This window comes from Schistocerca nitens, chromosome 3 (genome assembly GCF_023898315.1).
Source record: "Schistocerca nitens isolate TAMUIC-IGC-003100 chromosome 3, iqSchNite1.1, whole genome shotgun sequence".
NCBI lineage: Eukaryota > Metazoa > Arthropoda > Insecta > Orthoptera > Acrididae > Schistocerca > Schistocerca nitens.
Genome location: NC_064616.1, coordinates 992800115 through 992944293, shown reverse-complemented (window position 1 = coordinate 992944293; position 144179 = coordinate 992800115).

Here is a 144179-nt window from a genome sequence, read left to right as displayed (position 1 = left end):
TCGGTGTTCGTTTTCTCTCATTCTATCGTCATAACTGTGGTTATACGGCGAGGCACGCGTGTTTCTCTGAAAAGGCTGTCTTTGTTCGTTTTGTGTATTTTGCGGCTGACCCGACTAATTGCTTGCACCCGTCGCATTTTCTTGGCGATGAGTCATGTGAAAGTTTGAGCGGTTCGTCATTTCCTGTCGTATATGTGTCGTGTTATTTGGATGGCTTTGTTGCTGTCTTGAATTGTAATGTACATTGTTGTTATACTGCTGTTCATTAAATCCCTGTGTGTATTCTCGATTAAAGTTTTCATTTTCACTGTGAAAGCGTTTATTATCATTGTTATTGCCAAATCGTGTTTGCTCAAAATTAGTATTGTTTGTCTGGTTTGCGTTATGTCATGAAAAGTTCTTATTAACAAACGCATAATCTGCCTGGTGTACCTCTAGCAATTGCAGGATGTCTCTAAATGCGTACACGCTGTCCTTTTGCTGGCCTGTTAATAATGACACTTTTAGTGCTCTGGGGAATTTTGAAATACACAGCTGTATTAATGCGGATTGACTGTATGGCTCATTGAGGTATTGGTTTTGTTCAATCATATACTCGAAAAATTGTGTGATTGTTGGGAAAGTAGAATTCTCGAAATTTGGTAGACTAATTAGCAGATCTTTAATGCTACTCTGTGTGGTATCTGACCAATATGCTGCTAGAAATGCTTCCTGGAATGCTTCTACTGAAAAACACTGTCTAGCAATTGGTCGCTTTCTTCTCGCTGGTTCCCCTTCAAGAAAACTAATAATAAATTCTAGCTTACGTTGAACTGGCCATGATGGTGGGAGTGCCGCATTGAATTATTGGATCCAGTCCAGTGGATGTATTTGCGTCCTGTCGTTTTTAAATCTTAAACTTTCTCACTGAAAGGAAATGCTTGTGGTCGAAACCGTCATGTCTTTGTGTGTAATTACATTCGTAATGTTGTGAATATGAATTTGTGTGTCTTTATGCCTGGTTAAGATCTCTTACTCTCTGAAGTCTACCGACATTATATGTATTGTGGTGCATCTGAGGCATGTCGTAATGGTGTGTGTTCTGTTGGAATTGATTGTTTGCAGTTGTTTCTTGTGTGTCAGCTATCCTTTGCTGTAAAGAATTGATTTTCAGATGTAACAAATTATTACGTGATTCTAGGTCTGCGATTGTTTGTTGCACATTTGTAATTTGCGCATCTTTACTATTAGAAATCTGTTGAACTGAGACTGGTGTAGTGTCATCTGATTTACTGTTGTTGGTAGTATCTAACAGGTCTGTTCTTGTAGTGAGTTCGTTGATCTTTTCTGTCAATTCGTTTCGTAATTTACGATTACTTTTGGTTACTTTCTTAAAATCTGCTTTCAAATATTCTGAGTTTTGATTGATTTCTGTGTGTTCCATTCTGTCAGTTAGTGTCAGAACTTCTTCTGTTAATTTATCCCTAATATTCTGGATTTCAGTGTCTGTAGAAATTTTCGCCTCAGTTGTGTGTGATTGGATTTCCGTGAGCCTCTCTTGTATTTGAATATTTGTCTCCATAACCGTTTCGATTTCTTCCGAAATCGAGTGTATGTGATTGTCCACGTAAGTTTTTCCCTGGGGAAATGCTTTCTTTTTGTCGTCCTGTCGCTGTTTATTAATTGTTGGTAATAGTTCTTTTCGTTCTTTATCCTGCGATCGCACCAGTTTGCGGTGACGTATCAAACAGTTTTCTGTGTGTTCGTTAAAACGTTCATCAATGTGAGCATTTTGTTTAGAAAAGTTCTCTGCCATTGTTTCTCGTATGCTAACCGCGAAAGCTTCTTGTTTATCTGTTATTTCTTGAATCTTGACGTGTAATTCTTGGTTTGATTTTTCAGCGACTACCTTGATTTCGTTTTTTAGGTCTGCTGATTCTTGTGCCCTTCTGTTAAAGTTTTGATTCATGTCTTGTCTCATTTGTTGCAAAAATGCCATTATTGGATCCGTTTCGGATTGACTTCTGTGTGTATTTTCATTCGTTGTTAAAGGTTGTACATCTGTGTTCATTTGAACATCCTCAGACGATTGTAATCGTGTCACCTCTTCCGTAGTTTCGGAATTTTTGTCAATAAAACTGTGGTATCTCCTACGCAGATTGTGTAGCTGTGTACCGTTTGAATCTGTTTCGGCACGTAATGGAGTCACACTGACTGCATTATAGTGGTTTCGTTACTGAAACTATTATGTCTGCTACGCGTAATTTGTGGCTGTGTAGCGTCTGTTGTATTTAAAATCAAATTATTTTGCACTAATGTCTCATTATCAGTTGGCATTTCTGAAATTGATTGTTCGTCAAAAGATTCCATATTATTATTACTCTCGAATGTCTGTTCACCCAACGTTTCACCATCGGGTTTTTCACACGTATTATTTCTGTCTATTCCTGAAAAGAATTTCTCGTCAGTATTTTCTACACTTTAATCACTTTGAGAACGAGTAATTATCCTGTGGGACATTGTCTATAATTAGCACACGCAACAAAATATATCACTGTTTAAAGCGGATTCAACACTGAACAAACACTTTTCAACGCAGAAGCGATAGAGCATACAGAATTGCCGATGGGCTGTGAATTAAAGGTATACAGTTTAGTATAAGCGTTGCGCCACTTAACACCAGCTTATTCATACAATTGTCAGAGTCAGTATATTAATTTTCACAGTAGATTCACTAAAGAGTCTTACTGATTGGATGTCGCCAAGTGAAACCTTCCCATCTCCTCTATATCTCTTTTGTGTTACGCCAACTTTCCCTTCTACAATAAACTATGAAACGTTTCCTTAGGATTCTATCTCTTGCTTAATAACAACAAATGAAATCTTCCATTTGAAATTTATTCTCTTTCTCAATCGTCGCATACAAATTTAATTGCTGCTTATTAAAAGTGATTTTCTGATTATTTCGACGAAACAGAATGTGTCGTAGTGGCCCTTAGTCGTTACCTGCAATAACCCAAAACTGTTCTAATTGCTGCTTATTAAAAGTGATTTTCTGATTATTTCGACGAAACATAGAATATGTCGTCGTCTTGGCCCTGCAATAACCCAAAATTGTTCCTTGCTTTTTTTTACTGTTACTGGATCGCCATCTAACTGCTACATCGAACTGCGACATGAATATACGAGTACTTACTTTGGGTTACTATACTCTATTAACTGCTGGTGGGCTGTCATAATAAGTGGCTGTATTTATTACCAAAGCTGACGTTACTCTTTAATAGCAAAGCTGAGGTTATTCTTTAATTAATTTGACTAAATTTACGTAATTCATAGTTACACTTTTTCTTGACAACAATAAAAGTTTTGCAAAGTTTTACGTTGATGGTTTTTGGTATGGATTATAATCAGTAATGCAACATTGCTGGAAAAAAATAATTATATTCTGAAAACCTTTCTTCAAATATTTACTGCTGGTAATGAAATGATTTTACAAACGTTCAAATGGGACTTACTTTATCAATAATCTTACAACTATCATTGCGCAAACATACCTCTAGTAGTCTTGAGTTTCGCAAAGAAAATAATTCAATAATATTAGTTCCTCTTATGGTAATAGCTGATGTCTCTGTACATCCGTTTATAATCTCTTGTAAGTCATAACTGGTGGCTGGCAGGCACACCGCTCCTCTCAACCTCTCGCTTCAGACCTGTTACCGACTCACTTCTCGCTTACTACTAGAGTTGTGGCGATTCGTGAATGAGTCGTTCATTTGAACGACTCTAAATAAAGAATCGTAAGAATCGAATCGTGATACGGACGAATCGTCGTTCAAAAGAGTCGTAAGAACGATTGCGTGTTTCCGAGTCGTGACGATTCCAAGTTCCAACGATTCGTCGATTCTTAGTACGCTATGCTTCGAAGGCAACTTCCGAATCATGCCGAGTCGTACCGAATGATTACGACCGCCAGGTGGCAGTCAAGTGGCCTAAAGTGCGCGTCATATATCTTGGCGGCCGAGTTTAGGTTCGTTCTGCGCATCTGACGTCACAAAACACAGTCAGCCAATGAACAGAGAACGACGTTGCCAGATCTCGACTGCAGTGCAGAGCACGGACGAGCGAGTGTCTTCAGTTTTAGAAACGTTCAGTCATAAAGAAAGTAATAGAACAAAAGCAATGTCTTGATAGCAGACTTTCTTTTATAGAAAGTTTGGAAAAAGCATTCCTTATACCAATTGCTTCATATTCTATTAATTAATTAAACCAAACAAGCAATAAGGCTCCTAATTCAGGCGATAGCAAGGAAAGGTGTTTGTTTCAATCTCACAAACTGCTTTTTTGCATAGTCATACCAACAGTGTTTATAACTAGTTACGTGAGGTGTTACAGTCCTTATGGAGTTCCAGTGGACGATGAGCCGAGGTAGCGGAATGGTTAAGGTGTTGGGCTGCCAAGTGGAAAGGTTATGAGTTCAAACCTTGTGAGGTGCTTCATATTTTCTTTATTTAAAAACAATATTGGAGTGCCGTACTTCACGAATTTTATTCGTTTGAATGAAATTTCTAGTGCTTTGCCTCTTCATTAACTTTTTCGTTGCTGCAGACACGTGCTCCCCGCATTCCGCGCTCTGCGCGATTTTGTCACTGCACTTCTCGCCTGTGCAGACACATGGTGTTCCCACTGCTTTGACACACTTATCATTCGATTTCACAAAAACTATTTTGCCAAAAAATTTGATTTTTACACGTCTTCTTGACTGATACCTTCCCCCCATAAATGACTTAATTTTGTTTTGATGTGCAGCATTAAATGTAGTAAACCATTGTACGAAATTTTGAAGAGTTTGCAGAGGTAAAAGTCCATAGCGTATACTTTCTGTATGCTCGATTTTAGTTGCCACAATGTTGAGAATGAAATGTGGACAAGATACCTAAATTTCATATAATATTTACTGTATAACAATATCTCATTTAATTTAAGTACCACATAGGTGTCGTATGTAATATTGAGAAATATTCCGTCTCCCGCGACTGTAATAAAAGTTTTATTTACACAGGGCGCGTTTGGCTTTATTTTAAAGCACTTCCATCGGTGAAAGGTATGGCACATACACAATGGTATTCATGTTCTATTTCTCGTTTTAAGTTCCACAGTCGCAGTTTTACCAATGGTATTGAAATATATCCCTCTTCTGCAACTGTAATAAGCGACTTATTTAGACCAGACGCGTTTCTCTCTTTTGAAGCATCATAAGAGGACTGTATTTTGTGTCCTCCATTGCCAAGTCACCTTTCGTAGTTTTGTGCTGCGGTAGTACAATATTCAACGTTTGTGTTGGTTCATCAGTGTTTTAGCAAATAAATGCTGTTTGTGTGTGCCACACACAAAATTATATTTGACATAGCTCTTAGCACTTCACTGACAGACGGTATATTCAAGTCCTAATGTTTTTGTAAGTCCACAGTTTTGTTTAATGTATTTTGTCTACTTCCTTTTGATTGATTGAAGTGCTTTAAAATAAAGCCAAACGCGCCCAGTGTAAGTAAAACTTTTGTTACAGTTGCAAAAGGTGGAATATTTCTCAATATTACATACGACACTTATGTGGTACTTAAATTAAATGTAATATATAGGTATCTTGTCCACATTTCATTCTCAACATTGTGGCAACTAAAATCGACCATCCAGAAAGTATACTCTATGGACTTTACCTCTGCAAACTCTTCAAAATTTCGTGCAATGGTTTACTATATTTAATGCTGCATAATAACTGCGTTGAACATCGAAACAAAATTAAGTCATTTATGGGGGGAAGGTATCAGTCAAGAAGATAGGTAAAAATCTAACTTTCGAGCCTAATAGTTTTTGTGGAATCGAATGATAAAGAGTGTCAAAGCAGTCGGAACACAATGTGTCTGCACAGGCGAGCAGTGCAGTGACAAAATCGCCCACAGCGCGGAATGCAGGGAGCACGTCTTTGTAGCAACGAAAGGGTTAATGCGGCCGTGGTGGCTTTACTTCATGAACTGCGCGCTCCCCCCTAAACGTAAGCTTGCGAACTATGCTGTACTATGGCGCTGCTTCTCTTGGCGCGTGCGTCGTGTGCAACTGGCAACGCAGCAATCTCCCGCGTCTAGGCGGGCATGCGCGAGCCGCCAAGATAAAAGAATTGAACTATAGTGGAGGATGCGTGTGAGCAAAGGAAGCTCGGAACGAACAAACGAAGTTCGTGGGCCGTAATATTACTCGTGAAAACCAAGCTGACGTTTGGCGGCGGCTGACGGGAACGAGCGTAAAGGCATTTCCCATTTACTATCCCTATATAGTATATAGTGCACATGCGCGGATTCGTATCATCCTACCTTTTTTTCTGTGCTCTTTCCAATTGCACAGCACCTTATATTTCACAATAAAGCAACTGTCAGCCCTCACACACTGCAAATTTAGCTTAACTTTTGTTTCGTCGAAATACAAAGCATCGGAATTTTGCTTTTAATTTGTCTGATAAATTGCTTCTGCCACTACTATTTATGTGAGAAGACGACATACTTCTAAAGTGTAGGATACAATCGTATACAGCGACATTACTTCACTGCTAATTTGATAATTCTGTTAGTTCCACCAGTGCCGCCACTAAATGGCTGTCGCACTAGACCAATATTACATAGCCTATATAGAGAGACTGTAGGCTCTCTCTCTAACCAATACCTTTCTTGGCAGTGTAATACCGTCTTTAAACAAAAGCTTTTTAATTAATTAATAATTTCAAGTTCGAGTTTTCGAATGTTATCGTGTTCAGATTTATATTAAATTTTAGTGAAGTAATGTCGCTGTATACGATTGAATCCTATTGTTTAGAAGTATGTCGTCTTCTCACATAAGTAGTAGTGACAGCGTCAAGTTCTCAGACAAATTAAAAGCAAAATACCTGTGCTTTGTATTTAGAAGAAATGTGCTGTGTGGGAGAGCTGTCAGCTGCGTTATGAATTACAAGGGTGATGTGTACTTGGAAAGACATCTTAGCACAGAAAAACTTAGGATGATATGAGCCAAACCACGTCTGCCTCACTGCTAGATTTTGTTACTATAAAACAGACGTCTCTAGTTAGATACGTTCAAGCCACACAACCAAACTGGCACACCATGTAATTTTGCACCACCTTCCGCACAAATCGACTCCTCTTTCCTAGCATACTGAAATAAAACAATAGATGCAATCAAATCAAACGTGACCTTTCAACAATTAAGGCATTACACGTATAAATCGAGAATCACACTTGTAACGTCATATGCACCTCATAAATAAACTATTTCTGGCAGTTCGATTCTAACTCCATTGACAATGTGCTGCCATCTGTGAGTACGATGTAGAACTTTTTGCATTCCGTAAGAATCGTGCCATCACAGACTAGAATGAATCGTGAACGAATCGTAGGAATCGATTCGCAATGTGAGATTGAATCGTAGGAATCGAATCGGGTAAAAGAATCGTGTTGCCCAACTCTACTTACTACTGACTTCCTACGAACGCTAAAGTGCGGTCTCTCCTGCCAACAATGCTTTCTGGTGCAGACAATCCCTGCTACCATTACAAAATGTATCAATGCGCGGTCTTTCCCGCTCTTTTCTTAAAATGTATCCATACCCGGTCACTCCCGCCCTTTTTAAAATTATATCAATTTGCGGTCTCTCTTACTAACAAATTCCCTGCTACCACAATTATTTCCAACATGACAAATATTAATTATTCCTACTTAATCCTATTAATAACATATAAACATCTTTCATAAATTGTGGTTTGACAATAGGCAATAGAAATATACACGTCTTACAACACAAGCACTCCTAAGGCTATAACGTTCAGCATTTAAAACGGGCTATAATGTTAGACCGCCTGCGTTTCCGACCTATCAGTCGTGTGGAATGTAGCGTTGTTAATATTCCATTGTGAGAAATATATTTCAAGCACATGACACACGTCCTCCTTCCCGGTTTCTCTACGATAAACTATGTTATCGAACCGTAAAACGAAAAAACTACTTCCGTAAAACATTTGCTGTGCGTGATACGAGCACAATATAGCTTTCCGGAGACATATAGTGTCCACTGTTCACATCCGATCACGGTTCAGAAATTATACGATGCATGCATCAGGCCTATATAAAATGATCGTTAGTAATGGGGGATACCACCAGATAAAAGCATAGCAGCAGCGTCTGACATGTCATTCCATCACTACCTCTGCAAACAGCACATCTGTCGGGCAGATGTGTACACTTGGATTGCAGCTCCTCACAAGCACCTATCGCTAACTTAGTTATGACGCTGAAGTCTCGATTTTACTCCCAAGATGCGACAGAGGGGTGGAGTACGTCGCATAAATCAAAATTCGTTTAGAGGAATGTGTCAGGTTTCATCACACATGAGATGGAAGTGCTCTGATGACCGCCAGGATCAGCGGTAACGCTCGCAAGTAGACAGCGCTTTAAACCGCAGACAGAACACGCAGCAGAGGCCGCACGGGCCCAGGCGGCAGAAGCTGGCTGAAGCAAAAGGGGTGGGACGATGAAGGAGACACGCTGGGAGTGCCAAAGATGGCACACATTTTACAGTTCGCATACAAATTAATAGTAGGCAGACACCTCAAAAAGAAACGTGTACAGTTATGCTCAAAAGTATCCGAACGACCTGAATTGCATTTCGCCTGATTCGCATACAACCCACATAACGCAGCTGTCTAGCAGGTCCTCTAATCGCTCGTTGGAGCAGTCGTTTGACTATTGAAAATGGTTCCAACAAGTCACCACTAGAAAACACTACTCTGTATCGCAATAACTCTAGATGTAAAGTAATACTACGATACTACAAATACCAGGGAACACCTTATCAAAGGTAAGACTGTCCTTAAGGCTTGTAAACTCACATTTATTACAATAAATGACATACCTGAAATGTTACCACTCTCATTATTACGTAAGAAAGGTAATGCACATAGTAAGTTCGTCGTACTCACGATTTCCTCTTCAAAGTAACATACCGTACTTATTATTTAACACAAAATGACATTAAAAATTTAAGTTATTCACGAGCAGCTAGTTGAGAATATGTATGAACTTCAAATGACACGACGAACCGTCTCGTTCTGCATATGGTTTCAAACCCAGGTCATGCAGACTAAGCAAAGATTTCGTGACTGACGGAAACTAACAGTCATTCCTGATTAGGCATACAGAGAGTGATATACCTCGATTATAGACAGTATCAATTAGCAAATACCAACTTTAAATTACATAACGCAAACATTTTTAACGGACCCGAATTCCTACCCAGCTCCTATTGTCCCTGTTAACGAACTACGAGAGATGTTAAATATTTCTTCTTAACAAGTAACTTATTTGAAATGCCGTGAGGTAAAGCTTTGTGTTGGACAGGGATTCGAACCCAGAACCTAATCGGATAGATATCGAAGTACAATCAACTGTGACATATCACATTTTCTCGGCAGTAGCTAGATGTTTTAACTGAAATAACGAGACGAAACATTAATTTTTTCCTTCCCAGGACTCCAACCCGGCACCTATCGCTGTTGTATTCTAGAGAAAACGAACGTTAAATATGGGTTTGTTGCACCAGCAGCGACATGTGAGCATGTTTGAACTAGAAATAATATGACGAAGAGTTCAGTGATGACTGGGAATAGAGCCCCACACATATCGTTGTTGACTACACGCAAAGAGGCGTCAGCTACCGAATTTTTCTTCACCAGCAGCTCGGAATAACATCTTGTCTCACTGGGAGTCAAACACGTCAAATATCGTTAGTGTTGACAACGGATGAAAATACATTAAAAATCGAAATTATTATCCACCAGCAGATAGGTGTTCTCATGCTAGATCTTGATAATACATAATGAAATATTTAGTGCCGGGCCAGGATTCGAACCCATTCACGCGCAATATGTGGAGATGTTGAGGAATCTGCAGTTTTTAACAAACAACAAATTGTAGCCGAGCTGTATTGTCACGAAGGGAACAAATTCCGCGTTAAGGGCGGTCTGAGTTGCATTCCCAGTTCAGAACCAATTTTATCGACATACAGAAGCTCAGATAAAAGATGGAATAAGTGTCCTGTGAGCCTACATAGCGTTTGTTTCGTCACTAGAAATAAATAACTAGTATAAGAAAGGTTACCGATGATAGAGTTTCTACATGTTGCCACTGCAGTCTTTATTGTGGCTCAACCTAACGTGTACTTGGTAGAGAAGGAATATAATTTTTAATGTGAATTTCAGACCACAATGCCATTATATCTTCTTCACTTGGTGTAGCCAGAAGAGAATGGAATCTGTCTCTCCCTATCTAAAAATCACTGACCGAAGTTGGAATCGAACCCAGACCATAGATATATGAACCTCTCATCAGCCCAACAGACGATCAAACCTTCTTCTGAGTGGCTCATTTTTCTATCATAACGCCGTTGTGACACACAGGCTCCCTGTATCAATTTGCAGCATGTTCAGTAAATTCATTTACTTGGTTGACCGAATCACCATGAACTAGCTGCCTCGGCTACCCAGTGCATGTATTCAACTTAATTTTGTAATCACCAAAATAAAATCACGTAATTGCCACCAACACAGAACTGCCAACAGTGTAGGATGCAGAAATTTAAATAGGAAGTGTTCATTTCCACTTGAGCTACTCTATTGCGCAATCTGTTTGTTGAAAACGTTGTGCAGCGCAAAAGAAAAGGTATAACTGTTTGTTTCTCATAAGCACTGACCTGGCCATATGCATTATCCCACAGCGCTGTGGAATGCAGAAGTTCTGGAGGAATTGTTTTTGACTTCTGGAGCTGTTATAGCTATGTGTCGGCTAGTAGTGTAATGGTAAGTATCGCGCACGGTAGATGAGATGTCGCGAGTTCAAGTACATTCACTGGTATATTTTTTAAAACGCAATTCTGCTGTCTGCTAAAGTTATCAATCTAATGGAACTTGTAACATAATTGCCTTCACTTCTCAACCCAAAATAGTCGTATGTGGAAAAAGGTCTAACTTCTGCGACATTTTGTTCATTTCAGGTTTAACAGACAGCCAGACAGTAGATGCATCTCGAAACTTTTGTATTATGTATGGGTAGAGCGCATCGTGCCAAAATACGTCGGAAAAGTATTTCCTGAATTACCTGTCGTCTGGTAGTGGCATTTTATTCTTCTTCAAACCTTGTTTGAGAGCTTTAACTCAGAACAAGTTTTCTACATGCATGTAATCAATAAACCGCATGTGCATTTTCAGACTGTTATAGATAACATCAGAGAATTCGCTTATTTCCTTGATGATTTATTTCTCTCTCATGTTTACTATTGTTTTAACAACACTAAGGAAACCTTACGAAAATTGTGAACTGTATTATAAGAAATGTAATAACCTTACGACGAAAGTCTGTTTTAATAAAAGTGAGTATCTGTACACAAGCGTGCCTCTATCGACACGAATTAGTAAAATACCACTCACTTAGATTTAGATTGGGTTTGTGTTTAATTGGTATGCTGTGTCATACTCAAGATGTATGCAAATGTGGCATTTCATAAATAAAGTTATGTATTCCTAGAAACCCAAAATTTGCTTCTCAGCTGCAGAATAGGTAACGCCCCTTTCCACTGCTGACAAGCAATACCGTGCTGACAGAGTAGTGTTTTCTAGTGGTGACTTGTTGGAACCATTTTCAATAGTCAAACGACTGTACCAAGGAGCGATTAGAGGACCTGCTAGACAGCTGCGTTATGTGGGTTGCATGCGAATCAGGCGAAATGCAATTCAGGTCGTTCGGATACTTTTGAACACGACTGTACATTACTATTATTTGCACGACGATTCTGATGGTGTAATCAGATTTTCAATATATTTATTACTTTAAAGTTTAGTATCTGACAATAAATTATACAAGTAACACCCAGCAACAAATTTCCAAAATCTAAACGGTTCATCCGATTTCATCGATCTATGTGTCTTTAGAAAGCTATTAGTGTAAACCTAAATTGGTATGAATTACATGCATGTAACTTGAATAGTACATGAGTTATTGGAGGTCAAAGTGTCCGATTACTATCGATCGCCTCAGGCCGCAAGTACTTCACAGTTACACGATAAAACGGTAGGAGCATGCTTATAAATAAATTTATTCATCTGTGTGTTTGTTTATATCCGATCTATACTATTCGTGAAGAAATTGGTTAAATATTTACTGTGTGTTAGAAAGCACAGAGACATTAGGCTCATGGCCTACCTTTTGATTCTTTTCTTTGATATATGTTTAATTGTTTACGTATTTAATAATGTATGTTAGAGCGTGTTTATGGTCCAGCCGTAGGAATATTTATTTAATTTCAAGTATTTATATGTAAGTCCAGTATTTCTTATTTGTTTCATTATGTTGTGAGTGTGCGTTGGCTTGGAGACAGGGCGGGAGCGCTCTAGCCAATCACAGCGATCGTTGCAAAAAGGACGTGTGGAGAGACTGTATGGAAGTGGGGAGAAGCATGGTTTGCGGGACGGGGCAGCACAGGACACGGGAAGTGCCGGGACTTGAGAGATTTCCGTGGCTTCTACAGTGAAGACGTAGTGTGCATTTAGAACTGAATATCTCGCGACCTGTGTTGTTGTTCATAACTAATTACATGCTGTAGGAAAGTATTGTTTCCCTGTTATTCAACTTATATTTTATATACCTGCTGGACCATCGACACTAATAAGTGTTTTGTAGTAATATACTGCATTCTCAAAAGTACTTCTACTATTGTAATCATCATTTAAAGTCGTTAAAATAGTACTTGCAGATTTTATTTAATTGCAAACTTTCATATATAAATTTCTATATTAATTCGCAATTGCCGAGTGATAAGAACCTTCGACCATTCGATTCGTGTGTGTATTCATATTGTATACTGTAGACTCAGCAGTATTTGGCTTGTAATGCGGCAACTACACATCCCAGCCCCTAGACAACGAAACCAGCCAAAATTTTTAATATTGCAGCGTTGAGTCTGAGGATGCGTAGTTGAGGGCCACACCTCATTTCATCAATCTGTATTTGGAAAGCCCACAGGCTGTATACGAGTAGAACGCAGGCTATGTCACGTGAGTGATGTATCCGGACAGAACAGTGGAAAAATTGACCTGTAGCAACTTCTCCTCCTCTAGAATGAATCAGTCAACCATTAAATCGTACCTCATTACAGCTCCCAGGACCCTGTCCCCTCAGCTGGTGGACCAAACTTCTAACATTGAATACGTGTCCAGACATAGCACGTGGTTGGTCCAGCCCCAAACCCCATCGCAGATGTGATGTGTGGTGGTTCCGCCTCCGATCGTAGGTTCGGATATATAGTCTGCGGCCGATCCACACTTGAACGCTAACTCGGATGTGGTATATTGTGGATCTGCGTCCCAACACCGCTTCGTACACTGTGCGTGGTGGATCCACCTTCAAACCCTATCCTATGCGCGTCATATTGTGAATCCGCATCTCAACATCGCTCCTGATATAACGCACCGCAGATCCACATTTGAACGTTAACTCGGGTCTACTGTGGGTCCTGGGAGCCTTCCGCAAGACATGCATATACACAGACATACAGAAAACAGAGCAAACGCTCTCCAAATGTGGAGGTGATCGGATACAGTTAAGTACAGTGCTATATTACGCCTCCCGATCAGTGCATTTGGGCTAGGTGTTGGCAGCTGTGCTATATTTAGAAAACAGAACGACAGGTTATGTCACGATCGCATGGATAGATCTGACATAAAATCGATAGAATTGCGAAAAATGGCGAGGGAATAGGTATAAATTGACCGAATATACACCAAAATGTGGGCAAATTGAGGAAGTACTTGCATATCTTCTGGTCCGCTCCGATCAATTTGTACATGGGAACAAGGATGCCGCAACAAGAGGAATCCGCGAAAACGTCGACATCGAAACGAAGGGAATCAGGGAGGCAGTCAAATTTTTTCCTTCAATGAGGCATTATACTGTACGACTATTGAGGTACCAGTGATACACGCGAGTTGACGACTGTCTTTGATGCTTTTCAGGAAAGGGGACGCAGAGCCATCAGCTATTCCGTCAGTGTGAGAGACGAATCTAAATGTAGAGCTCGTGAATCACCTTCGCACTGTAGTTTGGAAACCTACGCCGACGCCATAAAACTCTTCCAGTTTGCTTATGTTGTAACTGTGTTTTACTTAAAGTCAGCCAATCTGTGGCATGTTATGCTCTCCGCCGTAAGAACGTGCAACGTCTAGTTTCCTGCAAAAGGCCGTGAATCAGAACTTGTTAATGTCAGTTTAGAACCTGGCACAGGCCTCGAAGTCATGCAGAAAAACGAAATATTTGGCATTGTACAAAAGCGTGTTAGAAAACATTGTTTCAAACAACTAAACAAAACCAGAGGGAGCGTCTCATGCGTTTGTGGGATACGATCATTCACTTAGAGTATGGGTGATAAAACCTTGAAGTGGCGTCTGTAGTGGCTGTATATTTAATAGGACTGTGCCACACAGACGGCAGTAGAAGCAGCAGTTTGAGGTGTAAATTCGGTAATGGACGGGGTATACCGTTAGGAACGCTTAGAGGGCTGCACGCTGCGCTATCCTGGGAAATCTCTTGCTCCGCGCTGGACCGCACCTCAGTTTTGCGTCATTGTGCCAGTATCGGTGCCTAGTTGACTTCTATAAAGCGGATGAAGTTATTGGACCTTTTATAGTTCGTAATTTTTCTCTGTTTGGGAGTAGAGAGTAATGATGACAGCATGTCGGGCCAACGTAGGTATGTGTTTGAATGGAAAGACCTGTTTCCAAATCCCAGACATCATATCTAGCAGATAGCGTAACACTAGAGATATGAGAAGCTAGTGTACATTTTCTTACGACCTCAATCGGCACATCATCTCCTACCACTGTTTCTGTTCCTTCTCAATCACTCAGCGCCTACAACTCAGTCGATATATTGCGGAACCTCTGATACGGTATCGAGACAGAATGCGCTACAAATACTATAAAATGATCTAGCTGGGGTGGTGTGAGGGAGTAGCAAATACCGCTTACATACCGCGTTCCTTACCCGAATCACCTTCAAAATGCGGTAAATTTATCACGAGGTTGCATCGTGGGATACGTGTTTGTCCGATAATACACATTCCTATGATCACCGTCACGGTATTTGTCCACAAAAAACCACCTCATTCAGAGGTAATGTAGTATATCGATTTGTAAAGCGGGTGTAGCTTTTAACATGGATACTTGTGTGCACCTGTAGAACCGAGACCGCTTGTGACAGTAACGTACGTAAGTTGTTGCGATCTGTTTTTTTCTAAATCTGGCCGATTACATCTCTCTTTATAAGACACAGTGGTAGCACTCGCAAGAAAAATCTACGAGACGTGCCCACTCATCGTTGATTTTCGGTCAGTATTATTGTGCATCGTGTGGAATCATTTATTGGTCAAGAATTATATTTAGTAGTAGTGGGGGAGGGGGTGCACGATATGTTCGAATTTGAGCATCGGGCGTATAATGTATGCGTTTGTGTTCCGACGTGTGTAAAGGAAATGACTATGTCCAGTCGTAAGGAAGGTACAGTTATTTCCATTTCCTTCGACAGGGTGTATTATCGATACTTCGCTCATTGTCGATGCCGTTAACTTGAGACCGCGATCGTAATATTTAGTTGTAAGTACAGAGATAAAATATATATGTGACCGATATCTTAGGTTGCCTGCAGCGCCGGTGACCTGTGCGGGAATGATTCACATTTCCCGTTAATGGCGCCTACCGTCCGAATGCAGAGGCATGTTGGAGTGTAGGAATGTATCTGAGCTAACGTTGCTTTCCTATAGACCGAATAGCGATCCAATACCTAGTATGTGTAGGGCGTCTTTCGTGATAAAGTGGAAATTTGAGAAGATTGTGCATGGAGGTGCATTTGCGCTGGACCATTATTCCCTCCCATGTCAATTGTTCGGTTGAGTGCTTCTGCACTTTTCGCGCCTTTATTTAGTTGAGAGAAGATCGATTGTGGGGCGTGCATCTAGCATGTGGAAGACACGTTTGCCAGATTTCTAGACAAGAGAAACACTTAGTTGGCTTTTAAATTATAGGGATGATTTGGAATCTGTCACATCACCGATATCGGTATTCGAGAGTGGAAATATCAGTTTCCTCTATTTGTTTCTAGTTACTCAGTGGTTTACAGCAAGCTGCACCTCGCTAAAGTTTGGGGTTTGTAGAGAAATAATTTCCAGTTTATATCTTGGGAATTATGTAGCGCTAGCGATCGGTGTGATGCCGCCTAGTGCTTGATATCGAAAAGTACCGCGAAAATAGTATAATACACTCCTGGAAATGGAAAAAAGAACACATTGACACCGGTGTGTCAGACCCACCATACTTGCTCCGGACACTGCGAGAGGGCTGTACAAGCAATGATCAGACGCACGGCACAGCGGACACACCAGGAACCGCGGTGTTGGCCGTCGAATGGCGCTAGCTGCGCAGCATTTGTGCACCGCCGCCGTCAGTGTCAGCCAGTTTGCCGTGACATACGGAGCTCCATCGCAGTCTTTAACACTGGTAGCATGCCGCGACAGCGTGGACGTGAACCGTATGTGCAGTTGACGGACTTTGAGCGAGGGCGTATAGTGGGCATGCGGGAGGCCGGGTGGACGTACCGCCGAATTGCTCAACACGTGGGGCGTGAGGTCTCCACAGTACATCGATGTTGTCGCCAGTGGTCGGCGGAAGGTGCACGTGCCCGTCGACCTGGGACCGGACCGCAGCGACGCACGGATGCACGCCAAGACCGTAGGATCCTACGCAGTGCCGTAGGGGACCGCACCGCCACTTCCCAGCAAATTAGGGACACTGTTGCTCCTGGGGTATCGGCGAGGACCATTCGCAACCGTCTCCATGAAGCTGGGCTACGGTCCCGCACACCGTTAGGCCGTCTTCCGCTCACGCCCCAACATCGTGCAGCCCGCCTCCAGTGGTGTCGCGACAGGCGTGAATGGAGGGACGAATGGAGACGTGTCGTCTTCAGCGATGAGAGTCGCTTCTGCCTTGGTGCCAATAATGGTCGTATGCGTGTTTGGCGCCGTGCAGGTGAGCGCCACAATCAGAACTGCATGCGACCGAGGCACACAGGGCCAACACCCGGCATCATGGTGTGGGGAGCGATCTCCTACACTGGCCCTACACCACTGGTGATCGTCGAGGGGACACTGAATAGTGCACGGTACATCCAAACCGTCATCGAACCCATCGTTCTACCATTCCTAGACCGGCAAGGGAACTTGCTGTTCCAACAGGACAATGCATGTCCGCATGTATCCCGTGCCACCCATCGTGATCTAGAAAGTGTAAGTCAACTACCCTGGCCAGCAAGATCTCCGGATCTGTCCCCCATTGAGCATGTTTGGGACTGGATGAAGCGTCGTCTCACGCGGTCTGCACGTCCAGCACGAACGCTGGTCCAACTGAGGCGCCAGGTGGAAATGGCATGGCAAGCCGTTCCACAGGACTACATCCAGCATCTCTACAATCGTCTCCATGGGAGAGTAGCAGCCGGCATTGCTGCGAAAGGTGGATATACACTGTACTAGTGCCGACATTGTGCATGCTCTGTTGCCTGTGTCTATGTGCCTGTGGTTCTGTCAGTGTGATCATGTGATGTATCTGACCCCAGGAATGTGTCAATAAAGTTTCCCCTTCCTGGGACAATGAATTCACGGTGTTCTTATTTCAATTTCCAGGAGTGTATTATGGCGAACCGTGCGAAAATACAAGTGTTCTTGTAATCCCCGAGACTGGATACGTGTGTAGAAAAGGGAGCAAGCAAGGAAGCAGGTTCGGAGCAGAAACATTAACGTGTTTGTGCAGAGGGGAAACGAACCCGAATTTGTAAAACAGTTCTGAGAGCGATTTCGCTCCGCTGAGTAGATCTGATCGTGCGTCGAGGGTGGACGATTTGTGATGGTCGGGTGTGGGAAAATATCTAATGCTGTGAGGAGTATATATATACGGTACTGTCCGTCTCTGCGGTGTATGTACGAATGGTGTAAAAGGGTTGTTTTGTCTGGTACAGGATACGAATTATACGTTCACTACGGCGACACGGTACACAGTGATATATTGCCGGATCGGAGATCGGTTTCGCTCACTAATATTCGAGCTCCTGTCCTCGGTGGGAGAGCAGTGTAATCGAGTAAGAGTCTTTCCGAATTTGACGTTACATAGGGCACGCGGTGATATATTGGTGGGTCGCAGTTCGGTTTCACATTTTAATATTCGAGTTCCTGTCCTCACTGGGAGAGCAGTGTAAACGAGTAAGTGTCTTTCCGCATTTCACAATATGTATGGTAGTTTGTAAGTTTTAATTGCCAGTGCAGTATGAAGATCTGTGTAAAATAGCCGCAGAAAGTCTCATCTGCAGAAAGAAAAAAAGGTCGATAGTACCTCGATACCGACGGCGTCAGTAATTCGGCGGGTAAATTCGATAAGAGCCAAACATAATGCTCAATTAATTCACATCCGTTGTGCTGTGATATAGGAGCCTCTACATAGCGGAGGGAGAGTCTGTGTGTGTCGAGAGCTGGAAGGGTAACACACGACGGACAGGGTACCGTGTTAGGTGCGCGAGGAAGACTGCATTCGACGTTATTCTGCGCTATTTTCGTAAACAGGTTGTGTTGGGACAAGAATTTACGTGCACGGAAGCTGAGACATCAAGAAAGCGAGCGTTAACTATTTCTGGGACACTATACAGTTTCCGCGAGGTCGACTCGATTCTTATTTCTACATAGTCATGTGACATCAGTATAAGATTGAGAACCTCGTTAGATGCGCTTGCGAGGATTTGTAGCTACGTGCGCGCACTTCTCGGCGTTGCGTCAGTCATGCTGCGCAGTTAAGCACGGTTAGATGCGTCTGTCACGTTGCTCGAGGAGCAATGCACCCTGTGCTGTTCTGGGAAGCATCGTAACATCTCCCTCGGTGCTGGACCGTACCACAGCCATACGTCATCGGGTACCGGACCAGCGTGAGCGCGCCTTGGAGTTCTGTGATGTCAGTAAAACAGGCGAAGAATTCTAACTGTATACACGAAAATAGACCCAACTTCCGCCTGCAGCGGTGGGAGAGCGATGGCTCGCGCTGGATTGCGTCCGGCGGCGGCCCGAGGCGGCTGCGGCTGCGACGGCGGCGGCCGTCCAGTGGCGGGATGTGTTTTTTATTAGCAACTTTTTTTAAGCTACACTCCATCGATTTCACGGACAATAGGATGCTGCGAATTAAAAAAAACTACCCCGTACATGTGAAGAATACCGATTTAATTAATTTGCATAAATTTTTATATCAATGTGGTGTTAGCGGTACAGAAGTAAATGGGCGGGAGTGCGTGAGTGGGTGACATGGAGCAGAACAGCAGGTTAAGTGAGAACACTAGGTTAATTTGCGTAATTTTTACGTAAAACGCAGTACAGGAGTTTAAGGGGATGTGTGGCAAAGAAGAATGCGCCAAAAATAGCGTTCAAAAGCGTGTGAAATTCGCCAAGTGTACCAGAAAATGGTGGGAGGATATAACTAATTACTTAAGTTGGTATCAATGGCGGTAGAATATTTTAAGGAAGTGGGAGTGACACAGAAAACCACTTAACAGAACCGTAGGTTAAGTGCCGACAAATGCCCAAACGTTAGATTAAGACACCCAGAGTACAGTGATGAACATTGGGTTATGCGGCATGTTTGATCCGTTTAATTACTTCATACAAGACGTACTTGTTTCCAGACAGCAGGGAATGATGAGCGAGAGAAATCCAACCTATACAAACTGTTTTTTTTTTCATAAATAAACGTTGTTGTTGTTGTTGTGGTTTTCAGTCCTGAGACTGGTTTGATGCAGCTCTCCATGCTACTCTATCCTGTGCAAGCATCTTCATCTCCCAGTACCTACTGCAGCCTACATCTTTCTGAATCTGCTTAGTGTATTCATCTCTTGGTCTCCCTCTACGATTTTTACCGTCCACGCTGCCCTCCAATACTAAATTGGTGTGAGAGGTGGCATGAGCCCCCTCTCATATTCCTATCTTATGATTCTCCTCTCTAATTGCATGCGGTGGAAAGTTGCTATTCCTTCACACGCGGACTTCCCACGCAGCGTCTCTCGTCACCCAGGTGGTCCGGTGACAGGCGGGCTCCACTGATCTCGAGAGGGTTAAGCCGACGTGTGTGAGGCAGTCGAGTGAATGCTTTCCAGATGCCGACATTGTCAAGAGACACGCCCGCCGGGGAAGTAGCGGCTGGGCTAGAGGTTCCGTTACTTCGCAGAAACTTAGCGAAAACACTTTCTGGCGGGCTACCAGCGTGGCGTGGGAATGACTTGTGTACTCAGGCAGTTGTGGCGGGAAAATTCCCGCGCTTTCTGCAAAATAGTAACTGTGATTGGCTTGCTCAGGGCATAGCTCCGTGACGTAGCAAAATCAGCGCAGAAATTGGCGCCAAGAATCTCCATTGGTGGAACGGTAGTGCTCCGGCAGTGGAGTGGAATTTTCCGCCGGTTTTCGAGTTGCTGATTGGAACGTTTAACCACGGCCACTGTCGTGGGGGCGAGAATGTTCCGTGTTCGGCCTGTACGGGTGCTCTTGTGGGTAGTCGGCTCTCGCCTTTCGGTCGAGGACGTCGAAGCAACCAGCCAACGCCTACGGTACGCCAGATCGTGTTCTGGCAGTTAAGAAGACAGTTTGGTAATGTATGTCCGCAGCACCGGCAGATAGGGATTTTCCTAGGTGATAATCAGAGCTCAGCAGAGCGCGCCTGTTCGTCTTTTTCTAACTTTGTTCTGTCTTGAGTAGCAGCAATTACTGTTGGGTTAGCTGTGTGTCTCTCTTGACATTTGAGTGGCAAGGAATTGGCTCCACATACCACTTCGTCTTAAACCTCACGATCTAGTTTAGGGACAACTTCACCTTTACAGTGTTTGTATGAGTCTCCAATTTGAGCCAATTTGATGTATTATAAATATTTCATGTGTTTCTTTTATTATTTTGTGTTTAGTCTTAATAAATCATATTGTTATTTTGGACAGAACTTTCATTCTGTTAATCAGTAGAGCAACCCATCATTTCTCACTATGTTAATGAAACCTTCGTTTATTTAACTTATTTCCCAAATTAAATTATTGCAGGTGCATAACTCTCTTCTACTCCACTGGCAGGGTTGATTAGAGTCAGTTCACGTGTTTTTTTTACCCTTGTGCAACAGCAAAAGTCGGAGTTAGAATAGGGGGGACTTAGAGCACCATTTACATATGTAGATTCAAGAAGAATTTAGTGTTAAATACACTGCTAGCCCCGGCACCTTGCATAAAATGGCGACCCTGCCAGTTTTATGCGAGGTGCCGGAAATAGCAGTGTATTTAACACTAAATTCTTCTTGAATCTACATCAAATTGGCTCAAATTGGAGACTCATAGAAACACTGTAAAGGTGAAGTTGTCCCTAAACTAGATCGTGAGGTTTAAGACGAAGTGGTATGTGGAGCCAATTCCTTGCCACTCAAATGTCAAGAGAGACACACAGCTAACCCAACAGTAATTGCTGCTACTCAAGACAGAACAAAGTTAGAAAAAGACGAACAGGTGTGCTCTGCTGAGCTCTGATTATCACCTAGGAAAATCCCTATCTGCCGGTGCTGCGGGCATACATTACCAAACTGTCTTCTTAACTGCCAGAACACGATCTGGCGTACCGTAGGCGTTGGTTGGTTGCATTGACGTCCTCGACCGAAAGGCGAGAGCCGACTACCCACAAGACCACCCGTACAGGCCGAACACGGAACATTCCCGCCCCCACGACAGTGGCCGTGGTTAAACGTTCCAATCAGCAACTCGAAAACCGGCGGAAAATTCCACTCCACTGCCGGAGCACTACCGTTCCACCAATGGAGATTCTTGGCGCCAATTTCTGCGCTGATTTTGCTACGTCACGGAGCTATGCCCTGAGCAAGCCAATCACAGTTAATATTTTGCAGAAAGCGCGGGAATTTTCCCGCCACAACTGCCTGGGTACACAAGTCATTCCCACGCCACGCTGGTAGCCCGCCAGAAAGTGTTTTCGCTAAGTTTCTGCGAAGTAACGGAACCTCTAGCCCAGCCGCTATTTCCCCGGCGGGCGTGTCTCTTGACAATGTCGGCGTCTGGAAAGCATTCACTCGACTGCCTCACACACGTCGGCTTAACCCTCTCGAGATCAGTGGAGCCCGCCTGTCACCGGACCACCTGGGTGACGAGAGACGCTGCGTGGGAAGTCCGTGTGTGAAGGAATAGCAACTTTCCACCGCATGCAATTAGAGAGGAGAATCGTAAGATAGGAATATGAGAGGGGGCTCATGCCACCTCTCATTGCCCCTATGCCATTTTTAGATTGTAATTGGTGAGTGGTTGGCTCACTTAGGAGCAAGGTAGTGAGTCAATCGCCCAAGAACAATCTCGCAAACTGACCCCACATGCCGCACTCTATAAAGAAAATCACTGCAACTGAAAAATGCAGCTCATAGAGGGAGGATTATTTATGATGTAGCCAACTTCACCTTCTTAATATGGAACACTAACACTCACATCACACATCCATACCCAGGGAGCCCCTTCCAAACACCGATTCACACAGACATTCACGCTCTAAATATGGCCCGGGCATGTGAGCCAAATATGGAGCAGTTTATTCTTTACAATCAGAGTTGGAGTGCTCCGCAATTAAATGGCCAAGATTTTACAACAATTTGAATCATGAAACTAACCTGAACTCACTCACACATGATACTATTTAAGTTAACAATCTCTTTGTGAGCTTTCAGAATCTAGTTACAACCTCCAATTCATTCTGTCTCCCTGCAGCAAGAATAACCTTTACAAAATGTTCTCTGAACTGATGGTCCATTCACAATGACAGTGGTGGTATCTGCTTCAGTTTATGGGGACTTCAGGCACACTGTTTGCATACACACAACAATAAATACAAAATACAAAAAAGACATGGTGTGGAGAACAATACAGTAATTTGTAATAAGAATTACAGTATAAAACACAAACACATACAAGGTATAACATACATTACAAAAACAACACTAGAGAAAGAAATTTAGGAAAAAAAACAAGGTTCATGGGGCATCAAGTTGTGAGTGCACATTGCACAAAGTTCACGACTGTGCTGAGAATGAGAGTAGTATATGGGTCACTTCGGACCACCCCCTCATCTTAAGGTTAAAATCAACCATAAAATAAAATACAAAGTTATGGTCCAATCTAACCTTAAACAATTATTCCGTTATTTTATTTTACTACCTCATTTATGGTGGGTGACCCCTTTACCAATCTTAATTTTTATAACTTAATTTATGGCTCCTATTAACCATAAATTAAACACCTATCGACCCCAGTTCTAGGGTTAAATTCAACCCAAATTTATGTGGGATTTTAATTCTAATAAGAATTATTTTAAGGTCCCACTCCACCATTAAATAGACCTCTATCTATGGTCTCTTTTAACCATTATTTTATTAGTTACTTTAAACTCCCACCCCACCATAAACCTTTTACTTAATTACAACCTACCCTCTATGGTTACTTTTATCTATTATTTTATTACTTACTTTAAACTCCCACCCACCATAAATATTCTCTAAAATAAATTAATTTATTTTAAGGTTCTACCCACCACAAATATTTTCCTGAATTATTAATTTCGTTATGGACCGATTTAATCTTACTTGCTATTTCTTTTTAAGTGGTACCTTTTGACCTTTTTTTTATCAGTTATTTACCGATTTTTCCTCCTCCTCCGTTTTTCTAATCAGTTTACGGTCCAATCTAACCTTAAACAATTATTCCACTTATCGTATAATCTATGTTCCTAGTCTACCTAAATTTATTTCTTTGCACTTATCTGTAGGATACCTTAACTTTATTTTAACTACTTAATATCCCCAAGGAAACGTTTCAATAATGCCACCGTTCTCAGGCTTAATCATTCTTTTATCATATTCGATTTTGAAATCTTTACTAACATTCTTATTGACTAGAGTTTTGGATTTCGAATCCCTGGTAATCATTTTGTAGTTTAATCTAACCATAACTATAGACAAGAGCATGGTTTATAAGAATGTAATAAGTAAATAAAAGTTTCGGTCGGAAATAATGACAATCAGACACAGAACGCCACGCGCTCTTGTTACGCCACCCAACGGTGGTCAAGGTACGCGATTTCCGCCAAGCAGCGTTGTGAAGGTCAGCGTCGGCCGCATGACGTGCAGTCAACCTTTGATACACTCAGTAGCGCAATCGGTAGCAGCTAGCACGTAATATTAACTCGTTCATTCGTTAGTAGATGGCGTTATCTCGTCGTTCTTGTGTAACTAGTACTCTATCCGAGAAATGTTATATTGCCGGCGTGGTAGCTCAGCGCGTTCGGTCAGGGAGCCCGGCCACCTCTCTGAAGAAAAAACTGAGTACACTATTCGTCGTGGAATTTTGAGTGACGTCATGAGACGTCCGCACCGCTCTTCCCTGTAAGTCAAAAAATGGGACAAGATGCGGTAAAGAAATGGAAGCAGAAAAAACCCTGTGGGGCAGAAGATGGACGACGACAACGACGATGATAATAGATGAAAAAGACCCCACAGGGTTCCTCGGCGCCGAGGTTTTGCTGTTTTAAACAATATACTCAAAATGAGAAAACTTCTGCAGTTGGGTCAGAAAAAGAAGAAAAAACGAGTATAAATCATTTTTTAATAAAATTTTTTGTATTAATAAATAATAATGAGTAATCAACTAATACCTCCTTGTAGTATGACAGCGATAATGAAAGGCGGCGACAAACCAGCAGCACTTCCTTTTGATTTAAATAAGGTGCCTGAAGGTGTAAAAGGTATCGTTTTTGACTATCTAAGAAGGCTTCAGTACCTACAGCTGACAGTTATGGAATTAGTGGAAGACAATCGTGATCTCTGGAGGGTAGGTGAAAGCATATCACAACTCGAACAAGAATTTGAAAAGCTGATAGCTGGACTCATTGAAAAACCTTAGTATCTAATCAAATATTGTATTTTTAATGGTACATTAAACCATTAAAAGTAAAAATCTATACAATCTTTCACAACACAACGTTATCTTTATTTAACCAAGTATTATGCGAGCTATCAAATCCTAACCATTTGACATAAACTTTATCTCCTTTCCTTTTCAAAATCTTTTCAACGAGATACATATCTGGATAATCGGTTTTCTGAATCTCATATTCGTAAAAGGTTCCTTTAATTTCTTCACCATCTAATGCCTTCAAGTTGTATGTAATCGGATCTGAATAGATTACGTCGTCAATTACAAATAGTTCTGTCGACCAGTTAGCTGTATACCCTTTCTCAAATAAACCTTTCAGTTTACTGATTCTTACTTTATCGCCCACTTTATATTTCGGCTTTACAATAGTGTATTCCACATCCTTAAGCAATTGTTTTTCGTAGGGTTTACTAACGTCCTTGGGTTTCATTTTTATGGTCCTGTGTATTGTATTATTGTAATCATTAATTAACTTTGGTACTAACTCAACCCACTTATAATTTCCTTGAAGGTCGAATTGTTTCCACATTTTCTCTTTCAAGGTTCTGTTAAATCTCTCTACTACAGCGGCTTTCATTTCTGTAAAGGTAGAGTAGTGGTTTACACCACACATTTTCATCAGCTCCTTAAAATCTTGATTGTAAAATTCTTTGCCATTGTCTGTTTGTAAGTTTTGTGGCTTCCTCAGTTTTAATATTAATTTGAAGGCCTCGGCAACATTCTTACCAGATTTATCTTTAACAGGAACTGCCCAACCATATTTTGAAAATACATCAATAACTGTTAATAGATACTTGTATCCTTTATTAATCTTAGATATTCCTTTAAGCTTTCCAGAATCCATTTCAACCAAGTCAGCTTGCCACAAATCATCAATACCGTAAGCTGTGACAGCTCTCCTAGGGAAATTCTTTCTTACTGGTTTGTGTAGTTCGTTTACAATACCTTCACTTACAGATGGTTGTTCCTTAGGAACGTTACCCCCTACATTTTCTACGTCTTTTTTTTTACAAACTTACTTTTCTTAGTGTTACATTCACCACAAATACCTTCAATCCTGTGACGACCGTTTTTCGTCGATACTCTCTGAGGATGAAGTGTGTTAGTAAACCTTTTACACTTTAAACACCAAATATGATAGTCGTTCATTTATTTAATTGAAAATTAAAAATCATATTTTAAATAATTTAAAATGTTTCTTATCGGTACTCATTTTTTAAAGATCCCAGAGACCTTTAAAAAATATATTAGTAACAGGTTTTAATTCTCAATATCCTCGACAACTGGTATCAGTTCACCATAAATTAGAAATCTAACGTTAACAGGTACAGTTTTAACAGTATCTTTGAGTCTTACAGTGAGAAAATTTCCTTCATTTATTGTTATTGAATGGTTTCCGCCATTAATTAGATGCATTTTATCATAAACACTTACTGCCATATCAAAGTCCTTAGTTGACAGACGTTCATTGGCATTTTCGCCAATTGCAATGACTCTTCTTAGCTGAAATTTGTACTCAAAGGTGTGCATTTTTTGTTCATCACCTGTCACAAACGTAAATTCAATTATTTGTTTATCACACATTTTTCTCTGAGAACTCTCAATATATGGCATCAAATCTGCTTTAGTAAAGTAATCTGAAAGGGCTTTTTCAATCTCCTTCTTGCTGTAATAATTACTGAACTGTGTTAAAAGACCAGTGTACAATCCACTACTCTCTTCAAATTTTGTTTGCAGATACCTCTTAGTCACTACATCCATATCATCAACAGGATCATCGACATTAACTAATCTTCTACCTAGAAAATTAATATAACGCTTTGATTTCTTCAACACATCTGTGAAATATTTTTGAAATTTGGTAAAGCTCTTTTCGATATTTTTGAGCTTATCTAACTCTTCTTTCGTCATACGAAACGTTGCATCAGTAGTTTTGTTCCCAAAAACGTCCATTTATTCTATCAAGAATTTTACTAAAATTCCACCCGTCTGTAAATAGCTTCAGTACCAGCATACACAGGTGACCACAAATGTACTCGTCATAATACTGTATTCTTTCTGTGTTATAAAACAAATTATCAGGTCCCAGGTAATGCACTAAAGTTTGTGGAATACTACCACCAAACGAGTCAAAAACGAATTTTTCATCACCATTTTTGTAATAGCATATCCAGTGAGTGCCTAAGTGATCAGATGTATCCAAGTTAACTGCCCCTGATTCGACTTTATTAGGTTCTAACGGTAGTTCGTCAGCCATGAATACACCCCTAAAGGTTTTTAGTTTCATTTCTTTTGCTAACCTCTCTATATCATAGTTACTCAATGGATGGTTATATTTTTGCACTATTTTTTCGACTTTTTTTTAAAGATGCCAGAACCAGCTTTCTTTTCCATTTCAAGGTTATGCCTCTTCTGTTCAGCCAACTCAGCGTCTTCTTTTTGCTTTTTGTGAACAGCACTTGTTATTGCTGCAGCACCACCAGCTAAAGAACCAATCGCTCCCAATGCGGCTAGTATCAGCGGTAGGAATCCACCTTCGTGCTTACTCAGTCCAGAACCCTCTTTTAAACTCTTTGAGTTAAGGTACTCAAGAATCTTTTTCACGACAGGTATAGATAGTGTTAGCAACAAGCTACCTCCTTTCTTAAGTTTACTTTCTTTCTGTTTCACTTGTGTATCTGTGAGGAAAGCATCAAGAAACCCATGACTTCTCAAATCATCGTTCGACAGCTTAACTTTAATAGATTTTGCTCTCGGATTCCCACTGGAGGGAACACTGTAGTCAATACTAAATCCTTTCATTTATTAACTCAAATAAATTAAATTTTAATGCAAATATTGCATTAAAATTATACCTCTTCACAATGTCCATCCATTATCATCTAAACCCATTCCCAGTTTCCTTTTCCCAAACATTATTCCAGCAACAGCTGTTGAAGCTAGTCTCACTCCTAGAGATGCATCTTTGCTGAATATCCTTTCCTTTGCAGCTTTCTGCAGTTCTTTGTCAGCAACGTGTCTATTCTCCAAATCTTTATGGTCTCTATAAGCGATATCATGCCTTTTGCATGCCTCATCTAGAGGGTTAACTCCTGCATCTCCTCTAGCTAATCTTTCTTCTAATTTGGTGCCAGGGCCGCAGTAGTTATATCCAGGAAGGTGCAATTCAACCGGGAGATTATTAATTAGCGTGTTCACTAAACCTTTCCCATGTTTTTCAGACTTCCAAAATGTGTGAGGGAGGTTGTTTAGAAATCTAATTAGGTAAGGAATACCCTTTGGATTGTCGATAATAAAGTCATTAAACTTATTACTGAGCATTTTAGTTATTGCAACTTTTTCATTGTGGTAGTTGGTGTTCCCTGCATTTTCTTCCCCGTGGATAACCATAAGTCTATCAATTAAGTCCCGGACGTCATCCATCCAGATGTATTCAACTGGTCTGTCACTGTATTTCTTAACGAAACCATATCCCGTCTTCTTGGGACTTGCCTTTGACTTCTTTATAGCATTATATATTGGCTTAATTAATCTATTATATTTTTCACTCACACTTGATTTTGGTCCTTTCGTGGGATCGTTGTTCTGATATATAGCATTTGTTAATTTTAATATATCTGCATAATTGTCATGGTCATCAAGTGGTATTGTATCTCCTACATCTTTCTGTGTTAGAAGATTCATTAACCCTTCAGTAGCTTTAATTCGTTTATCCTTGATTATAATATCATCATTCTGAAAATTAACTTCTGAATCACCAATATAATGCTTACCATTATCGAATCTTAAACCAAATACCTTGTCACCTAAACCTCCTAAGTACTTGGATACTACAGGGCCTAAATATGTTGTTGCATAATTGGTTATAGCAGCCTTTGGTGTACTAGTTGATAATTCACCCTTCCTGATCATCTTTTCCCTTTCATTCGCTTCAATTTCTGCTAAGGTTGATTCTAATCTTTGTTTCGTATTTGGAGAGATATCACTGTCATCCTTGTTGTTAAATATACTCTTTTCAAATGATGTTTCGTCAGGCGTTGAGGGAATTGGAAACATGTCTTCGAAATCTGTTTTTTTATATGGAACCAACTGCTTTTCTACTTCTCTATTTAATTCTATTGCTTTTATTACATTATCGCCTAAACCCTCCAATTCTCCTTTAACTTCTTTAATTGCATCGATAACAGGTTGGTCTTCTTTTTTATACTTTTCATACTCCGTTATTGGTTGCTTCTTCCACGACTTAAAACCTTCCTTGAGTTCTTCAAACTTTTTTCTGTTCTTCCGTGCACTCTTAATAGCATCGGGATTATACTTTGCAAACATCTTTATTATATGCGATTTTTTATAGTAAACGTAAGCGTTGGGCGTTGGGTGTTAAGTGTTGTACGTTAAGCGTTGGACGGTAGGCGTTGGGCGTTAAGCGTTAAGCGTTAGACGGTAGGCGTTGGACGTTAGGCGTTGGACGTTATGCGTTGGACGTTAGGCGTTGGGTGTTAAGCGTTGGACGTTAAGCGTTAAGCGTTGGGCATTGGGTGTTAGACCTTTAAGAACGTTTTTATCTTATTTCGGTACTTACCACCACTAGATTTACGTGTTAAGTCTATCGTTACAAAACCAAAATCGTCTTCATTCCAGCAATTACTACACATGGTTTTGAATTCTTCGTATCTCATATCACCGCCAACGAATTCATTAAATATATGATTTAGATTTGTATTATCTTGTCTAAATACGTTCAAAAAATTAAGGTTATCACGAACCAGCTGCTTAGGTATCTTGGTGTATGTTTGTGCTAAGTAAAAGCAGTCTATACCTTTGTGTCTTCCTCTAGTGAAATATTCTCTAACTATATCTTGGTTCTCCAAAATAAAGTCATCAAATATAACAACTGAATTTTCCGTACATTCATCTAAAGGTATGATATCTTGCGCAGCTTCAACGAAAGATGCTATTTTTACATCGGTTTTTTCTTCTAGCGCCTCACACATTTTAATTAGTTGTTGATACTTTGACTGATCTAGACTTTTAGAATATATGTATACATGGTTAACTTTATCCCAGTTCAGCCACCCTGGTGCAAGAAGGTAATTATCGATCATTAGAGTTGTTTTTCCGCATCCACTTGGCCCAATAACTGCACAACGTATCGAATTAGGTAACAGTTTCCCATGCTTCAAGTTTCTTTTCCTTTCTGGTATTCTAACTTTAGGTTCCCAGTCTGTCTTCATTTCTTCTTTCTTCATTCTTTATTCTCTATTTAGCTTTATTAACTGAGTTAATAAATGAGCAGATTATTTAAGTTGAGTGGTAGATCCTCCAAACTAGAAAAGAGGCTAACAGTTCCGATTAGAGACCACTTTAAAGGTGTGGCTTTAAAAGGATTTTACACGACATTTTTAACCCCAAATATTACTACAAAGAACAATAAGTTGTACAGTGATGGTGAAACAATCGTTATACCTTCTGGGCAGTATAGTGTAGATAATTTAGAGAAATATATTCACACCAAAAACCCTCACATAAGTATTAAAGCAGACAAGGTTTTGAACAGAGTTGTTATAGAAAGTGAAGTGAAGCTGTATCTTGACAGAGAAGATAGCATAGGAAGTGTGCTAGGGTTTAATAATCAAATCGTTGAACCAAATGCAAAGACTATTGCTACTGGTATTCCTAAAATTATTCCTTTCGAAACAATTAATGTTCATTTCAACTTGGCAGACGGAATGTTTGTAAAAGATTCGGAACACTACCACAGAGAAACGAATATTATAGCTTCTTTTAAAATTGGTGTAGAGTTTGGTGCACCTATAATCCATGAACCAAAGAACCTCACGTTCGTTCCTGTTTGTGACAGAGTTCAGCACTTGGTAATAACTGTAACTGATGAAGAAAATAACTTGATTGATTTTGGAGGAGCCGATGTCACAGTAATTTTAGAAATGCAATGAAAATTTTGCAATAAATAAAGGAATGAACAAAATAGAAAGTTATCAGTACCAGTCTTTTCCCGTAAACGAAAAGACAAAATATAATCTAAACTTACCAAACAAAGATGTTGAAGTAGATATCAAAGTTGGTGATGGTTGGATTGATAGTAAGAATGCTTTCCTTTACATGACTTTTGATGTAACTCAAGCAGATGGCACAGATTATCCTACATATGATGGAAAATCCAACAAAAAGCTAATTGATAATTTTGTATCACAGTTGTTTTCTACAATCACCATCAAAAAGAAAGGAGCAATTATCTCTAGAATTGAACATCCCGGTATTTCTTCAACGGTTCTTTATCACCTGACCTCTTCACTTATGGAGGATGTTATGTATGAAGGAAATTTTATAAACAATGGTAAGCTAAGGTCTAAATCAAATGAAGTCTTGTATCCACTAAAAATGTTTGGGGGTTACTTTAAAGACTACAAAGAGGTTATGTGGGAAGGTGATCTTACTGTATCCTTTACTTGGAGTGCAACTGCAGGAGATTTTCTTCATAGATGGAGTGATCACAACACTGCTGGAGTCGAAATCAAAGATACTCTACCAAATGAGGGTAAACTAGTAGTAACAAATGTGGAGATTCGAGTACCAATAGTAAAATATGAGCCAACTTATGAGCTCGAACTAAGAGATAAAATATTCAAAGAACCTAAAATGCCCATATCATTCTTTGAACTACAAACACAGGAGATTGCAGGCATTAGTGGTAGGAGGAACTTTGAGATTGACATTACTAATTACTACACATCCCTAGAATTTGATATGCCCTACTTTATTTTTGTTGTATTCCAGACTAACCGGAAAGGAAACCAAAAACTGGATTCATCATTGTATGATCACGTAGAGCTTCAGAACATTAGTTTGAAAAATGGTAGAAACGAAATATTTCCTGAAGAGGTGTGGAACATTAACCCTCCTTCAACTTACTTCAAGGCATACAATGCATTCTTAGACTTTAAGCGAATAACGGAGTTGAAAACTGATTCGAAAATCAGTCCTTATAGTTTCATTAATTTGTATCCTATTTATGTTATTAATATGAGCAGAAGAAAAAATGTTGTAGCAACAAACAAAACGAGTATGAAGCTCTGTGCAACTTTTAATGCTAATATACCTGAAAACACTACAGCTTATATTGTGATGTACACCAAAAAGAACTTGATCTTTGATGCAAAGCATGGAATAGTACATGAAAGCTTTTAATTGAAGTATTTTTAATACCCAACGGGGTATTAAAAATTATATAAATTCGATGATGTGTCTCGGTTTTAGGTCATCTGACATACCTCTATAAATCAACTTCAAACCTATAATAGACCTAGAGTCTTCCCAGCTTAGGATTTTGTTGTACCTTTCAGGCAAAATAACTTTAAATTGAGCATCGAGTTCTAAAATGTATCCGCTACAATATTTCATTGTCTTGAACTCTACATCTGTAATAAGATATTCATAATCTATTTCGAGATCTCGCAAACGAGAAAATGATGTTTGCTTATTGGAACTATTGAGTTTTAGTAGAAGTTGATGTTGTTGGCTGTTCATTTATTAACTGAGTGTTTCAGTTTAAAAATTTTTTCTGAAAATAGATTAAGAAGAATAGCACACGAGGAAGCAAAGAAAGAATTTGGAGTTTTAACCAGTAAATAAATGGAAAGAGATAAAAAAGGATATGTAGAATGTGAATGTGGTAGGGTCCTAAGTTCTAAAGATATAATGTCTCATCAGAATAGACCATGTCACGATAAAGCTATGAAAGAGAGAGGCACAACAAAAGAAATTAAGAAAAAGATACAAAGGTACCTAAAATACGGAAATGGATCTGAAATTAATGCATTGATTACAGAATGGGAGAAGACTAACAAGAAATAATTGACTTATTGCCGTATATGTGCAACTCACTGGGAAGACTTAATTGAAAATTAAAAATTGATTTTTTTTCAAAATAATATATATAATAAAGAAATATGGAAGAAGAGCAGATACAGAACTATGCAGCTAAACACTGCAACAAGTGTGGGGTGGACATTACTTACAAGAACTGGTCCAGACACTTGAAATCAAAGAGTCATATTAAGAATGACCCTAACAACGAGGAGGTGGCGGGTAAACGGGAAGATAAGGTGACACTTCAAGATCTCAGGACTATGGCCAAAGATTACAGTCTCACAGGTTTCTCCAAATGGAACAAATCACAACTTATTGAGGCTTTAAATAAAGTAAATGACATGGTGTACAAAAGGGACGATTTGGAAAAGCTGACGGTACCACAACTTAGAGAGATAGGTAAAAATAAGAACATTAAGGCAACTTACAGGATGAGAAAAACAGAAATCGTAGAATCTATTTTAAAGACGCAGGACAATATTTTTAGAAATAAGGTAGCTCAAGAGTTAAGCTTTCACGAAGACATAATAACTCCTGCAAAGGAAGAACGGAAACCACCATACACCATCACAGAAACTAAATCACGTTTCATTAAGTATTTTAATGGCACAGAAGTAGATTACACTATAAAGATTGAAAAGATTATGGAAGTTGAGAACGCCATCAATGCTATGATTAAACTGGCCAAAGAGAAGGGTAACTACAAAAAAGGAGACAGGTTAACTATAGTAGCAAACAACCCAAATTTCCATCATCCCATCTCAACAGTTGTTCAATCAGATATCAAAGCAAGGTCCTTCATGAATCATGTTTGTAGAATTCTATCTTCTAACGAGAACTTAAATATCACACAAACCAGGTTCAATATTAGGATTCTGAATATGCCTAGAGGTCAAGGTAGATCAAAAATTGTCAATTTGTCAGAAGATGTCCACACAAAGAAATGCATAACCCAAATAAAAAATAAAGATAACTTGTGCTGTCCACGAGCCATAGTAACAGCCATGACCTACAATACTAACAAAATTTTAGATAGGCCGCTCACTGACTTAAACATCAAACACTTGAGACAAGGAAGGAAAATTCAAACGGAACTAACTGAAGAGTTGTGCAAAAGGCTTGGTACTTACAACGAAGAAGGCTTTACTTTAGAAGATATAAAGAACGTGGAAAAATTATTACAAGTTCAAATAAAGGTTGTCTGTGCCGAAAACTTCAACTCGATTATTTACTCAGGTGAAGAAAGAGATACCAAAATTTATTTATACAAAAACGGAAACCACTTTGATGTCATAAACAGTATGAAAGCTTTCTTGGGCAGTGTATATTACTGCGACAGGTGCGATACACCTTACAACAACAAGGATAAGCATAAGTGTAAGAGGAAGGGGAATGTGTGTATTCTGTGCAAGAAACCAGCACACTCGATCGAAGATAAAGCTAAAGTTTACTGTACAAAGTGCAATAGGTATTGTTATAACCAGGATTGTCTGGATAATCATAGTGTAGTGTGTAAGGAAATTTATAAGTGCAAAGGTTGTAATTTAATTCTTTTGAGGTCTAAAGAGCACAAGTGTGGATACTCCTTTTGCTACAATTGTATGGAACCTTTTAAGATTGGTGAACACCAATGCTACATCCAGCACAAACAACAGAAGGGTGGGAAGTGTGAAGGGTTGTGTATTTGTAATGCTAAAGATAAAAGTAAGTTTCTACAACGTTTTAAGGATAAAAATAGGTTACAACTGTTTAAGAAACCAAAGATTAAAGATCTCCAGAAACGATTTTTAGCTAGAGAAATTACGGTAGAAAGGTATACATCACTACTTAACAATATTTTGATTGACATTATCACTCGCGAAAACGGCTGTAGTTACACAGAAAAATATATATGGTTTGATTATGAAGCAGAACAAGAGACCGGGGTACACATACCAAACCTCATTGTAGCACATTACATCGACGGTACCAAAGAGTACTTCAACAACAATGAAGTATTTTGTAAATGGTTGATATCAAAGTATCACAAAGGCTACACCGCCATTGCACACAATGCTAAAAGTTATGACTCACAATTCATCTTAAAATATTGTGTTGAGAATACGTTGAAACCATATACTATATACAATGGTACAAAGTTAATGATGCTAGAGGTTAATGGTCTAATTAAAGTTATCGACAGCCACAATTTTGTAGCTTCTCCTTTGAGCGAGTTCCCCAAAACATTTGGTCTAAAAGAACTTAAAAAGGGCTATTTCCCACATTTTTTCAATACAAAAGAGAATCACAATTACGTAGGTCCAATTCCACCTACTAAATACTATGGTGTTGACACAATGAAGACTAAAGCTAGAAAAGAGTTCCTTGAGTGGTACAATGAGAAGGTTAAAGAGAACTACGTGTTTGACTTTCAAAAAGAATTTATGGACTATTGTAACTCTGATGTAGATATTCTGCGTAGAGGATGCCTAGAGCTTAGAAAACAATTTTTAGATATTGCTAACATTGACCCATTCCAGTATATTACTATTGCTAGTGTATGTATGGCTATTTATAGGTCAAAGTATCTCCAAGAAAATACTATGGCTGTTATTAAGACTGATAAGAAAGAAATGTATAGTGAAGCTTCTATAACCTGGTTAAATAGTTTTAAAAACGTACAGCACGCTTTGAATGGAGGTGAAGTGGCGGTATGCGGCGCTAAAGTTGACGGGTTCAACAAAGAGACCAATACAGTGTACCAGTACCATGGCTGCTTTTGGCACGGTTGTCCTGATTGTTATCAAGAAGAGACTATTAACAATGTCAACAATGAGACTATGGGTGATTTGTTCGAGAAAACAAGACGGAGAAGTGTTCAGATTAGGGAAGTGGGCTACAAATTAGTAGAAATGTGGGAATGTAAATGGCTTAAAAGCAAAGAATACAACAAGAAGTGCACAACAGTCGTAGACCCACTGAACCCTAGAGATGCTTTCTATGGTGGAAGGACTAATGCAAGCAAGCTTAAAGTCCAGAATAAAAAGCTTAGATACATAGATGTTTGCAGTCTCTATCCTACTGTTCAGTATTTTGATTACTACCCAGTTGGCCACCCTACAAAAATATTCAAGCCGAAAGCATACAACAAAGATTGGTACGGTCTGATTAAGTGCAAAGTATTACCACCACGTAAGCTTTACCACCCTGTTTTACCAGTAAAGAAGGATAAGCTGATATTTACACTGTGCTCCAAATGTTTTGAGGAAAAATGTGGTACTTGTCAGCACTCTGACGACGAAAGGGCAATTACTGGAACGTGGACCACTGATGAAGTCAACAAAGCTATCGAAAAGGGTTACAAGATGGTAGAAGTATACGAGGTTTGGCACTTTAAAGAAAAGAGTAATGATCTATTTAAAGGGTATGTGAAGGACTTTATGAAAATAAAACTAGAAACGAGTGGGTGGAAAGATGACTTTGATACTATTGAAGAGTACACTGCAGCAGTTAAGAAATATCTTGATATAGACCTAAATCCTGAAGAGGTGGTTCCAAACCCTGGTAAGCGTGCTGTTTCTAAGATTTGCTTAAACTCATTGTGGGGTAAATTCGGACAAAGACAAAACTTAACCCAGACTGAATACGTAGTAGATGTGAAGAGGTGGTATACCCTACTACTGGATGATAGGTTAGATATAAGTAATATGATTTTTATTAATGATGGTGTAGTACAAGTTACCTATAAATACAAAGAACAATTTGTTGAGGATAGCTTATCTACTAACGTGTTTATAGCCGCATTCACTACTTCAAATGCAAGACTTAGACTTTACGGTATGTTAGACCAGTTAGGGTCAAATGTGGTCTATTACGATACGGATAGTGTGGTTTACCTAGATGATGGTAAGAATACTGTAAAAACAGGTTGTATGCTAGGGGAATGGACTGATGAACTGGGAAAGGATGATTACATAACAGATTGGATCTCTACAGGACCTAAGAGCTACGGTTACTTGACAAGTAAGGGAAAGGAGATAATGAAGGTGAAAGGTTTTACATTAAACTACGAGAACTCCAATCATTGAACATCGAAACTATGAAAAATATTGTAGATAAAGAGATAGTTATGGTTAGATTAAACTACAAAATGATTACCAGGGATTCGAAATCCAAAACTCTAGTCAATAAGAATGTTAGTAAAGATTTCAAAATCGAATATGATAAAAGAATGATTAAGCCTGAGAACGGTGGCATTATTGAAACGTTTCCTTGGGGATATTAAGTAGTTAAAATAAAGTTAAGGTATCCTACAGATAAGTGCAAAGAAATAAATTTAGGTAGACTAGGAACATAGATTATACGATAAGTGGAATAATTGTTTAAGGTTAGATTGGACCGTAAACTGATTAGAAAAACGGAGGAGGAGGAAAAATCGGTAAATAACTGATAAAAAAAAGGTCAAAAGGTACCACTTAAAAAGAAATAGCAAGTAAGATTAAATCGGTCCATAACGAAATTAATAATTCAGGAAAATATTTGTGGTGGGTAGAACCTTAAAATAAATTAATTTATTTTAGAGAATATTTATGGTGGGTGGGAGTTTAAAGTAAGTAATAAAATAATGGATAAAAGTAACCATAGAGGGTAGGTTGTAATTAAGTAAAAGGTTTATGGTGGGGTGGGAGTTTAAAGTAACTAATAAAATAATGGTTAAAAGAGACCATAGATAGAGGTCTATTTAATGGTGGAGTGGGACCTTAAAATAATTCTTATTAGAATTAAAATCCCACATAAATTTGGGTTGAATTTAACCCTAGAACTGGGGTCGATAGGTGTTTAATTTATGGTTAATAGGAGCCATAAATTAAGTTATAAAAATTAAGATTGGTAAAGGGGTCACCCACCATAAATGAGGTAGTAAAATAAAATAACGGAATAATTGTTTAAGGTTAGATTGGACCATAACTTTGTATTTTATTTTATGGTTGATTTTAACCTTAAGATGAGGGGGTGGTCCGAAGTGACCCATATACTACTAATGAGGCATTAAATCACATTGTTAGAAATATTCGAAGCACTTCACAAATACGACAGTACTGACATCTCATAGGGCTAAACGTCGGGTATTGTTGCTACGTTGTTGCAACGGCAATAGGGTAGGAAGACACAGTGATAGGCTCTCCTCACGTCGATTAATTGTCTCTGAGGTCTATTTGTTGGGATACATCACTAGTCTAGGTCTCTTCTCTCGCTGGACAGTACTTTACGTTTCCCAATATTGCAGTTCGACGAGGGATGATGGCACATGGAGTGACTCCACAAGTGTGTGAGGTCATTCATACAGGATCGAACTAGGAGCGACGATTGCTAAAACTGCTCTCTAATAGAGAGGAGAAGTTAGAAATGAGGCCATACATTTGTTAGTGTGGCACGATACTGCTTTGTGTATGCAGATCGGCCAATGCTAGTGAGTTGTAAAAACCCAAACAGGTGAGTATAGAGCGTCCCTTTCTGTCCTGAGGCACATGAGGCGCAGGTTCTGACACAATATGTGATCTTCTTCGTGTACTCACGACAACGTGGTCTGCTGCAGGGAATCCCTCCAAACAGCTGCCGCGTCCGGAGAGCTAGCAGTCTGTCGCGTGTGGGTCGCGTGTCAGGGTCAACGGCCAGCCTCACTTTCGCTTGTGGCCCAACGAGGATCCCGCGTAATCCCTCAGGTATACGGCCCGGTGACTGTCAGCTTGTAGGACCGGATGTTCTCGCGCCCTTCACGTCAGGTAGCGCACTGACGCTTTCTTCTTGCAGGTAGCCGATGACCTCCGGCTGGCCTCTGCATTGCCACGATCCCCGTCATCTGCACAATTCTTACAAAAATCTTATGCCTAACTTTTCCCCATGACCTTCTATGTTATAATAAATTTACATCACGATACATTGATGGTCTGTCATTTCAGACACTCTAATTTTAATTTTATAGTTATTTATCTGTAGCTATCATAACAAAAATCATGGAAATAAATTTATCTTGATATTTGTGTAGAGACCGATCTCACTATTGTACATGGTGTGTGACGCTATATTGGATGAAGAACTAAATGTGCGGGACCGCACTAATATTACTATTAATTATATAGATCGACAGTAGACATGCTCAAGAATTAACTACCATTAGCCAACGATCTACATTCTATGTCCTTTATTTCAATTATGTTGTTATGCAGGTCTAAGTTTTACTGTGCTATAAGGAACATGCAACTATGCTACTTTCGCTCGCCTGTCGTCCCTCCATCTCGGGTCTGTGGTTTGGTGACCTGAAAAATAGCATCTCAACAGGCGCGCCCCACACTTGTGGTAGAAAGCCCCCACAATAATAATCTAGTTATTGTTAAATCCTACAGTTTAACTTATCCTAGTATATCGTACTTTCCCTTTTATTTATTTATTTATTTATTTATTTTATTTATTTATTTATTTTTTTGTTTACCTTATACAATACTCTTACATAATTCCTGTTACGTTGAGATGTCTCGCTGCTCGCCGCTATTGACGACAGTGATGTGCGCGCCGTACGACATGACCTCCTAGTTTTCATTACGCCTCACTGAAACTCCAGAGACTGGGTTAGCCAAGGCTATACAAGACAATAAATTTATAGTTGCAACTTCTTTTTCTATGTTATACAGTATTCGCGATCAAAGCACACCTTTCCAGAGACAATGTACTATGACCAAGCCAGGACTGGTTCCTGTCGAGGATTCAGTCGCCCAACACACGCCAGCTACACAGTATGTCACGAATATCCAAGTATAAGTCCCTGGTTATTCATCTGTGACAGTCACGAGCATCACGCTAAATCCCCAACCAGCGCATTGGCATGGTGGGCTTGATGCCCGCATTTCTATCGCCTAGGGCACCATTGGAGTCAAACGCTCACAGGTTCGCCCCGACTTGCAAGACAACGATGCTGGCGCAGCTCTGCAAAAACTATACTGCCCATATTCATCCTCGAAATCACGCAATATGCCACAATCTTGCAGTGCACTGACGCGTGCCTGCAAGCATTGGTATGAACGTCTCACGAACTGGTTGTGGCCGCTATGGAGCGTATCACGACTTCTCAGAACGCTTCTAAGAGCACGTTCTTGTATGCGCCCGATTGTGCGACATCTCGTCACTCATCTTTATCCCTTAACATGGACACCAGATAGGAAAGGACAAAACATTGCTCATGGAAAGGTAGTGCCTCTTATCACAACGACAGAGGAGATCCCGAACATAGACAAAAAAAAGTTAACAGCAGTAAATTCTTATGCGAGAAAACGCAGCGTGTTAATACTTTAACAATCTTAATCTATTAATGCAACGATTATTGTTCCCCGAAGAAAGGTTCATATATTTGCCTATTCTACTATGTACACCACTTAAACTACTATTATTCCACGAACTTCTTTGTGTGAGAGAAGTGGTGGAGTCCTATGGACTAGCGTCAATCCCTTCTTAGACTCCCCCTCCTCTGACGTGCATTAGGATTTGGAGGTCTAATTTCAATCTCCTGGTTCTCCTGTTGTCCTTGATTTCGCTCTCTCCAATTACGGTCGCTTTGCCATTCGTCATTCCTCCTGTCCCAGATTGCTTGTCTAGATCGACCCTGTTCCCTGACGTTCTGGTTTCCGTGTCTCTGGTTTCCATAACCTTGAATAGCGTAACCTTGATTACCGTAACCCTGGATTCCTAACTGACGAGTGCGATTATGCGATCTGTTGTCGTCTGCCCTTGCTGGCCCGTGGTATTTGTTATTTTGCGCCTTCTTCCTGTCCTTTGCGTCTTGTTTATCGAAGACTACTTCGAGTTCGCGCAGTAGACTCTTGAATGCATCTATGTCAGATCCACACTTCCCGACAAGTGTCTGTTGATACCTAACTGGCAATTTCGAAAAGCAAAATTTAATGATTTCTCCGTAGCTATATGGACTATCTAAAAACTGATTCTTCTTGAGTAATTCATCAAAAAATTTGGTTGCGCTCCTATGCCCGGACACTTCCAGTTTAGGACAAAATATTATTTCCTCTTTAATCCTGTCTTGCGTTTCCTTTGACCAGTAGGTCCGCAGGAATGCACCAACAAATTCCTGATAAGTCCGACACGTCGCTGCCACGCCCCGCATCTTTTACGCGGCTTGGCCTTCGATGTGTCCACACATGAATTCTAATTTGGCCTGGGTTGGCCACGACGACGGTAATGAATTTGTAAATTGCATCACCCAGCTCTTCGGATGCATCGACCCTCCATTATCTTTGAACTTCTGGAATTTTAGTATCGACAGGAAGTGATTGTGATCAAAATCCTGTCCGATCCTCGCACTTCTGTTGTCACTCGTTTCCGATACTTGCACGTCTGCTGAGTGTCCTGATCTATCTTGCTGATAACTGTGATTTGCTACCTCTGTATTACAGTGGACGTGGCATTCAGCATTCACTCTTCTAAGTGGGCTGCAATTATTGGAGCTATTGCTCTCTGTTTCTGCGTGTGCATTGTTTGTTCCGCACTCCGTCACTGGGCTAGAGCACGGCGGGCTTTTCCTCGGAGACACAATTCTGTGTACTCCATCATTGGTATCCGAACGCGCAGTGCTAGTGTGCCCGTTTCGCTCTAGTTTTGCTATCCGACTCTCTACTTCTTTCATTCGTTTCGTGATGTTCGTAACCACAATATTACCTTGAGTCTTTAAGACCGCTAGGGATTTTGAGTGTGCTTGTGTCGCACGTCGCAAGCGCCCTGCGAGTTGAGAAGTTACTTTTGCGATTTTCATTGCCCCTGTTGCTGCCGCATTTGGCCAGGCCTGCTACTTTTTGTGCTACCAGTGACATTTGTTTTGCTTCTCCACATTCTTTCTATATTGTTAATAATTCCCCACGAATTTCCCCTATATGCGAAATTATTGCCTCCGTGTCCTTCTTACGCTGTTCGTCAGCTTCTTCTTTCTCCTTCTTGCGCTGTTCGTCAGCTTCTTCTTTCATTGATCGTAGGAAGCTCAGTATTGGGTTAATGTCATCATTTTGATCCTCGTCACACATGGGTGATGTAACTCTGGACACCTGGGCGCTAGAGCTCTGACGTGGCCGAACTGGCCCCTGTCTGCTCTCGTTCGTTTGATTATAAATCTCTACTACCGTCTCGACCTGTGTGCCTGTCTCTGTTTCATCCTCTACCTCACTATCATAATCACGGCGGCGACGTTGCTCTAAGATCGCGTCCAAATCACCTTCCTCATCGATGACCCTGTCGTCCTGTCCTGCTAAAAATGTGCCCATCTCATCTCCGAACCTATTCCCGTCAGTAAACTGCCCCTTATCCATTATGCTATCCTCTTTTGTCTTAGCTTCGCTCGATAACAGTCGTGCCTTACTTCTCGTTATCATTCATGAAAAACAAATTTATCTAAAATGCACAATAAAATTAATCTACTCCATATTTTTACACATAAACACAAAATTTCAACAACGCCGCTCCAATGCTGTAATTATACGCACGATTTGTTGTGGTACAGAAACTGCACACAAAACCGACAAAGTGTGATGTGGTACAGACACACCATCAAAGGAACACAAAAAAAAAACAACGAACAAAAAATATATACACTGAAAACAAAAACTGTAATCATGCGCCGCTACTTAAAACTAAACGCGGAACTACCAGAAAAAAACTTGGGTATTAACCAATAAAAAATTAAGCAAAAAAAATTCTGAGTGTCCCTACAAATATTACTGCTTGCTTATCAGAAGATTCCAGGAAAGATCCTGGCAGGGTCGCCATTTTATGCGAGGTGCCGGGGCTAGCAGTGTATTTAACACTAAATTCTTCTTGAATCTACATATGTAAATGGTGCTCTAAGTCCCCCCTATTCTAACTCCGACTTTTGCTGTTGCACAAGGGTAAAAAAAACACGTGAACTGACTCTAATCAACCCTGCCAGTGGAGTAGAAGAGAGTTATGCACCTGCAATAATTTAATTTGGGAAATAAGTTAAATAAACGAAGGTTTCATTAACATAGTGAGAAATGATGGGTTGCTCTACTGATTAACAGAATGAAAGTTCTGTCCAAAATAACAATATGATTTATTAAGACTAAACACAAAATAATAAAAGAAACACATGAAATATTTATAATACATCAAATTGGCTCAAATTGGAGACTCATACAAACACTGTAAAGGTGAAGTTGTCCCTAAACTAGATCGTGAGGTTTAAGACGAAGTGGTATGTGGAGCCAATTCCTTGCCACTCAAATGTCAAGAGAGACACACAGCTAACCCAACAGTAATTGCTGCTACTCAAGACAGAACAAAGTTAGAAAAAGACGAACAGGCGTGCTCTGCTGAGCTCTGATTATCACCTAGGAAAATCCCTATCTGCCGGTGCTGCGGACATACATTACCAAACTGTCTTCTTAACTGCCAGAACACGATCTGGCGTACCGTAGGCGTTGGCTGGTTGCTTCGACGTCCTCGACCGAAAGGCGAGAGCCGACTACCCACAAGAGCACACGTACAGGCCGAACACGGAACATTCCCGCCCCCACGACAGTGGCCGTGGTTAAACGTTCCAATCAGCAACTCGAAAACCGGCGGAAAATTCCACTCCACTGCCGGAGCACTACCGTTCCACCAATGGAGATTCTTGGCGCCAATTTCTGCGCTGATTTTGCTACGTCACGGAGCTATGCCCTGAGCAAGCCAATCACAGTTACTATTTTGCAGAAAGCGCGGGAATTTTCCCGCCACAACTGCCTGAGTACACAAGTCATTCCCACGCCACGCTGGTAGCCCGCCAGAAAGTGTTTTCGCTAAGTTTCTGCGAAGTAACGGAACCTCTAGCCCAGCCGCTATTTCCCCGGCGGGCGTGTCTCTTGACAATGTCGGCATCTGGAAAGCATTCACTCGACTGCCTCACACACGTCGGCTTAACCCTCTCGAGATCAGTGGAGCCTGCCTGTCACCGGACCACCTGGGTGACGAGAGACGCTGCGTGGGAAGTCCGCGTGTGAAGGAATAGCAACTTTCCACCGCATGCAATTAGAGAGGAGAATCGTAAGATAGGAATATGAGAGGGGGCTCATGCCACCTCTCAGGTGATCCCTCGATGTCTCAGAATATGTCCTACCAACCGATCCCTTCTTCTAGTCAAGTTGTACCACAAGCTCCTCTTCTCCCCAATTCTGTTCAATACCTCCTCATTAGTTATGTGATCAATCCATCTAATCTTCAGCATTCTTCTGTAGCACCACATTTCGAAAGCTTCTATTCTCTTCTTGTCTAAACTATTTATCGTCCACGTTTCACTTTCACAGGGGGTGTGGCAGAGGGTTGTGGCACTTTCCCACCAGAGAGGTTAACTAATTGATCAATTTAATTAAGTAGTCAATCAAATTCATAGTAGTGACAGGGCCTATTCCAGTAACTCAGACATGGAAGTGTACCTTGCGCAGCGAGGGGGGGGGGGGTGATCGGGTTGGGGAACAATAGGTTATGAGTGGTGACATGGAAAACCTCGTAACAGGACAATAGGTGAAGTACCTGTCCTACCAACCGATCCCTTCTTCTAGTCAAGTTGTACCACAAGCTCCTCTTCTCCCCAATTCTGTTCAATACCTCCTCATTAGTTATGTGATCAATCCATCTAATCTTCAGCATTCTTCTGTAGCACCACATTTCATAAGCTTCTATTCTCTTCTTGTCTAAACTATTTATCGTCCACGTTTCACTTCCATACATGGCTACACTCCATACAAATACTTTCAGAAACGACTTCCTGACATTTAGATCTATACTTGATGTTAACAAATTTTTCTTCTTCAGAAACGCTTTCCTTGCCATTGCCAGTCTACATTTTATATCCTCTCTACTTCTACCATCATCAGTTATTTTGCTCCCCAAATAGCAAAACTGCTTTACTACTTTAAGTAGTAGTAAGTAGTAACATTAACCCTTGAATTTCCTGTCCTGAGATCCTTCCTCTCCACCAATTTCCATATATTCCATATAATGCCTTGAATACCCTAAATTGATTAATTAAACAATATTCCACACAATATCTAAATTGTTTAAACAATATTCCATACACTACAATCGAATACCCTCCAAATGATCAATCAACTGAGTCTTTTTCCCGCCAATTCCTAGGAAGAGGTGGTGGTCAGATGACTTAGGTTAGTGGAGGTGTCATTCTTTGCCACCATTTTCTTAGGTTAGTAGAGGTTGCATTGTCCTGATAGAATTTGAACTCCCCACCAGGGGGGCAAGGCACTTTCCCACCAGAGAGGTTAATTAATTGATCAATTTAATTAAGTAGTCGATGTGACTTAAATTATCTTCCCAGCATTTTCTTAGGTTAGTAGAGGTTGCATTGTCCTGATGGAATTTGAACTTCCCGCCAGGGGGTGTGGCAGAGGGTTGTGGCACTTTCCCACCAGAGAGGTTAACTAATTGATCAATTTAATTAAGTAGTCAATCAAATTCATAGTAGTGACAGGGCCTATTCCAGTAACTCAGACATGAAAGTGTACCTTGCGCAGCGATGGGGGGGGGGGGGGGGTGATCAGGTTGGGGAACAATAGGTTATGAATGGTGACATGGAAAACCTCGTAACAGGACAATAGGTCAAGTACCTGTCAATCAAAGGGGAACAATAGGGTCACCCCTGAGTGTATACCTGCCCCTGATGTAGGCAACCCACACTAAAAAAATGACTCAACACTCCCTTCCTGAGGAGGAAGGATAGTTGAGGGGGTGAGGTAAGAATTGGTTGTGGTGACATGGAAAAGCACTTAACAGAGCAATAGGCTAAGGACCTGTCAATCAAAGGAGAACAATAGGTTAAGTACATGTCAATCAAAGGAGAATAATAGGTAACTCAGACCTGAAATTGTATATCTATCAGTGAGGGGGAGGGGAGTGGGATGGGATGGGGAGAACAGTAGGTTAAGTGCAGCGACATGGAAAACCACTTAACAGAACAATAGCCTAAGGATCTGTCAGTCAAAGGAGAACAATAGGTTAAGTACCTGTCAAACAAAAGAGAACAATAGGTTTCCCCCTCAGTGCATACCTGCCCCTGATGTAGGCAACCCGCACACAAAAAAAAGACCCAGCACCCCTGTAGCTCTGCTACTTCAAGAGAAACTTTATAAAATCACATATTCATGTTGACAGCTGAAATTGGCTTCACAGGAGCACGTGGAGGGCCAGTTTCATGCTATGCGCCCCAGATGAGGTTGTCTCTGGTTTTCCACTGGCCGTTTAAATGACCGCGTGACCTGGAAAACCCGTCCATTGGCCAGCAGAATGGTTGCTCATTTCTCATGGCTGCTTTTCGCGTCCAATGCAGAATTAAAGCTTACCCCAAAATTAATAAATATTGAACCATATGTGACACAGAAGAGCCATCAGGCTCATTTGAAGCGGAAAAGATAGACTATCGTGTGTGTGAAGACACGCCTTTGTAGCTGCAATAGTTTATAAGTTATTGTAAGTAAACTATTAAATATAATTCGGCAACGCGTTATACGACTGCAACAAATAAGGTGCCTACGGATACATCTCGTAGGACTCTATCGGACTGTTATAGTAGGTTTACTGAAATTAGTCACATATTCAAATGAGAGGCTGAAAAGTGGATTTTGCGCAATTAAAAACAGCTTTTCTTCCTAAATAAATGGAGAAACATTAAAAGTAGTGGCAGTACTGTAAAAATTACATATATAAGGAATTATTTAATGTATAATTTATATTGTTTGTTAAGATTACAGTTGCAAATCCGAAAATGGCGGAAAAATGTAAATTATTGTTTATAAATAAGTTAACTATTGTACATAAAAGAAAACTGATAACAGCATAATATTTCTCGGAAAATATGATGCTTGGCCGAGGAGGTTTCCTGGGTGAACAGCGGTAATCTTGGTGGGGAATCAATGTTTTGACGCCGCTGGAGGCGGTCAGGCTGTGTTAGTGTTTCGAGAACTATGGCACATAAAACTGATAACAGCATAATATTTCTCGGAATATATGATGCTTGACCGAGGCTTCCTGGGTGAACAGCGGTAATCTTGGTGGGGAATCAATCTGTTGACACCGCTGGAGGCGGTCAGGCATTGTTAGTCTGTGTTTCGTGAACGTTTTATCTGATGAGCAGTGAAATAGCCGCGTGTGTAAATTATTCAGAGTTCGTACTTTCGGACAGAAATTTTTTGGCACCTGATGGACTTGCTATTTTTCAGGTTGCATTTGATACAAACTATACTAAGAAGGTTTCCGTGTGTAGCTGTTGTGGAATTTATAGTTTGAGATACTCTGGAACTTTACCGATTTTCTAAAGATAACTCAAGCAATTAATTATGGTTCATTCAACAGCTTCAAAGATCTTAAGCTACTTGGTCATGCTATGAAATTAATTTACTGTGAACTGTGACTTTCGAGTTCTCTATGTTCTTATTGAAAATAAACTCGAATTTGTGGAACTTTAAAAAATAAATGAGTGTGTATGTGATTTTTGCATAGCAAATACTGCCTGCAATTATACTAAATACTTTTGTGGAACATTGGGTACAGGGCAAACGTGTAAGTCTAACCACATTTACAGGGACCCACTGAAGTGTTTGTGCTACGTAATATGTGGGTAAATCTTTTCGTGCAGTAGCATGTGGTGGCTCCGAGCTGATATAGAACTTGTGAACAGTTTAGAAGTTTGATTTTCGGCAAGTGGATGAGAGAGATTGTATTATACTTCGTCATCCACTCCACATGCATATTCCCATACAATATGTATGAACGCAAGATGCCCAGAAGTGTTGATGGACTGCATCATTCTGTTGCAGGATGTAACTCCCACCCACATGTTGCCAAGGTTTCTTGGAGTACACTGCAGAAGTTTCTCTGGGAAGCTATCACACATCCAACATACAGTCCCAATCGCTCCCCATGTGATTTCCATATTCTTGGAGTCCTGAAGAAAGATATTCATGGCATTTATTTCCATTTGAACGAAGAGTTATACACCTAGATATAATCATGCTCATGGAGGGTGTATAAATCATGAATGATCATTACATTCAGTGAACTGAATGCTATATCTACAGTACAGAATTTACTCAGTTGACAGATGTAGTCAATATATATGTAATTCAACGTGAATTTAAGGCGAATCTAGTCCATAATAAAATAATCGATTATATCAAATATTTTATTTAAAATTGATACATTGAAAAGCTAGTGGTGCAATTGCTGGATAAGTCTTAGCATTAATTCAAGGTATCTCCAACCCCAGCACCATGCCCTTTTCTTTCTCAACAGTAAATTAATTTGCATAAGACCCTGATCAATAAATAGTACACATTCAAAATATTAGTTCTTTGGTTATCGAGTAGGCGGAAAGTAGATGACTCACAGCTTAAATATATCATCAATCAAACAGTCAATCTGTTCCTATACTGATTACTTTATAAAATAAATCTTTACTTAATAATCAGAATGGATCTGCACACATTTTTACAAGAGTAAACACTGTAGGATGTATCCTATACAACAGAGATTGGAATCTGTCAGAAGAGTTATGAACAATAACAGTGAAATTCAGTTAAACTTGGACTTTAATGTATTTTGCTACAACAATTATAAAAGGAAAGGACATTTAAATAAAAACATAATGGTTGCTGGTGCCTTCCTTAAATAATCACATAATTGCAACAAATAATAAATATCTCACCTGATGGGCTTGTAAATCAAAAGGTTCTCGTAAAATAGGAATAACTTAACTGTAAGGGATCACACACACACTTCACATTCACAGTGATGTTACAGATGATAGCGCCGCTATATAATTGCAGCAGCAGCAACAGCCACATGAGAGTCACCACTTGAAAATGGCAGAGGAGTATTTGCTCAAAAGATTGTGAGTATTGAACTATTTGACTCGGCTGGAAGCCTGAGAGGATTGTATCAGTATGTATGGCCGTGAAACCATCCATTCGTGTACCGATTCTCTAGACACATGGGGGAGTCAAATGAAAATGAGACACACGGAAAAAAGTAAGTAAACTGTTTATTATTTCCGAAGTAATCACTATGACTGTTAGTAAATTTATCCTATTATGACATAAGATGGCCAATGCCTTCACTGAAAAATGTTGTGGCTGCCTACAGAAGCTAAGATGTGTATGTATGCTTAGTGAGAAAGGTCTCAGACAAGTCGTAACTTGGTGACGTGTTCAAATTTACATATGTCTTATTGCTCATATTATGGAGATGTGGGCTGCATATTTATTAGGTTGCTGCCAGATGGTGCTCACCCCACAGACATCTAGCATGGGTCACTTTGATTAATAGATTCATAAGGATAAAACAGGGTGCCTCTATTACAATCCCCCTCAAATAAACGTAATTGATTAAAAAAGATTCATGCTAAAAATAAATTACCATTATCCCAAACTGACAGGCCAGTAATGACCACACCTTGCATCCTTTCTAATTATTAACTTGTAAGTCCAACAACAACTGAAAATGCATGATATACTATGTCTAACTAACATATCAACAACAACTGAAAATATATGAATTGTTAAGTCTCTATCTCTGTCATTATAATAGCAGAACTGTTAAATTTCATCTAAAACAAAATATGGCAACTGTCTTTGACATTGCAACAACTTGGACTGTAAAGTGTCTCTTGGTATAGGGTTATGCTTTTACATCTATTATACAGTACTCGTTGTGCCACTGAAGTTTCTTTAAAGTGACTGTATACCACTGATTGTCTCACCCACCATGCACTGTTCTCCTATGTAGATATGTATCAAGCACACGATTAACTATTTCTTAAACTGGAGTTACAGGTCTTCTACATGCTCCTGTCTGTAGGTTAATTGTTTTCAGTTCCTCCATGAGATATGACTCAAGTGTCTCTTTATCTAAATCACTAAGCATGTAAATAATTCTAGTTGCCATTTGTACTTTAGTAATCATAGATGCATATTTTATTCGGCATGTTGGAGATTGAGTGCAATGGAACACAGTTTAGAGAGATATATAATCTTGTATACATTTTAATCTGGTTTGATTCAAATAAGTTCAAATATGCATTTAATTCTGTACCAGCATGTGGCACTGATGCTGATGCATTATACATAATATTGTGCACTAACGCACAACATGTGTCGAAATTCGTACCAAAGAATTTTTTTGAAGTGTTCTTGCAGATGAGCTCAATAAGGCTTCGCCAAACAATTTCATAAAATCTGCTCATGTAAGGACACCACTCAACACACTCGTCCATCACACGCTGGATGCTGGATGCACTGCATGCTATTGTCGTTGTTGTTTTCACTGTTCTTGTGTAGTCCCCTACTGTCCGTATTAGAGAGTCGAACATTGGAGTTACTTGTTTAGAGTTATGATATAACAGATATCATTCAGAATCTCATAACACTACTTTTAAGGCACTAAATGGCGGATTTTCCAAAATTACCACTACATTGAACTCTTGGTCTGATGACAAGCCTATAACGACGTGTTTACTGTAACTTGTGTTCAGCTTGAACCTTGCAGAGCATGACACGGCCTTCCCTGGTGCACTGTGCAATGATGATGGCTCAGTGAGTGGTGCAGATCTTCGAGATAGAGGAAACATAAAGTCTGGAAACGATTGTATCTCGTGCTTCAATATATCAGGCACTACAAAATGGAAATTGTCTAGAAAACATCTTCTGCATGCGACTCCATTGTACAGGATGCTGCATCAGGGAATTTATCTGCATGCTATTTTGATTTCTGCTCCAATATATCAGGGACCCGTTGTCCTGAGGAAGGAATAAATGAAAACCATAAAAACACACTTACGAGGTCTGTTCAAAAAATTTCGGATCATTCGTAATTTTCCGCCAATGGCGTGTTGGAGCAAAATGCGTCTGACATCCCTGCACACGCCTGTGTGTAATGTGTAATTGCCGGAAGCTTCATTGTTGTATGTCTGTTAGTCATTGTTCAAAGCTGTAAAGAGTAGAACATTGTGTTGCAGAGTTTGCGAATCTCGAGATGACAGAGAAGCAAAATGGCTCTGAGCACTATGGGACTTAACTTCTGAGGTCATCAGTCCACTAGAACTTAGAACCACTTAAACCTAACTAACCTAAGGACAGCACACACATCCTTGCCCGAGGCAGGATTCGAACCTGCTACCGTAGCGGTCGCGCGGTTCCAGACTGTAGCGCCTAGAACCGCTCGGCCACTCCGGCCAGCACAGAGAAGCAACACGTCTCCATTAAATTGTGTGTGAAATTCAAAAAAACCTTTACAAGACATACCGTATGATGCAGGAAGTCTACGGTGATGAGAGCTTAAGCCGCACTCAATGTTACGAATGGCTCACACGGTTTAAGAATGGCCACATGGAAGTTAAAGATGACTCTCGTTCAGGACGCCCTTCGCAGTCTACCAATGACGATCATGTCATGAACGTCAACGAAATTGTGCGTGCCAATCGAAAACTGACTGTCTGAGGGATTGCAAAAGAATGAAACATTTCAGTTGGTTCATGTTATGAAATCCTGACACAACATCTTGGAATGCATCGTGTTGCCGCCAAGTTCGTCCCACGGCTCGTGAGTCAAGACTAGAAAGACGTTTGCCTCGCAATCTGTGAAGAGCTATTGGTTAGCTCAAATTAGAACGAGATGTTACTTAAGAAAATCTTAACTGGTAATGAGAAGTGGGTCTACGGTTATGATGTTAGGCCAAGGCCCAATCTTCATAATGGATTGGGAAAGGTTCCCCAAAACCAAAAAAAGCTCGTCAGGTCAGGTCAAATGTCAAAGCCATGCTGATCATTTTCTTTGACTTTGAAGAATTAGTTCATGCCACAGGGACATGCTGTTCATCGATGATACTGTCGGGACGTGTTGATGCCTGCGAGAAAGTGTGAGAAGCTAACGGCCTGAAATGTGGCAAGACAATTCATGGCTTTTGCATCATGTGAATGCACCCGCACATTTATCCCTGCTAGTGCGTGACTATTGCCCAAAAAACGAAATCACTGTGCTGCCTCATCCTTCGTACTCTCCAGTCCTGGCCCCTGTAAACGTTTTTTATTTCCAGAAATAGAAACGCCGATGAAATGACGAAGATTTGCAACGATATTCGAAATAAAAGAAAATTCACAGACGGTGTTCGCGCGATCCAGTAAGAAGTGTATCAAGACTGCTTCCGAAAGTGGAAACGGCGTTGGGATTGGTGTATCAATTGTGGAGGAGAGTATTTCGAAGGAAACCATGCACAATAAGTAAAAGTTGTTGTTGTTGTTGTGGTCTTCAGTCCTGAGACTGGTTTGATGCAGCTCTCCATGCTACTCTATCCTGTGCAAGCTTCTTCATCTCCCAGTACCTACTGCAACCTACATCCTTCTGAATCTGCTTAGTGTATTCATCTCTTGGTCTCCCCCTACGATTTTTACCCTCCACGCTGCCCTCCAATACTAAATTGGTGATCCCTTGATGCCTCAGAACATGTCCTACCAACCGATCCCTTCTTCTGGTCAAGTTGTACCACAAACTCCTCTTCTCCCCAATCCTATTCAGTACCTCCTCATTAGTTATGTGATCTACCCATCTAATCTTCAGCGTTCTTCTGTAGCACCACATTTCGAAAGCTTCTATTCTCTTCTTGTCCAAACTATTTACCGTCCATGTTTCACTTCCATACATGGCTACACTCCATACAAATACTTTCAGAAATGACTTCCTGACATTTAAATCTATACTCGATGTTAACAAATTTCTCTTCTTCAGAAACGCTTTCCTTGCCATTGCCAGTCTACATTTTATATCCTCTCTACTTCGACCATCATCAGTTGTTTTGCTCCCCAAATAGCAAAACTTCTTTACTACTTTAAGTGTCTCATTTCCTAATCTAATACCCTCAGCATCACCCGACTTAATTCGACTACATTCCATTATCTTCGTTTTGCTTTTGTTGATGTTCATCTTATATCCTCCCTTCAAGACACCATCCATTCCGTTCAGCTGCTCTTCCAAGTCCTTTGCTGTCTCTGACAGAATTACAATGTCATCGGCGAACCTTAAAGTTTTTATTTCTTCTCCATGGATTTTAATACCTACTCCAAATTTTTCTTTTGTTTCCTTTACTGCTTGCTCAATATACAGATTGAATAACATCGGGGAGAGGCTACAACCCTGTCTTACTCCCTTCCCAACCACTGCTTCCCTTTCATGTCCCTCGACTCTTATAACTGCCATCTGGTTTCTGTACAAATTGTAAATAGCCTTTCGCTCCCTGTATTTTACCCCTGCCACCTTTAGAATTTGAAAGAGAGTATTCCAGTCAACATTGTCAAAAGCTTTCTCCAAGTCTACAAATGCTAGAAACGTAGGTTTGCCTTTCCTTAATCTTCCTTCTAAGATAAGTCGTAAGGTCAGTATTGCCTCACGTGTTCCAGTATTTCTACGGAATCCAAACTGATCTTCCCCGAGGTCGGCTTCTACTAGTTTTTCCATTCGTCTGTAAAGAATTCGTGTTAGTATTTTGCAGCTGTGGCTTATTAAACTGATTGTTCGGTAATTCTCACATCTGTCAACACCTGCTTTCTTTGGGATTGGAATTATTATATTCTTCTTGAAGTCTGAGGGTATTTCGCCTGTTTCATACATCTTGCTCACCAAATGGTAGAGTTTTGTCAGGACTGGCTCTCCCAAGGCCGTCAGTAGTTCCAATGGAATGTTGTCTACTCCGGGGGCCTTGTTTCGACTCAGGTCTTTCAGTGCTCTGTCAACTTGTTAAAAGTTTGTAAGGTCCACTATTTTGAATTATTAACACCACCGTAACAGCTGCATATGCATTGATAGCTCTCATGACCAAATTTGTACATAAGAGGTAATCAGAAGTTACGCTCCAGGGAAGAGGTATTGTGTGTGGAACTGTTAGCTTCCCAGTTGTGACTATTTTGATTCTATTACATAAATGTTGAGATCCTCTTAGTGCGATGTGCACATTTCTCATTTATTTAGACACTTTCTTGACAGTTATTGTGAGAGATCAAAATGAACAAAGATTTTGCTCTCGTTCATGACATTAGTACATTACCTGCAGCATGCTGTTAAGTTCAGACCTCAAACGCCGCTCGCTGCCTAAATCTATTTCTGTCAATGATCTCACTTTCATTATGTCAGCCAGTGAGATGCGCGCTCCTACGGACAAGGTTAGTTTTTTCGTTCTGAGTTCAACCCCATTTGCCCAAGATGGGTTTCACAAGAACTATGTTGTCATTCTTCCAGGGAATCCCATTGAAGTTCCCTGAGCATTTCTGTTACACATTCACATCAGGGTCTGAATCGACCTGTTAAGATCCTAACAGCGCATTTCTGAATTCGATGTCCGTTGTTATGCATTCTTAAAAAGGGCTCCAAACACATTAAAAGTACGCCAGAACTGACTACACTGGCGCCTTGTATGCTATTTCCTTTAGAGATGCATTGCATTTTCCAGAACATTTCCATTCACTTTCCTAAACAGTATTGCACGATTGGTGGCACTAGCCACTCAAAGGCGATTTCTTTTGCAGATGCATTGCATTTTCCCAGAAAGCTTCCATTTCCTTTTCCTAATACTGATGTTCGTGACCGTTCCATTTAATAGTATTACCCATAAATACAGAAGGTGGACAAAAACATGGAAACACGGAAAACACAACACATTACCATGTCTAATACGATTTAGGAAAATCGTTGGCATTCAAAACTACTTGCAGTCGTCTCAGAATGTATAAATGCAGGGAACGTAACACCATTCTTCTTGCAGGTAACCATGATGGAGGTGGATAGCGATCGTGCAACCCCCTCACCAAAGTGGAGATCTGTTGTCTGTGGTGGCCAGAGGAGATGATGCGAGATGTGTGAACAGGGACCTTGTTGCCTCGGAGCACAGCATTACCATTGGGAAGCAAACATTTTGGATCTAATTGGATGGATCTGATCAGCCAAAGTGATTCCATAATCCTCGGCAGTAATGTGACCTCACAACTTACCTATGGGGCCCATGACATACAGTGATGTGCCTGCCCAAATTGTCACCAAATCCCCACGTGTAAACTCTTACAGAAGTTGGGAACAGTGTGCAACAAGATTCATCCAAACAAATTACTTTCCTTCAGTGTTCTATAGTTCAGATTTTATGACTGTGGCACCACATTATGCTGTTACAGGCATTTGCGTCATTGCCGGATTTCGAGCTCTCCCGACAATTCGCTGCTTATGCAACTCCCTTCACATTTTTTGGTGTTCACAGGGTTTGCGAGTGCAGCATTCAGTTCTGCATTGACTTTTGCAGCTGTCGTCCTCTCATTTTTCATCACAATTCTCTTCTATGACAGTCTGTCACGATCAATCGACGCACACTTTTGTCTGCATTTTGACTTAGAGGATTATGTTTCACTTCCTCAGTATGTAGGATGATTCTTCAATATCTTGCCTCTTGAAACACCAAACACTTCAGGTACCTCGATTATGAAAGCACACATTGTGCAACCACCAACAATTTGCCCACTTTCAAAATCGCTTAGCTCTGACATAATGCAGTCCCAACTACACAGAACATTGTTCTGACCACAACTGACATTTACAATGTATTGAGGACATTTAACAGGTGCTGTTCGTGGTAAAATGCAACAGTGCAACCTCCCAGAATGCATTTCTCGTGGTGTCCCCATATTTTTGTCCAACCCTCGGGCTTCTACGATGTTCACCGCTAGTCTTGTAATTAGCTACTGTCAGGTTATTTCTGTACACACTGATGAGTCAAAACATTACGACAAGCTGCTTAATAGCTTGTTTGTCCGTCTTTGGAACGAAATACATCACTGAGTCTGAGTATCAGGGATCCGAGAGTTCGTCGGTAGGTATGTGGCATTAGATGTCTACGCACTGGTCACGAAATTCGCGTAAATAATGGGCCGCTGATCTGCATACGCGGTGATGGCGTCCAATAGCGACCCAGATGGGTTCCATTGGATTTACGTCAGAAAAAATTGGTCACTGAGACATCAACGTGGGTTCACTATCATGACATCACTGACACGAATCATGATGCGGTGCAGGTGGTTCGCAACCGTCAGCGTGTCTTTTTAATTACTACCACAGGTTCCATGCGAGCGCGGGAGAATGTTTCCTACAGCATAATCCTGCTCCTACCAGGCTACGTCAGTGGCGCGCTGCACGTTTCGAGCGGCCATTTACCTCGATGACAGCGTTTGTGGAGACGGGCATCGACCTAGTGTTGCAAAAATGTGATTCACCCAAAGAGCCGACACGTTTTCATTGATCGCTGGTCGAATCCCGATGGTGCCATGCTAACTGCAGTCGTAACTGACGATCTCGTTGGGTGAACATGTGAACACGTACGGGTGATCAGCTGACGAACTCCATCTACAATGGAAGGCATTCTCCAAAACACTCAACATTGTGCTGTTTTGGCAGAGATGCCACAGATCGCCATCTATCCTACTTTACAGAGCAGACAAGCCTCTGTGAAGTGTCGTGGACGTCCAACCATTTAGCGCCTAGTGTTAGTTTCACTGTCCTTCTAAGTCTTTCCATAGATGCTCACGACAGTAGCACATGATCATTCGACCACTTTCGCCGTTTTCGAGGTACTCGTTCACAGGCTATTTGTAATAACGATCTGCTCTATCAAACTTATCTGAATGGATTTCCCCATTTGCAGTCCATATCTTCGCAAGGCTGATCCCCTGTCCGTGTGTGCTCTACTTACGTACTTTGGTTACTGCATCGTGTGCCCGCAACGCCACCAGGAGGCATCCATTGTCTCAGTGGGCAGTACTTACAACGTTTTGGCTTAGCACTGTATTACGGCCATTATACATTTAATGCTAGCATCTTTCATTATATCCAGAGGAAATTTTGTCCTGGGCTTTTCACAGTTCCTTATGATTGTCCAACAATGATATTTTCCTTTATGCAACAGCATCATCTTTGAATAATCTTATAATGCTGCTGACCCTCTCTTCCAGACTGTTACTAAGAAGTGGGAATGCACGGTCCACTACAACGCATTTTCTTCTATTAATTAAATATTCCTCGAATAAGACTTGAAATGTTTCAAACACGATGCTTTTAGAGTGCTACAGACTCATTCTTTACGCTGCACACAAAAGGACAATAAAATTTGTGTGTTTCAGATCACGCTGTAAGAGTTTTCAGACTTATCCTCTTGATTTACAGCGATAAAATATGTAAAGAAAAAAATGTTATACATAGAAACATTCTAAATTACATTCCTTTAGTTTTTAGTTTTTATATTTTCAAAAATATTTTAAGGCACACCATAGGTGTACTTTGGGTCTTAGGCAGCAGGGAAAAAATTTATAGCACATATTAAGATTTTCGTTCATAGAATTTTAAACAGCAGTTTGTTCAAGTACAAAATGTTCAGATGTGTGTGAAATCTTATGAGACTTAACTGCTTAGGCCATCAGTCGCTAAGCTTACACACTACATAACCTAAATTATCCTAAGGACAAACACACACACCCATACCCGAGAGAGGACTCGAACCTCCGCCGGGACCAGACGCACAGTCCATGACTGCAGTGCCTGAGACCGCTCGGCTAATCCCGCGCGGCTGTTCAGGTACACACAAATATCTATTACACTTCTTGTACACAGTTCTGCACCTTTCATAACGACATTTAGATGCGTTCTTCACCTCTCTGCATTGGGGAAAGTGGTCATACTGGTCATATTGGCTTAAGTTTCTTGGCTGGGGGGATAGCATTTTTTCTCTAGGATGTATTATCTGTTTATCAAAAAAACTAAAGAAATAGCTCTGAGCACTATGGGACTTAACTTCTGAGGTCATCAGTCCCCTAGAACTTAGAACTACTTAAACCTACGGACAGCACACGCATCCATGCCCGAGGCAGGATTCGAACCTGCGACCGTAGCGGTCGCGCGGTTCCAGACTGTAGCGCCTAGAACCGCAAGGCCACCCCGGCCGGCTAGCTGTTCATCGCATATACTCCTACTTTTCTGGAGAGCTGAGAGGAGCTTCTCACATGAGCAAACTTTATGAGCTCATCAGTCAAATTCAGTCTATAATTTGTTAGGGACAATCTGTTGCATTTGGGTACTTTCCCTTTACACAAGATCTTTTGGATATAATCCAACAATTACCAATAGTAAACTGGATAATCAGTCTACCTAGCCAGTTTTTGGTCTGGTGTCTGACATATATTTTTTTGAGCACTTTACCATCACTCACAAGCACCTTGTGGCTCACTTCCAACACAGGATGCAAAAAGAATAACAGAGCGAAATCACTCTCCTTTAGCGTGTGACGTATTTCTTCATCTACATCTACATGATTATTCTGCAATTCACAATTAAATGCATGGCAGAGGGTTCATAAAATCACCACAAAGTTATTTCTCTAAACTCTCAAACAGTTTGGGGGAAAAACGAGCACATAGATCTTTATGTGCAAGTTCTGATTTCTCTTAAAACTCCTTTGTTTTAGTGATTGCCACCCCAATTCGCATATTGTATCAGTATTGGGACAACCTGCGTTTCAGGACAAAGTACCGTTATCCAAGATGGCGGGGATGACGTCATCCAAAATGGTGGCCATGACGCCAATCAAGATGGCTGATTTTGGCGGGAATTTTGAATTTTTGGCGGGAAAGTGCCGCGCCCCCACCCTCCCCCAGAAAAATGGCGGGAATTCCTAATTCCAACAGGATAATGCGTCACACCAAGAAAAATGGCAGGAAAAAGGGACATATCTTTATTATGTTACCAGTTTCAAACATGTGTTCTCCATGAGCTCTAGAGCCCAACTTGCTTGAATTTTTGGCGGGAAAGTGCCGCGCCCCCACCCTCCCCCAGAAAAATGGCGGGAATTCCTAATTCCAACAGGATAATGCGTCACACCAAGAAAAATGGCAGGAAAAAGGGACATATCTTTATTATGTTACCAGTTTCAAACATGTGTTCTCCATGAGCTCTAGAGCCCAACTTGCTTAGTTGATATTGTCACCATCAGAGAGCGCCACTGTGACATCATCCAAGATGGCGACCGTGACATCAATCAAGATGGCTGCACCCAGTCTATCCACCACATGGTGTAAGATTGTACACTTGGCCTACCTCCACTAACCTAACCCCCTCCCTAATAAAAATCGCGCAAAGTTAAAATTCCAACATGATAATGTGCCACACCTACGATAATGGCGGGAAAAACGGACTTGTCTTTATTATTTCCCCAATTTCAAGCAGATGCGTTCTCCACTGGGTCTGGACTCCAACTGGCTCAGTTCATATTGGTGCCGACAGAGGGCGCTCTCCTGACCTCAGATCTGACAGAAGTACCGTTATTCAAGATGGCTGCACCCGATGTATCCACCACAAGCTCCAGAGCTCGTGGTCACAGTATAGCGGTGACTGTATAGAGGCACGCAACTTTCACCGGTGTTGGGTGACGGCGGCTGACGGGTGCGACGGAGCGGGCTGGATCCGAGCTGCAGCCACCTCACTTCGCGAGGGATGTGACGTGCGTGGACCAGCTTCGCTCGCGTCATCATAGGCATATAGGTGAACACGTATTTGCATAGGAATTTCACGGGTGTGGAGTACGAATGCGGCTGCTGTCACCTCATGTTTGTGGAAGCCGAGCAGGGAGCTGTGCGTGGTTTGACAGCTGACGGGCGTGTGACTTCGCATTCCTGTGGACAGGGTGTGGCGGAGGGTGATTACGCTAATTGATTGCATTATTTTGCGAGCGGCCCTGTAGTCTGCGCTATGCTTTATTTGGACAGTTTACGAGTACTGAGCATGTTTACAGATATGTGTGCTGCATTATTTAGGAGCAGTTTGCTATTGTGTACTGAAATTATGAGTTGGCTGCGTGTCTGTGGGCTGTGCTACATGGCCCCAGGCACATCTGGGTGGGTGTTTTGTGATAGTGTGATAGATATACTCTATCGTTAAATACGTTGTTTCAAAATAATAGGAGTGCTGTGAATCCTTATTCTCCCCAGCAGCCCAGAGCTGGATGAATCGCTTTGGCACCATTTTCTCTAACCATCTTGGTTTACGTCACGAAAAGGACGATGGCGTCCTCTGCTGGTGGAAGTATTAGATCTTGTGGAGAACACACTGTTTGCCGCTATCACGGATAACTGTACTTGCGTCATCAGCTGGTGTCACTGTGGCGTCTTCTGGCAGCGAGGAAATGTACTAAGCCAGTTGGGATCTGGAGCTCGTGGTGAACCCACTAGGTGGCGCCATCTTAGAGTACGGTACTTGCGTCACTACAGCGTCCTCTAGTGGCACTGATACGACCTAAGTCAGTTGGGCTATGGACTCAGTGGCGAATACACGTGGTGGTGGTGCAGCCTCTAACGGTTTAAATAAAGGCAGGTGTATTATTTCGACAGTTGACGATTAGCAAGCAGAGCAGCTATCTGGACGTAAATGCGCTTCATTGTTTATGAGTGGCTTGCATGTCTATAGATGGTGCAATGTGTTATTTTTGACGGTTTACAGTTAGCAAGAGTGTGTGTAGAGCTTTATACATGAGTGATGTAGAAGTAGTTTGCAGGTCTGTATGCTGTGGGACATGTCAGAACGTGTGTTCTGTGATACATATACTCCACCCCGAAATAAATAAAACACACTCCTTCCTCTCTCCATCAGCCTAGTGCAGGCCAGTGCTTTTACTAGGTAGAGGTGGCGGTCTGGCGACTTACGTTAGTGCTGCTGGTGAGCTCGGTTTGCAGCCATTTTCTCAGGTTGGTAGCGAAAACGCAAGTGAGCTTTGTTTACTGGCCGATTTCACACTTGGCGCCCGATCCTAGGAGGAAGTGGCGCTCGGTTGGATGAGGTTAGTACAAGTGTCCTTTCTTCACACCCAATTTTCGTAGGTTGGTAGCGAAAGCGCAAGTGATCTTTCTCTACTGCCAGAATTCGAGCTCGGCGACGGTCCCTAGGAAGAGGTTGGAATTAGGAATTTCCGCCATTTTTCTGGGGGAGTGGGAGCGTGGCACTTTCCAGCCAAAATTCAAACTTCCCGCCAAAATCCGCCATCTCGAATCACGTCATCGCCGCCATCTTGGATTATGGTACTTTGGTGTGATATCCCCCCTTGTCCCAATACTCACGTGGTGTTGGTCTAGTTCCTATAGCCACCACCACAGGGCTCTGTCACGATGACGTTCTATGGTGGGGGAAATGGCAGGAACCAAAAGGAGCCCTTAAACCAGTCACGTGTTTGAGTTCTGCCAATAGGATTTAAGTATCCGGTGTCGTCATTTTAGGAGATATGGGTTAAGCTCAGCAGCTCCGGGGCCTGTCTCGGTCAGTCAGCAGCAGCAGCAGCAGTCGACCTCCAGTGCAGTCACGCACAACAGGATCAAACGGAAAAGTAAGTATCATACTTCACATTATTCTATCTCGCTGGTTAGTCTTATTATTCTTCAAATTTTCACGTATTCCTTCATATCTAATCCTTCCGCTTCTTTGTTCAACAGAGTCGTGCGCCACCGTGCCTAGCTCTGCAGACGCGTCCGGACCTGCATCAACCTCATCAGCCATCTCACCGAGACCTACAGCAACGACATACGTCACGTCTGACCCAATAGTGGCCACGTGGGATCCTGTAGATCACATAGCCCACTTGTTGGAGCAGGAGAAGAAGTTGCTGCTATCTGTCCCACTCAGCAATTTGTGTGATGAGGACACACAACACATCGGATGCTGTCGCTGGCGGTGTTAAACCCCAACTAGATGGAGGTCGGTACTGGACGCCAACATATGCCCCTTCTCAGTCGAACATTCCTGTGATAGTGCACCCGCAGAGTTTAGATACTGTAGATAAAAAGTATGTGTCGAGTGCAGCCACGCTTTATGCCACCACATACAATTTACCCCCCTGTGGCTCCAAACGTATGAACATTGCTACAGAAGTGCACCATGTCTGGGGGATCCAAACTATAATGGACATTGAAAATATTTCCAAACGTGTTAAAGTGCGAATTTCCGAGTTCGACTAGGATGAGATGTGCGGTGCAGAGCACTACATCGACCAGCAAATGACCACCATCTCATTCTCCTCCAGACATTCGTCTAACTGATGCTACCGTATATGATGACTGCGCCTTATGCTCGAAATCAGGTGTAGCTGGGTCTATCGAAGACATCCGTCAGTTATGAAGTTATTCAATCCATACTCTGCCACGCGGTTTGCGCTGGAGAGATGAACCGTTGGTTGCCTAGCATAGAGCGGCATACAGTGATGCTGAATTTAAAGCACATGTCGGAACGGACATGTCATTCAATGATTTTTTAAATATATGTGCAGATTGCTGGAACCATACACAGTATGGGTTTCTCATTATTGATAAAACAAGAAAACTGAACGATGGTAGGTACAGGCGAAACTTTCAAGAGATTTTGCATATATAGCACGGTAGGAGAGGTTAGTACATCAGTCTACGCTACACCGCGGACAAATTCGCGCGTATATCCACATCTCAACCCTAGAGGATGGGTGTACACAGACAGAACATTCGCTTGTACTCGGATGCGAAAATCAGGCTATGGCGCATAAAGTTGCAGGAATGCGCAGGGAACTAGCGACGTACTGGTTCAAACGGCTCTGAGCACTATGGGACTTAACATCTATGGTCATCAGACCCCTAGAACTTAGAACTACTTAAACCTAACTAACCTAAGGACATCACACAACACCCGGTCATCACGAGGCAGAGAAAATCCCTGACCCCGCCGGGAATCGAACCCGGGAACCCGGGCGTGGGAAGCGAGAACGCTACCGCACGACCACGAGCTGCGGACTAGAGACGTACTACCAGACTCTTCTTAGAATGGTGAATGCCTTAAATGAGCTAGTTCAAAAAATGTCTCTGAGCACTATGGGACTCAACATCTTAGGTCATAAGTCCCCTAGAACTTAGAACTACGTAAACCTAACTAACCTAAGGACATCACACACACCCATGCCCGAGGCAGGATTCGAACCTACGACCGTAGCAGTCCCGCGGTTCCGGACTGCAGCGCCAGAACCGCACGGCCACCGCGGCCGGCAATGAGCTAGTGAATGAAGTCAGTAAGAGAGTAGCCGACTTAACTGAAAAGGTGGATGCTATTCAGGGGAAAATAGATGCAGACTTCCTTGTTGTTGAGGAAGGTGATCAGGATCATAAGAAAATGACTGGATATATCCAGAGATGTCTGATTAGTATACACCGAGATGTCGACGAAGCAGAAAGTGATTCAGCCGCGTAAAGCACTTCTTGAGAAATTACGGCTGTTGAGGTTAGGGTATATGGATCAGCAGCAAACACTGAGAGAGACCTAAGACGGTTAATGAATCTCTCCGACAGCTCTCAGCAAAAGCAAAAACACGCGATAACGAGGGTGTTGCAATTGATGAATTCATTATTCGTCACACTCCAGGTCAGATAGATTGAACATTCGGCGTTAGCAGGGGAAGACCTTACATGTTGGGTGCGCATCCCATAACTGTAACTGAAGACAAAATACAGATCGGTGATAGACAGTTTGACAGAACATCCTGCTTAATGAATCTTATTTTCCTAAGACCTACCAAAAAACCCATAAATTATTGAGTTAATGATAAGGACACATACCGTGAAATACTACGCATGACTGGTGTACAGAAGATCACGATAACCCTGAGCAACAAGAAATATAAAACCATTATAAAACGAATACTTGAAGACGAAAACATTAACAACGGAGGCAGCAGTTGCGATGATATTGACATTGGGCTTAAAGCAGTGAACAATCGAATCCCTCAGTATATATATTATGACGACCCCAACGAACTAATAGATCGACTACGGCTGCTCATGGCATCAGCTGCTGCAGGTAATACAAATCATTCGAATGAGGTTGTCTCGATAATGTCCGAGCTTCGAGAGGGAGGTATCATCGAGTAAGTATGGAGACGGTAGTTCGAGAACTGCACCAGCCAGCACGCAAAACATACCCTCGCAGGCGTGTCACGATTAAAGGGCCGGGTGACTTGTGGCAAGCTGATCTTGTAGATTTGCGGCAATATTCACACGAGAATAATGGATTCAAATACATTTTAATGGTTATTGATACATACTCGAAATTTGCATGGGCATTACCTGTCAAAACAAAAATCGGTCCAAATGTCGCTGATGTTTTTGAACGCTTGCTACAGACAGGCACGAATCAATGCCTGGAAAATCTCCAAACCGATTATGGTGGTGAGTTCTACAACAGATATTTGGTGAGACAGTGATGCAGCGGTATGGAATACATTCACTCACCTGAAGGCGAGTATCGTGGAGCGCTTGAACAGAACAATAAAAGGTCGAATGTGGATGCTTTTTAACCTTCGAGGCTCATATAAATGGACAGATATCCTCCCAGAAATAATTGCTCAATATAATAGAACCAAACATAGCACAATAAAAATGCGGCCAATCGATGTTCGTTATAATGGGCTCATGGATACCGTATACTTTCGCATTAAGATGCTGGATCCACTCAAACAGAAATTTAATGTAGGTTATTTGGTGCGTATCTCAAAACACAAGAGGACATTTGAAAAATCATACCTACCGAACTGGTCAACTGAGATATTTACAGTTTCAAAGGTGCAACGAACGAATATATATTACATATTGAAGGACAGTAAAATTGAAGAAATTGCGGGCTCCTTCTACACTGAGGAGATGCAGAAAAGCTCAGAACCAGATGTTTTTCTCGTGGAGAGACTCATAAGGCGTCGCGGAAATAAGGCACTAGTCAAATGGCTTGGTTTTCCTGTTACACAGAACAGTTGGATTGTTGCCAGCGATTTGCTATATAATGAGCGTGCATCGTCCACAACCAACACAGTAGCGTAACAGTAGCGAAGACACATTAGAGGAGGCGGTGGTGTTCTGGACAAACTACCTGTGGAATTACACATCCGTGGGTATAACTACTGTGGACCTGGCACAAAGCTTCAGAACCTCTTGGCGCGAGACGATAAGGGAGTCAATCTGCTTGACGAAGCTTGCACGGAACACGACCTTGCATACGCAGCAAATAAAGAGCTGTCAAGTCGTCACATTGCAGATAGTATTTTAACTGATAAGGCTAAGGCGATACGGAAAAGAAAAGATATTGGTATAGGTCAACGCACCGCGGCATTCGCAGTTGATAAAACCATGCGCGGAAAAATCAAGTTGGGTTTAGGAGTGATGAATTTCAAGCGAGTAATGAACGCTGCACGTTGAGCACTAAACAATAAAAAAAAAGAACAAGAAGAGTTGTTTGAAGAATTGTATCCCGACAGCGATGTATGCAGCTAAAAACGCAATGAAGCAGAAACATTCCAGAACAAGAAGAAGAGACTCGGTTAAAACACCTCGTGTTCTACCAATACCCAAGACATCCGGCGGTTTTATTCCTTTTCTCATCCCGGCCCTCTCCACGCTCTCAGCGGTAGGTTTCCTCGCTGGTGTGGCTGCAGCAATAGCTTTAACGGTTAAGAACGCGCAAAACTCCCAAGCGCAGTTAGAAGAGGCGAGAAGACAGAACCGCATGTTGGAAGCCGCAGCCATTGGAGAAGGGCTATACTTGAAACCGTACAGGAAGGGACTTGGTGTATTCATAAATAAAAAAAGCCCATTAGCGGTCCTACCAGATCGGTCACTCACAAATACAGACCTTCTTAAGTTTGTTAGACATAAATTCAAGATAACTGGGCAATGATATCATCACTCAAGTAGGAATACTTCTCTCATAACCCTTACGCTTCAACCACGTTTAACAAGAATGATGAAATCCGGATTGTCATACAGCACCAAGACACGCTCACGCTTCCGTGCAAGAGTTTCATATATATCGAGGGGTCATTCAAAAAAACTGACGGCAGCGATGTAGTGGGATCCAAGCTGACACGTAACGCATTAGCATTCCTCTTCCAAGACATTCGATATGAGCTGAATGGCTCTGAGATCGATCGTACTCGCAATGTTGGCATAACATTGACCCTTAAAACATACATCTCGGCATCGCCAGCAGATCTGCATAGTTTAGACGAGCCAGAGGATAGAGCAGCTCAAGAATACAAGCGATTTACTGCACGCATACCTGTAAAAAATGCTTATGAGTTAGTTTCAGCATATGAGGCAGATTATTACGAATGCTAAACAAGAACTCATTCTGGTGCAGAGTGCGACCGACAGTAACTCATATATTCAAGGAACTCAAGAAGAGAATATGATCATGATCAACAAGATAATTTGGAAAATGCCTCACATCATTGTATCCGACAAGGAGCGTTTGAAGCTTTTAAAAGTCCTGAATTCAGATACATTTCTGACATTCCGCTCATGGGAGATCTTCGAGTACCCAGTGTTACCGACAGCAAGCGGACAAACATGGGCCATTAACACCTCCAGCCATCTTGAGACACACAGATTCTTCACACTTGCGTTTCAGACTGATAGAAGGGCAAATACAGTAAATGATTCCACCATGTTCGATAACTGCAAGTTAACTAATGCCAAAGTCTACCTCAATTCAGAATTCCACCCATATGACAATCTAAATCTGCAAGGGAATGAAAATGTATATAGCCTGGGGTATGACATGTACGCAAGATTTCGTCCTTCTTACTATGAAATTGCTGAAGGAGAGGGAGGGGGGTGTCTATTGAGTCCTCGTAAGTTCAAAGAGCTTTCACCGATCATTGTAATAGACTACTCTAAACAGAATGAGATAATTAAGTCTGGACCCATAGACGTGCAAATTGAATTTGAATCATTGCCAAATTTCCCTGAACACACTGCTGTGTATGCTTTAGTTCTACATGACGGTGTAACCAACTATTGTCCGCTCACAGGTGCTGTGCAGCTGTATAAATGAGTAGGTACCGCCCTGTGCATTGATCATTAGACGGTGGCGTGTCAGCAAGTGAACATTATTGCAGACATTCTAGGATTCTATGGCGGAGAGCGTAGACGGTTCGTAATTAAAGACGTTGTGTTTGTAGAGTACACACAACATGCAGGAATAATTGAAACTTTCTCTGCAAGTATTCAGTCACCAAGACTGTTCAAGCAAGTGAAGTGCTCTAAAACACGGATGAGTGCAAAGTGGTTGACTAATTTTTATCATGGATTTCACTGGGATGATCCTGGCATAACCTATAAAGATATGGTGACTGCACTTAAATTATTCGATCACATGGACACCACCGTTTACGTGAAGGGAAAGGACAAAATCTCCTGGATGTGATGAATATTTAAATTTACTTCTCTTCAAGACCTGGAATTCTACTGACGTCCATCTATTCATCGACTCAAGAACATTTACCAAAAAATTGCTATTGTATCTGCATATGGGAATGTAAAATTACTTTTAAGTTGGATCAGAAATAAATAATTTTATTATTCCATAACAATGATTGTTTTCTTTCTGTGACACCTACATCCGTAGCAACTAAGTTTATTGGGGATACAGTACCTGAAGTGCATTCCAATGCAACTGTCTGAGGCACATACCTCAGCCGTTGAGAGCGGTTTCACCAGATGACTAACGTTACCGGAGTCAGTAATAGACAAGCTTTCACCTCACCTGTGTGGAAACCAGTGACAGCACTGCAGAGGCGATGTGTCATGTAACAGCTGTGTGGCTGCCAGGGCTGAAAGAGAGTGCTGACGTGCACTGCGTGTGCATCACCACCGGATGAAGTCAAGCAGTATACCTTATAGGCATGTGCAGTGCAATGTGGATGTACACAAATACAGTTATCATATTTTTTAATAAAAAGAAAGATGATTGAGGGGTGAAATAATAACATTCGACATTTTTACAATAAAATAAGTGAATTTATTGTTGAATTCAGAATTTTTTTAAACAGTATTTGCCAAATATCAGTTTACAGGTACACGATCCAGATTCTGTTTTTTTTACATAGATACATGATTGGTTTTTGGCGAAAAAAATCAACCTTCTGCTGTTTGCAGATACGTGTTTCAGATTTTACATTATTGTGAAATATGAGCATTCTGCTCACATAAATTATATATATATATATATATATATATATATATATATATATATATATATATATATAAAAGTTTATGGCTAATGCAGAGGTACTACAACCTACTTACAAGGTAAACACTATCGCTAGTGAAGTTCCATCCGAAAAAAGAAAAAGACTTTTAACTAAAGGCAAACGGATTGCCTTCAAGTGGGTGCTCTAAAACATTTTCCACTACCACGAGCAATTGAACATATGTTTCGTTGAAGTAAGTGGCTCTAAATATTTTCCACTACAACGAGCAATTGAACGTATGTATTTCTTTGAAGTCGATGGATGTAAGCATTTTCCACTATAACAAGCAAGTGAACATATATATTTCTTTGAAGTCGATGGCTCTAAACATTTTCCACTACAACAAGCAAGTGAACACATATATTTCCATGAAGCTGATAGCTCTAAACATTTTCCACTACAACAAGCAAGTGAACATATATAAAGAATTTAATTGGTGGAACTCACATACTTAAAACTAGTTCTGACTGGATGGCTAGCGGTAGGTGCAACTTACAAATTAAAATCTAATGTCTATAACCAGCCACACAAAAGCACATACTAAGTGCGAAAAGTTTTTTTTTTCTTGACATAAAAAAGATACAAGTCAAGTGGGAAAATTTATGTTTTGTTCATATATTAACTAGTAATAGTCGTGAAAAATATTTATATAAATAGACTTTTTTCTAAATACTTTTTTCAGTTTTAATTTTTTTCTTTTTTCTGTTTTTATGATTTTCTTTCGAAAAATAATATATATATATATATATATATATATATATATATATATATATATATATATATATACTTAACACAGGCTCCCACACTCATTCGCGCACTCAGACATACACAGAAGCGTGCAAACTCATACACACCACACAACACTCTCATCCCGTGTTTACACTATGATAAAAGAGTCATACTATTTCCATACATAACCACCAATCACAACATTCACACGGTCATTACCTCTCTATCAATCAACCAGAGTCCCCCACCCCTACTTTCGTTTCAAGTAAATAGTGTTAGTATGGGAGGGTTTCCACCCAATCCTCACAGATCGTCATGAGAAGACAATCCGATTTTAGACTGTAGCACAGTGTACAGCTCATGACCTCGTTTGTTGAACCATGTGTGGACGAGCGCTTTCAGCACTGCGACCATACAGGCATTGCAAATAGTCCTCGACCATAAGAGTACAAGATGCTATCCATCTAACACCCTTTGCCCGCCTCTGAGTGTCCCCGTCTATTGTACGATATGCATACATTTTGGATCACAATCCCACAAACTTTACAATTGGCAAACCACTCGACTCGTCTTTCATGATACCGATAACCTTCTTGTTCTGAGGAACGATACCGTAAGTATTATTGGTGCCATAAGAAGACACGTCGAATTCTTTACCATTGCACCTAATTACTTCATATGGATCGCAATTCTTGATCCAGTAGATAAAGCTGTCTGTATCCATATAAAGTAACCTTGATTCTACGAAATGAGGTTTTGCAAACTCATAGTGGATTCGGTACATGTACAATTTGGAGATATCCAGTATGCACATCTCCAAATAGATATGCTTCATAAACTCTACTGCAGTCTTCAACATCTCCAAGGCAACGAAATTTTCATTGAAGATGGTGGTACGCTTAAAATTTGGCCTGGCTATACATTTTCTCATGCCATAACGCCCTTCCCATTCGGTTCTAATGACAATATCGGGTTCATTTCGTACGTTCTGCATAGTTTTACCGAAAATGGAATTATTCATTAATTTATGAAAGTCTTTTTAAAATCTTTACTCGCGACCACCCTCTTTTCGGTATTTAGTTCAATATACCCTTCAACCAGGGGGATTGCTTGAAGGAGATTGTCTGGGTGTCTCTAACAAGCTTCATCCCTAATGTGAGGCACTGCTCGAGGCTACGATAATGAATAACATACCTCTGCTTATCTCCAACAGTAGCCAATAGTGTAGAGATGGTGCTTCCTCCTGGACATAACGGCAAGTCGCTTGTCTCTCTCTCCATGAAAATTATTAGGGTATACGATGTCTGCCTCAGGCACATATCCCACTGGAACCCACAAACCGGCAGTGGCTGCATCACGGCGTGCCCGTATAAGTTGTTAACATGTACAAAATGTAACTAGAATCAAGGGATGCGTTGAACTCGACACCCATCCTTTGCCTTGGTGTGCCTGTGAACACGTTGACAAAGTCCCCCACGGATCCCTCGCTCAAGAAATAGAACCATTGCAGGATCGGTGAAAAGTTCAATGCTGCACCCCGTTTTTTTGAGCATAGCGTCCCAGGACAACCCAGGTGCCGTGTAATAAAAGGCGGGCTCCAGAGAGTACGTGGTCATACATACACTACGGAACTTTTCGGAAACATCTGCAAGCAAACGCACGTCAGTGTCCATGTATAACCTTGCATACTCTCCCAAATTGGGAATGTTGAATTCCCGCCAGACATTCACGGCATGCTCATAATCTGCCATAGTTATAGCATCGCCTGTGAGAGTACTTGTAAATGCAGATATGTCGGGAAACCTGGTTTCATTGAGTTTTGCCATACTATCAACATACTCGTATGGGAAAACTCCTTTCCTAGTCGCAAGTTGAAACTTTTTCTCATCGGGAAATGCAGATCGAGTGATATGCATATCATTCCGAGGTAAAGTCGCAACCAGTTTCTGGAGTGAAGTCTGCATAAAGCGTAAAGAGTCAAGGAAGCGGAGCGTAATTTTTGGTGTCATTCGTTTGGAAAAAGAAATGTACTTCTCAACACTTTCAGGGAGGACACTGACCTGATCATTCTTCATACCGAATTTAGCCAAGTGCTCAACGAGAAAATGAGCGTCATAGCCGCAAATTATGAAAAAAGACGGCTATGTGTCTAGGTAACTGATACTTCAAGTTGCATGTGTTGTGAGCTGCACTGCGAAACTTACCCGTAAGATGACAGTGGTCTCTACGAGGAGTTTCCGCTTTTCTATCTAAGGCCAGCCCACAAATATGACAATTAACCCCCTTTTCATACAGTTCATCATCTTCCTTTGATTTGGTCATGGGAATGTTGATGCTGTAGAGCCTGTCAACTTCCCATGAAAATTTTTCATGCTCAGTAAGAAGTCAAACCGCTGGATCATTCCCTACATAAGACTGATAGCGGCTAAGTTTAAAATCATAAGCACATACAACTTGGAACGCTGCCGCATAAGGTACGTGTATTTGTGTGAAATTTGTGTGTGAGGCTAGGGGATTCCCTTCCCAACGAGTAATAAGAGCCAGCAAGCATTCAAAATCGGCGTACACAACAAAAGGACAACGTTGCTGGTGGTGAGCATTTTCAAATTTAATGAAGTTATTTTCCTCAATGCGCATAACCACACATACAGGGTCCTTGAGAGCACAATCTAATAGATGTATGGCTAGTAGCTCTTCAGATGAAAAATAATTCAAACACCTTAAACAAATATGCTTTTTATAGTGATCTTTTGATAGTTGGGAGGAAAGGAGTCGGTACATGTCTTTCATCCAGACGTAGTGATGATTACCACCTTCAGAGAAGAGCAACATGTTTACATGCAACTCTCGCTCACCTGCAAATTTTGAGAAATGGGGGGGGGGGGGGGGGCGACTATTATGTGCTTGTCTTGCTCATCTGACTTGTCCTTCTTCTTCTTCTTCTTCTTCTTCTCCAGACCATAAACGTGGACCGATATTCCGGTATTCTGAGCCTCAAACTTATGTATGTCCTGGATCTTTACAGGGAACTCTATACCATCAAAGTTATACGGTGTCTTAATATCTTTGACTTCGTAACTTCTCGGACGATGCGCTAACGTCTTGTAATTTCTCTGACAAGCCAGGACTGACCATGCAAAACAAGCATTATCATACTGATTTTGAACATTAATGCACACCCGCTTCTTCTCAGTATCTATAGGGAGTTTAATATAACTGGACCCTCCATTTATTGGATCCTAGACATGTTTACGGATGTCGAGGTGTGGTATACAGCTGAGCGCTTTAGCGGAGCCACGTACTTCCACCTCGGAAAATCGGGCCACAATAGCGCTCAAGGTGGATTCTAGATACCACTCAGCAATGGAATTGCTCCGAGAAATAACGCCATTATCGCCCCATATACAGTGGAGAGTCGTTGTCTACACCTCACCTTCACGTTTAGGTGGGTATCTCAGTTCGCAGCATAATACTGCGCTACATTTAATGGCGCTAAATCCCGGATCTTCTAGGACTTTGAGGAGCTCGGTCTCCAAGACAGGGAGGCATGCCTCTAAAAACCCGACAGGGTCTCGGTACCTCCCTCCAGGATTCTCAATCCTAGTGAAAGAGATGCGCCCTCGAAAGCCCTAGCAACTGCTGAGTATTCTAAGGGGGTCATTATGCCATTATTCTGATCCAAATCATTATCGATAGGATGGGGGAGGGAACTACCGCTAGCCACAGGATAATTACTATTGCTACTACTACTACTACAGCTAGGGGTCCAGCCGGTAGACGATGGGGCTGGCGGTGGCCCGTCATCATCATCTACAGGGAGGGGTATGCGTGTCGGGACACGAACCTTGCGCTGGCGGCGGCGGGGGCGAGCTGCTCCAGGAGGATGAGGAGGAGGTGGTGACAGCCGACTGTGGCGACGGGCCCCGGGCTGCGTTGCTCCCGCTACCTGCCTGTGGAGTGGGAGACCAGCGGCCAGCCGGACGCCAGAGAGCCTGTGGCGGTGCGGGGATGGTGCTTGCGCTGTCTGCTGCTGCTACTGCCCTGACAGGGGCTACACAGGTCACCGAATGTCTTTGCGGCTGAGTGCCCTCGATTCCCGCCTCCGCAACCACCGCTCTAGGTACACGAGCTATGCCGTGTCATATACATGCAACATAAATAAGAAAAAAATATAAGAATAATGATCTATATTTAAAAGAGTAATAAATAATAATAAGACTAAATAATCGTAATTATTTGCAGTAATGTTAATCTTTAAAACTATTCACCTTCTCCGCTCTAGCTCCACGGTTTGAGCAACTCATTGTCACATTCAACAAGGCCCCCAAACCAGTCAGGCAGATCGAGTTCCTCCTCTCTAAAAACTCGGTAATTTGGCTGTCCCCTTGAGCAACCACCATTTGAACGCCACCTTGCACGCCTTCCTCGACACACCCCTCCCTATGCGCGGAAGTAGGAACATCTAGAAAGAAAAAGCAAAGAATATTTCTAAAAAAGCTGAATATAGACACTTGGAAAAGAGTATATATTCGATTAAATTATTTCAATTTAGGAACTACGATTTTATTACATATGTACTTACATTCGAGCTGTGCTTGCGCCCTCTCCATCTCGAGCTGTCCACCGAGCGCCTCAAGTTCTGGACGGATGTAATCTAAATGGTTCAAATGTCTGTGAGCACTGTGGGACTTAACATCTGAGGTCATCAGTCCCCTAGAACTACTTAAACCTAACTAACCTAAGGACATCACACACATCCATGCCCGAGGCAGGATTCGAACCTGCGACCGTAGCGGTCGCGCGGTTCCAGGCTGTAGCGCCTAGAGCCGCTCGGCCACCCCGGCCGGCGATGTAATCTAGAAAGATGGGAAAGAGTGAGTGTAATATCGAGTATGGAGAAGAAATATGTCTGTAGAAGAAGTGCAGTCACTTCAATGATACAGAAATCAGCTGACCAAAACAGATATAACATGTAGATAAAAATAAAAAAGATGAAATCTTTATAGAGAGTAATGAAAACAGATATAACACGTAACACAGAACACAGATCACGTGGGCACACATACATACACAAATTCAATCAGTATAGAGAGCACTCCAAAACAAATATAAAATAGAGACACGCAACATATAGACACACAACATATAGACACAAAACACACAATTCGTTAAAAGACCCAGCAATCTTAATATAGAACACAATCTGTTAAATGACCTGCCAATCTTTATAGAGAGCTGTCCAAAACAGATATAACACGTAACACCGAACATATAGACACAGAATCCGTTAAAAGAGCTAACAATCTGGGTGGAATGCGATTCAAAACGGGTGTAGCACTCGTACACGGAGTTAAAGGGTACAGATATCGGAACACTGAAAATGTACTTACAAGGTAATGGAACTTGGTCCACACGAGACCGTTTGCTGCTACTGCTGCCACTGGCACAGTCGCTGGTGCTGCCTGTACGCTTCATAATCTGACTGACGTCGACAACCGTATTTAACGAAGTATAGAAGCAGAGTGAGAGTGAGTTGGATTGTGGCCTAGTTTATATAGGCTCTATGACGTAGAGTCACATGACTAGTGCAGCATTCTAGGGGTAGGGGGTGGTACGTCATGAAAGACCACTGCGCCCCTAGTGGGAAAATGTGAAATTTATGATTTGTTCATTGAATATGGAAGTCGTACATTGAAAGTGAAATGGAATTAAGTACTTGGGTAATTAATACGTTAGATGTGTGATGTGAGTGTTAGTTTAGTTAGAATATTTACAGAAGACTATGTACGGCGCGTGTATGGAGGTGGCGGCCGAGGGTGTTTGATGTAAGCGGTCGGACACCCGCGGGCCGGTGGCACGGCGCGGCGAGAGAGAGACAGCGGACGATCTTGTGTCATCAACCCAAGTCACGGTAGCGTCCTCTGGTGGCTACGATGTGATCTAAGCTAGTTGGGCTCTGGAGCTCGTGGTGGATACATTGGGTGTAGCCATCTTGAATGATGGTACTTGCGTCATGATCTGACGTCACGGTGGCGTCCTCTCGTGGCGAGGATATGAACTAAGCCAGTTGGAGTCCAGACCCAATGGAGAACACATGCTTGAAATTGGTTAAATAATAAAGATAAGTACTTTTTCCCGCCATTTTCTTTGCGTAGTAGAGATAAGTGTGGTGTGATGGATTATCATGTTGCAATTTCAACTTAGCGCCATTTTTCCGGACGAGGGGGGCGTGGCACTTTGTCCCAATACTTGTTATCTATGGCACTCCCCCCGTCACGATAATTCAAAACGAGCTGCCCCTCTTTGAAGTTTTCGGTGTCGTCCATCTATCCTACCTGATACAAATCCCATATCCCGCCACAAGACTCCAAAAAAGGACAGACAAGTGTAGTGTAGGCACTTTCTTTAGTCGCATTTTTTGTGACCTCTCCCAAAAAAAATATATTCGTCATTGGAACCCCTAAGTATTTAGCTGAATTTACAGCCTTAAGATTTGCGTAATGTATCATGTAACCGAAATTTAACGTATTCCTTTCAGTACTCATGTGGGTGACTTCACACTTTTCTTTATTTAGAGTCAATTGCCACTTTTTGCATCTTAAAGATATCTTGTCTAAATCATATTGGAATTGGTCTTGATCATCGATGATAACTGAAAATAATAAATTAATTGTTTACATTAGAACAGTCTGTTTACTAACAGTCACGTTACATATAGCCAAAGCTTTAAATAATTGTGAGGTTTTATAATGACTCCTTTTATTATTAGGCTAATTACTGTTTAGCTCTACAGGGCCATTATACTGAAATGTTTCCCCACACCACCTAGTATTGTCTTTCTATGTGTGTGAGTAACTGTATGTTCACTGTTGTGGGTAAATACATACAGCGTACACAGGGCGGTGTGTGAAACTGATGGCGATTACACGCTTCCGCTGTTGTAGAAATCTGCTCCAGATGCTGCAGATACCGTGTTGAGCTGAAAGTGTTAACCAAAGTACGGAGAAATATTCTTCGGGGGTCTGTTGCATAGCAATCAGATTGCTTTCAGTTCTGAGAAATGTCCAGTTACTATTGTGGATTTGAATTATCCATGAAGTGACTTCCTTTTCGAAGAAAACATCGAACTATTTCACTAGAACTGAACGCTCCCGTCGGAACTGTTCTCAACTGGTGTTTATTAGTAAATCACAATAGCAGTACATCGCTGGGTGTATAATAAGACGTACCTTCTTGAAATGAACAATATTTTATTGTTCTATTAACTGATTTCCTTCCATATGCACTTATATTTTACAATGTGAATCAAAAAAACTCGCAATGGCGTCGATATTTACATCACAAGATTGGCTCTCCTCCCCTAAAAAAAAATTACTCTTAACAAGAACAAAAGAACTCTATATCCTAAGAATAATTATGTGAGCGCTGACCGCCACAGAGTAATAAACAATATCTTTGTCTCTCTCTCGCACTGTCACAGCAAGTTACGCTGCATGATACAGCATAATATAGAAATAGATGACAGAGAGATAGAAAAACAAAATCGCTCAAAAGTGGAAAGGCCGCTGGGCTTGATGGGATACCAGTTCGATTTTACACACAGTACGCGAAGGAACTTGCCCCACTTCTTGCAGCGGTGTACCATAGGTCTCTAGAAGAGCGTAGCGTTCCAAAAGATTTGAAAAAGGCACAGGTCATCCCCGTTTTCAAGAAGGGACGTCGAACAGATGTGCAGAACTATAGACCTACATCTCTAACGTCGATCAGTTGTAGAATTTTGGAACACGTATTATGTTCGAGTGTAATGATTTTTCTGGAGGCAAGAAATTTACTCTGTAGGAATCAGCATGGGTTTCGAAAAAGACGGTCTTTGAAACCCAGCTCGCGCTATTCGTCCACGGGACTCAGAGGGCCATAGACACGGGTTCCCAGGTAGATGCCGTGTTTCTTGATTTTCGCAAGGTGTTTCATAAAGTTCCCCACAGTCGTTTAATGAACAAAGTAACAGCATATGGACTATCAGACCAATTGTGTGATTGGGTTGAAGAGTTCCTAGATAACAGAATGCAGCATGTCATTCTTGAGCCGTGTAAAATTTGCTGTTTTGAAGAGCGCGCTGCAGTGCGTAGTGAGAAGCAGTCGCCTTCCGTTTCTGCCGGTGGCGCCGCTGTGGCTATCGCAGCTTTGGTGTCTCCCTCTGGTGGGAAAAGGGAAATGTTGCCTGTTCACGTGTATTTCAGGGGCGCGATGAGCTCGCTAAGGGGCAGGCGATCATTGTAGGCACAACCACCCCTTCCTTCCGCCTCCTTGATTTCTATCTCACCATCTATGGCCGTCCGATCGCCCTCACCCCCACCCTTAAGTACCTTGGCGTCACCCTCGACCGTCCACTCTCCTGCACCCCCCCTCTCCGGACAATCCAAGCCAAGGCACGCTCCCGACTCCGTCTCCTCAAGCTCCTTTCCGGCCGTACGTGGGGTCTGGACCCCTCCACCATACTCCACAACTATAAATCCCTCATCCGCCCTATCCTTTATTACGCCCATCCAGCCTGGATCTCCGCCCCCCCCCCCTACCTTCTATAAATCCCTTCGAATCCTTGAACGCCATGCTCTCCGCCTCACCTATCGCATCTGTCTCCCCTCCCCCACACGAATCCTGTACGATCTCATTCCGTTCCCCCACCTCCTCCTTTTCCTTGAAAGGATACGGATCCTGTACACCTCCTGCAAACTCGATCCTCCTCACCCGCTTGTCTCGCCCGTCCTCCCCTGCCCCCGACCGCTGCCGCTACTGTATTTCCACGTCCCACCCGGTCTCCATCTCTCCACCCTCCTTACCCTCTCCCAAGGTGGCTTCCACTAGCTCCCTCTCCCTGATGATGCCCTCCTCCCCTCCATCTACCCCTTCTACCAACTTTGATCCTCCCCCCCTCTTCCTGTGTTTGCTCCATTGGGCACCCTCCCACCCTTCTCTCCCTCTTCCCTCTCTCCACCATTTCTCCCCACTCCTCCCCCGGGCTTCCCCTCCCCTGTCCCTCTCCTCCTCCCCCGTCTCCTCAGCCATTGGCATCCTTGTTCTCCCCTCTCCCCCACCTCACCCTTCTTCCCCTCTCGGCAGGTCCCCGGACTCGCACACGCTAAGTGGACATTCGCGCGCCGGAGATCATCGCCATCAGTGTCTCGGGTGTGCCGTCGTGTTTAGTGTTCAGTGTTCACCGTCACACTCCATCGTTCACCAGTGCCATCGACATCTTCAGTGTTTGTGCTTCGTGTCAACAGTTTGTAGTGTGGATTGTCATCGAGTGTGAACGGCTTCATGTTTTTTATGTTCATGTGTCTATTGTTTTGTCCCCGCCGTTTTGTTCCAACTCATGTGTCTTCTCTGTTTTATCATTGTACTATCTATGGCTGAAGAGAGGCGTATTGTGCTGCTGCCAGCCTACCTGTTATACTGGTATTCAAATCACAATAAAGAAAAAAAAAACTCGCTAAGGGGCGAGTCTGGTCAGTTGGTTAGCCGGATCAGTGTGGGGCAGTCAGATCGGTTGGTCGGTCGCGCACTGAGACACAAGATGACTTGTCCGTCTTGAGCGTCGGCGTATGTGAGGTCGCCACGTGAGTCCAGTGGGCCGCGCCGTATAGCGAGGTGTAGTGGCTTCGCGGCCGACACGAGAGCAACAGGAGCCAACCCACGTTATCGGACTGGCCGGTGCGAGCTGCGACGCCGTGAGACGGGAGATCGACGCGCCTTCCTGCGTCCGTTGAAGCGGCTGCCAGCGGACGGTTCGGGAGAGCGTTTTGGGGGTGCTGCGCCAGGTCTTCGCCAGACATCGCAGTTTATTAGAAGTTAAGTCGTATGTTGTTTCATTTACTTGTTAAATTCTGCTACCTTTCTTGGTCAGTCTCTCGTCCCCAGCTTGCTCGTCTGTCTTCCGTCCGCATTTCTTAGGTAGTTAGTGTCTGTCTGTCGGTCTGCCATACGTTAATAGCTGCCTCTGTCATGTTTGTCGAATTCGGTGTTAACGAATTTATTGCTTGAAGTGTATTGGCCGAATTGCTGAAATATGTTTTTATTTTGCCTATCATCTTGAGAGGCGGTATATGTGTAGTGTAGAGCATGTTTGTATATTTTATGTGAGACTGCATTTCATGGGTTTTTATTGAAATGGTCGTTTTAGTATATAAAGTTGCCACCCTTCCACCGTAAGAGTTTTTTTTTTTTTAAATCAAGTTACACCTTCGGTGGCAAGTGAATTTTTTTTATGTTAGTGTTCTGTACTATTTCCATCCCTCCTACTGGGTGCATAGTTTATGTGCTTGTGTGGGTTGTTAAACTTTTTAGTTTAAAGTAATCTGGTGTGTTGCAGATTTGCACCAGGGTAGTCTTTCAGAGGTTGTTATGAGCGGTCGTGACCACGGCTGTGTCAAAGGGCAGCGGCAACGTTCTCAGACCGAAAGCTCATACTGTAAATATTTGTTCTTTCTGCCTCTGAATAAAAGTGTAACTTGATATTTTGAGGGTGCTTTCTGATTATAATTTTAAATCTGGTTTTTTTTAAAAAAAAAGGGGCCCTTAGGAAAAAAATTTCCATTTGTTGAAAGAAATTTAATTTGTTTTCATCAGTTACCCACTGACAACTACTTCCACGCTCACATAGTGTGATTAAATGTGTTAATGTTCTTGATGAATCGCTAGTAAATACAATAAATTCTTAAGAAAAAGTTTTGAAAGTAAATTTAGGGTTCAATTCTCAATGGAGAGACGTCTTCCGAATTAAGAGTGATTTCAGGTGTGCCACAGGGGAGTGTCGTAGGACCGTTGCTATTCACAATATACAGTGTATATAAAAGAGCTTGTGGATAACATTGGAAGTTCACTGAGGCTTTATGCGGATGATGCTGTAGTATATCGTGAGGTTGTAACAATGGAAAATTGTACTGAAATGCAGTGGATCTGCAACGAATTGACGCATGGTGCAGGGAATGGCAATTCAATCTCAATGTAGACAAGTGTAATGTGCTGCCAATACATAGAAAGAAAGATCCTTTATCATTTAGCTACAATATAGCAGGTCAGCAACTGGAAGCAGTTAATTCCATAAATTATCTGGGAGTAGGCATTAGGGGTGATTTAAAATGGAATGACCATATAAAATTAAGCGTTGGTAAAGCAGATGCCAGACTGAGATTCATTGGAAGAATCCTAAGGAAATGCAGTCCTAAAACAAAGGAAGTAGGTTACAATTCACTTGTTCGTCCACTACTTGAATACTGCTCACCGGTGTGGGATCCGTACCAGATAGGGTTGATAGAAGAGATAGAGAAGAGCAGCGTGCTTCGTTACAGGATCATTTAGTAATCACGAAAGCGTTACGGAAATAATAGATAAACTCCAGTGGAAGATTCTGCAAGAGAGACGCCCAGTAGCTCGGTACAGACTTTTGTTGAAGTTTTGAGAACATACCTTCACCGAGGAGTCAAGAAGTATATTGCTCCCTCCTACATATATCTCGCGAAGAGACCATGAGGATAAAATCAGAGTGATTAGAGCCCACACAGTGGCATACCGAAAATCTTTCTTTCCACGAGCAATACGAGACTGGAATAGAAATGAGAACCGATAGAGGTACTCAGGGTACCCTCTGTCACACACCGTCAGGTGGCTTGCGGAGTATGGATGTAGATGTAGATGCAGCCCCAGCTGCTCCTGTTTGAAGTTACGAGGCTCTAGGCAGCTCCTACAAGAAGATGTATGCATTCCATTGAGATTCCCAGGTATGCTACATCTTTTTATAGTTTAAGTCAACTAGCTGTTTTGCAATGAATACACACTTATATATATTACAGCATTATTGTCTAATATTGGTTTTTTATATAATTAGGCATTGGTGTGACAGGAATTTCAATAACTGTATGTACAGGATGGGCGTATGGGCAGGCAGTGGGCGCTATGGAATGATTAGGATTATTTTTAGAGAAAGGCCATTTATTGGCGAAAGCATGTTGGAAGGGGTTACATAGGCCTAGGGAGGTGAGGGTGAGCCAGAGCGTAGAGTTTGGCGAAACATAGTTCGTGAAGCTAACGAAAGTTGTCGTCTGCGAAAACTAAGTCGACAGTGCCGCAGCACCGGGAGAAGCGGGAGATGTTCACTGCTGCAGGGCGCGCATCTGACTCGCGGGTGAAAGAATACAAGAGAGCGAGCCCTGCTGCTCTCATCTTTTACTTTCCCCTCTTTGGAGAAGTGTGAGGGGGAGTTTGTAGCCTTTTGGCTTTTACTCCCCTGTGTACGTGTGTGTGTGATTATTTCTGTCGTTTTTTGGTGTCTGTGAAATGTGATGATTGTTCTGTTTGTGTCTGGTACTTGCCTGAGGTAGGCGAGATGATTGGTGTTATATAGGAAGGAACAGGATTAAGGGATTGGGTATTGGGATTTTCTCTTCGATTTAATCGTCGAAGATCGTCATAGGGCGCTTGTGCTTGTCGCGGGACATGTCATACCGACCTAGGGAGTGGATGAGGGCGTTTCCTGATCTGGAAGAACCTTCGTAGAAGGCCCTTGCCAGATCTTGGAAACGCTCTCTCAGGAGTGGGATTTCAGCTGCGGCGTGCAGATCATCTATGGGGAATCCGAGAGGTAAATGCAATGCCCTCCTGAGGGCGCGGTTCTGCAGCCTCTGGAGTTTGTCCAGGTGCTGCTTCGCCGCGTATCCCCAGACAGGACACGCATATTCCGTGACTGGCCGGGTCAGGGCCTGATACACGTTTACTGCTACTGGGCAGGGAAGGGAGCTGGTTGAGTTCAGGATTGGATATAGGATGGACATTCTGGCGCAGACCTTCCTGTGGACCTCGTCTATGTGGGGATTCCACGTAAGACGAGAGTCCAAGGTTACACCAAGGTACTTGGCAGTTCTGCGCCAGGGGAGTTGGGTTCCATTTAGGTGAAGATGGAGGGGGGGGGGGGGGGGGGGGACGTTGAGGAGGTTCGCGCCTTCCGAGCCTGCGGGTAATCAGCATAGCCTGTGTCTTTTCAGAGTTGACGGTGATACGCCAGCGACGGGCCCAAGTTTCTGTGTCATCTAAAACCCTTTGTAGCCTACAGATGACCAGGTCCTTGTTCGCATTTCTCGTGTAGAAGGCTGTGTCGTCTGTGTACTGTGCAGTGTGCACCAGGGGGGCCGTTGGAGTGTCGGCAGTGTACAGACTGTACAGAACGGGCTCCAGGACCGAGCCCTGTGGCACCCCACCACGAATGCGCCTTTTGGTGGAAGTGGCAGTTTCTACTTTGACGGAGAAAGTTCTATTCGTGAGATAGCTTTTGATCAGCTTAACTATGCTCCCAGGGAACCCTTGCATGTACAACTTGTTGCCCTACTGAGTCAAAGACTTTGGCTACATCTAGTAGCACTATCCAGCAGTAGCCTCTGTGGTTGAAGCCCTCTGTGGCTGCTTCAACCACTCTCATGACCTGTTGTGGGGCAGAGTGGTTTTGACAGAACCCAAATGGGAAGTCCGGCAGAAGTTGCTCTCTGATAATATGTTCCCGTATGGGTCTTAGCAGGAGGCGCTCATAGATCTTGCTGAGAGTTGGCAAGAGGCTAATCTGCCTGTAGTGCTGCGGGAATAGAGGGTCTTTCCCTGGTTTGTGTATCGCGACCACTTCCTCATGTTTCCAGCAAGCTGGCAACTCGCGGGTTCGAGTAATCTCGTTGAGGACATTCGCGAGGTGTGTGATCGCTGTGGGTGGGAGATTTTTGACTAACTGATTAGTGACACTGTCGTGCCCAGGCGCCTTTTTTGCAGGGAGGGACCTAATTACTCTTGCCACGTCCTCAGGGGCAAAAAGTATGGGTTCGTCCTCTGGGTCCTCCTCAGCATTGAGGAGGACAGCCAGTTGACGACTGACTACCTCTTCATGCTCTTCATCTTGGGGTTCTGCCGCTTGAAACTGCTTCTCGAAGGAGTAGGCGAGGGCTTTGGCCTTCCCAGCATGTCTGTAGACCAGTCCCCGCTCGCCGTGCAGTGGTGGCATCTTAGCGCGTCTTTTTGTGAACTGTTTGGTTGCTTGCCATAGTGTAAGATCGTCTACTTTGAGAGCTGTGAGGCGGTTTTGCCATTGCTGGTTTCTGTGCGCATTGAGCGCTACCTTCAGTTCTCTCTGTAGACGATTGAGCAGCCTCCTGGTGGCCTGATTTCTGGTGATCTTCCTCTCTTTTGACACTCTGTTCTTATGTCGAATTTGAGCTAGCAAGTGTTCCGGGAGCTGTATTTGCGGCGGTGGGCCATCCCTTTGTGGAGGGGTGGACTCTTCCGCTGCCTGCAAGATGGTGCCTGTTAAGTCTTGTAGCAGTAGGTGGCGGAGCGCGAGCTATATCAGAGGCGACAGTTTCTCGGTATCGCTCCCAGTCTGTGCGTTTGTAAGACGTCTGGTACCGTGGGAGTGCTACCCATTCTCCCACATCGACCTCTGGAATCACTGGGTTGTGGTCGGAGTACATTCTGTCGATTGTCCTTGCGGCCAAAAACCCTGCGATCCTCCTAGTGAGAGCTATGTCTAACATGTCGGGCCTGCCTCCATTTTTTGGAAAATGTGTGGGCTCGACTGGACTCCATGTTTCGAAGTGGTGGGTGCGCGCTAGTTGTTGCTGTTTGGCGCCGGCTCTGGAGGTTACTCTACAATTCCAATCAGGGTGTTTGGCATTGAAGCCTCCCCCTATTATGAGTTTGGCTTCAATTTGCTCTAGAGCAGCTATGTCTCCTTCATCTATCTGGTCATGTGGGGGTCGGTAGAGTGCAACAATTCTTAGGGGTCCGGTGGCAGTGGTTAGTTCCATCGCCACTGCTTCGATTTTGTTGGTAGCTGGTAAGAACACCTGGTGGTGGGGTTCCCTCTTTTTACATATATGGCCACTCCTCCGCCTTGGGTTGGCCTGTCTTTACGGTAGCTAACGTACTTGGGAACTGTCGCTTTTCTTCCCGGTTTTAGGGGGGTTTCCCCTATCATGCATATGTCGATGGAGAACTCCTTCATGAGTTCTCTGAACTCGACCTCTTGATTAACAATGCCGTTGCGTTGAAGACGCACATTGTCAGGCCCTGGATATTTGGTCATCTATTCACGATGGGGTTTTGAAACTGCTGAGGAAGTCGCAGAGGGGAGCGACTGCTGGACTGTTGCCTGAAGAGCAACGATGATCTGTGTGTTCTGCTCCTGGGCTTCCCTCAATTTCTTCATCATTTCCATGACGAGGTTCATGATCTGCACCATTACGCCTAACAACTGATCCACAGGGTGGGAGTGTGTGTGGGGTTCCCTAGAGCTTTCTGTGTCATGGTCGTTGTTGCTGTGTGTTTCCCGGTGTTGTTCTTGTGATGGTGTCTGGTGTTGTGGTGGTTGGGCCACGCTTTCGTGGCTCCTCGGAGGAGAAACCACTTCCGCATAAGTTGCCCTCGGTGTGTCCGGCATTGGTTTTACCCAGGCCTTATCAGTGTTTGTTGTCGTGTTTTGTTTTCTTGTGTGGCTGGATGGGATCGTGGTGTTTTGTTTGCGTGTGTGGGGGGCGACCTTTGCGCCCTTTGCCTGCTGTGTGTGTCGTTTATGGACCTCACAACCTTGGCAACCCGCTGTGTGGTTTTTGCCACACAGTGCGCATCTTATTTCTGGGTCCGTAGTGTGCATGTTCTTGTGTCGTGGGCCTGGGCGCACTTTCCGCATCTTATTGGCACGGTGCAGTACGCGGAGATATGGTTTAGGCCCTGACACCTGAAGCACTGCACCGACTTTTTTTTACGGCGCAGCGGTTCAGTGGTGACAGGCACAGCCAGGACCGTTTTTATCTCCCTTTTGTTTTGGGGGATGTCAGGGATCTGATATAGTGGCCACTTGCTGTTAACGTTGCCCATCTGCTGGACCGCCTCGACGACGCACCCCTGGGCAGTCAAGTCTGTTTTGATTGCCTGGGGGCACACTCGTCTTGGAGGTCTCTTATTACTATGTTCTTGTTTCGTGTTTTTGTTGTGGGGAACGTGTAGTGGGGTATGTTTTTGTTATTGTGTCTCGATTGTTGTGTAGTTTTCTAGTGTATGTACTGTGATTTTTATTTTGTCTCCACCGGCAGGTTTTGCCTGGAAACTGCCTCCCCCGATTTCTGTTTTCAGGAACTCGAAGAGCTCCTCGTGATTCCGAGAAAACTCAGCGACAATCGGGGGGACGTGGTGGGTGACTTGATTCTGTGTTTGTTATTCTGTTGTGTCGTCTCTGGCTCATCAGCCACCGCCTGAAATCTGTTCGGGGTGGGTTCCACTCCCCGGGCCGCCGGAAGCCTCGGCTGGCGAAAGGTTTTCTTCGCCAGCACGAAACCGTCCGAGTCCTGCACGGTTACGTGGTTCCCTTCCAGTGCAGTTGTTTCCAGGTCCCCTCCCAGGGCGACAGCACGTGCTGTCAGGGGCGCAGGCTCCTCAGAGGGTGTGGGAGTGGTTGGGGTAGGGGTGGTGGACGTTTTCTTACTCTCGGACTTGGAGTGCCTATCCTTCCGGTCTTTCCTCGCACGCCGCTGTTCGGAGGAAGTGGATTTGTGTAGGGGGAATTTTAGGAATTTGGATCGGGTTGAGGGCTGGGTTGAGGCGGTGGGTTTCGGGAGGATTTCGATCGGCAGACGGGACTTCTGCTTGCCTTTACTGAGGGACTCTATGAAATCTGAGAGTTTGTTTTGGGCGTTGGCAAGCAGGAGCGGAGTTAGGAAGAGGGGAGGAGGAGCGGGATCGCAAGTACTGACGATGTATTTTGTTGTCGGCGTATTGTGTATTACTGCAATATTCGGTGTATTTCTCGCCATGTCGGGAGCGGAAAGTGGGGCTGCTGCCAAGGGGGTGCCAGTTATAGCCACCGTTGACACCGTTAGGTGGCCCGGTTGCATTGCTGGCCCTATTTTCCTGATCGGCGGCGGCGGAAACTTTCTCTGCGGTTCCGCGGCCAGCTTCCAGGTCCTGGCCCACATTTTCCCTAACCTTCGAGGAGGGGGGGGGGGGGGGGGGGAGCAGAGCCTAGCTCTGCGACAGCCGAAGTGCTCGAAATGGCCGGGGACGCGGCACGCGGCAACAAAGAGACGCGCCTCTTGTCGACAGCGGTGGACCACTGGAGCTCGACATCCCACAATTCGAAGAAGAAACACGACAATTCTGCCGCCGGGCGTCGCCAAACAATATCCTGCCCGCCGTAATTCCTTACTGCAGACCTCAACTGAGTTCTCGACGATGCTTTTATAAAAGCAAAGCCGAAGATACTCCTGGTGTGTCACCCGTACAAGCGGGGGCCTATGGCTGACAGTGCGCGAGTGAGAGGAGCAAGCTCAACTCTTGACTGCTACTCAGCGAGTCAGAGAGCGAGCCCGGCGACGGGCGGCCAGGTATATTCGACGCACCACGCGGCTTCCTCCTCTCTGACTGGTCGGGACCGAGCAAACCGTGCGGGCGGCATGGAACTTTCCAGAGCGTTGCCTGCTGAGCGACGCCTGGGGCGGCGTTACCTCGTAAGCACATGAGAGGCGCGTGGCCGAGGTGCCCTTCCTCGGTGCTGACTTCCTATTACTAGACCGTGGGACGAAAGAATTTACAGGCAGCTAACACCGCCGGCCGTGGCTTGGCCGTAATGGAAAAATTAAGTTACCGTTTGAAAGCTCATACAATAAAGTAAAATCCCCTATTGCCTGGCTCATCCTTTACATGTATTAGTGCAGAGTTCTAACAATGTGTAACTGCTAAAGATTTTCGTGCCTGTAATCGATCACCATGAAGATGAACCTCTACTTGCAAGCAAGGTGTGCTTCTGACGAGGTCACACGTTTCCACAGCGTTTCTTAATCACTTCCGATGACTGCTGGTGTGAAATGGTGTTAGTTGCCATACTCCACTCACTTCTTCATTTGACAGACTCTAACATCGTGAAGGAATGCAACTTGATTCTTCAGTTCACAGTCGGAATGAGCTAATTTTTTAGCGAAATCATTGAATTTTACGTCGAAATCGACCCATTTTGAACTGAAATCCGCGAATATTTTGCCTAATTTTGTGTCAAACCTGCTCCCTTACCGTTTGAGCCTGTACATTGAGGAATGAAATGTAGTTATTCACTTCGCTTTAAATACTGCAAATGATACCTGAAGGCTACCATGTCACATCTAAGAATTGTTGCTTTACTACGTGTTTTACGTAGTAAGTATGACATCAGACGTTTGCACGGGATTTCTAAACCCATTTTTGCCAAAAGCGCCTTCAGCTGAAAACGAATAATTGCACTGGTCTGCTGCAGACGCATCTATAAGCACATTGTAGACCTTAGATATTTGCATGGGATTTCTAAATAATTTCCGATGAATGCGAGCAAGTGTGGATCCTTGAAGAAGGGAGATTTTGCAGAAAGTCTTTTGCCGGTTAAAGATGCAGACGATCATTATAGTGAGTGTCGGGAAATGACCGGTGGCTCGACCACGGGTGCAGACCTGGAGAAATTCTGCAAGTCTGCTAAGCTGTGGGATACTGAAACACAGTCGACTATAGTTACACTGTGAAATATTCCGTCACTGTCGAACTTATTCATGGTCCTGGGGACTGCAAGATCAGAACACAAGAGCGAACAGAGACGTGTGATGTTAAAAGGTTAAGTCTCGCTCCATGCATCGAAAAAAGGTCGATGGAGACGTCATCTCTTTCTTGAAGTACTTGGCCACTTGCTAGCAGGAAATTGTTAACGTATGCTACCACTATAGATGTGAGAGCTGTCGTCATAGATATCAGTAGAATGAAATTTTGAGTGGATAAACTTTATATAACCTCTTCAGTATTTGTGTACACATATGTGAACTTCGAGTTTTTGCTTCGCAAAATTAATAAATGGTCTCTACAAAATCAAGACACGTATGGCACGTTCGTGTAGGTTACGCAGTTTCAGTTTGTGATACTAGATCGCACCACATTCCGCGTGCAGTGCCAATTACGATGTTTTTCGATGGTTTGAAGAAAAGACTCTGCATAATGCCTCTCCGTAGCGCACGCTGTGAAGGCATTTCGAAGTAATACGTTATTCTAGACCGTAAATTTACTTCATTTGTTTCTTTTCATACGTGAAAAGAATCTTACATATGATTGATATACACTTTTATGAGAGTTATTTCTTACGTTGCCTACAGTAGACATTTAAATTCGAAGTACACATACGTGAACTTCAGGTTACATCCTCAAAGTTTTTTCTGTATTTAGTGTACAATGTAAATAGTACTATTTTTATTTTGGGCGAGGGAAACTATAATGACTCCTTTTATTATTAGGCTAATTACTGTTTAGCTCTACAGGGCCATTATACTGAAATGTTTCCCCACACCACCTAGTATTGGGTGGAGAACTGTAGGGCCCCCCTAGACAGGTCAGGCGTGCACTACACACCGGAAGCAGCTACTAGGGTAGCAGAGTACGTGTGGCGTGCACACGGGGGTTTTTTAGGTTAGAGGGACCCCCCCTTGGGCGAAACGATAAAATACCTGACGGCTTACCAGAGAGAACATTATCATCGTTGATAAAGAACGTCCGTCCTCAGAGACCAAAAACAGGAAAAGTTAACGTAATATTGGTAAACTGCAGGAGTATCCAGGGCAAGGTTCCTGAATTAGTATCTCTTATTGAAGGAAATAGTGCGCATATAGTATTAGGAACGGAAAGTTGGTTAAAACCGGAAGTGAACAGTAACGAAATCCTAGACACAGAATGGAATATATACCGCAAGGATAGGATAAACGCCAATGGTGGAGGAGTATTTATAGCAGTAAAGAATTCAATAATATCCAGTGAAGTTATTAGCGAATGCGAATGTGAAATAATCTGGGTTAAGTTAAGTATCAAAGGTGGGTCAGATATGATAGTCGGATGCTTCTATAGGCCACCTGCATCAGCAACCGTAGTAGTTGAGCGCCTCAGAGAGAACCTGCAGAACGTCGTGAAGAAGTTTCGTGATCATACTATTGTAATAGGGGGAGACTTCAATCTACCAGGTATAGAATGGGATAGTCACACAATCAGAACTGGAGCCAGGGACAGAGACTCTTGTGACATTATCCTGACTGCCTTGTCCGAGAATTACTTCGAGCAGATAGTTAGAGAACCAACTCGTGAAGCTAACGTTTTAGACCTCATAGCAACAAATAGACCGGAACTTTTCGACTCCGTGAATGTAGAAGAGGGTATCAGTGATCATAAGTCAGTGGTTGCATCAATGACTACAAGTGTAATAAGAAATGCCAAGAAAGGAAGGAAAATCTATTTGCTTAACAAGAGTGATAGGGCACAAATCGCAGAATATCTGAGTGACCACCATCAAACGTTCATTTCTGAGGAAGAGGATGTGGAACAAAAATGGAAAAAATTCAGAAACATCGTCCAGTACGCCTTAGATAAGTTCGTACCGACTAAGGTCCAAAGCGAGGGGAAAGATCCACCGTGGTATAACAATCATGTACGAAAGGTACTACGGAAACAAAGAAAGCTTCACCATAGGTTTAAGAGTAGTCGAATCATAGCTGATAAGGAAAAGCTGAACGAAGCGAAAAAGAGCGTAAAGAGAGCAATGAGAGAAGCATTCAACGAATTCGAACATAAAACATTGGCAAACAATCTAAACAAGAACCCTAAAAAGTTTTGGTCATATGTAAAATCGGTAAGCGGATCTAAATCCCCTATTCAGTCACTCGTTGACCACGATGGCACCGAAACAGAGGACGACCGAAGAAAGGCAGAAATACTGAATTCAGTGTTCCGAAACTGTTTCACTGCGGAAAATCGTAACACGGTCCCTGACTTCAGCCGTCGCACGGACGCCAAAATGGAAAATATTGAAATAAACGATATCGGAATTGAAAAACAACTGCTATCACTTAGTAGCGGAAAAGCATCCGGACCAGACGAGATACCCTTAAGATTCTACAGTGATTATGCTAAAGAACTTGCCCCCTTTCTATCAGCAATTTATCGTAGATCTCTGGAAGAACGTAAAGTACCTAGCGACTGGAAGAAAGCACAGGTCGTTCCCATTTTCAAGAAGGGTCATAAATCAGATGCGAATAATTATAGGCCTATTTCACTTACGTCAATCTGTTGTAGAATAATGGAACATGTTTTGTGTTCTCGTATTATGACGTTCTTAGATAATACAAATCTCCTTCATCATAACCAACATGGATTCCGCAAACAGAGATCATGTGAAACCCAGCTCGCCCTATTTGCCCAAGAAATTCACAGTGCCGTAGACACTGGCGAGCAGATTGATGCCGTATTCCTGGACTTCAGGAAGGCATTTGATACGGTTCCGCACTTACGTTTAGTGAAAAAAATACGTGCTTACGGAATATCGGACCAGGTTTGTGATTGGATTCAGGATTTCCTAGAAGAAAGAACACAGCATGTCATTCTTAACGGTTCAAAATCTGCAGATGTAGAGGTAATTTCGGGAGTACCGCAAGGAAGCGTGATAGGACCTTTATTGTTTACAATATACATAAATGACTTAGTTGACAACATCGGTAGCTCCGTGAGGCTATTTGCAGATGACACGGTTGTCTACAAGAAAGTAGCAACATCAGAAGACTCGTACGTACTCCAGGAAGACCTGCAGAGGATTAATGAATGGTGCGACAGCTGGCAGCTTTCCCTAAACGTAGATAAATGTAATATAATGCGCATACATAGGGGCAGAAATCCATTCCAGTACGATTATGCCATAGGTGGTAAATCATTGGAAGCGGTAACGACCGTAAAATACTTAGGAGTTACTATCCGGAGCGATCTGAAGTGGAATGATCACATAAAACAAATAGTGGGAAAAGCAGGCGCCAGGTTGAGATTCATAGGAAGAATTCTAAGAAAATGTGACTCATCGACGAAAGAAGTAGCTTACAAAACGCTTGTTCGTCCGATTCTTGAGTATTGCTCATCAGTATGGGACCCTTACCAGGTTGGATTAATAGAAGAGATAGACATGATCCAGCGAAAAGCAGCGCGATTCGTCATGGGGACATTTAGTCAGCGCGAGAGCGTTACGGAGATGCTGAACAAGCTCCAGTGGCGGACACTTCAAGAAAGGCGTTACGCAATACGGAGAGGTTTATTATCGAAATTACGAGAGAGCACATTCCGGGAAGAGATGGGCAACATATTACTACCGCCCACATATATCTCGCGTAATGATCACAACGAAAAGATCCGAGAAATTAGAGCAAATACGGAGACTTACAAGCAGTCGTTCTTCCCACGCACAATTCGTGAATGGAACAGGGAAGGGGGGATCAGATAGTGGTACAATAAGTACCCTCCGCCACACACCGTAAGGTGGCTCGCGGAGTATAGATGTAGATGTAGATGTAGATGTATTGTCTTTCTATGTGTGTGAGTAACTGTATGTTCACTGTTGTGGGTAAATACATACAGCGTACACAGGGCGGTGTGTGAAACTGATGGCGATTACACGCTTCCGCTGTTGTAGAAATCTGCTCCAGATGCTGCAGATACCGTGTTGAGCTGAAAGTGTTAACCAAAGTACGGAGAAATATTCTTCGGGGGTCTGTTGCATAGCAATCAGATTGCTTTCAGTTCTGAGAAATGTCCAGTTACTATTGTGGATTTGAATTATCCATGAAGTGACTTCCTTTTCGAAGAAAACATCGAACTATTTCACTAGAACTGAACGCTCCCGTCGGAACTGTTCTCAACTGGTGTTTATTAGTAAATCACAATAGCAGTACATCGCTGGGTGTATAATAAGACGTACCTTCTTGAAATGAACAATATTTTATTGTTCTATTAACTGATTTCCTTCCATATGCACTTATATTTTACAATGTGAATCAAAAAAACTCGCAATGGCGTCGATATTTACATCACAAGAGTGGCTCTCCTCCCCTAAAAAAAATTACTCTTAACAAGAACAAAAGAACTCTATATCCTAAGAATAATTATGTGAGCGCTGACCGCCACAGAGTAATAAACAATATCTTTGTCTCTCTCTCGCACTGTCACAGCAAGTTACGATGCATGATACAGCATATATGCCCCTCTTGTGGACGAACGTTTTTGGGCAAAAACAAACACGAGCGTTCACACAACACTATATCGGTGATTGTTTATGACGCTGTATTAATGTCCACTAGAGTATTAATGTCCACTGTATTTCTTATGATATTTTGGTATTAGTGAATGACTATCAAAATGTAAATTATAGATTTGGGTGCATATACTGCTGACAAAGCCTGTGCTGAATTCCTGATGCAGCATATATGCATAGCTTACATGCTTGCTTTTATTCCTTTGTCGAGGATGGCATGAGATGTGATCAGAAACCTTTTTCATCATCACTCAAAGCTTCTGTCACTCGCCTTGGGATGTCTCAAACGGATAATCTAGCCATTCGGCCAAGCCCCGCAAAGGAAAACCAAGGAAAACCTCGGGGTAGATTTACCATCCTCGTATTTCTCATTTGCAAAGATAATTAATTGAATTACAATGGAAAATAAAAAAAAATTTACAATATGGATTTTTTTTTGAATGAATTTAAACACTGTTCACAAAAGAAACACAACACTGTTAATCTTCTGTGTCTTGAGGTGAACCGTCGACGCGTTGGTTTACGTCCATCTACGATTCCCTTCTATCTGTCATCTCCGGGTAACTGATGGAATTCTATTCCCATTTCACCGTCTCCTCGTGGGTATTATGGTTTTTCCGCATATGGTTAACATGAAAATAAGAGTCAGTGTAAGTTCTGTGGAAAAGGTATTTGATCTATGCTGAGCTGAAATAGAATCTAATCTAAAGTTCTTTCTAATTGTCTGTCCTGAATTCGAAATATTCGGAAGTCGTAAGGTGTTCTTCATTTCTATCAACAACCCTATAATGCACTATACACAAATCCAACTGGTGCTGCCGTGTCAACTTATGCTCGTCATCTTTCAGATGGACTTTAACCCTTGTTGATGTGCTTATAACTGAAAGGCATTCGCTCAGTTGGTAACTTCGCGAGCAACAATTGACATAACATAATTTACATACACAGGTATGTTACAATAGTACAATTATAAAGACAATGTTCATCACAAGAGATTGAAACCAAGTAATAGGCGTCCTTTTAAAAACTGAGAACGGGTTACCCCTTCCGAACAGCATGACTTCAGCTCAGCAAGTAAAAAAAAAGAAAAAACAAATACAAACATACACTGACATTGTTAAATTGACATAAGGAAAAATATCTTGCCATAGACCAGATTCATTTGAGTCACTAACCCATGGTCATTATGCATTGTGAAACCTGATTGAAATTACTATCTACTAAATAAAAAAATTTTTAAAAGAAATCATTCATACTATAGCTAAATTCTCTGCATACTGAAAAGAAAACTTATCCTTACAGTGGAAAACCAATACATAATGTCTGCATATCTATCGTACAGTATGCCTGAAAAGAAAAACTAACTACTAAATTGCAAAAAGAAAGAAACTATCCTAAGTATGATTCATAGGTTTAATGAAAATTCTCTAATCAATATTATTTGATAAGAATAGTATTTTCAATCTTCTGAATCTTGAGTCATCATGAAATTGCTTTAACAAGTGATGAGGATACATTCCTTTCACCTTTCCATTCTTCACATCCTTCAAAACATAAGTTCCTGGATGGGGTATTTTGGTAATCACAAATGGTCCTTGATACAATAATTGCCATTTTGTGTTCTTCCTCTGTATAAGTGAAGCCTTAGGATGAGTTTTTACTAAACCTTGGTCTTTCACTTTATATGTTTTTATTTTTCCAAGTTGATTGTCAAAATATATTTTCCTTTTTCTTGCCTTGTCCATTATATTGAGTAAGGATTGTCGTACTTTATTTTGTAGGTCTATTTTGTTAATAGCTACTTTAGGAATTGGTCGAATCCAGTCATTCTGTTCCTGTTTTCCAAACATCAGTTCGTATGGGGTGTATTCTGTCGTAGTATGTGGCATATTGTTTACAATTTCCTGAAAATCGTGAAGATAATCGATCCATTTGGGTTGCTGGTTGTGGCAATATGTTCTCATGAACCGGTTTAATTCACGAAAAATTCGTTCCACGGGATTCGCCGAAGGGTGGTACACTGATGTTAGAATTTGTTTTATTCCACAACTGGCTAATGTTTGCCTCCAACGAAATCCAGTGAACATTGACCCATTGTCAGAAAGAATAGCCTCTGGTTTGCCTACCATGACTATATAATCCTTGACCAGCTTCTTGGCTATGGATGCAGCAGTAGCTGATTTTAATGGATAAAGTTTGACATACTTAGTGAATATATCAAGAAAAGCTACAATATATTTGCATCCTCCCCTTGATGATGGTAGAGGACCACAGACGTCGACCGAAATGATTGACAGTGGTTTAGTGGGTATAATGGGATGTAGGAAATCTTTCACACAAAAATTTCCTGGTTTGGCTAGCTGACAAATTTTACATTTCCTTAACTGTCTATGCACTTTTCTGCGAATGTTTGGGAAGTAGCAATACGCTTGAATCTTCCGAGCACACTTTAATACTCCAAAATGTCCCCAAGTGATGTGCGTGTGCAAAATTAAGTCATTCTCATTCTTCTCAGGAATACACACCTTCCAATTATCTGAATCAAGATGCCCTTTGAAAAATAAGACGTCGTCCTCAACTTTGTACAGTCTCTTCAGATCATCGTTTCCAGGCTTTGCTAAAGTTTCCTTTATTGAATGCCAACGAGGATCTTCATTCTGTAGTTTTTCCATGTTCTTACACATGTCAAGAAAATGTTTCCTATATATTCTATCAGTCATTATAAGAACATTAAATTCGGACGGATTGCCGGTGATGTTGATAGTTGACAAATCTCCATCTGGCATTCTAGACAGTGCATCAGCGATGAAATTATCCTGTCCGCTTAGGTATTTAATTTCAAATTGAAACTCTTGGAGTGAGAGCGTCCATCTTGCTAATCTTGGATGTAATAATTTACATGTTTGCAAAAAACTTAACGCTTTGTGGTCACAGTATACTGTTGTCTTCGCTCCATATAAGTAATAGTAAAATTTCTTAAATGACCAGACTACAGCCAATGCTTCCCTTTCGGTAGTCGTATATGTTCTTTCACAAGCAGTTAAGAGTCGGCTAGCAAAAGCTATTGGACAGAAAGTTGATTTCCTACCTATCATCTTTACTTGGAAGAGGCATGAACCTATGCCAATTTTCGAAGCATCTGCCATTAAACCGAATTCTTGGCTCATATCTGGATGATATAATATTTGTGAATTGACTAAGGCATGTTTTATTGCTTCAAATGCATTCTGACATTGTTGCGTCCACACCCACGGAGTATTTTTGCGCAACAAGCTGTACAACGGTTCTGCATTAATAGAGTGGTCGTGAATGAAACGCCTGAAAAAAGAGACAACTCCGAGGAAGCCCTTTAACTGTCTTTTTGTTGTTGGAACTGCAAAGTTTTTGATTGCCTTTAGTTTCTCGGAGTCCGGTAAGATGCCTTTTCCATTTATAAGATGACCCAAAAATTTGATTTTATCTCGAGCAAAATGGGACTTTTGCAGATTTGCGGTTATGCCTGCTTCCTTGAAACGTTCTAACACTCTTCTCAATAAATCAACGTGCTCCTCCCGTGTGGTCGTAGCTATGAGCATGTCGTCCACAAATAAAGTTAAATTGCTTCGCAGTGCAGGTCCCAATGCATAATCTAGAGCATTTATAAAAACTCCTGAGCTCACGTTTAGCCCGAAAGGTAAAACCTTAAATTGATAGCTTCTACCTGCATGTACAAATGCGGTGTACTTTTTTGATGGTTCGTCTAGAGCCACCTGCCAAAATGAACTTCTCAAATCAATATTTGTTAAGTATTTCATCCCCTCGAACTTTTGAATTAGCTCATCGATATTTTCCGGGTGAGTTCGCATGGGCACGATAATCTTATTTATCTGCCGTGCGTCTAGCACGAGACGAACTTTTCCTCCCTTTTTCGAGACAACATGAAGCGGACTACAGTATGGACTCGTCGAAGGTTCGATCAGATCCCATTCAAGCATCTGGTGGATTTCCGCATCAACTGCCTTTCGTTGGTGCCACGGTACTGGATAAAAAATACGGCTGAAAACTTGGTGTGTTATCACATCTAAATGGCATGTGTATCCCTTGATTACACCAGGTCTTTCTTGAAAGACTTCATGATATTCCTGTAGAAGATCATATAATTGCTTTCTTTGGTGTTGTTGCAAATATTCAGGTTCTTGCACCTTTTCATATACCATAACTTCAGGGTTTAAAACTGGTTGCAAGTAATTAATTTGGTAATACCGTACAGGTTTGCTATGTATCCACTTTATTTGCAGCTTTCGTCCCTGACAATACTTTCCATGGGTACTATATTCCCTGAGAAGATTCAGTTGATGTTTCTGATCCATTATTGTAAAACTGGCACGGCCTAGAGAAAAATCGATATGCCAATTTCTCTCTCTAAATTCATCTATACCCAGGATACAGTCCTCAATCAATTTTTCTATTACAAGGAACGTGCAATTTATAGCTACATTTCCTATATCTAACTGGAGTTGAGTCTGCACTTTAACCTGAGAAGACTTATGACCAGTAGGACCTACAATTCTACAACATTGAACAGGAAAAATCGGTGGATTTGTTTTCTGAAGTATTCTTTGAAATAACTTCTCAGAAACGACATTTACTGCTGCTCCTGTATCTAAAGTAACTTGCACAGTAATGCCTTCAATTTCCGCCTGAATTTTCGCAACAGGTACAGTGATATGTTCCTCTTGACAAGGCATCATATCCTGCTGAAGTTCTTCTATTAATAATTTGCCATCATTGTACCGAAAGAAATTGACGCTTGAGTTTTCGCCTCTGAAAACTTCCTCGACTGCACCGTCGGGGCTTCTGACAGTCGAGTTTAGTTTGACGATTGTCCATTATTAGTAGATGTATGCTCCGTTACGTCGGTTATTATTGGTGGTTGATTTCTCCATTCATTTGCATTATCATTTGGTACCCAACCTGAAGCTTGTGGTTGGTTGTGATATTCTTGGGTTGGTTGCTGATATCGGCGTTTTTGCTGATAATTCCCTTCTTGATAGTATCCTTTCCTCTTCTTATTATTCTTCCTCCATTTCCGTTTATATGTTTGTTCACATTGTTGGTCATGATTACACTGGTCGGGATTTTCGTTACCAAATTTCACGTTTTTCTGGAAATAATTCACCTGTGGGTTTGGTGAATTGTGTGCAAAAGGTTTGTTTCCATACTGTTTGTTGTTACTATTGTATTTGTTAGGTTGGTAACTTGGCTGGTTATAGCGCACACGTGATTCTTCGAACAGAATGTCTATTGAATCCAATGTGGCTAGAAAATCGTCCACATGTTGTTCAGGCACATGTAGAAGTTTTTCCTTAACCTCAAGTGGAAGTTTGCCCTTTAATATTCGAATGATATCCTGCGTCGGGATTGGTTCATTCCAGTATTTGCTTTTATTTATATACTTCTCGAAATACTTTCTTAAAGATCCATTTTTGAAAGAAAAAGGTTGTGGGTCAAAAACTTCCTTACGTAGTCTTTCTTGTACTCCCTTATTCCAGTATTTGTGCAAGAAAGCGCGTTCAAATTGGTCATAATCTTGACACCAATCGGATGCTTCTGACGCCCACATCGATCCATCTCCATGTATGAATCCTGCAACGTACATAATTTTTTGTTGCTCAGTCCACATTCGCGGCAATATCCCTTTAAATTGCTTGATAAATACCACGGGATTGATCGACTTCCTTTCGGGAATAAATATCTGGAATTGACGATATTTAAGCATTTTTTCTTCATTCATAGTCACAGGTGTATTCTGGTGGCTACTACGCGGTGAATGATAATCTCGATAATTTGTTTCTGGTTGATTACGTAAATATGCACCAATACATGGATATTGTTGGATGGATTCGGTTTCACTGGTTTCATCAGGAATAATGTCTGCTTTTGATAAACTGCAAGTAGTATGTGCCCCTCTAGTATTAACTAGACCTTGCTGGCATGCTTTTAATGTATTTTCTATCTTTGCTTTCCAAGCAGGAAATTCATCTCCTATATTCTCCTTAATCTCTTTAACTTCTGCTTTAAGTTGTTCTTGTGCAGCTTCGTTGTTAACTTGCACGTTAGAAACCGTTTCTTTCAAGGTTTTGTCAACATAATTTCGCACTGTCTCGGTTTGCTCTTTCGTCCAATCTTCAATGTCCTTAGAGAATGCGGTCTTATGTTCATTGAAAAGTTTCTCTATGTGTTTCTCGCCTTCGAGACTGAGAGTGTCTATCCTCCGAGTAAGCTCAATGACAGCTTGCTCGTTATCGTGCTTAATTGTATTCACGTCTTGCGCAATAGTGTTCTGTACATGAATAACTTCCTGCACTTGATGATTTAGTGTATCTTGACAACATAAGATGTCTTTGTATTTGTTTGTTAATTCCTGATACTGTTGTTCTTGTGTAACTATGAGTTGTGCCTGACTGGTAATCAAGTGACTCTGCTTTGTTTCCAAACTCTGGAATTTTTCAGTAATCTTATCATTTATTTCTTTTAGTTTATTAGATTGCTCCTGAGCCAAATTAAATTGCGCACTCTCCAATACTTGGAATCTACGATTCATGTCATTTGCAAAAGTGGATTGCGTAGTTTCCAATGCCTGGAATCTACGATTCATGTCGTTTGCAAACGTGGATTGTGCCGTTGCAAGATTAGATTGCGATGTTTCCAATGCCTTAATCCCTTGTGTTATGACAGTCAAACTTGACATCAGCTGGGATAACAAATCGGTATTCTCAGCAATTGGCGATTGCACTGGGCTTAATGAGGATTGTACCGACACAATTTTCGGTACAGTCATTTCGTTTTCGACCGCGTCTGTGTCAGAGATGAAATTCATGTTGTTTGTTGGTTGCTGCATATCTCTCTGGACTTCTTTCGACATATGAATGTCGGAACTAGCAACCGTTTGTGTCGACGGCGTGATCGCATTAATTATTGCTGGTTGCTCAGCCGTAATCGACATATCGCTAACTACGGCGGTATTAAATTCTGTGGCACTAGTTGACGATGCATTCACACTATTTAATTCATTTTGTGGCATTGTGATGCGTGCTTGCTTATTGGCTTTGAACATAGATCTAGTTATCACCATGTAAATGAGCAATTGACAGTTTCTCCTATAAATAAGTCCTACAAAAGTGACTATTGAACTTTTACGCACACAAAAAAAATCGTTAATGTCCTAATGCTGTTAATGTACACTTTACAATGTGACACAAACACAGTACATAGATAACACAAAATATTGTCTTGGTATCTACTGAAATACTGGAATTCTAGTAAAAATAATATAGCAACACTATTTATACTTAGAAAATTTATATATGAAAGATCACTAAACGCATAAATGCTCCAGAAAGCTAGTAACTCAAATGTTCTGGCCTTTTTGAAGTTTCTGCTCGGCTGCTGGGACGGCGTACTCGTTCTCTTCACAAGATACTCCCGCACGTTCAGTTAGCATGAAACATACAAAGGACCATAATGTAGTTACTCTATAAAACTAGACATATATACACACAATGAAACATTAATTACTAAATTACTAACATATTTATATTGCAGGTTCACTATGAGTGTTGTATCAGGATCGTGTCCTGTCTAACGGTAGACATTTATAATGACTCCTTTTATTATTAGGCTAATTACTGTTTAGCTCTACAGGGCCATTATACTGAAATGTTTCCCCACACCACCTAGTATTGTCTTTCTATGTGTGTGAGTAACTGTATGTTCACTGTTGTGGGTAAATACATACAGCGTACACAGGGCGGTGTGTGAAACTGATGGCGATTACACGCTTCCGCTGTTGTAGAAATCTGCTCCAGATGCTGCAGATACCGTGTTGAGCTGAAAGTGTTAACCAAACTACGGAGAAATATTCTTCGGGGGTCTGTTGCATAGCAATCAGATTGCTTTCAGTTCTGAGAAATGTCCAGCTACTATTGTGGATTTGAATTATCCATGAAGTGACTTCCTTTTCGAAGAAAACATCGAACTATTTCACTAGAACTGAACGCTCCCGTCGGAACTGTTCTCAACTGGTGTTTATTAGTAAATCACAATAGCAGTACATCGCTGGGTGTATAATAAGACGTACCTTCTTGAAATGAACAATATTTTATTGTTCTATTAACTGATTTCCTTCCATATGCACTTATATTTTACAATGTGAATCAAAAAAACTCGCAATGGCGTCGATATTTACATCACAAGAATGGCTCTCCTCCCCTAAAAAAAATTACTCTTAACAAGAACAAAAGAACTCTATATCCTAAGAATAATTATGTGAGCGCTGACCGCCACAGAGTAATAAACAATATCTTTGTCTCTCTCTCGCACTGTCACAGCAAGTTACGCTGCATGATACAGCATAATATCTACCATTTTGTCATCTGTGCGACAATCTAGAGAAGGAACTACAGAGCAGTCTTCCTCTGTAAAATAGCTTTGGAAAAAGGCGTTTAGTATTTCGGCCTTTAGTCTGTCATTCTCTGTTTCAGTACCATTTTGGTCACAGAGTGTCTGGACATTTTGTTTTGATCCACCTACCGCTTTGATATAAGACCAAAATTTCTTACGATTTTATGCCAAGTCAGTACATAGAACTTTACTTTCGAATTCATTGAACTCCTCTCGCATAGCCCTCCTCACACTGCATTTTTCTTCGCGTAATTTTTGTTTGTCTGCAAGGCTTTGGCTATGTTTATGTTTGCTGTGAAGTTCCCTTTGCTTCCGTAGCAGTTTTCTAATTCGGTTGTTGTACCACGGTGGTTCTTTTCCATCTCTTACGATCATGCTTGGCATATACTCATCTAATGCATATTGTACGATGGTTTTGAACTTTGTCCACTGATCCTCAACACTATCTGTACTTGAGATAAAACTTTTGTGTTGAGCCGTCAAGCGCTCTGAAATCTTCTTTTTGTCACTTTTGCTAAACAGAAAAATCTTCCTACCTTTTTTAATATTTCTATTTACGGTTGAAATCACCGATGCTGTAACAGCATTATGATCGCTGATTCCCTACTCTGCGTTATCTGTTTCAAATAGTTCGGGTCTGTTTGTCACCAGAAGGTCTAATATGTTATCGCCACGAGTCGGTTCTCTGTTTAACTGCTCAAGGTAGTTTTCAGATAATGCACTTAAAAAAATGTCACTGGATTGTTTGTCCCTGCCCCCGTTATAAACGTTTGAGTCTCGCAGTCTATATCTGGTCAATTAAAATCTCCACCCAAAACTATAACATGGTCGGGAAATCTACTCGAAATATTTTACAAATTTTCCTTCAGTTTGTTCTGCCACAACAGCTGCTGAGCCAGGGGACCTATAGAGACATCCAATTACCATGTTTGAGCCTGCTTTAACCGTGACCTTCACCCAAATTATTTCACATTTCGGATCTCCGTAAATTTCCTTCGATACTATTCCACTTTTTATCGCTATAAACACGTCTACCCCTTCACTGTCCAGCCCGTCTCTGCGGTATGCATTCCAATCTGGGTTTAGAATTTCATTACTGTTTACATCCGGTTTCACCCAGCTTTCCGTCCCTAGTAGTGTGTGGGCATTGTGACCGTTTATTAATGAGAGCAATTCTGGGACCTTTCTATAGACGCTCCTGCAGTTTACTATTACCACATTAATATTGTCATTCTCTGTTGCGTTTTGCGTACTGCTACCTTGTCGCGTCTCAGAAGGCGTCTTGTCGGGCCTAGGGAGGGAATTCTCTAACCTAAAAAACCCACATGTGCACTCCACACGTACTCCGCACCCTTGTAGCCGCTTGCTGCGTGTTGTGCACGCCTGACCTGTTCAGGGGGACCCTACATTTCTCCACCCGATAGCGGAGGTCGAGAAATTTGCACCCCAGATCTCCGCAGAATCATCTGAGCCTCTGGTTTAAGCCTTCCACTTGGCTTCAAACCAGAGGACCGCGATCGGTTCTGGGAACGACACCACAAATAGTTAGCTCAGATTCCACCCCGCGAGCGAGGCTTTCCGCCTTCACCAACTCCGCCAACCGCCTGTACGAACTGAGGATGACCTCTGAACCCAGACGGCAGGAGTCATTGGTGCCGACATGAGCACCCAGTGCTCTCTATCGCTGCCGGCAGGGCCTCCTCCACATCTCGGTTGAGACCCCCCCCCGGCAAGCAGACAGAGTGAACACTGGCCTTCTTCCCTGACCTTTCCTCTATTTCCCTAAGGGGCTCCATCACCCGCCTAACATTGGAGCTCCCAGTCACTAATAAACCCCTCCCCCCGTGTGCCTTGCTGAAGGAGCGGCCACTTGTCCACTCACAGGCAGAGCGCTGGACTGCAGCCATGGCGGCTCCTGGGCACATGACGTATGCCTCCATCGTGTGTGTCTGAACAGACAGAGCGGTCTTGTGAGTCACTGGACGGCTGGTAGCACTTTGAATTCATCTAGTCACTTCTTATAAATGTGTTTGACTCTCAGATGTGATGCATACATGCCTGGTGTGTATAGCTTCATGCATTTTGACAGAACTGAGAGCTGCCTGTTGTCAAGACTGGCTTCTTTAATAGCTGCTCCCTCCCACAAAATTATTTTTCGTTGGTGACTTTTAAAAATATAATACTCAAATCTTGTCGCTCCTGAGCCACTGCACAAGTTCTCCCTATAGATCGAATGCATCTGTTATCTTTTGAATTTCCCTCCAGGATGCTTGACATAACACAGTGTTGTGAGACATATGTATGACCATCGCCAGGGGCGCCGACTTATAAAAAATATTGGGGGGGGGGGGGGGGGCATTCTTGGGATCTTCCCCCAGGAAATTTTCTAAATTTTAGATGAAATATAGTGAGTTTTAAGGTTTTTAAGCATTTTAGAGTCATATGATCAACATTAGAACCCCGAAAACTGAACTCTCGACAACTCGACACTCCAGGAAACTCGAAAGCCTGACACGTTGTTTGGCTTAGAAAAAAGAAACAAAACATAAACACGCACGGTATTTTCGTGAAAAGCTGATTTAATTTACAGTAATAATCATGCTTATAGACTATTAAGGAGCAGTGAATATATAGCTCTGAAAAGACTGAACTAAACTATCATTAAAAGAACAAAAGATCAAATATTACTGTCACACAGTAATAGCCCTTTGATTAATAAGTGAAATAGCTAATTTATGCTTACTCTGAATAAGGGTTGGGTTGGGTTGTTGTGGGGAAGAAGACCAGACAGCGAGGTCATCGGTCTCATCGGATTAGGGAAGGACGGGGAAGGAAGTCGGCCGTGCCCTTTGAAAGGAACCATCCCGGCATTTGCCTGGAGCGATTTAGGGAAATCACGGAAAACCTAAATCAGGATGGCCGGACGCGGGATTGAACCGTCGTCCTCCCGAATCTGAATAAGGCTCAGGGTTCATTAAATAAAAACAATATCTCAAAGTTAATGCTTTAATACAGTTAATAAAGTTAATACAGTGTGCCTAATACTTTCAGTCAAAAATTATGTAAATAGCGGGTTTTAATTGGATCTTACACCCTGAAAATATTTCAGTATTTGAAAATAACTAATACAGTACTATAGTAACTTAGTAATACAGTACTAAACTAGTACTAATACTTCGAAACAGAAAATTTAACATTATGTATGTATTTAATTCTCTATTTTATAAAGATTTTTAATATTGCTCTAAATGCCATTATTAGGATGGAGTGTCTTTAGAAAGGTGCAGAAGTTGACCTGAAAACTAAGTCGCTGATGACTGGTCGGATATCCAATTCATCCAAAACATCTCGGTGGGCATGAAGAACAGCCAAATTCTTCAATCGCTTCTGTCCCATTGTTGATCGGAGATATGACTTCAGACATGTAAGGGTGCTAAATGACCATTCTGCTGTTGCTGTGGTGATTGGAACTACTTGGAGAAGCTTATTACACTTCACTACTTCACATAGCATTTCTCCAACTGCAGGCCCCATTGTAATGTACTTTCTTACATCACGCATGTTTTTAAGACCAGTTTTTTTTTTTTTTTTTTTTTTTTTTTTTAGCGATATCGGCTAACATATTCAAGTGTAAGCGCAGTATCTCAATGTCTAGGTCATTTCTGAAAAACTCAGAAATTTGTTTCACCTCTGTTTACTAAAAGCAAGCACTCTTGTTCAACTGCAATGACCTGTGTGAGTTCAGTTGAAGCAAACCACTCAGTAATGCAAGATTGCACCGTTTCACAAACTTCAATGTAAACAGCTTTGTAGTACTCCCTTGGGGTTTTGAAAGTGTGCAGTGAGCTGACTCCGTTGTTTCCATACTTCTTTGGTGCACTTCGATCCTGAGGAAGTGAAGGATCATCAACTTGTGAAGGTTTTTCTTTTAAACACAATTCCCAAAAGTCTTCAAAACTATCACACGTTCCATTCAATATACAAATCAAGCCCTCATATATTTTTTTCCAAATCAGCAATATTTAGATGAGGGCACTGAATTTTTTCATTGACATCCTCTACTGGGTTCATTCCATGGCAATAAAGACGTAAAAAGAAATAAGTCTTGAATTGTAACATTGCACATTTGTAACCTGCATCTGTTTTGTCCTCTGCAGAATATGTTTCAAAGAACTCTAGAAATTCTTAACAGTTTTTCAGTATTATCAAGATACTAGAAGCTAGCATAGTCTATCGATTCAGGCAAAGGGGTCATACACCAGCTTGGTCGTTGGCGCTCTCACAGCATATGCTTCTGAAAAGTCCTACCCTTTTGTTGGATTCCCTTACGGTGTTTATTATGTCATTGGCTAAAGTTATAATCTCCCTCATAGACGTAAGATGGCGGAGACTTTCTACAACTGCCAAGTTTGAACTCTAAGCAGTGCAGTGCACATAACGTGCTTTTGGTTGTATATCCAAAACTAACTTTTTTAGTCCTCTGAACTTACATCTCATATTCGAGGCACCATCATAGCACTGCCCTCTTAAGTTATCCATTGACAAATAAAGACGACCAAAAACGTCTTTTAAAATACTAAACAGAGTTTGTGATTCAGTGTTGGGGTTCTCGTATAAGCCAATAAAGTCTTTGTTGATGATTAAGGAATCATCGGCAGTACGAATACAGAATGACACTTGTTAATACCTTCCTCAACACAGACTTTCCTAGTAGATCACTGATTTCGTTTTGAATATCATAGGACGTCCACTTTTACCCCGAATGCCTTAACCCATCTTTAAACTCAGGTATGTCATGCTTTCGGAGTTCCAACAATTGAAAAAAATTTGAATTTACGTCTTCGTGCCCTCTAATTGCTAGTCCTTGTGGGCATAGAAATTGCACAGTAGTAAAAATTGTCTCAAGAGCTAAACGGCCTTTCTTCATATCAATATCTAACTCTTCATTCAATTGGGAGGCCACCCTTCTTTATGCGTAAACGTTTTCCAGTTTGAAAACCCTACGGAAGTAAATGCATCTCCCCTTTTTTTTTTTTTTTTTTTTTTTTTTTTTTTTTTTTTTTTTTTGAAGAAAATTGTAACAGATTTTTAGCATATGCCTCTTTTCAGGCTAAGCAAAAAACTTTTTCGGTAGATGCTTCATATTCTAGCCATGTATATTTGATCGACCAAGACTTACGAAATGATCTTCCCTTACCGGATTGTTCAAAATGGTTCAAATGGCTCTGAGCGCTATGGGACTTAACATCTGAGGTCATCAGTCCCCTAGAACTACTTAAACCTAACTAACCTAAGGAAATCACACACACCCATGCCCGAGGCAGGAGTCGAACCTGCGACCGTAGCGGTCGCGCGGTTCCGGACTGAAGCGCCTAGAACCGCATGGCCACAACGGCCGGCTTATCGGTTTGTCCAGGTTTCGGCTGTGAATGGTTCTCACCTGAAGATAACAAAGCAATTGATGACACAATAATTGTTGGAGGTTGACTTGTAGTATCATCAACTTCCAAGTGCGCCTTTTTGGTAACAAATGTATCAATTACAAATTTAATTCACAATACACTAAGAGACCCGCACCGCTGTACTAGGCAAGGTCCTAGTGGACGTGGTTTATCATTGCCATCCTCCGACCGTAATTGGGATGAATGATAATGATGAAGACGACACAACAACACCCAGTCATCTCGAGGCAGGAAAAAAACCCTGACCCCGCGGGGAATCGATCCCAGCACCCCGTGCGAGTGAAGCAAAAACGCTACCGCAAGACCACGAGTCGCGGACTAAAAGATTACAGTAAAAGAATAAAATATAGTCACACAAAATAGTCCACTAGACACTAAAGCTGAAACACTAAACACGTGTGGAGCATGCACTGAACGAAACTATCCACACTGAATGACTGCGACAGCAGGGTGGCCTTTATATCGCCGCGGCGTCGTAATGTCTCGAAGCAGCAAGGCGGAGGGTACGAGGCGTTTGTGCTCCAGCCTTTTTGATGCCGCAGCGCTCGCCCGCTGGCGCCGAACTTTATCCGAAGGTTCGCGCACCGGGACAAATTCTGAGTGTGCCCGCAGCACCGTAACACTATAATGATTCACACCACTCGTTTTCAGTTAACGTGCTTACTTCCATAATAATTATTTGTTTTAACTCATTACTGAATGTATTTTCAAAGGTAACTATCGTCAAACAAGGAAAATAAAAAAAAATCCCATTATAATTTTGTGATTTTGCAAAGCATAATATAACTAATAATTTTCTTAATTTTTTTTGGGGGGGGGGGGCTCAAACCCTCTTCCCCCAAATGAATTTTTGAGGGGGCTCTGGCCCCTTCAGGCTCCATGGAGTCGGCGCCTGTGACCATGGCACAATTGACGAAGTTTTAAACTTAGAAGAATTCTGAATTTCCCCATTGTGTTTCAGTATGAGCTAAAGCATAAGTGTGCTTCTTGTATTTCAAATTTCCCAACGTATTTTAACTTAAGTCACATAGGTTGTGACCTCAGAGGAATGGTGAGGATGTCCGCAGTGCCATCGCAAATAATATACTAGTGGCGGAAATTGAGACTATTATCTAGGATTTTCACATTTCTTGCAATTTTTAACTTATGGCATATTGGTTCTTCAGTTCTAAACCTGAGACTTGATGCTTGTGGTCTATGGTGGTGCAGTGGTGAGGGGGGAAGGGGGGGTGGCGTAGTTCTATGTGGAGGAGGCTTCCACAAGTGGCCTATGTCATCATTTACAGCTGGAATTTCACAGCAATTAATACCTAGCACACGCGAACTCTTGAGTTCCAAACTTATGGTGGCAATTGTTTACACATCACAAGTTGGTTAGCAACTGGGATGGGGATAACTGTTGATAGTACAAGTGGATTTAAACTTAAGCCAAGTGGATTTTTGAATTTCCTGCCATTTTAAATTTTGGACAGGATTCTATAGTTAGCACAAGTGACCTGTCAACCATGCTGGCCATGCCTGTATCCACCAGATCTGTCATCTTGAATTCTATACTTTGTAAAAGTGATCTAGCAACCATACAGCTTGTGCCATTGTTTCCATGTCCACCATCTTTAATTGTCACCTTGGAATCTGACGTCTTAGGTTCAGGAAAATCCAGTAGGAAAAACGAACATCTTGGATTCTATACTTCGCACAAATGAGCTGGGAAACATGCAGGTTGTGCCAGTATCTCCAGGTACACCATCATGATTCACCATCTTGGATTCTGACGCCCTAGAGGCTGTCCTAAGGTCCATCATCGTCAATTTTACACTTAGGACAATTAGGCTAGGTCTATAGTCTTGCATTTTTTAATTTATCACCAATTTCAGGTGATTTATTTTAATTTTCCGTTTTTTGTACGCAGGGCAATTGGCCTGCAACATCAAACAGGTGGAGAGAAATGTGGCAGAGAACTCTGGCAATAGTGCATGACACATTGATGACGTCACTGATTATGTATCAGAAACCTGTCCGAGACAGATAAATAGTCCTTCTGGTTACGAAAGCAAAGCAACCACTGAGGAAGATCATATTCAAGAGTGGAACAGTGTACATTACTTCAGAGGTGGCCCTATCCAGGGGTACAGAGGGTGCAAGGGTGTACTGCTCTGGAGCATTGTGCAAACAAAATGAATATTTAGTAAATATTTGAATATGAGAGCTGGATTAGCTAGCAAATCAAATTTCAGTATCATCTGGGAACACTAAGACAGTGCTCAAATTCCTACAATGGATATTCTCTTTGTGTAGCAGTGGAAATACTGTGAAAGCCTATTTAGTTGCTCCAAAGTGCCTAAAGTGTTGCTGCTTAGAGTTTCTGTTCAAGCATTGTATATAAAAGTGGTTTGTCTTCACACATTGTAGGCGCACTTGACCATATCATTTACTGTGAATAACTGTAAAGCATCCTGCCTGTCTCTCAAGTCACAAGTAGCAGTAAAATGTGCCATGTACTGGGTTAGAAATGTTTTGCATATGAAATAATCTTGATGAATAACTGATTATGGGTAAATATGTTTAAGCAAGTATTAAAAGAGCTCATACACCCTTGAACGCGACACATTTTTCCTAACGATGGATGAATTACCACAGACCTTGGTAGTAGAAGCCTGCATTTAGGCTGTTTGGAAAACGTTCCATCTTGAGTAGCATCTTGCCGTCTTTTCTGTAAACATCTGTCAGATAATGGTTTCTTGATCTGCGAAACGTGGAAGAAGTCACCGCGTGCCATGTCAGGAGAACAGGGCGGTGAGACAAAAACAGATAGTCTAAAGAAGCAGCAAATATGACTGTGTCCCATGCGAAACGAGATGGGGATTTGTCATGTAGCATAAATATCCCTTTGGAGAGTTTCTCGTGGTGCTTATTCTTGACAAACTCCTGTAAGCTCGTGAGGGTATTTCATTAGTATGATCCTGTGACAGTTTTCCTGCTACAAGCATAATTTGTTACCGCCAGACCATAAAGAACCCCCAAAAAACTCATCTTCACATTGCCTATTGATGACTGGGTCTCCACCTTTTTTGGGCTGTGGCAAAATTACATGTTTCCACCAATTGCTTGCTACTTTGTCTTGGGATCATAGTTATGCACTCTTCACTCATCAATGGTGATTAGGCAGATTGGTCTGACACAGATGCAACATTTCCACTGTTGTTTTAGTTTGGCAGGATGTTTGAATGGGTGTGAGCAGTCACAGATGAAGGGTGACCTTTACTATGTTCAAAATGTCATGCAAGATCTTGAAAAATGATCCATGACTGATTTTCACATTTTCCACTATCACCTCAATTATGATACGCCACTCTGCGAGCTCCAAGCCCTCCATTGTTCATGTGATTCCCGGTTCTTCACAGAGATGTCTGCCACTTCGTCCTTCGACATTCAGACTTGACTGACCACATTGGAAAAGTCTGAAACATCTAAACACTGTGTTATATGGTGGTGATGTGTTGCACAAACTCAACGTGGGTTTTTGCAATATTCTTTCCCTTCTCATGTAGAAAACGAATTATTGCAAGATACTCCACTTAATTATTGGGCTGTGACGTTTTGTTGTGGCTCCCCCAGCGGCGTGCTAATGCAGTGTGGTGTGGAGATTTCAGTGTGTATCAGTACTAAAGGCACTTACCTACAAACAAACAAAAATTAATTAGCTAGCTTTAATTTTTCTAGGTAATGTTTAAAACTTTATGACTGCCCCTGTAAGAAAAGATTTTGACAATATTAAATGGAAAAAACTCTTTGAAACTCTGAAGTTAGTAGGAAAAAAATACACGGAGCGAAGGATTATCAAAACTTGTATATAAAGCTTCCTGCAGTTATAACAGTCAGAGTGTAATCTATTACACCTTCTTCTTTATTTTTATGCATCGATTTTACAATATATGTTAAAATAACGAAAACATGGAACGTGTCTGTCGAAATAACTCTCTGCAGCTATAAGAATAACAGACGCACCCGATCTAGCGCTACAGTGCACTCTCCTCATTCTGTCTGCAACTCGGTTCGTATCCGCGACTCTACAACCTATTCAATCTCGCTTGTCTTACTCGGTCTGCACACGTTCTGATGTTACGCTCCAACTGGTAGCACATAAACAGTTTTTTAATTAAATTGTAGGCCTGGAAGAGTTTGACTGAGCAGCGACAAAGTACCCAATCCGTGTGATAAGAACAGACTACACTGCCGAGGCCCTGTGTTCTACATCTACATGATTACTCTGCAATTCACATTTAAGTGCTTGGCAGGGGGTTCATCGAACCACAATCATACTATCTCTCTACCATTCCACTCCCGAACAGCGCGCGGGAAAAACGAACACCTAAACCTTTCTGTTCGAGCTCTGATTTCTCTTATTTTATTTTGATGATGATTCCCACCTATGTAGGTTGGGCTCAACAAAATATCTTCGCATTCGGAAGAGAAAGTTGGTGACTGAAATTTCGGAAATAGATCTCGCCGCGACGAAAAACGTCTTTGCTTTAATGACTTCCATCCCAACTCGCGTATCATATCTGCCACACTCTCTCCCCTATTACGCGATAATACAAAACGAGCTGCCCCTCTTTGCACCCTTTCGATGTCCTCGGTCAATTCCACCCGGTAAGGATCCCACACCGAGCAGCAATATTCTAACAGAGGACGAACGAGTGCAGTGTAAGCTGTCTCTTTAGTGGACTTGTTGCATCTTCAAAGTGTCCTGCCAATGAAACGCAACCTTTGGCTCGCCTTCCCCACAATATTATCTATGTGGTCTTTCCAACTTAAGTTGTTTGTAATTTTTACACCCAGGTACTTAGTTGAATTGACAGCCTTGAGAATTGTACTATTTATCGAGTAATCGAATTCCAACGGACTTCTTTTGGAACTCATGTGTATCACCTCACACTTTTCGTTATTTAGCGTCAACTGACACCTGCCACACCATACAGCAATCTTTTCTAAATCGCTTTGCAACTGATACTGGTCTTCGGATGACCTTACTAGACGGTAAATTACAGCATCATCTGCGAACAACCTAAGAGAACTGCTCAGATTGTCACCCAGGTCATTTATATAGATCAGGAACAGCAGAGGTCCCAGGGCGCTTCCCTGGGGAACACCTGATATCACTTCAGTTTTACTCGATGATTTGCCGTCTATTACTACGAACTGCGACCTTCCTGACAGGAAATCACGAATCCAATCGCACAACTGAGACGATACCCCATAGGCCCGCAGCTTGATTAGAAGTCGCTTGTGAGGAACGGTGTCAAAAGCTTTCCGGAAATCTAGAAATACGGAATCAACTTGAGATCCCCTGTCGATAGCGGCCATTACTTCGTGCGAATAAAGAGCTAGCTGCGTTGCACAAGAACGATGTTTTCTGAAACCATGCTGATTACGTATCAATAGATCGTTCCCTTAGAGGTGATTCATAATGTTTGAATACAGTATATGCTCCAAAACCCTACTGCAAACCGACGTCAATGATATAGGTCCGTAGTTCGATGGATTACTCCTACTACCCTTCTTAAACACTGGTGCGACCTGCGGAATTTTCCAATCTGTAGGTACAGAGCTATCGGTGAGCGAGCGGTTGAATATGATTGCTAAATAGGGAGCTATCGTATCAGCGTAATCTGAAAGAAACCTAATCGGTATACAATCTGGACCTGAAGACTTGCCCGTATCAAGCAATTTGAGTTGCTTCGCAACCCCTAAGGTATCTACTTCTAAGAAACTCATGCTAGCAGCTGTTCGTGTTTCAAATTCTGGAATATTCCATTCGTCTTACCTGGTGAAGGAATTTCGGAAAACTGCGTTCAATAATTCCGCTTTAGCGGCACAATCGTCGGTGTGTACTTTATATACGACCAGAATTTCTTCGGATTTTCTACCAAATTTCGAGACAATGTTTCGTTGTGGAAACTATTAAAGGCATCTCGCATTGAATTCCGTGCCAAATTTCGCGCGTCTGTAAATTTTAGCCAATCTTCGGGATTTCGCGTTCTTCTGAACTTCGCATGCTTTTTCCGTTGCCTCTGCAACAGCGTTCGGACCTATTTTGTGTACCATGGGGGATCAGTTCCATCTCTTACTAATTTATGAGGTATGAATCTCTGAATTGCTGTTGCTACTATATCTTTGAATTTGAGCCACATCTCGTCTACATTTGCATAGTCAGTGCGGAAGGAATGGAGATTCTCTCTTAGGAAAGCTTCTAGTGACACTTTATCCGCTTTGTTAAATAAAATTATTTTGCGTTTGTTTCTGGTGGATTTGGAAGAAACGGTATTGAGCCTAGCTACAACGACCTTGTGATCACTAATTCCTGTATCAGTCATGATGCTCTCAATTAGCTCTGGATTGTTTGTGGCTAAGAGGTCAAGTGTGTTTTCGCAACCATTTACAATTCGCGTGGGTTTGTGGACTAACTGCTCGAAATAATTTTCGGAGAAAGCATTTAGGACAATCTCGGAAGATGTTTTCTGCCTACCACCGGTTTTGAACAAGTATTTTTGCCAACATATCGAGGGAAGGTTGAAGTCCCCACCAACTATAACCGTATGAGTGGGGTATTTATTTGTTACGAGACTCAAATTTTCTCTGAACTGTTCAGCAACTATATCATCGGAGTCTGGGGGTCGGTAGAAGGAGCCAACTATTAACTTAGTTCGGCTGTTAAGTATAACCTCCACCCGTACCAATTCGCACGGAGTATCTACTTCGACTTCACTACAAGATAAACCACTACTGACGGACACAAACACTCCACCACCAATTCTGCCTAATCTATCTTTCCTGAACACCGTCTGAGACTTCGTAAAAATTTCTGCAGAACTTATTTCCGGCTTTAGCCAGCATTCTGTACCTATAACGATTTCAGCTTCTGTGCTTTCTATTAGCGCTTCAAGCTCAGGGACTTTCCCAGCACAACTACAACAATTTACAACTACAATTCCGACAGTTCCTTGATCCAAGCACATCCTGTGTTTGCCATGCACCCTTTGAGATTGCAGCCCATCCCGTACTTTCCCGAGGCCTTCTAACCTAAAAAACCGCCCAGTCCACTCCACATAGCCTCCGCTGCCCGTGTAGCCGCCAGCTGAGTGTAGTGAACTCGTGACCTATTCAGCAGAACCCGAAACCCCACCACCCTATGGCGCAAGTCAAGGAATCTGCACCCAACACGGTCGCAAAACCGTCTGAGCCTCTGATTCAGACACACCACCCGGCTCTGCACGAAAGGTCCGCAGTCGGTTCTGTCAACGATGCTGCAGATGAAGAGCTCTGCCTTCATCTCGTAAGCAAGACCGGCAGCCTTCACCAAATCAAGTAGCCGCTGTGTGGGGCGGCTGGTGGAATTTATTTTTATATTGTTTGGTTTGTAATGTAGAAAAGATACATTTCCCGGCCGATTAACCATATGTGGGGCGGCGGGTGGAATTAATTGTTCTATAAATGTTCCTATTATTTATGCAAGTCACAGACCAAAAAAGACTCCACACAATTCAACTACCAGAGCAGTTCAGAGTCTAATGCGCTGATGCAACTATAACTGTCCAAATTAAATGTTTAAGTGAATGCTCGCCATAATTTGATGATAATGTTCATCAAACGCCACACTAAATAATGGTAGAATGTTTGTCCTGCGGCGGCATGTGAAAATACGACATACGCAAACTGAAGACAGATCATTAAAGTCATCCCAGAATTAACACTTCACTCCAAAACGATTTCATGGTTACGCGTATCCCGAGTAACTTATTACGGCATCCGAGGCTGTTTATAGCAATGATACGGATGCGACGCGACTCCCGGCACAGGTGGTGCGCTAATCGGCTTCTAGAGAGAACTGGAGCCTTCCTTCCTCGCGCAGCGTTCTTATATATGAAGCCGCGGTGCGGACGGCTAAGGGAATGCCTGATCAAAATTGCTCTACCGACTAGCTGCTGGGCTAGTAATGCACCACTTTAAGTTATTGAATAAATCATCGCTTCCTTTGCTGATGGCCGATGAAGCTCTCAATTTCAATGTGCATTCATCACACAGGTAAATAATCATAATAAAAGTCTGACGTGGCTAAGTTAAATATTTTGGGCGAGAGAATTAATTTAATTACACTACACGCAGTAGACGAGCTCTGAACTTGCCCTTTGGACATACGCTATCGCTATAGTTTTATAGTTATTCAATTGAAACTTCTCACATCTTTATGATTATAGCGAATCTCCCTTCTACTTAAATTTAAAAATCCTAGCTTTATTTATTCGCCTACTTAATCTATCTTGCTTCCTTAATTTTAAGACAAAAACCAGAAAATCATGAATTTCAACTAAAATTTTAATTTGTGAGATCCAAAATACTGTTTCTACTAAATTATTATGAAAAAGGAATCTCAATATAAATTTTTAAGTTTCTAGCTCTTTTCTGTTGCGCCAATGATTTTTACAGAAAAATGTCCGAATTTCGAAAATGGTTAAAGTTATTGAATTGATATTCAACACATATTGATTTAGTATTACTCCTGACATGTTAGAACCGTTTCAGGTTATTTACTTGATTTTTAAAGTATTGCACAACATTTATGACGTCAGAGCTAGTTACAGCGGACTAGGCTGGAACACAATGGAAAGACTGATGAGAATTTTATAAGTCGTGAGTAGGCTGCTTCCCTACAGCTCGAATCCAGAGAGAATTTCCTCAGATCGAAAGCAACACACGTCATTAGTGCCGACATGTGCCACCACCTGCAGCTGGCTGCACCCTGTGCTCTTCATGGCATCCGGAAGGACCCTTTCCACATCAGGAATGACTCCACCCGAAATGCACACGGAGTGCACACTGGACTTCTTCCCCTCCTTAGCCACCATATCCCTAAGGGGCCTCATTACGCGCCTAACATTGGAGCTCCCAACTACCAATAAGCCCACCCTCTGTGATTGCCCGGGCCTTGAGGGCTGAGAATCATCCTCTGAAACAGGGCAGGCAGCTGCATCTGGCTCAGCCAGAGACAGTACCTGAAACTTGTTTGTCAGACGCACCGGGGAGGCTTTCTGATCAGCCTCCGGGAACGTCTTTCGCTGCCTGCCACGCCTTGGAACGACCTCCCAATCAACCACAGTCGAGGGCTCAGCCCCACTGCGGGCAGCAACCGGGGCAACCACAGCAGCAGACCGATCTGGAGACAGACGGGACGAGGTTGACATCCCCATGATACCCAAGTCCGGCTCCCCACACATTATCCCTCAAAATTTAAGCGAAATCAATGAAACACTTTGGCATACATATTGCCTAAGACAGAAAAACACATAAAATATGTAAAATTATGAAAATCTTAAACCCATTAAATACGTTTTTACATACACAAATTCAAAGAAAGTAACAGTTATTCATGATAAATAAACAGATAATTATATCTTAGCAGTCTTTTCTAAACCTGAAAGAAAATTTCACAATCATGACAATTTCATTTTTACACACGTGGTTGTGGCTGCTTTGGCTGGCGTTCTACACTTCCATTCACAAGGGTAGAGGAGGGGAAGTTGCTATGGTGTGCGTCCTTCACGTTCACTCTAAATTACATTGGGAAAGGGGAGGGGTCACTGTGAGTTGTGTCCAAGTCACTCCACGCTTTCACGCAGCTACCAGGCTGCCATTATCTGGTTTGTCCTGTAGAACAAACAAAAAGAGTGCCTCAGACACTGTTTACTTAATATCTAAGGGTGGGTCACAATGAAATGGGGATATATACATTTTATCTTTCAATATGTTACCGGAACAAAGTTAACAGAACTTTTTCAATTTTACTCTCGCGGTTACATAACTGTCATAAAATCGGTAAACAAATGGCTCAAAACGCCGTTAGTCATGTACTAGAGAAATTTTATGCTCAAGGCATACCATCATAAATCCTATTTAATCTCAATTTATCATTTCTGGGCCGGAACACTGAACCAATGCTCGGTACATTCTTGATACATTTGTATTTTATTCACTTAGCTGACTCACCTTCGATTACCTTATTCTTAGAGATAGTATGAGTATATTTGATTAGTAGTTGTCTTCTCAGCTTCTTTGTACATGTGAGTAACTTGTAATAGTACCGTTCTGAGTGTTCAAAACACAGTACGTTTAGTTGACTGCTAAATCCACTTATTGGTCCTCTGCTGCTGTGTCAGTTCCACATCTGCAATTATGTACTTACTTCATCGAAGTGTATTTATGCTGAGCTATAAATAATGTTTCACATCTGCCATTATGTTACTCAAATATGTTGCTAGTGTATGTATTTATTTAACACTCACTCTATTAACATTTAAAGCATAGGATAGCACATTTATTTCATATCTATAGTGTATTGCAGCTGATCAGTTTGCTCACGTGGCAATCCATTTCCACTCGATCGGACGCTGAAACCACAGGTAGTGTCTCTCGACCTACCACTAAAGTGCATTAAGTAATTATGGCCAAGCGTAATGCTAAATTCCTTAAACATATAGCACACCATGAGCTGCTCTGTCTCATCTAACATAAGGGTACCTATGGTCGCATTCACACTTCCAACTCATAACCTCAATACATGTAGGTGTGTCCTGTCACACACTACACCAAATAACGGCCAGCTCAAACCTTATAAATATTTCAAGGACGTGTCCTTCATGTCTCAACCACAAACACTGTTCAATTCTATTACACTGCCATTCCTTGCTACACAAGGTGAGTTCATTCTTACAACTTATCTGCATATTTTTCATAACACTAAAGCAATCTCTTTTACTATTAATTAGTTAGCACTACAGCATACAATTGGTTTCACTGCCACTTCCGATCCTCCTTGAACTCGAAATTGTTAATATTTTTTAAATGTTATTATGGGACCATTTCCAATAAAACAATACTTTGTACTTACAATATTACCAGGGTTCTATACATACTTGTTACTCAAATAGATTTGTATCTTAATTACGTCATACTTCTCTATTGTTTATGTTACTGTTAGGTTTGTCACATTAGGTACTTTCTTCACTAATCGGTGGATAGAATGATTACAGAACTCATGGCTTGATAGCCATGACGGAAAATTTTTATATTGCACAGAAGGATCGAAACTTTGTTGGATAGGAAAGATGAAGATTGAGTGAGACCTGAAAAGGAAAGAAGATCTCACACAGCTGGGACTGCACAGCTGCCACACTGTGTAGAGGTTACAGAACAACCTCCTCCCCACAGAATTCATTCACTACCTATGAACTTCTTTAGGTCGATCACTTTCCTGAGACCTAATAGCTTTTTACTTTTAGGGTACTCTAGCCTATATGCATTGGCATTTGGTTTTCCTATGATCCTAAAAGGTCCTTGGTATACGAACATGAATTTCCTTGTTTCTGCATTTATTTTCATTGATTTTTCCTTGGTTTTGACAAGGACTAACTAACCTATTTCATAATTGGTGGGTACAGCTTTTGCGTCATGACGCTTATTCCTTTCCAATGCTCTTTTTCTTATATTTGCCCTAGCCTTTAACTTCTTCTCGTCTGTGGATATTTGCGTTAGAATAGGGAATTCTACCATATCTGCAATCACATTGTGCGGTTCTTGGCCAAACATCAATTCTCAAGGCGCAAAACCAGTTGCATCATGCCTTAAGTTGTTAATTACATTCTCAAAATACTTCATGTGCTCTGCCCAACTTGAGTGTTTCCGAGCACAATAAGTCCTGCAAAGCTTATTCAATTCTCTCATAATACGTTCACTCATATTTCCTTGGGGGAAATACGCAGATATTTTCAGATGTTTCACTTCGGCCTTATCCAGACATTCTTTAAATCTATCAGAAGTAAATTGAGGCCCATTGTCTGACAGCAAATTCTTCGGAACGCCAACGTTCACGAAGAAACCTTTTTCCAACTTTTCTACCAAAGTTTTTGCATTTGCTCTTTTAATTGGGCATAGCTTAACATATTTGCTAAATCCATCCACAACAACAAAAACATGGGTACACCCACCTCTCGAAGCAGGAAGAGGGCCAAACTAATCACAAGCCAGTAATTCTAGGGTTTCAATTGGCTCTACTGAATGCATATCCCCTTGTATTCTGGTGTTAGCAGCACGGACTTTTGGGGACACTACACAAGATGCTAGACGCTTGGCAACACGGCGGTACATGTTCTCAAACACATCCTTCTCTTTTAATTTGGCAATGCACTTCTTTGCACCGTAGTGCCCATACCTCAGGTGTACATAGTCGATTAGTAAGTCTACATGTTGTGAGGGAAAGCACAGCTTCCACTCAGAAACACCTACCTTTTTCCTCCTAAACAGAATACCTTCATGCAGACAGTAGTATTGCGAAACCTTATGATAGTTCGCATCTCCCAAATAGCTCTTTACTAATTTCAGCTGGTCATCTGCACTCTGTTCACGTCTCAAGTTCTTAATCACCCTCTTTAATGCACTTTCTTCCTTCACTTCGTGCAACGCAAACATTCGTACTTCACTTTGGTCTGTTGCTGTAATTCCCGCGTCATCACAGAGCTCCGCACTTCTAGATAACCCATCAGCTACCAGATTGTCTTTCCCTTGAATATATCTAACCTCAAGGTCAAACTGGTGGAGATACAATGACCATCTTACCAAACGAGCATTCCTCAACTTACAGGTCTTTAAAAAGGTCAACGCCTTATGGTCACTGTAAACAATTATCTTGTGACCTAATAGATACTGCTCAAACTTCTGTACCCCAAATACAATTGCCAATGCTCCCAGTTCTGAGATGCCATAATTTCTCTCTGCTGCCTGTAAAGATCGACTTGCGAAAGTTATAGTCCTGTCCACTTCTTGTTCGTTCTCTATTTCTACTTGGAATACCTCCACAGCTATACCATAGCCACTAGCATCAACAGACATACAGAGTGGTATTTCAAAATCAGGATGATGTAAAATAGGACTATTAATTAAAGATTGTTTAAGCACCTCGAACGCCTGTTGACATTCTGGTGTCCAAACCCAAGGGGTATTCTTTTTCAGCAGGAGGTGAAGACAGGGCACATTAAAAGCCTGATCACTAACAAAACGCCTATAGAAGCCGAAAAGACCGAACATCGATCTCAACTGCTTCTTGTTTCTGGGAGCCTCAAATTTTTCAATGACTGCTAGCTTGCCTGGGTCGGGCAGAATACCTTATCCACTTATCATATATCCCAAGAAACCTATTTCCTCTTTAACGCACTCTGTCTTTTCAATCTTTAGTTTCATACCACCTCTCTCAATAGCCTCTAACACTTCCTCTAATAAAGCTATATGTTCTTCCCAGGTAGGAGGTGCTATTAACAGATCATCTACGTAGACTGTTATTTTATTACTTAAGGCTGGTCCTAAAACATGACACATCACACGTACGAAGCCACAAACAGAGATATTAAGTCCGAAAGGTACCACACGATATTGGTAACAAACTCCTTCGTACAAGAAAGCTGTGTACTTCATTGACCTTTCCGCCAGTGGCAAATTCCAATATCCACACGTGATGTCCATAGAAGTTAAGAATTTTACTCCCCGGAACTTTTGCAATAACTCGTCCATGTTCTGCGGTCTATCACTTTCCCTAACCACTATTTCATTCAACCAACGAGCGTCCAAGACCAATCTGACACTCCCGTCTCTTTTTGGTACAACAACAAGAGGATTATTGTACTCACTGACCGCTTTTTCAATCACACCCCACTCTAGCATTCTCTGTATCTCCTTTCGAGCCGCCTCCTTCCTAGCTACATGTATTTGGTATGGCTTCCTGAAAAACACTTGGCCAGGTTTCACCTTTAATTGACATTCATACCCTTCGACCACGCCAGGTCGATTTGAAAATACCTTATGATGCCTTTTTAAAACCTGTCTCAGTTCTTCCTTCTGATTAGCTGAAATTTTATCGATTTCCTGCAATTTAGCTTCTATCTTGTCCAAAATAATTGCTTCTGCTTCTTCTTCTGGTGTGTTTAGCTTACTTTTACTAAAATTAACACCTTCGTCCCAATATCTCCTATTTTTCAGGACTCGTATAGGCAGCTCCCAAGTTTCATCATTAGTTACTACATGTTTATCAATAAAAGGTACCGTAATTACTCCGGTTATCGGCAAGACCATTTTTAACTGGCTTCTTTCAAAGTCAACAACACTCTGATATTTCGACAAGAAATCTATGCCAATGAAAACCTCAATACTGAGATTGTTTACAATTAAGCATGGATGATCAATTAAATTACCATTAATGTTAAAGGGCAGCAAAGCTTCTTGTTTTACCGTTTTTGATACCTTGCCAGTAGCACCAATTATTCTTAGTCCTGATACCCTCATTACTGTAAGCTCGTCTTTACCAGGTAATGCATCAAAGAAGGACTGAGATATCGCACTCACCTCACTTCCACTGTCTAAGAGACAACGTACATTGATACCCAACATATTCACTATTATTATAGGGTGGCTTATTCTAGGTTGTACAGGTGGTTCCTCAAACTCATCCAATAGTTCCTTTTGGATTTGTCTCCAACTAAAGTGATCGACATCTGTCTTCATTACATTTAGGTCCAAGTGTGTAGGGGTTTCCTGAATTACATTTTCAGCTGCCTTTTCCAGTCGGCCTATTAATTTCAAATCGAAACACCGCAAGACTTCATTACACTTAGTTTGCTGAATATGACCCAAATTACTATAGTCTGAGCGATTCTGCGCCTCCAGACTGGGCATAACACTAGTTACAGATAAACTACTTTCACTACTATCGTCGGGTTCCTTCTCAAGTGACAACTGGTCACAGCTACTGGGTTCATCGACCCCCAACAGGCTATCCTCTACATTCTCACTTACCTCCTGTCCTAAATCTATTAGTACAGTATCAACATCCTGCACAGGCACTTTAGACAAGAGCACATAATCCTCATCGTAAACATAAGCATGAATTTCTTCTGCTTCTTCACCTGACAACTCAGTATTTTGTAGCTCTTCCCTACCGTTACACTGCTGCGCCTTCTCTTTCTATTCCCACTTAGAAAGCCTCTCTAACACGGTATCTATCAAATACTGTGAGTGATCTAATATTTCTGCTGTATCCTTAGATGCTACCGACCCCTCATCCACATGTTCAGTCTGAGTATTCTGATCTGTCTTACCAATTACTGTAATTACTGGCTTAGGAAAAATAACCGCCTGGTGAGCGCCAGTGTCATAGACGGGAACTAGTTTTCCCGCCTCGGCCTACTACTGTTTCCTTTATTTCCATTATAGTTAACTGGCACAGCATTGCTTTCCGCACTGTTGTTTACCTGCATAATTTTGTTCGGAACAAAATTACTGTCATTTGGATGCCATTGTTGGTTCTGATAATTATTTCTCCAATTCCTACCTCTCTTAGGATGGCGAACACCTACTGTTCTGATGTTTACGTTGCCATTCTGCTCGTTCTTAAAATTACTACTAGTGTAATTAGCATTTCTGTTATTACATGCTTGCTCCTCATTGGCAGCCACACGCTCTACACGTCCCAAATATTCAATGAAACGATCCAGATTGTGTCTAGGGGCAGATATAATTCTAGTTTGCCAATACCGTGGCAGTTTGGCCCCAAGAGCTAGTATTATCATTTCAGGTTTTAGCTTTTCGGCCAAATGTGACAAACGTGAGATCCATGACCTAGCGAACTCTTTAATAGATTCCTTGCCTGCATTGAAGCGTTTTCCACTCCAAAATTCTCTCAACACTTCATTTTGCTTATTACTAGACCAATACTCATTAATGAAAGCTGTTTTAAATTCCGCTAATGTTTTACACTTCAACATAACATCAGCTGACCAACGCATGGCGTCACCTGCTAAATGGCTTCTAATAAATGAGATTTTCTCTCGTTCAGACCAAGTTGGTGGAATCACATCTTCAAAATCGTTCCAGAAATCTAGCGGGTGGATATTTTTACCTGGATCGAACCGCAAGAACTGCCGACACCCGATAAAAGCGGCGTTTGCAGCTACAACTTGTTGCATCTACCATTACCAGAAGTTACTGAAGCTACTTTACTCTCAATGTTAGCAATGTTAGTACTAATATTTTCTACTCTCATTTCAACATTATCTACTCTTTGCACAATATGAGTAGTACCAGTTTTGATTGCATCTACTTCTGCTTGACATATGTTTACTTGTATATCAACATCTTTAAACCTATCTGAGCACAGTTCAGATTCCGCCTCGATCTTTTCTGTTAACTTGTGCTCCAGCTTCGCATCTTCCATTTGGAAGTCTCTGCGAACCTCAGCAACTTCGGATTTTACTGTTTTATACATTTTAGAAAATTGTTGAGCAACCTTTTTCTTAATATCCTCATGGTTGTAATCAATTTTATAATTTAAACTGTCCAGATTCTCTTTCAACTTATTGCAACCAGCCTTGAAGGTATTGTCCATTACCTCCAATCGTTTATTACAATTAGTTTGGCTGGCCACACTCTCATATTTTAATTCAGCTTTATTGGATTCTAATTTATTGTCCATTGCCTCAAACCGTTTATTAAAATTAGTTTGGCTGGCCACAATCTCATACTTTAATTCAGCATTACTGGCTGACAATTTTGCATTACTGGCAGCTATTGCTTGTAATATTACATTTAAATCAATAGCCTCAGTATCTTTGGGTTGCTCACTAACTGGCTTTTTATCACACTCAGGTGACGAAAAACTAGCTCCAACACCAGAATCATCAAAACTAAATGAAACTTCTGATTGATCAGTCATATCTAACTTATCCTTTTTCAACTCTACCACCTCTGATGACTGTTTCATTTTTAATTCATCAGAGAAACTATCATCCAATAAATTAACAATTTCTGATTTCTGCTTTACTACAGGGGTCTCTATTATTGAATCATTGCCCCTTTTCACACTACTGTCAGGAGACAATACTTCATATTTCACTTTAACATTACTATTTTCATGCATATTTACACTTGAACCGTTGTCTGGATTTACAGTTCCCTCAACAGACATAGGTTATGATTTAAGTTTAACCTCAGTTTCCTCTGGCGGTTCCATCGCTGACAGTCTTTTAGTGCAGGTTAGTAAAATTTTTAACAGCTTTTCACTTAACTTAGTTCCTTCTGCACGACGTATGTCGTTGCCGGCGCGGCGTACCAGGAAAACTGATGCGACGTGGCACGTTGAACTGCAGATGGCACTTCGACGGCTGCTGTGTGTTTGCGAGGCCCGCAACTACAGGCGCGGCTCCGGTTGCTCCGGCGGACGACTGCGGTAAGGCGAAACCGGCTTCTCATGATGCCGGCAGCGCCGCTAGACTCAGTGCCATCTCCGTCAATCCAGATGCGTTGTTAATCCAATTGCGTCGTCCACGTGCACACGTAACACTATCACTGTTCTATTACTCAGTTGCGTGTTGCATTTCATTCCCGAATCCGAATATTTAAAAATCACTTTCACTTTTACTCAGTTTCCTTCCCTTTTTTGAACGTTAATGAACGAAAAGAAATTAATTACAAAAGGGGAAGCAAGAGTACAGCTTAACTCCCTATGAATATTTAAAATTGAAATGTAAACATATAGAAATATTAAAAGAAAACTGATTACCTACTTCAATTATTTAAATTGCTGGCATGTTCACTGCCTCTTAAGCAACATTATCCCTCAAAATTTAAGCACAATCAATTAAACACTTTGGCATACATATTGCCTTAGACAAACAAACACATAAAAATATGTAAAATTATGAAAATCTTAAACCCATTAATTACATTTTTACACACACAAATTCAAAGAAAACAACACAGTTATTCATGATACATAACCAGATGATTCTATCTTAGCATTCTTTTCTAAACCTGAAAGAAAATTTCACAAATCATGACAATTTCATTTTTACACACGTGATTGTAGCCGTTTTGGCTGGCGTTCTACACTTCCATTCACAAGGGTAGAGGAGGGGAAGTTGCTATGGTGTGCGTCCTTCACGTTCACTCTAAATTACATGGGGAAAGGGGAGGGATCACTGTGAGTTATGTCCAAGTCACTCCATGCTTTCACACAGCTACCAGGCTGCCATTATCTGGTTTGTCCTGTAGAACAAACAAAAAGAGTGCCTCAGACTCTGTTTACTTAATATCTAAGGGTGTGTCACAATGAAATGGGGGTATATACATTTTTTTCTTTTAATTTGTTACTGGAACAAAGTTAACAGAACTTTTTCAATTTTACCCTCGCGGTTACTTAACTGTCATAAAATCGGTAAACAAATGGCTTAAAACGCCGTTAGTCACGTACTAGAGAAAATTTATGCTCAAGGCATACAATCATAAATCCTATTTAATTTTAATTTATTATTTCTGGGCCGAAAAACTGAACCAATGCTCGGTACATTCCTGATACATTTGTATTTTATTCACTTAGCTGACTCACCTTCGATTACCTTATTCTGAGAGATAGTATGAGTATATTTGATTAGTAGTTGTCTTCTCAGCTTCTTTGTACCTGTGAGTAACTTGTGGTAATAGTACAGTTCTGAGTGTTCAAAACACACTACGTTTAGTTGACTACTAAATCCACTTATTGGTCCTCTGCTGTTGTGTCAGTTCCACATCTGCAATTATGTACTTACTTCATCGAAGTGTATTTATGCTGAGCTATAAATAATGTTTCACATCTGCCATTATGTTACTCAAATATGTTGCTAGTGTATGTACATATTTAACACTCACTCTATTAACATTTAATGCATAGGATAGCACATTTATTTCATATCTATAGTGTATTACAGCTGATCAGTTTGCTCACGTGGCAATCCATTTCCACTCGATCGGACGCTGAAACCACAGGTAGTGTCTCTCGACCTACCACTAAAGTGCATTAAGTAATTATGGACGAGCGTAATGCTAAATTCCTTAAACCTATAGGACACCATGAGCTGCTCTGTCTCATTTAACATAAGGGTACCTATGGTCGCATTCACACTTCCAACTCATAACCTCAATACATGTAGGTGTGTCCTGTCACACACTACACCAAATAACGGCCAGCTCAAACCTTATAAATATTTCAAGGACGTGTCCTTCATGTCTCAACCACAAACACTGTTCAATTCTATTACACTGCCATTCCTTGCTACACAAGGCGAGTTCATTCTTACAACTTATCTGCATTTTTTTCATAACACTAATCAATCTCTTTTACTATTAACTAGTTAGCTCTACAGCATACAATAGGTTTCACTACCATTTCAAATACTGCTTGTACACGAATTTGTATATCTTTTTAAATCAAATTTCCAATAAAACAACAACTTTGTACTTATAATATTACCAGGGTTATATACATACTTGTTACTCAAATACCTTTGTATCTTAATTACATCATACTTCTCTGTTGTTTATGTCACTGTTAGGTTTGTCACATTAGATATTTTTCTTCACTAATCGGTGGATAGAATGGTTACAGAACTCATAGCTTGATAGTCATGACGGAAAATTTTTATATTGCAAAGAAGGAGTCGAAACTTTGGTGGATAGGAAAGAGGAAGAGCGAGTGAGACCTGAAAAGTAAAGATCTCACACAGCTGGGATTGCACAGCTGCCACACTGTGTAGAGGTTACAGAACAACCTCCTCCTTACAGAATTCATTAGCTTAATGCTGGCTTGATAGTCATAACGGAAAATTTAATGTGTTGGAAAGAAGAGGTCGAAATTTTAGGTGGATAGAAAAGATGAAGAATGAGTGAGACCTGAAAAGGAAAGAAGATCTCACACAGCTGGGACTGCACAGTTGCCACACTGTGTAGAGGTTACAGAACAACCTCCTCCCTACAGAATTCATTGGTTTCAGAAAATTTTCATATTGGAAAGAAGGCGCCGAAATTTTTGTGGATAGGAAAGGTGAAGAGAGTGAGTGAGACCTGAAATGGAAAGAAGATCTCACACAGCTGGGACTGCACAGCTGCCACACTGTGTAGAGGTTACAGAACAACCTCCTCCCTACAGAATTCATTGGTTTCAGATTCCCGACCGATGCACCATATGTGGGGCGGCGGGTGGAATTAATTGTTGTTATTTAAATGTAGAATGTCTTGTAATGCCGATCCACCATTTGTTGGGCGGCTCGTGGATTTTATGGTGTTATTTAACTGTAGAATGTTTTGTAATGTAGATGCATTTCCTGGCCGATGCACCATATGTGGGGCGGCTGGTGGAATTATTGTTATTTATAAGATGTTTGGTTTGTAATGTAGAAACAGATGCATTTCCCGGCCGATTAACCATATGTGGGGCGGCGGGTGGAATTAATTGTTATATAAATGTTCCTATTATTTATGCTGTCTGTTGCCATTCTCAACACTGGCTCTCTAACTACAATATTGGCAACCAGAAAGAGATTAGCAAACCGTGAAGCCTGTAATTAGAATTCCTAGTGCCCACTTCATCTGAGAAATACACTTATAACTACAGCTTATAGCTCTGAGGAATTAGGAGATTGTCTGGGATTCATAATCAAAAACGATTCTCTAAAAGTGTTCACTATATTCTGAAAGTCACAGACCAAAAAGAATCCACACAATTCAACTACCAGAGCAGTTCAGAGTCTAATGCGCTGATGCAACTATAACTGTCCAAATTAAATGTTTAAGTGAATGCTCGCCATAATTTGATGATAATGTTCATCAAACGCCACGCTAAATAATGGTAGAATGTTTGTCCCACGGCGGCATGTGAAAATACGACATACGCAAACTGAAGATAGATCATTAAAGTCATCCCAGAATTAACACTTCACTCTAAAACGATTTCATGGTTACGCGTATCCAGAGTAACTTATTATGGCATCCGAGGCTGTTTATAGCAATGATACGGATGCGACGCGACTCCCGACACAGGTGGTGCACTAATCGGTGTCTAGAGAGAACTGGGGCCTTCCTTCCTCGCGCAGCGTTCTTATATATGAAGCCGCGGTGCGGACGGCTAAGGGAATGCCTGATCAAAATTGCTCTACCGACTAGCCGCTGGGCTAGTAATGCACCACTTTAAGTTATTGAATAAATCATCGCTTCCTTTGCTGATGGCCGATGAAGCTCTCAATTTCAATGTGCATTCAGCACACAGGTAAGTAATCATAATAAAAGTCTGACGTGGCTAAGTTAAATATTTTGGGCGAGAGAATTAATTTAATTACACTACACGCAGTAGACGAGCTCTGAACTTGCCCTTTGGACATACGCTATCGCTATAGTTTTATAGTTATTCAATTGAAACTTCTCACATCTTTATGGTTGTAGCGAATCTCCCTTCTACTTAAATTTAAACATCCTAGCTTTATTTATTCGCCTACTTAATCTATCTTGCTTCCTTAATTTTAAGACAAAAACCAGAAAATCATGAATTTCAACTAAAATTTTAATTTGTAAGATCCAAAATACTGTTTCTACTAAATTATTATGAAAAAGGAATCTAAATATAAATTTTTAAGTTTCTAGCTCTTTTCTGTTGCGCCAATGATTTTTACAGAAAAATGTCCGAATTTCGAAAATGGTTAAAGTTATTGAACTGATATTCAACACATATTGATTTAGTATTACTCCTGACATGTTAGAACCGTTTCAGATTATTTACTTGATTTTTAAAGTATTGCGCAACATTTATGACGTCAGAGCTAGTTACAGCGGACTAGGCTGGAACACAATGGAAAGACTGATGAGAATTTTATAAGTCGTGAGTAGGCTGCTTCCCTACAGCTCGAATCCAGAGAGAATTTCCTCAGATCGAAAGCAACACACGTCATTAGTGCCGACATGTGCCACCACCTGCAGCTGGCTGCACCCTGTGCTCTTCATGGCATCCGGAAGGACCCTTTCCACATCAGGAATGACTCCACCCGAAATGCACACGGAGTGCACACTGGATTTCTTCCCCTCCTTAGCCGCCATATACCTAAGGGGCCCCATTACGCACCTAACATTGGAGCTCCCAACTACCAATAAGCCCACCCTCTGCGATTGCCCAGACCTTGAATGGTGAGAATCATCCTCTGAAACAGGGCAGGCAGCTGCATCTGGCTCAGCCAGAGACAGTACCTGAAACCTGTTTGTCAGACGCACCGGGGAGGCTTTCTGATCAGCCTCCGGGGACTTCTCTCGCTGCCTGCCACGCCTTGGAACGACCTCCCAATCAACCACAGGCGAGGGCTCAGCCTCACTACGGGCAGCAACCGGGGCAACCATAGCAGCAGACCGATCTGGGGACAGACGGGACGATGTTGATATCCCCGTGATACCCAAGTCCGGCTCCCCACAGTGGTGCCCATTGGCAACAGCCTCATGCTGCGCGACCGAAGTCAGCGCCGCCTGCAACTGTGAGCAAAGGGATGCCAACTCAGCCCTCATCCGAACACAGCAATCACAGTCCCTGTCCATTCTAATCGATGTTGAACAAGAGTTACTGAAACGCGTGTCCGTGCCTAAATAACGCAAGGGAATCACGCAAAGAATGTATGAACTGAGCTGTACAAATGCCTAACGACTGCGCTTCAATCTGCCTGAATTTACGATTACAGCAACTAAAACTCGAAATTACACCTCCTATACGAAACTATGTAACAAATAAGTGAGCTAGGAGTATACGACTTGCTGCTGGCAGCTGCTGATCCAACGGCGGCAGGGAGCACTCGAGTTAAATTGGTGTACATTAGTAACAGTTTCGAACCATCAAAGTTCACGGAGCCCCCACGGAAGCCACCAATTCAAACTAATCGTCTTACAACCTAACTCAGGTGAATTAACGACACCAGTGGGATTTCAAATGAAATGTTCTGGCACGCAGGACATTATAAGCGAAACATAAGGATAATTCCAATACTGCTTAGCATCTCACTGCACAAGACTGTCCACTTCTATCAAATATTCACACACAACTGCGACCAGAAGCCATCTGCGATTATGTACCATAAAACCGAGTATGCCTGTACAAACAGTAATACAGTATTGTGCAAAACTTCAGGACGAAAGTAACTTTTGCATGCTGTATCACTGACATGTAACATAGCTCGATGAAACTTGGACGATGCAAAGAAAGAGCTGCTACATTTTAGAACAGAAGGTAACTGAAAGAAATAAGCAATGAAATTAGCAGAAATTACGCGTTTATTCAAAGTGAAGTCAACAAGATTTATGATGGACCCCAGGACATTACAAACGGCGGTACACGGTTCTTAATGTGGTACGTGATCACCACGAACGGCAATGCGCGCTGTGCAACATGATCCCATGCTGACCACAGGGCTGGAAGGAGTTGTTGTGGTAGGGGGCTCCAATGCATCACACACGTGCTCAGTGGGCTTTAAGTGGGGGGAAGGGGCAGGCCGACCTACTCACCGAGTATCCTCCCCTTCCCTCGCTGTTCGTGTGGTCGCACCCCCCCCCCCTTAAAATATGCACATGGGGAAGGAGTGCAGGGTCACAATAATGTGGACTGGTGAGTCTACCGTGCTTCAAGATTTGGAGGTCAACACACTCGAGCAACACTATGCCTTCCCCCACAATAGCACCTGACCACCAAAATGATCATGTTCGGCAGTGTTCCTGGTTTCATTACATGTTCGTGCCTCTCGCTATCTGAGGGTTATGTCCAACTCAGTCTTCATTTTCACGGAAGACAGTTCACGCCGCAACAGACTGTGCAGATGGAGGAGCTCTTGTTCAGTGAACGGACTGGCCTGCCCTAACCCCCGAGTTAAATCCCATCAAGCACATGTGGAATGTGTTGGCGAGATGTACTGGAGTACTCCCACATGCACCAACGATTGTCCAGCAGTTTTGAGCCGCGCTGGAGGAGGAATGGAATGCCCTTCCACAATAATTCCTTACAAACCTTGTGGCCAGCATGGGAGAACTTTGCAGAGCAACAGATCACACCCTAGTAAGAACCGTGTCCCACCTTTTGTAATGTCCAGGGGACCGTGATTCGCGGTCATTTCAGTGCAATTATTGTCTCTGAATAAAAGCGTCATTTCTGGTCGTCTCATTGTGTATTTCTTTCAGTTACCTTCTGCATTATCATCAAGCTATGCTACTTGGCAGCAGTACACCGTGCCCTGTTCATCTGCTCTAACCGTGTCTAAATCTGTAGTTATTGTCACAGTTAAAAAACACAACTTTTAAGCACAAATCAAAGTTAATTCCTACACTATTGTACGCGGTTGTACTTCACAAGCATCAGATGAACTAACAATGCAGCTTACTGCACGGCTGAGGTTGAGCTGCCACCAGCTACATGGTGTGCCAACATCTGTCACAATCTTCCAGCATCGGGAAGACGTAACTGTGATGCCAGACACATCACTTCTCCAATAATTCATAATTTAGCCACTTTGATAGGCAATACCTGTAACTCACATGTAAACTCACTCCTACTCTTCTTTCAGTAATTTTGCGATCAATCTGACTACTACAAACCGTATTAAGAAAAGACTGGTTCTTTCACCTTTCAGGACCAGGGAAGAGTCCATCCTATTGTTTCTAAGGACTGCTTTGTCTTCCAAACTGCGTCTTACATTTTAGTTTTGACGGAAGTTATCACATGCCAAGCTTCTAGAACATTTGAGTTGCCTCACTTTCACACCTCTCTGGTCCATTGCTTCCATCTACATAGCAGAGTAGTGTTTTCCATCGGCACGTCACCCCATCTTGCTTGGCAATGCTTGAATATGGCTGCTGCTCACCTCCCCAAATTCTGATGCACTACGTAATCAAAATTCACATAACTCGTGAACTAAACGTCGAGTTTAGACATGGGTTGCATCAATAAGTTGCAAATTCCACTGAGCATATTTTATTATATGTTCTACAACAAGCTATTCTTTTCCTCAGATTAAGAAAGTATGTAACGTTATGTTCTGAAATGAGTGTGGACAGGGAAATAACATGTCTCTGCCACATCTCATCCCACATTCATCGGTTTTAAAACTAAGATAATAATGAAAATCAGTAAACCACTACCAACTTTCTGTATAAACTTCAATCTTTTAAATTTACCACAAAATCTTAAGCTCAAATAAAATACTTTAAACTCATAATGATTTTACATTGTGAATTTTATCTTCATTTTAAATTATCCTGCACCTCTTTGGTCATGTCAAATAAGACGTATCCTATTGCCACACAGAAACCACACAAATAACATGCACAAGTTGTAAGTACTAGAGCCTTTAAAGAAAGAACAAATCGAACACACACATTATAAACACAATGCTGCTGTTATCCCTCCAACTCTCTTTTGCTCACTTTACAAGTATGATCACTTTTAAACCTCTCTTGTTTCTGCAACACATTCCCAAAACCTGTTATACCGCCACTGTCGATGGTCGGTGGATTAGGGACACTTCTGGTGGGCTATGGGCTCTCCAGCGGTGGTTCTTCCTTTGGGAGTGATACCTGCCAAAAGATACGGTAGGGAGGAGGGTTTCTGCCTACTGTATCGGGTTACCAATGACAGCTCCCTTTTCGTTATCTACTCTGCATGTGACCCTACATCTCCTCGTCTCATACCCGATAGTGGATTATGTTTACACACACCAGACCCTGGCTGTGCAAGGGTACCTTAATGCTACTACTTATCTATTATCGTGACAATATTCCAATGCAGCGTATATCCTACTTCTTTCTATCGCCTTTCTTACATGAGGTCAACTTGCTTATACTTGTCCTTAGAATGAAAACTTCGGAAGCATTTCTACCTTTTATATAGCATTCTTAAGAAATGAGAAAAACGCAACCCATTAGACCTGAGTACTTCAAAATTTAAGATTGAATCTTTAGTATTAATGAGTATCACATCTTCCAGGTTTTCACTTTCACCTTAATTTAATCCTTAATTTGATGAATATCACAATCTTCTATTTTACACAGGCACTCATAGTTGCTTAATACGTTAGATTTCAAACCCTTAAGAGAAACTGGTATTACAATAGCGCTTGAGGAAGCTCAGTCCCTTTTTAGCACATAAGTGACCATAAAACTAATACACGTATCACTAGCGTTCAAGATAGCTTAGTCCTTCCCTTACACTCAATTAGCTATCTTTATCATTTACTCTGTTGCTCAATAAGGATACCATTAGTCTATCAAAGACTTACAGCACTACTAATTGCCCCATTCTCCTTCACTATCTTTGCAAACCGAAAACTTTGGGGCAAATCTTTAACCAGCACACTTCCAAACTTGTTCATATCAAGTTCTACTTATTGCGCCTGTTGTTCTCTTTAGGTCGGTCAGGTCCCTCTATATTACCCCTTATATCATCTGTACAATTCATAATCTCTGACCCTCTTCATTATGATCTCTTCTTATCCTTTTACCTCTATGATTACTCACATTTTACAATAAACCTTGCCCAAAAATAACTCTTACTAACAAATATTATTTAAAATCACATGTACCCTCGACAAAAACAAATATATGTAACATTAACAGTTAAACAGAAAGTTGTACAGAGTAGTGAGTGGGCACAATCACCCAACTGTGAAGCTCCTCAAAACAAAGGAAACTTTTTTTTTATCTGTGACAAAGTATCTATCACGTGAATTCTTTTACCTGTCTTCGGTCTAATTTGTTTTTGTTCTTGTGCCAGAGGACTGTTTATCTTCACTGGACCTAATTTTCTCTCTACCCTGAGCTCGTGGACATTTGTTATTCTTGTCTCTTGCTCTTGATCCAAATCTTCAGGGTAATGAACTTCTGAGGTAGCAAAATACATGTCTTTTAGTTTTACAAAAGGCATTACTAGCTGCATTTCACCTACTTGGAGATTCAGCTAAAATGCGTCAGAATCAAGTTTACAGGAGTAATGACAACAACCACGATCATATCAACAGCGAGATGAACAATATTTAAGAATGGGTGTTCTATCTTGCCACTACGAAATTGCAAAGGAAGCAACACCTTGGGCTTGATTGCTTTGGAGAATTTCCCTGTCGCTCCAAAAATTTTGACACCTGACACTGGCATTACCACCATTCCTTCTTTTATTGGAAATATGTTAAAATCCTCTTGAGCTACTATAGGACAGATGTTATGACTAGTTACCATCGGATCATCTTCAAGCAATAAGTCTTCAGTCGCTGCTCTGTCATCAAAATCTCGCTTACTGGGAGAATTCTCAGTTTGCGCTCTCACCGGGGTTAAATATTGAAACTCCTTAAGCGGCCTATCATGAAGCCACAAGTCATATAGGCGCTGTGCCCTGCACCTCTGTTGTCGTGCATCTCCAATAAGAGCAGCATTATTATACTCTGATTAAAATTATTTAGTGATCGATGTTTCAAGAAGGCGAGTGGTAGAAGCTAGCTAACAGCCAACCATAGTTCATTCTCGAGCACTATGTACTCGCTGTGTGACCTGTTTTGTAGGTATTTGCTGTGCCTTGTGAAGCGTGGCTGGGTGCACACTGGAAGTACTGTCCCCCACCACTGCAATCTGTCAATCACAGCCGGTCGAAGTGGCCGTGCGGTTAAAGGCGCTGCAGTCTGGAACCGCAAGACCGCTATGGTCGCAGGTTCGAATCCTGCCTCGGGCATGGATGTTTGTGATGTCCTTAGGTTAGTTAGGTTTAACTAGTTCTAAGTTCTAGGGGACTAATGACCTCAGCAGTTGAGTCCCATAGTGCTCAGAGCCATTGTCAATCACAAAGCAATTTTAATTAGAGTATATCTAGCCTGAAGGGTAGTTTTCATTCGGACTTCCTGTCGAGTACACATATTATGCTAGCACTTTCCTCAGAGGGCACTTTTGCACATTTGAATAGTTGTGCTTTATTAAGTTCCAAGTCCTGGCAGAAAGGTGCATATTCGACCACATCCATTCCCAAATACTTTTCCAGAGCCTAAAAGTCACTGTTTGTCCACAAAATTTTCTTTCATTGACTTACTATCCTACCAAATTTCGTTCCGATTCACTGAAAAACACTACAATTTTGTCGAAAATGTCGTGCTGTTTGAAATTGCCATTAAGAGAGTCGCCCTGCACTGCACGTAAGTCGCTCACACTGTGACACTCCCATCTCCACACATCAAGGTTACAGATGGTGTAGCCAAGGTCAGTGTTTCTGGAATTCCCAACAAGGTGATCTACCTGGGCAGAAGTTGGTTATGCACCCAACTCTGCCCTTCGAGGACAAACATGGCACTCTCACTTTGCAATGATTTTTCGTCTGCTTCGAAACCTTTTTCTTCATCTTTTAAATTAGGCAGATATGGTGGGACCTCTTAAATCGTTGCCTCTAGAAGATCCCATATTGATACACTATTTACTGGCTAAGGGGAATACGCTGATAGTCATATTCCGACACTACATAATGGCTACTATTATGCTGGCTGTTACTTGTGCTTTGACGCCCATATCCTCACTGGCCTGCCACCATTTTATCTATGTATGTAGAAAGGCAACATTTGGTCGATACCAATTGCAAACGCCTCGACGTCCATTCCCATGTCAATGTATTTAATGAATCTCCAACAGTACTCAGAAAAGCCTTTCAGGGTGCTGTGGTCCGGCTTATAACTTCCACCACTCCAAAAATCAGTTAAAAACTCCCTCTCAATTTCTGATCACCAATATTCCTTCAGAAACTTACAGCATAATTATTTTAAACCTGTAAAAGTATCTGAAATCTCATTCACATAGCGAACTGCAATCCATTTCAGATATCGCACTGTGAAAGAAATCTGTCCCTCCGTCGAGGAAGATGGCAGTCCACTGATGTGACAATGCGGCGATTTTAGCGCTGTTAGATAAAAATAAAACACTGATCGCGCACCGGTGTCAATCAAGATTTTCAGTTTTCCCTTGGAGTTTCCCCTCTAATATTATATTAGCCACTTCATCTATGTCCTTATTGTGGACGGAGCTCATAGTTTTACGAGGGCCGACGCCTCACCCCTTTCCTCGTTGTAGTTCGTCATATCGTCTGTAATTATTCCTTTGCCGATTGTGCCACCCTTGTCTCTGGGGACATCTATCGCTAAATGTGCGGCAATAAGGCGCCCTGCACCAATCCGCGGGCTGTCCTGGTTTCCGCAACACTTGGCGCTGCTCTGTACTACACAGTTGCACGGGTACAAATCTTCCAACCCCTTCACGCAGCAATTCTACATGCAATGACGTGGGCGACGCCATTTTCGTTTCACTACCAATTTGTGGGAGTATACCCCTGATAAATACACCAACTGCTCTTTCCTCAGCTTCCTCAACGAGGACTTTGTTGCGTGCACCATCGCCCCCTGAAACATAGGTGAGACACGAAACAGTGCGTACGCTGTCAGCAAATGCCTCAAATTCTTCGCCCGACTTTTGCCGCAGCTCGAACAGCTTGCTTCTGTAATAACTCACTCCTCGCTTGTCGGAATATCTTTCTGATAATCCTCGTTACAAAGTATCAAAAGTTATTGCGTCTCTCAATATATCCACATACTCCAAGTAAGAATGAACATCACCAGTTAGTTTCATCCTAGTTACATTTAACAAAAAGTTATCTGGCCAAAAACAAGTACCGGTACGCCCAACATCACTTACATTTTGCCGCGAGGAATTAGCCGAGCGGTCTAAGGCGCTGCAGTCGTGGACTGTGCGGCTGGTCCCGGCGGAGGTTCGAGTCCTGCCTCGGGCACGGGTGTGTGTGTTTGTCCTTAGGATAATTTAGGTTACATAGTGTGTAAGCTTAGGGACTGATGACCTTATCAGTTAAGTCCTATAAGATTTCAAACATACACTTACATTTTGTAGTAAGGTAGTTACATCGTCACTGAGTTTTCCCAGCAAAGTTGGGACAAACATTACAGCACGGAAACAGCTTGCGATACTCGGCACATTTGTTACAATACTATTAGTAGGTGTAGCAGAAGCGCCAGTATTGGTCTGGCAAGATTGCTACTTGGTTTCACGAATTTGCGACAAAACTTCACATTGTCGATGCAGTTCAAGTTTTTGAATGGCAGGTTGAACGATTTTCTCCCTCAGAGCAGCGACAAGGTCTGCTTTTACAGCTTCAGCAGCAGCCTCCTGCCGATCCGTTCGTGAACGTGTATTATGCGGTATAGGGGGAAAACTAGTTACTGATTAAATGACTTTACGGCAAAGTTATTTTTTAAAAAGAAAGGGGCAATACCTGTAGCTGTGGGCAACAGAGCGACGGCAGCAATAAGAAAGCGGTGCGAACACGCAATGATTATTGTGGTCGGAGGCGGCGACGGTGACGGTTACGAGGCGACGCAGCGCCGGCGTCTGGTGTGGCGGCGTGCGGGACGGCACAGGGCCACCCCCGGAGCTACGAGTCTGTCACTACGGCAAGCAGATTCATATCCCAAACATCGGTTTGCTGCTGGGACCTTGAACACATTGTCAGTTCGAATATAAGAAATTTGCTTGAGACCGAGAATCTTATGTCCAAGAATCAGCACGGCTTTAGAAAGTATCGCCTTCAGTTTGATCTTTTCTCAAGTGATATACTGCGAACTATGGATGGAGGACAACAGGCAAAGTCGATATTTCTAGATTTTGGGAAAGCGTTTGCAAGCTGTTAAAGAAGGTACGAGCATATGAAATGGGTTCACAGCTATGTGAGTGGCTCGAAAACCTTTTAAGTTATAGAGCCCAGTATGTTGTCCTCAAAAAATGGTTCAAATGGCTCTGAGCACTATGGGACTTAACGTCTGAGGTCATAAGTCCCCTAGAACTTAGAACTACTTAAACCTAACTAACGTAAGGACATCACACACATCCATTCCCGAGGCAGGATTCGAACCTGCGACCGTAGCGGTCACGCGGTTCCAGACTGTAGCGCCTAGAACCGCTCGGCCACTCCGGCCGGCAAGGTTTCTGCAACTAAGTCCAAATCTGCGATGGTGCAACCTGTTAAATCTCACCTATCTCGCCTGTTCTGAAGTTGCACTCCACCTACTAGTACATACACAACTTTTGAATTACATGATGAACTTGGGAAAAAGTTGATCGACCAACAAATAATTATGCAATGTGTCTAGCAAAATATGACTACCCTCTGTCCTTCAATTAAGTTGGTGAACATCAGTATCTGTTTCAGATCAAAGATAAATGTGCATCACACTGGATTTCATGAAACCTTCAGAACGCTACCAATTCAAAGTACAGTTTTAAACATGGCTGTTTCTCAGAAACCATATATAAGCTTCAAACATAGGAATCACAAAGTCAACCGATTGCATATTTTTTTTCCAATGTAACTTCGGAACTATCGATCCCAGTGGGACATCAGTCAAAATATGCTGCCATACAGCACTTTATAAGCAAAACGCCACTATAGTTCTGATGCTGCTTACGCCGATATTACACGATCATATTTCTTTGACAAAGAAATATCATTAAATATTCCTCAAATTTCTTTGACAAAGATCTTTGATGTGGTGTTGAAAGGGGTATTACACTGTCGTCATATTTTCACCAAATTTCAAGATGGCGGACAACAACTCGTTGTTATTATGCACTGCTCCGGATCTACGATATTTCCGAACTGGGGCAAACGCTTTATGGTGCCCCCCCCCCCCCCGTCCTCCCTCCCCCACTACCAATTGAACGTTTGAGATACGACGTTAAAAAATGAAAAAAAATATTTTTTCAAAAACATGTTCTTTTGTAGCGCACATCTTTCTGAAGAGTTTGATATATAAAACATATAAGTTCTAGAAAATGTAAAACATGTTATTTGGTCTTCAGTGTGCCAAAGTGCAGTGCCACCCCTCTTCACACAGAATTCTTCTATCACACGACACTGCATTTCGGTGCGTGGAATTTAAACGTGTACATGTTTTAATGGAAGCTATCAAATGTATAGTAATGACAGTGGAAATTAAAATGTCCTGTGGTGCCTCTCCTGGTCCCAGTCGGCCGGTTTTATATCGTACCCCCCTTAAAAAATCTCACAGTTAATACTGGATAAGATTATTTGTAACCGGAAGAATAAGAACTCTTCAGAAAATTTGCACTCTGTGTTACCTGTTAGCTCTCTTTTGTGTCACATAAAATTAAAAATAGGAAATATAAAACCAGTAAAGGCAAGAGACAAACAAGATAGTACACATACGAGGTGCGGCTAGAAAAAAACCGGACTGATGCTGGAAAAAACATTTATTTACAATTATTTACAATTTCATGTTATCTCCTTCAATGTACTCTCCTCCTCGGTCTCTACACCGCTCCATACGAATTTTCCACTGTTCATAGCAATGCTGCAGATCATTTTCGGTAAGTCCATACATTACTTCCGTCGCTTTTTCTTTTACTGCTTCAACAGTCTCAAATCTAGTTCCTTTCAAAGCTGACTTGACTTTAGGGAAAAGAAAAAAGTCACAGCGGGCCAAATCAGGTGAGTAGGGTGGATGATCTAAGATGGGAATGTTGTGTTTTGCCAAAAACGTCTTCACTGACAACGCACTGTGAGCTGGGGCATTGTCTTGGTGAAGGATCCATGACTTTTTTCTCCACAAATCGTTCCGTTTTCTCCGTACTCGCTCACGTAGGGTAGCCAGGACGCTAATGTAGTAATGCTGATTCACTGTTTGTCCCTCTGGTACCCAATCAATGTGGACAATCCCTTTGATGTCAGTTTTTGCTGACAATGGTCTGCCAGTGCGAGTGTCATCACTGGTGTCTTCGCGGCCATCTTTAAATCGTTTAAACCACTCAAACACTTGTGTTCGCGATAAACAATCATCGTCGTACACTTGTTGTAACATTACAAACGTTTCACTTGCAGATTTTCCTAGTTTGAAACAAAATTTGATGTTAACACGCTGTTCTTTCTGTACACTCAACATTTTCCGACGCACAGACAAAACGTCAACTACTTAAAACAGACGCCACGGGCAGACTGAGTGCAAGAGGCAGATGAAACTCGAGCAGTAGGCGGAGCGAGAGTCACGTGACAGGCCACGCGACTTTCAGCCTTATTGCATTCGTTTTATTGTTTCACCAGTACTAGTCCGGTTTTTTTTTTTCTAGCCACACCTCGTATCTTCAGTCCTTAGGTCCCATCATTTCTTTTCTCTCTAATCTTACAACAGCTTTACATGGCGTGCTTTGCTTTCTGCGAAAGAATCTACTACGTCATCAAAGTTCGTCAAATGTTTTGCTACATGAAAAATCAAAATGTCGCTGTCTAATACTAAAAAAGCTGTTAATACGAATAGTACCCTAGATTCGTGTGGTGTGTCGATTGATTGCGTCTGTTTTGCCACTGTCTGCTCGATAGAACGAAATAGGCCTTTCTAATATTGCAGCAATTGTGAAACACGTCAAATAAGCGAGACTGTTTTGGCACAAATGGTCAGTTTTATCTAACTCATTTACATAAATAACACGAAAGAATACGATTTACGAAGTATCAATATCAAATACATATTAGACCTACTACAAGCAAAAGGTTTTATGCTAAGAAATAGTTTCGCATTTCATTCATACTCTCCAGTTTCTCAAGCATGAGATCGAGACGTAGTAGTACGAAATTTTTATATAAATTTCGAAGCGACATATTCTTCCATATAATTTGTGTGACGTCCCTGTCTCTTCTTCTTCTCATTCTAACAAGCAGTCTTGTCGTAACTAATTCTGTAACTATACCTGCCATTGTCAAAACTTATTCTCTGGTTAACTTCACTGATCCTGCCAGAAACACCGGCTATCCCAATTAGGCATTGTTACGCGTTCGTACAACAAGTTTTGTGCGCTATTCCGAGAATAGAACTTAAGTGGCTGCTAACCGGGAACTTCACAACTAGCCCTTAGTAGTGTAACGATCTGGCAAAAATTTTCTGTCAAAATTGAATATATCGAGAAGATAATATGTAATATTTCTTACCTGTTATTCCTGTTAGTCGTTTATTTCCACTCTGGCAGTCTGAACCTATGGGTTTCGCTAATAATTATAACAACACTGATCATTTGCACACCCAAGCAACCGCATAAAAAAAACAGCAATTAGCATTCACCCGTTCGGGCTTATTCGGTTCAGCGCTTCTAGCGCCGCCCCCTTTTGTCTGCGGCAAAGCTTTTTATTTCTAGATGTGACGGGGATTCTCTTGGCAGATACATCACGTACACTACGCATGAACTCAAAAATCAACTTACGATTCGATCAGAAATCAACATAGAATGTGTTAAAAATGTTCAAAACTCATACGAATAATCGATAGACGAACGTGCACTGGATGCTAGGCACTTTGTGAAACACGGTTCTTTTCTTCAAGAATATGAATTTGGCGCCGCCTGGGGCAGATACCCCGGTTGCTCCCCCACAACTCCAGATTCGGCCTGATTATGCGCTGCTGTTGCTTATACAGAGTGGCGCGGCCCGAACCGGAATGCGAACGCGCGTGAGTAGCATTACTAGCTTGTCAGGTTCTTTGCCACCTTCCAGCTGCAGTAGCGTGTGAGTTGTTCATACGGAAAATAGTCGTTACGAACAGTGTACTTCATTGTCATGTCTTACTCCATTGAAGAACGTGAATTCATTGTTGAAGAATATGTGTGATCTGAATCCATTAAAGTTGTTCGTGACACTGTTCATGAAAAGTTTCCTGAATGTCATACTCCTGCAAAATCAACGATTCAGGATCTAGTGAGAAAGTGGCGTTCGACAGACAGTGTTGTTAATTCAAAGGGAAATAAGGCACCGATTGAACGTGCACCTGAAGTTGTGGCAAACGTGATGGCACACATTGAAAGAAGTCCCTACAAGTTAACACGACGATTATCACAGTGATGTGGAATATCTCGCAGGTCGTGTCAATGCATCCTTCGTGGCTTAAAACTGAAACCTTACCGTGTGAGTGCTTGTCAGCAAATAAAAGAAGTGGACAAGGGTAAGCTTACACATTACTGTAATTGGTTGCTGCAAAATGTTGCTGGGGGACATCTTGATCCATTCTTCCTTTTTAAGACGGATGAAGCTCGGTTGCAGCTGTCGGGTTACGTTAATTCACAAAACACAAGACACTGGGCGACAGAGAATCCCCACGGCATACTGCAAAAGCCGTTACACCATTTAAACATCGGTGTACAGTGTGCTGTATCTGGTAACAGAATTATCGGGCCATTGTTCGTCGATGAAACTATCGATGCACATGTTTACTTGCAACTCTACAATGAATTTTAGGCTCTGTTAACTCCAAACGAAAAATGTTGTGCATGTTTCCAGCAAGATGGGGCAACTTCTCATACGTCAGATTTGTCCTTATCTCGTACACATACTGGTTTTACAGAAGAGAGGACCATTAGTAAGAGCTTGTAGCCACCCCGCTCTCCCGACTTGTCACCGTGTGACTTTTACCTCTGGGATTTCTAAAGGCTAGAGTGTACCGCAACAATCCCAGAACACTTGACACATTAAAAAACAACATATGTGATGACATTTCGAACATTCCTCAAAGAGTACTGAAAAGTGTTTTCCTTAACGTGCTACAACGTGCACAACTTTGCTCGGATGTTGGCAGAGAACATTTTGAACACAGACTTTAAATTCCTTTCTAAAATATGTGTATTAAACTAATAAAAGTAAATCTGTTACTTAAACTGTTAATTACATAGTTAATAATGAAACTGTACAATAAAAATGCAAGAAAGGGATGATGTGCGTTGATTTTCTTCATTCGTATTCCTTTCAGTGCAGGGGCCCGTTTTGTGTGTGCCACTCTGTAGTACAATTGCATTGCGTTGCGTGTGCGTGAAACATACTTGGATGAAGCCGTGGGTATTAAATCGAGATAGTAAAAGCATTCAACAAAATTTGTTACGAGAGCTGCAAGTGGAGGACGCCAAGTCTCATATAAATTACTTACAAATGGAACAGTGTGCATTTCAGTATTTGCTCAGTTAAGTGGCTTCTCATATTACAAAACAGAATACTCACTTGAGAAATGCTATATGTGCAGAAGACAGGCTCACTGTAACAAGATTTCTCGATGGAGGAGAGAGCTGTTCTAGTAGCACTCGAATTCCACATTGCACATTAACCAAAATAATTCCAGAAACATGTGAAGCGATTTACAGAGCACTGAAAGGAGAATATTTGAAGGTAAATAAATATTTAGTACACTATGTGGGCACTTATATCAATTTCTATTTTTAAATAACTTCATTAATAGAAATAGTGTTCCAAAAATTACAAAATTAATAAAAAGTTTGAAATAGGTGAAGCGCTTTTTAACTTGTGGCATCCAGAGTTCAAAAACAGATAAAGTAAAATGGGGAGCTAATAAATTCTTTTTTTATTTTAGTGTGTGGCCACCTCCTCTATTTCAGCTTGGATGTTTCCAGATGTAGAGGTGGTAGTGGATGTGAAGTGGCCTGCAGCGTATTCCACCTGCCCACCAGCACACGATTAATAGCATGTGTTGTGTCCCTTGCTCACCCCCCCCCCTCCTCCCTCTCGCCACTGCAGTCAAAGCAAGGTTATTAAAGCAGTTCCAACAATCACTGGTCCCAACTTTGAAACCATGTTTGCCACGTGGGATTAGCCAAGCGGTCTAAGGCGCTGCAGTCACGGACTGTGTGGCTGGTCTCGGCGGAGGTTCGAGTCCTCCCTCGGGCATGGGTGTGAGTGTTTGTCCTTAGGATAATTTAGGTTAAGTAGTGTGTAGGCTTTGGGACTGATGATCTTAGCAGTTAAGTCCCATAAGATTTCACACACATTTGAACATTTTTTTGAAACCATGTTTACAAACACGCTACAGAGACATCAAACAGCTGTAGTGATACCAGCGCTATAAGCAGTTACATTTCACTTCACAGTGAACAGAAGACAAACGACTTTTCTGATCGAGTGTACCGTAAAGCTCTAGATTTGACCATATTTCTTTCACGAAAGGCAAGATTTGACAAACTTTGCTATCAAACTGTCAAATTTCTTTGACATAAGTATTTGATGTATCAACTTTGGCAAAGAAATATGATAGTGTAATACTCGCCTTAGCACCTCGAGTCACAAGATTTTCCAAGTCCCAGGAAGGAGTTATGCAAATTGGTCATAAACTAAAATTCGTACAAGTATCGACGGAAAATGCAAAACTATAAGCTTTGGTGGCTGATGAATGAATCTGTGACGCAACAGCCCAATTTCACTGCGTAGCTGGCAAGGATACTAAACAGGAAACATGTCGATACAGGGGCATACAGTATTCGCAAATTAATTCCGTGCACTTAATTGGACAGTAAGTATGCCTCACAGACAGGCGCTTGAAGAATGTATGCAAATGTCGGCATTTGAGAATCCGGTTGGAATAATCGGCGAATCACTCGACGTTTGAATAGGAGTGATGTTGGCAGGAATGGAGGAACCACGGCCGAACAGTGTCGAGTAGGAAGCGGTCGACCTAGAGAGACGACAGAACGTGAGGATCGAGCAATCGTCGGAGACAGACTCAAAGACCCAAACTCATCATTCACGTTCAACTGGTGCTTCAGTGACCACAAGAACCATTAATAGTGGACTCACAGCAAAAGGGCTGAGCTCACAGTGCCCCTTGCACCGACTACCACAGACCTCTGTTACGCCACCGAGCCCATATGCAGTGGTCTCGAGCACATTCGGTCTGGAATCTTATTGACCGAAGTAGAATTGTCTTCAGTGATGAGTCCCACTTCGAACTGAGCCCCAATGACCAGTGAAATCGTGTGCCAGACGGTAGTGGGATACCAACCCGCGTATTGCCTACCATACAATCAGACAATCAGAAGTTATGGTCTGGGGTTCCTACCCATTTCATAGCAGGACCCATTTGGTTGTCATCCACAGAACTCTTACAGCTAAGCGGTATGCTGACCATATTCTATAACCATTTTGTTGCTCTTCATGGCAAGCCATCCTGGGCTTACATTTCAGCAAGATAATGCCCACCCACAATGGCCGTGAGCTTCTACTGCTTGTCTTTGTGGTTATCAAACTCCACCATGGCCAGCAAGGTCATCCAGTCTCTACCTAGTTGAGAATATCTGGAGCATTATCAGCAGGGCACTCCAACCAGCTTCGGATTTTGACGATCTAGCTCGCCAATTGGACAGAATTTGGCGTGATATCTCTCAGAAGGACATCCAATAACTCTGTCAATCAAT